The sequence below is a fragment of the Carcharhinus amblyrhynchos genome, chromosome 18 (genome assembly GCF_965287045.1).
Source record: "Carcharhinus amblyrhynchos chromosome 18, sCarAmb.v2.hapA, whole genome shotgun sequence".
NCBI lineage: Eukaryota > Metazoa > Chordata > Chondrichthyes > Carcharhiniformes > Carcharhinidae > Carcharhinus > Carcharhinus amblyrhynchos.
In genome coordinates this window covers 53,017,733-53,142,057 of record NC_137341.1, presented here as the reverse complement: position 1 = coordinate 53,142,057, position 124,325 = coordinate 53,017,733, and the positions used below count along the sequence as shown (strand labels likewise).

Genomic DNA, 124,325 nt, shown 5'->3' with positions numbered 1-124,325 from the left:
ACCTAAGATGGTAGTCACCATGTGGCGATGTCGGCGTTGCACTGGGGTAAACACAGTAAGAAGTCTGACAACACCAGGTTTAAGTCCAAGCTTGTGAGTTTACTATCAAATAAATCGGTTGGACTTAAACCTGGTGTTGTCAGACTTGTTACTGTGTTGACCTAAGATGGGCCTCAGCAAACCGGTCCTCCCGCATCGCCGCCCCCTGGAGGCCGGCAGTCAGTGTTCACAGTAACTAGTCTGACAGCACCAGGTTAAAGTCCAACAGGTTTATTTCTTAGCAAACGCCACTAGCTTTCGGAGTGCTGTCCCTTCATCAGGTGAATGGGAGTTCTTTTCACAAACAGGACATAGTAAGACACAAACTCAATTTACAAAATATTGATTGGAATGCAAGTCTTTACAGCTATTCAAGTCTTAAAGATACAGACAATGTGAGTGGGGATGGCATTAAGCACAGGTTAGAGATGTGTATTGTCTCCAGACAGGACACTTAATGAGAGTTTGCAAGTCCAGGCAAGTCATGGGGGTTACAGATAGTGTGACATGAACGCAAGATCCCGGTTGAGACCGTCCTCATGTGTGCGGAACTTGGCTATCAGTTTCTACTCAGCGACTCTGCGCTGTCGTGTGTCGTGAAGGCCGCCTTGGAGAATGCTTACCCGAAGATCAGAGGCCGAATGCCTGTGACCGCTGAAGTGTTCCCCAACAGGAAGAGAACAGTCTTGCCTGGCGATTGTCGAGCGGTGTTCGTTCATCCGTTGTCGTAGCGTCTGCATGGTCTCCCCAATGTCAGTCAGTATTCACAACAGACCTCGCCCTGCAACTGAGCTGCCAACTCTCCCGGATTGCCCTGGAGCCTCGACTGTTGGTTAGAAAATTGGAATTCAAAATGCAGGAGGGCGAGAGCAGGAATTGCTCCTTTGGAGAATCAGCACAGCCACGAGGGGCTGAATGGCTTCCTTCTGTGCTGTAACTATTCTATAATTTAGATTAATCAAACACAGGCAGTTGAGACTAGCTGGGAAAGCACCATGGTCAGCATGGACTGGTTGGGCCGAAGGGCCTGTTTCCGTGCTGTACTGTTCTATGACCGAGACCGGGCACCAAGCAACCCAGGAGAAAAATCAAATGACATTAAAATAAATTCTCACCATAGAATTTCTACATTTCAGGAGGCCATTTGACCCATCGTTTCTCCTCATGTCTCCATCGTTTATTTTACCATTTATCTTAACTCTTCTTCTTGATCCTTCTACCAGTGAGAACAGGCTTTCCTGAAATATTCTGTCCAAACTCTTCACGTTTCTGATGGTAACCATCCATCCCATGTTTCCAGCACTGCCTCAGCTCCTCAGCCCTGCTCAAAGTTTCCTGGTAAGCCATGTGTCCTGGATTTCTTGCGTCTACATCTTCTGAGCCTGCGCATGCACAGACCTGAGCCAACACAAGGGCAATCTCTCCAGAGAGCTGACTTTGATTTGACTTGATTTATTATTGTCACATGCATTAGTACATTAGTGAAAAGTGTTGCTTCTTGTGTGCTATACAGACATAGAGAAGATGCAGAATATAGTATAGCTAGGGTGGAGAAAGGCTTCAGTAGGAGGGTGGTTTGGGTTGGGAGGGTGTCCAGCAGGTCTCTGGGTAAGGACAGGGTCCCAGCTATCGGCAGCAGTTGATTCTGAAGTCAAGTGACAGAAAGAGTCTCAACCCCACATCCAGATTTGCAACTACATCCACTCCTCCCCCATCCTACAGCCCCATCAGCACCCCACCCCTTCCCCTCCTCCCCCATCCTACAGCCCCATCAGCACCCCACCCCTTCCCCTCCTCCCCTCCAATTTCTGTGGTTTCTCCTTTCACCTCCTTTCCCTGTCCCTAAGAGTTTGTCATACTGAATTTTGAATACCTCGATTAGATCTCCTCCCAATCTTCTCTTCCCCAAGGAAAACAGTCCTAATCTCTCTGATCTATCGACGTAACTGAAGTTCCTCATCCCCTAAGGCATTTTTATGAATATTTTCTGCCGCTGTACTAGTTATAAGAGGATGGATGTGGGATAAAATCCAATTCGATAACAAGAAAATCACAATGCCATTATTTTGATTTATTATTGTCACATGTATTAACATAGTGAAAAGTATCATTTCTTGCACACAATGCGAACAAAGCGTACTGTTCATACAGAAGGAAATGAGAGGGTGCAGAATGTAGTGTTACATCATAGCTAGGGTGTAGAGAAAGATCAACTTAATGCAAAGTAGGTACATTCAAAAGTCTGATAGCAGCAGGGAAGAAGCTGTTCTTGTGTCAGATTTTTGTATCTTTTTCCGAATGGAAGAAGATGGAGGAGAGAATGTTTGGAGTGCGTAGGGTCCTTAATTATGCTGGCTGCTTTTCTGAGGCAGCAGGAAGCATAGACAAGAGTCAATGGATTAGGCTACATTCACGATCTTGTAGTTTCTTGTGGTCTTGGGCAGAGCTGGAGCCCATACCAAGCTGTGATACAACCAAAAATAATGCTTTCTATGGTGCATCTGTAAAAGTTATCTTTTAAAGTTTATTTATTCATCACAAGTAAGGACTTACATTAACCCTGCAATGAAGTTACTGCGAAATTCCCCCAGTCGCCATACTCCAGCGCTTGTTCGGTTCAATGCACCTTAACCAGCAAGTCTTTCAGAATGTGGAAGGAAACTGGGTGAGAGTCGTAGCTGACACGCCAAATTTCCTTAGTCTTCTGAGAAAGTAGAGTCATTGATGGGCTTTCTTAACTATAGTGTCAGCATGGGGGAAACCAGGACAGGTTGTTGGTGATCTGGACACCCAAAAACCCGAAGCTCTCGACCCTTTGGTCTCAACTTTCATAGAAAATTGTGGAATGAAATCCTAAAATAAAACAAATTACAATTGTTACAGCCAGTACAATCGTCAGATTATGAACTCAGTCAATATTATTAAAAATTGGACATGAAAAATCTATTAAGCTGTGCTGAATATCATGGCATTTGAACAGACAATAAGAAGACTCCAGTAAAGATTTAATTAAAGAATGCCACTTGTGGAACTCACACATCTCTTTATAGAAGGATGGCCAATACCTAAAGACTATGAGGTTTCCAGACGGCCAGGTTCCATCGCATGATCACTGTTCTCAACGGGACAGATTTCCAACAGATTTAGCAACTCAAGACTGGGCATCCATGAGGCGCTCTGGGCCATCAACAGCAGCGGAACTCTACTCCAGAACAATCTGCAACCTCATGGCCTGACATATCCCCCACGCAACCATCACCATCAAACTAGGAAATCAACTCTGGATCAATGGATAGTGCAAGAAGACATATCCAAAAATGAGGTGTCAACCTGGTGAAGCTACTAAACGGGACTACTTGCATCCAAACATAAACAGCAAGTGATAGACAGAGCTAAGTGATCCCACAACCAATGGATCAGATCTCAGCCCTGCAGTCCTGCCACATCCAGTTGTGAATGGTGGTGGACAATTAAACAACTCACTGGAGGAGGAGACGGCTCCACAAATATCCCCGTCCTCGATGATGGAGGAGGCCAGCACATCAGTGCAAAAGATAAGGTTGAAGCATTCACAGCAATCTTCAGCTAGAAGTGCTGAGTGGATGATCCATCTCAGCCTCCTCCAGTGGTCCCAGCATCTCAGATGCCAGTCTCCAGCCAATTCGATTCACTCCATGTGATATCAAGAAACAGTTGGAGGCACTGGATACTGCAAAGGCGAAGGGCCTTGATAACATTCCGGCAATAGTGCTGAAGATTTGTGCTCCAGAATCTGCTGCTCCCCTAGTCAAGCTCTTCCAGTACAGTTACAACACTGACATCTACCCAACAATGTGGAAAATTGCCCAGGTCTGTCCTGTACACAAAAATCCAACCAGCCAATTACCACCCAGTCTACTCTTGATCATCAGTAAAGTGATGGAAGGGGTCATCGACAGCGCTATCAAGCAGCACCTGCTCAGCGGCACCCAGTTTGGGTTTCTCCAGGGGGTCACTCAAATCCTGACCTCATTACAGCCTTGGTTCAAACATGGATAAAAGAGCTGAATTCCAGAGATGAGGCGAGATTCTCACTGAATCCTCCACTTTCAACATCTTTGGGGTTACCACTGAACAGAAACTCAATTGAACTCTGTCACGTAAACACAGTGGCTACAAGAGCAGATCAGAGAGAGGCTAGGAATACTGTGGTGTGTAATTCATCTAGTGACTCCCCAAAACCTACCCACCATCTACAAGGCACAAGTCAGGAGTGTGATGGAATATTCTCCACTTGCCGGGATGGGAGCAGCTCCAACAACACAAGAAGCTCAACATCATCCAGGACAAAGCAGCCCTACTTGATTGGCACCACATCCACAAATATTCAGTCCCTCCACCACCGACGCTCAGTAGCAGCAGTGTGTACTATCTACAAGATGCACTGCAGCAATTCACACGATCCTTAGCACCTTCCAAACCCACGACCACTTCCATCTAGAAGGACAAGGGCAGCAGATACATGGGAACACCACCCCCTGGAGGTTCCCCTCCAAGCCACTCACCATCCTGACTTGGAAATATATCGCCATTCCTTTGGAGTCGCTGGGTCAAAATCCTGGAATTCCCTCCCTGACAGCATTGTGGGTCAACCCACAATATGGACTGCAGCGATTCAAGGCGGCAGTTCACCACCACCTTCTCAAGGGGCAACTAGGGATGGGCAATAAATGCTGGCCCAGCCAGCGATACCCATATCCCAGGAATAAAAAAATACTGAATAAAAGGGAACACTGAAACTGAGTGGCTGCCATCATTTTATCATGATGGCCTCTTAAATCCAAAATAGAAGTGCTAATCCAGTGGTCATGTGACCAAAGTTGGTGTTAGGGGCTGTACCTTTAGTCCCCCAGGAGACCAGTGGCAGCCATCAGTTGTCAGTCAGTCTGAGAACCAGGCTCTGGAACTAACTAAGTCATCATGCAGCCAAAGTACAAACCTGTTCCACTTTCAAAAGTCCATCTGATAACCACCCAGATATTAGACTTCACAAAATCTTACAGCCTGCTGTGAATCATTTGCTTAACAAAACTCTCAGCCCAACTTTAAGATCATTTGGAACGCGGTGCCAGGGGTGATGGTGGTGGTGCAGGGAGATACGATGGGGGGGGTGGTTTAAGGGGCTTTTAGATAAGCACATGAATATGCAAGGAATAGAGGCATACAGACCAGGGCAGGCAGAAGGGATTAGTTTAATTTAATGTCATATTCAGCTCCGCATTTTAGGCTGAAGGGCTTGTTCCTGTGCTGTACTTTTCTATGTTCAAATTACTTGAAGTTAATTTATTAGTCACAAATAAGGCTTACATTAACGCTGCAATGAAGTTACTGTGAAATTCCCCAAGTCGCCCACACTCCGGCACCTTTTTCAATCATTGCACCTAACCAGCACGTCTTTCAGATTGTGGGAGGAAACTGGAGCACCCGGGGGAAACCCACACAGACATGGGGAGAACGTGGAAACTCCGCATAGACAGTGACCCAAAGCCGGGAATCGAACCCGGGTCCCTGGCGCTGTGCGGCAGCAGTGCTAACCACTGTGCCACCCAAATTGTTCCTTCAAATATCACATTTGTGTGAAGAATTAAACTTGTGCATGCAGAACGTACTAAAATCTTGTCGTTTTTCTCAATTAGTTTCTTGTGCCAAGTGTTATCCTGAGGAATCTACAGCACATTCTCTCTCTGCAACTTCACTGCCCTTAGAACAAAATTAATTAGTCTTCCTGATATATCCTTTCCCGCTGGCTGTTGTGTTAAAAGCCAGTCACAATACCCAAGGAATTTATAAACCAGCTGCAATTAGATTCCACATCTCCAGCCTACATCAGTACCGGAGGCAGTGAGCACAATTCAAATCTTCACCAAGTGTTTTGAGAATCTTTTTTGTGAGACTCATTTTTAATCATCCAGTTTAGTTTGAATTTAGCTGTTAGTTAGTCAGAGTGGCGATTGTTGCGTGAGTTTGCCTGGGGCAGGGAGGGGTGCGGAGGGAGGAGGAGGAGGACTGGAATGATTGTAACAAAGACTCACCTTTATAAAGCGATTTCGTAACTACTGTTCATCTCAGATTGCAACACTACATTCTGCACCCTCGCCTTCTTTATGAATGGTATGCTTTGTCATCTGTATAGCGCGCAAGAAACAATACTTTCCACTGCATGCTAATACACGTGACAATAATAAATCAAATCAGAGTTGATCAATAATGGGATACATGTTGAAATGTAGCTCCTCCTGTAATGTAGGAACATCGCAATCAGTCTACTCAGCAAATCCAAGTTGAAAAAACTGACCGGGTTAAGACAGAGTAATTCCACTTTCACAGTGAGGTAAACATTCATGCAAAATAACATTTTATTATTGGAATTGTGACTTTGTACTAGTTTCAAGAATCAAATACTTGCAAAGGTGACTGCAAATAGATATATCTTAATTTTTTTTTAAGAATCCCTACAGTGCAGGAGGCCATTTGGCCCATCCAAATACACTCTTGAAGAGTCAACGTACCTTACCCTCCATCCTATCCCGTAACCCTGCGCACATTTCCCATGGTTATTCCACTAATCCTACACTTCCCGGGACACCGAGGACAACTTGTTCATTTTCTTTGCTCCATGGATTCATTTGAGCCCAAAGGGGGACTGGATACTGAAAAAAAAACCTATCGATTGGTGAAACTGGGTGAAGAATGATTGTAATAAAAAGACTCACCTTAAGAAAGCGACTTCCATAACTACTGGACATTTCAGAGAGTTTCCACATGGGTCAGTTCCAGTCGCTAAAATAATGAAGCTTGTTAAGGTTGGTGCAGTATTCCTGAATGATTAGCTGGACATTAAAACTATTGAAGGTGCCCTCAAGTCAAAGGCACAAGTTCGCCCACCTAATTACTGAAAAGAGCGCTGGTTCCTTTCTGTGTTTTATTCCCCTTCAACGAATCACTGATTTCAGCCAAAAAGCTCTTCAGAGAGCACTTTATTGCAACACCATTTAAAATTGGAAGTTGGTCAAACGTAACATATAACAATATAGGCCGGGATTTTCCAGCCACGTTCCTCCCAAAACTGGAAAATCCCACCCAAAGTCAATGGATCTTTGCAATGGTAACCACTCCCACCCTGCCCCCCCTCCCCACTATGGCAGGCAGGGCAGGGTTTTTGTAATAGTTCTTCAGGTGTGATCTAACCAGGGCTCTGTATAGCTCACTTGAAGAAGGAGCAGTGCTCCAAAAGCACGTGCTACCAAATAAACCTGTTGGACTTTAGCCTGGTGTTAAGAGACTTCTTACTGTGCCCACCCCAGTCCAACACCGGCATCTCCTCATTGTTACTACACTTAGGCCTTGAAGTGACTGCAGATCCTTGAATAAAACTCTAGAGCAATGAATGCTACACAAGAACCACTTGGAATGATGTAATGACAAGATGTTCAAATCCAGTTACCAAGTTTATTATCTCATGATTTACAATATTCGCATTAACACAATTGTCAAAAATAAATGCAGCGCTATAATGCACTACATATCCAACATATCGATGCCTTGCACCTATTTAGATTTTGATATTTATAGGTACTATAAATATTTAAATAAGGAAGAATTTTTCACCTTGAAGAAAAAATTAAATCTATAAAAAAAGTTGGAGGTATATGAAAATACTTCTGTTTTATACAAAACTCCTTATAAACAGATCCAATCACCAAGATTTTACATTCAAGTTTTCGTTCAACATAATGTGTAATAACAGCAATTCAAGGCAAACCAGAAAATATAAATCGATATTACAAAAGTCCAGAGTCCACTGCCATTTTGTAGAAAGCTCCTTTTCTTTTGAGGAGTTCCTCTGGAGAATCGAACTCTACAATCCGGCCCTTGTCCAGAACCATAATCCTGCAAAAACAGGAGAGATAAAACTTCAGGAGTTGAGGAAAATACCCTTGTTTGTGATAGCTTTGAACATTGGTCACAGTAACATAAGAACATAACATAAGAAATAGGAGCAGGAGTAGGCCATCTAGCCCTTCGAGCCTGCCCCGCCATTCAATAAGATCATGGCTGATCTGTCGTGGCTCAGTTCCACATTCCCGCCCTCTCCCCATAACCCTTAATCCCCTTGCCTATCAAAAACCTATCAACCCGCGTCTTAAATATATTTAGCGAGGCAGCCTCCACCACTTCAATGGGCAGAGAATTCCAGAGATTCACCACCCTTTGAGTGAAGAAGTTCCTCCTCAACTCCGTTCTAAACCACCCCCCCTTTACCTTGAGGCTGTGCCCTCTGGTCCTACTGTTCTTTGAGTGGGAAGAGTCTCTCCACCTCTATCCTATCCATCCCATTCATCATCTTATATGTCTCAATGAGATCTCCCCTCATTCTTCTAAACTCTAACGAGTACAAGCCTAGTTTATTCAGCCTCTCCTCATAGTTCAACCCCCTCAACTCCGGTATCAGCCTAGTAAACCTCCTCTGCACTCCCTCCAAGGCCAAAATATCCTTGCGTAAGTGCGGCGACCAAAACTGCACACAGTACTCCAGCTGCGGCCTCACCAGTGCCCTGTACAGTTGCAGCAAGACCTCCCTACTTTTATATTCAATCCCCCTCGCTATGAAGGCCAACATCCCATTTGCCTTCCTGATCACCTAAATTATACAGAATGTAGTTTTTCTCCTATTAAGGGTACTGAGCCCTACTCCTTGTTTTCCCAATATCCATCAGCAACATAGACACCGAAACAAATTAGCTTCCTTTTTACTGCTATCAACATATACATGTAAAAACACTGGCTTAATCATCAGTGAGAAAGGAACTGGGAATATTTTAAAATAAATATTCTGAGTACCATCAAGCATGTTCACGCAAGCCTCACCGTTAACCCTCTCTGCTACAGGCTCAGTTTGCTCCAGCATGATCGTAGAATCCCTACAGTGCTGAAGAGGCCATTCAGCCCATCAAGCCTGCACCAACTCTCTGACAGCAGTTAGCAATGCTGCCTCACAGACCAGGGACCTCAGTTCAATTCCAGCCTCGGATCATTGTCTGTGTGGAGTTTGCACGTTCTCCATGTGTCTGCATGGGTTTCCTCCAGGTGCTCTGATTTCCTTCCACAGTCTAAAAGATGTGGGTTAGGTTGATTGACCATGCTAAAATTGACCCTTAGCATCAGGGGATTAGTGGGATAAATACGTGAGGTTACAGGGACAGCATCTAGATGGGATTGTTATTGGTGCAGACTCAATGGGCCAAATGACCTCTTTCTTCACTGTAGGGATTCTGATTCTGGGTATCTTACCCAGGCCCTCAGCATCACCCTGTAATCCCTCTAATCGACACATCTTTGGACTGTGGGAGGAAACAGGAGCACCTGGAGGAAACCCACACAGATACGGGGAGAATGTACAAACTCCAAACAAACAATGACCCTAGTCTGGAATTGAACTCGGATCCGTGGCGCTGTGTGGCACTGATGCAAACTGAATCCCAGACTATTGTCAATGGAGTAACATAACCGGAGAACCATTAAAGCAGTTGGTACTTTAGCCAACTTTCCATTTTTATTCCACAAACACAGGATAGAGCTTCATTCGGATCTGTTCCAGCACATTACAATCCTGTCCCTTCTGTTTAAAGGACACTTGCCACCAGATGGCAGTGTTGCTTTACTTTTCTTCCTATGAAGTAAAACATAAACCATCTACTGAATCGGAATCGAGCTGCGTACTGGCTTATTGCTGAGACAGAAAGCCATAGCAATTAACTGGTTTGGCTATTTTACCAGTGACGATTTGAACGTTGAACTCGAAAGAAAACAGAAAACGAAGAGTGGCGGGGGTGGGGTGGTGGTGGGTAAATGGGTGTTTTGTCTGGTTGGCGATTAGTGACTCATGATGTGCCTCAGGGATCAGTGTTAGGACCGCAATTGTTTGTGATTTATATAGATGATTTGGATTTGGGGACCAAGTGTAGTGTGTCAAAATTGGCAGATGACACTTAGATGGGTGGCAGAGTAAAGTGTGCAGAGGGTGCTGAATTTCTGTAAAGGGATAATCTAAGTGAGTGGGCGAGTGTCTGGCAGATGGAGTACAATGTTGGTAAACGTGAGGTCATCCATTTTGGTTGGAATAACAGCAAAATGGACTATTATTTAAATGGTAAAAAACTGCAGCATGCTGCTGTGCAGAGGGACCTGGGTGTCCTGGTGCAGGAATCTCAAGGAATTGGTTTGCAGGTGCAGCAGGTAATTAAAAGACAAATGGAATTTTGTCTTTCATTGCCAGAGGGATGGAGTTTAAAAACAGTGAGGTTATGTTGCAGCTGTATAAGGTGCTGGTGAGGACACACCTGGAGTACTGTGTACAGTTTTGGTCTCCTTACTTTAGAAAGGATATACTGGCACTGGAGGGGGTGCAGAGGAGATACACTAGGTTGATTTTGGAGCGGAGAGGGTTGGCTTATGGAGGAGAGACTGAGTAGACTGGGGCTATACTCATTGGAATTCAGAAGAATGAGGGGAAATCTTATAGAAACATATGAGATTATGAAGGGAACAGATAAGATAGAAGCAGGGAAGTTGTTTCCACTGGCGGGGGAAACTAGAACTAGGGGGCACAGCCTCAAAATAAGGGGGAGCAGATTTAGGACTGAGTTGAGGAGGAACTTCTTCACACAAAGGGTTGTGAATCTGTGGAATTCTGTGAAGCAGTTGAGGCTCCCTCATTGAATGTTTTTAAGGCAAGGATAAATTTTTGAACAGTAAAGGAATTAAGGATTATGGTGAGTAGGCGGGTAAGTGGAGCTGAGTCCACAAAAAGATCAGCCACGATCTTAGTGAATGGAGAAGCAGGCTCAAGGGACTAGATGGCCTAATCCTGCTCCTAGTTCTTATGTTCTTATATTCTTACAATCCAGGTCACAGCAGCATTAAACCCTTTGTGGATGTCTGGAATCAAGTTATTTTACCACTTTTTAAATGCATTCTGTGCAATCGAGACATTTTGTTTCCAACAGCGAATGTGAACATACAAGGGACTTTTATATCTATAAATGCAATTAACTCAGAACACATCACATCAGGACTTTGACTATTGCTAGAATTAGACTTATTTATGAGGACTTTGCTTCAAGAGCTCACGGCTGAAATCATATACCTCGACCTCAATGCTGCTTTCAATACAAAAAATATTTATTTTCCCCTTCATGTTTGTGTGCGGAACTTAACGTGGTTTTGTTCACCTGGTTTTCAGATGACGTTTGGTTAATTATTGGCTAGGTAGCGCAACCAAGCCCACATAGCAAGGGAGAAGTGCATAATTTTTGCCTGTCATTGAATATCATTTGTATTCCCATTATTTTGGCTGGCACAGTGATTAGCACTGCTGCCTCACAGTGCCAGGGACCCGGGTTTGATTCCCAGCTTGGGTCACTGTCTGTGTGGAGTTTGCACCTTCTCCCTGCATCTGCGTGGGTTTCCTCCGAGTGCTCCGGTTTCCTCCCACAGTCCAAAGATGTGCATTGGCCGTGGTAAATTGCCCCTCAGTGCACCAGAACAAATGCCAGAGTGTGGCAACTAGGGGATTTTCCACAGTAACTTCATTGCAGTGTTAATGCAAGCCTACTTGTGACACTAACAAAACAATTTTGAATCGAATTATAAAAGGAGCCAACCATACGTTCCTTTAAGTCAAGGAGACTTAAGTGATTTTAAGCCAAGTTATGAGGTAGAGATGCCGACTTGAATTTGTGTAAGCACAGTAAGTAGTCTCACAACACCAGGTTAAAGTCCAACAGGTTTATTTGGTATCACAAGCTTTTGGGGTGCTGTTCCCTCTTCAGGTGAGTGGAGAGATAGGTTTCACAAACATGGCATATATAGACAAAGGCACAATTGCAAGAACATTACCTTATGATTGTGTCTTTGTCTACATATGCTGAGTTTGTGAAACCTACCTCTCCACTCACCTGAAGGAGGAATAGCAGTCTGAAAGCTCGTGATTCCAAATAAACCTGTTGGACTTTATCCTGGTGTTGTGAGACTTCTTACTTAACCCAAATCCACAAAGCAAACACAGAGCGCATAGGAAGCTAAAATTAGTCTGGGGACACAGCTCGTCATCCTTCAAGTTTCAATAATAAAAATCTGTTCTCAGTAAAGGAGGACAGTTTGTATTTAAATATGCAGATTGGGATCTAATGACGCAATTGCAGTAAATTTGAAAAAGATTTAACAAATTGTATCTGACCGGGAAAATCACTTCCTGTTTTTGACATTGGAGAATGCGCAGAGGTAATTTTCCTACAAGCTCCAGAGATTATATCAGAGATGTTGTGGTATTACCGTGTATAATCCATGATGGTTTTGAGACGATGTGCTATTGTGAGCACAGTACATCTAGCAAACTGGTTTCTTATCGTTGACTGGATGAGCTCATCTGTTTCCAGGTCTACAGCAGCAGTAGCTTCATCAAGAACGAGTATTTTAGATTTCCGAAGGAGCGCCCGGGCTAAACACAGCAGCTGTCGCTGTCCAACACTGAAATCACAAAACATTTGCAACTTTTACTAGTGCCGCGATATCGCAAATTTAAAATAAACTCTGCCTTTCTGGGCAGGATCGATTTTAGTGACTTGCATGGTAAAATGCTTGGTAGGGAAGGTCAAAACATTGGTGGGAGAATTTCCAGAAACTCTTTCTCCCGCTCGCCCACTGTAACTTCAGCGCAAGGAGCTGTAAAATTTAGTGATCAATTCAGCACATTAATATGAGTGGATTAAACAGAATCTGTTGTGTGGAATACCAATTTATTGGACACCCTCAAAGTAGATAGACATGTCCACTATTATGTGAAATGAAACACATTACACAATTTTACACAAGCACATTACACAATACGGAGTATGTCTCAGGAAGTTCTCCATTTTGTTGACATACAGGTTTCCCAATAGGAGAGGGAGAGTAATTCACCCCAGATTCATAATGCTATTTTAATGTTTATTGGCTGATAATTTGACATTAATTCCAGTTTCTTTCTCACATTGGAATATTCTTCTTCTCTAGCCTCCCAATCCAATCTTCTTCTGTTTGTCCCTTAAGAGTTAGGAGACACCATGTACATTTATCAAAAATAAAATCGAAAACTGGAAGCTAGATATATTAATACACGAGGCTCTATTCTCTGTGGATAAAAAGAACAGGTGCACTCAGTGCGCCAGTTTCAGCTGAACAAAATAAGTGACAGCCATTTGCAGATTCATTCCCCAGGGCAACGTGTTGGCCAATCAGTCAAGCTGCCTGGTTTAAATTTCTAACAATGCTTGGCAGTTAACCACCAGTCACCATCAACTGGTGCATTCTTTCTCCACAGCAAGTGTTCTAGCAATCAGAATCAATGTGTCAACCAATCAGCTCTCTCTTTGCATGCAGCGCAGGCTGTTGTTTTCTCCCTACCTTGCTTTTCTTGCAAAGTGTCCTGATGTGTTGGACATGCATCTTCACAGCACTTTTCAAAAATAGAACAGCTTGCCCTGGTCACGTTTCCTTTGTCATAATTTTAGAAATAACTTACTTGCAGCTAAGTTTTATAAATGAGACTTCATAACAGGAACAGGAGTAGGCCATCTAGTCCCTCGAGCCTGCTCTGCCATTCAATAAGATCACGGCTGATCTGATAGTGGATCAGTTCCACTTACTTGCCTGCTCCCCATAACCCTTAATTCCCTTATTGATCAGAAATCTATCTACCTGTGACTTAAACACATTTAACGAGGTAGCTTCCACCGCTTCAGTGGGCAGAGAATTCCAGAGATTAACTCCCCTTTGAGAGAAGTTCTTCCTCTATTCTGTTCTAAACTGACTCCCCCTTATTTTGAGGCTGTGTCCTCTAGTTCTTGTTTCCTTTCGAAGTGGAAAGAATCTCTCTGCCTCTACCCTATCTAGCCCCTTCATTATCTTGTAAGTCTCTAAGATCATCCCTCAGCCTTCTAAACTCCAATGAGTACAGGCCCATTCTACTCAATCTCTCCTCATAAGCTAAATACCCCTCATCTCCAGTACCAACCTGGTGAACCTTCTCTGTACTCCCTCCAAGGCCAATATATCCTTTCGCAAATAAGGGGACCAAAACTGCACATAGTACTCCAGTAGCGGCCTCACCAGTACCCTGTACAGTTGCAGCAAGACCTCCCTGCTTTTATATTCTATCCCCCTTGCTATAAAGGCCAGCATCCCATTTGCCTTCTTGATCACCTGCTGCACCTGCAGACTGGGTTTTTGTGATTCATGCCCAAGGACCCCTAGGTCACTCTGCATGGTAGCATGTTGTAATTTTTCACTGGAGACTTAATCCAGAGTGACCATGAACATCACCATGGGTAATGGAAAAGCAGATGGATACATTAGAAACAGCATGTCAGTGAACCCTTGCATCACACTTCCTGAAACATACCAGCTACTTAACATGGAACTCATTTAAGTTGGGAATCAAACCTGAACCACTTCACAATTTGCAAAGATCCTTAAACAACAACTGAACTTGGGGTGATGCGAACTTATTTTCAAAAACAATCTTGTAAAATTCAGGAAATTAGAGGTTGCTATCTCAAACAACCAAAACCTGTTTCTACTATTATTATATTACCACTAGATTTTCCACAAGTTTTAACAGACTGGAATTACAGAATCCCTCCAATGCAGAAGGAGGCCATTCACCCATCAAGCATGTACTAACAACAACCTCCTAGCCTTGTAACCCCACGTAGAGATTGATACTAAAGGATAATTTAGATGGCGATACGTTGGCACAGTGGTTAGCGCTGCTGCCTCACAACGCCAGGGAACCGTGTTCTATTCCGAGCTTGGGTCACTGCGTGGACTCTGCATGTTTTCCCCGTGTCTGTATGGGTTTCCTCCAGGTGCTCCGGTTTCCTCCCACAACCCAAAGATGTATAAGTTAGGTGGATTGGACATGAAAAATTGTCCATTAGCACCGGGGGATTAGCAGGGTAAACATATGGGATTACAGGGATGAGGCCTGGGTGGGATCGTCGTCAGTGCAGGCTCGATGGGCCAAATGGCCTGCTACTGCATTGCAAGGATTCTGTGATTCAATCAAACTAACCTGCGTATTTTTGGAGTGTGGGAAGAAACTGGAGCACGTGGAGAGAACGTGCAAACTTCACACAGAAGGCACCCGAGGCCAGAACCGAACCCGGGTCCCTGGCGCTGTGAGGCAGCAGTGCTAACCGCTGTGCCACAGAATTATAAATTGAAGTTTACTTGTATGGTGTCAGGAAACATCAAAACTAAAACTGAGGCATTTTTATTCAGCAACATTTGATACATTATCTCTTTCAAAATGATTTGGGCAGAATTAATTTCTACATTATAGTGTTAAAGCAAATGCAATATACCTGAGATTCTCTCCTCCTTCAGAACATTCATGATTCAGTGTGTCAGGAAGACCAGACACAAACGTTTTCAGGTGAGCCAGTTCTAGAGCCATCCACAAGCTTGCGTCAGAGTACTGATCAAAGGGATCCAAGTTCATCCGAAGTGAACCAGAGAACAACACTGGGTCCTAATTAATTAAGTTCATATTACACACTTCATCAGCTGTAAGAATTACAATGTCATACTTTTGTTACAAAACTGTAATTAAACTTCAAATAGAATCAGAGTGCAGTTAGGTACCTGAGGTATAATAGTAATCTGAAACCTGAGATCATGAAGGCCTATCTTTGAAATGTCAATTCCATCAACATAGATTTGTCCTTCAGCAGCCTCTATTATTCGAAACAGGCCAAGTGCAAAAGAAGATTTTCCTGCTCCTGTTCTTCCAACTATTCCAATCTAGGAAAGATACAAGATTTACGATGAAATTTAAAACACATCTCATAGAGGTCTATAAAATAATAAGGGTCACAGATCAGTTAGATTGCCAACATCTTTTCCCAAAGGTACAGGAGTGTAAAACTAGAGGCAATAGGTTTAAGGTGAGAGGGGAGAGATACAAAAGTGTCCAGAGGGGCAATTTTTCCACACAGAGGGTGGTGAGTGTTTGGAATGAGCAGCCAGAGATAATAGTAGAGGCGAGTACAATTCTGTCTTTTAAAAAGCATTGAGGTAGTTACATGGGTAATATGGGTATAGAGGGACATGGGCCAAACGCGGGCAACTGAGACTAGCTTAGTGGTAAAAATTGGGTGGCATGGACAAGTTGGGCCAAAGGGCCTGTTTCCACGCTGTTGATCTTCGTGACATTGGCTGCGAAGTTCCGGCCATTCATGCCAGTGGGATCTTCCCATTCCACCGACAGCAGGATGTCCCAGCGGTGAAAGATACATTCAATGGAAAACCCTCCTGACAACGACAGAACCCAAAGACCCTGCCAATGGCAGACCACCTCCCACCACCGTGAAACACATGGCGGGTTGCTTGGTAAATCCTGCCCAGTGTATCTACAAATGGATATGAAAAATCAAAGGCTTGTACTGATACATTGCCATCATATCCAAGAAAGCAAAGCTATTTCTTTAACCTTGCCTCTACAACAATAAAACTTATAAACACAGACATAGCTTAAAAAAAAGACAACAGCAACATTCAAAATGCATGCTTTGCTAACCCTTCAAGACTTGCTACTGGAGCCTTATTCTTTTTTTTCCACATTTTAATGTGTTCAATATTTAACAACCTTTCCCCTCTCCAGAAACACTGACAGCTTTAGATTTGTTGTAATTTACCAGCACACCCTCGGGTTATCAACTAGAGAAAGAGTTATCTAGAGAAAGAAAATGCCAGCCAACTTCTGTGTAACATCAGTATCAGAATGTGGGCAGACTACATGATGGTAATTGAAGCAGACATGTCACATCACAACTCTGCTCATTAAACTTCAGATACCCACCGCAAAAGTGTCCCAAAGCCCAGATTTACACTCTATAAATTGAACTAATGCAAGGCTGAAATTGACAGGATTTGGGATGTTTTGAGGAATATTTAGTTGTTAAAAATGAATCAGCAGGTGGAGTGAAACCCGCAGTCATTAAATCTATAGTTAGCCCAATATGCAATAATGCCTACGGTCAATGACCATTTCATAGAACCCTACAGCGCAGAAGGTGACCATTCAGCCCATTGACTCTGCACCGACAACAATCCCACCCAGGCCCTATCCCATAACCCCATGCATTTACCTTAGCTAGTCCCCCTGACAATATGGGGCAATTTAACTTGGCCAATCCACCTAACCTGCACATCTTAGGACTGTGGCAAGAAACCGGAGCACCCGGAGGAAATCCACGCAGACATGGGGAGAACGTGCAAACTCTGCACAGATAGTGACCCAAGCCAGGGATTGAACCCAGGTCCCAGGCGCTGTGAGACAGCAGTGCTAACCATTGTGCCACCCAACTCTTGTATTGGTCGTCTGAGCATCACTCACCTTTTCACCTCCATTTATGGATACAGTAATGTTCTTCAAAGTCAAGTCAAGATCTTCTCTATACCGTAATCCATAGTTCACAAATTCGATCTTGCCTTCCGAAGGCCATGTTTCAGATGGTCGATTATCTCGAATAATCCAATGTGCCTATGTGGAATTATTTTAAAAAGCAACACCATTTCCAACAGATATAATTGCCAAAGTGTTCTTACTGCAACACATTTATTTAAAAAAATTGCTCTATGTTGAAGCTTTTTATCATCAAAGTGTTGGGGAAATAACAAACTAAATTTAAACCCATAGGAAGTGAAAGACTGTATCGTTCAAAATGATTTTATCAATTATTTTCTCCTAAGTCACTGAATGACATTTTAGCAACATAGTTTTGTAATTTTGAATTAAAATAGTCCTATTAATGCAGCGACTCAGGATGGTATGGTGCAGATCTAATTTGTATTCCGTTTTCCCTTCAAGTTTTTTAATTCTTGAGGTATGAAGTAAGGTCCATTATCGCTTCCCAGATACTCAGGGAAACCAAATCTGCCAAGAATTTCTCCTAATCTTCTATGACTTCGTATTGGTAACTTCTGGCTATTTTGACTGAGCATCAACGACAGTAAGAAATATGCATCCTTCCAACAGTCCTGGTAATCTATTACCATTGCCATTTACTCTTTTGGCTATTCCCACGGATGCAATGGTGCTAATGTTGGCTGGTTTCACACCTTCACACAAGACAGACATGTTCCCACCTTCTCCTCTATGTCTCCTTCTAATACAGGTCACCAGAAGTAGCACCTCGCTACCTCCTTCAAAGTAGAAGATACTTCTATTCAAACTACTTGTTGATAAACTAGTTGGTAGGGATAATCAGGAAAGCCCACCTGTGCTACCATGGAGGTTTGACTGACTACATTTGATAGTATGTGTGCTGACAACAGCAATGCCTATCCCTGCATTCCGCCCACTGCCAGTGACGGAATCTCAATATGTGGTCCAAAATTGTCATTAAATGGACAACGGTCCATCAACAACCTGGATTTTCTTCCATACAAGAATTGATGGAATCTTTTTATCCCAAAATTAATTCCTGAGGCTTCTTTCTCAATTTTGGCTTTACTTGATGTTCAAAACATAAATAGGTCTCACTTCACCTGAAGCTACGATGTGAGAAACCAACACCATAGAGTGATGCGTCACACGCTAACTGCAGGGGTAGATTTGAATCAAAATGTGCTAGGATTCTGACTTGAGCAGTGTGCCTCCCGGGCTCACTTCAATCTACCCACTTCCACTTTTTATTTTGACACAGTAGCAAAGGTTTTAAAATGGTCACTAAATTGGGGACAAATCTCCTGTAACAATTTAGCTAATCCCAAGAAGGATCGACGCTGATTAATATTCTGAGGTGCAGGTGCCTCGGTAATAACTCTGAGCTTCAAAGAGGACTGACAAATTCACTTGAAATGAGTTACATGTCCTAAATATTCGGCTGAAGATTGGAAAATTCCCATTTGTCCTTTCAGACAGTTAATAATCCTCAATCTTCGTACAGTGATATCCAGGTTGCAAAGACGTTACTCCTCGTCTTTGCTAATAACAAGGATGTCATCCAGATAACACTGAACTCCGCTTAACCTGCTTAAGATTTGATCCATTCCTCTTTGGAACAAAGTAGTGAGGCCAAATGGTAATATTGTGTATCAAAATAGCTCTTTTGTGTGTCACAATCATCAGGAACTGTTCTGAATTGCCTTCAAGATGATGGTGATGAGCTATCTTCTTGAACGCTGCAGTCCCCAAAGTATAGGTACACCCACTGTGCTATTAGTGAGAGAAATCCAGGATTTTGACCCCAAACTGTAACCACCTGCAGCCAAGATCAAAGCTACTGCCCAACATCCAGGCATTGAATCTGTCGCTGTCAGGATTGTAGGAAATTTCATTTAATTGGAGGTCCTGCCATTATGGTTAGCAGGGCGTCTCTGTCACACTAAACCCCCCACCCCTGGTCTTATGCAAACAATCTGAATTCTATACGTTTATGTTTTGCAGGTCGAGACATCAAACTGAGTTTCCAAACCCAGGTCCTGCAATCCCAGAGGACAGATTGGTTTTAATTTTCTAATTTGAACCTTACCTCTTTGGGGGTATTGGAATACTGCTGCACTCTCTCCACTGCGACAATATTTGTTTCTACGTCAGAGGTCATGCGTACCAGCCAGTTTAATGTTGTTGTTATCTAAACAATAACGAGACATTCTTAGGGACATAGGAACAGGAGTGGATCACTTTGTACCTGTTTATCGTTCAGTTTGATTGTGGCTGATCTGAACCAATTGCATTTATTCCTGTCAAATCACAGAATCTCTACAGTGCAGAAGGAGGCCATTTGGCCCATCAAGTCTGCACAGACCACAATCCCACCCAGGCCCTATTCCCGTAGCCCCACATATTTACTCTATTAATCTCCCTGACACTAAGGGGTAATTTAGCATGGCCAATCAACCTAACCCACACATTTCTGGATTGTGGGAGGAAACCTGAGCACCCGGAGGAAACCCACGCAGACATGGGGAGAATGTGCAAACTCCCAACAGGCAGTAACTCAAGGTCGGAAGTGAACTCCAAGTCCCTGGTGCTGTGAAGTAGCAGTGCTAACCACTGTGCCATCACGCTGCCCATTTAACATCCTTTGATAAGTTTGCTAAACAAAAGTTCAGCAAACTGTGTTGATCTTCTGGGAAGCAGCAACTGCCCGATTTTACTGGGTATCTTTCTCATTGTCAAATGATAAATTAGTGGAAGTAGCTTCTAAAAGTAGAAATTTGAATCTACAACCATTAAGATGTGCATGAATCAAAGTAAATATAAATTCCAAGATGGTGCCAACATGGTACACAGTAAAATATTTTGCTCTCACTTTACTGACAAACTCAGTTGTGAGACAAAAATAATACAATCCATACAGTTGCTACAGAGAGGTAATCTCTCGAGATATTGTTACTGAAAGCTACCGTGTGACATTGAGTTTAAAATTTATTTATCGTTGTCACAAATAGGCTGAAATTAACACTGCAATGAAGTTACTGTGAAAATCCCCTAGTCGCCATACTCCGGTGTCTGTTCGGATACACAGAGGGAGAATTTAGCACGGCCAATTCACCCAAACCAGCAAGTCTTTCCGACTGCGGGAGGAAACCCCATACAGACACGGGGAGAATGTGCAGACTCCACGCAGGCAGTGACTCAAGCTGGGAATTGAACCCGGGTCCCTGGTGCTGTGAGGCAGCAGCGCTAACCACTGTGCCTCCGTGAATTGAGGATTTTATAAAACAAAGGATCCATCGGAATAGTCAGACTTTGCTTCAAGCCCGAAAGTAATTTCCATTTCAATTTGCAACTCCAAAAAGGTACAAAGAAATGTACCATTAGATTGGCTTAATGTAACAGCAAAGGGCAGGTATTTTGTGATGCGTCACCCACTTTCCACCCTCCAGGAAGCCCAATGGAATTGTCCTTCGCCTTGTCCATTTAGCAACCTCACAAGGATAGTCAAAAAGCTCGATTCTATTCGGGAAGAGCAGCTTGCCTGATTAGTACCTGTCAACAAGCTCATTATCCAGCCCCTCCTTCACTGGTACACCATGGCTGCAGTCACACTGACAGCAACCTCTACAATCAAGGACAAGAGCAGCAATGCTGTGGGAACACCAGTCACACCATCACCTCAAACCAATTAGAAATGGACAGCAAAAGTAGTCAACCACACCCCAGCCTAAGGTAAAATAAGGCAGGAAAAGTACAGCAAGTTAAACTAATCAGTGAAAAAGGGCAATGAAATGTTAAATTTGTTATTCATTCTTTGGATGTGGAAGTCACTGGCTAGGCCAACACTCATCATCCATTCTTAATTGCCCTTGAGAAGGTAGTAGTAAGCCGCGTTCTTGAACCGCTGCAGTCTACGTGATGTAGATATACCCACAGTGCTGTCTGAAAAAGTTCAGGATTTTGAGTGCGAAAGAGCAGCAATATATTTCCAAGTCAGGATGATGAGTGGCTTGGAGAGAAACTTGCAGTTGGCGGCATTCCTTTGCAACTGCTGTCATTGTCCTTCTGGGTGGTAGAGGTCACAGGTTTGGAATGTACTTTCAAAAGGTGTATCGCTGCAGTGCATGTTATAGATGGTACACACTGCTGCCACTGTGTGTCAGGGGTGGAGGGAGACAATGTTTAAGGTGGTGTTAATGAAATGGGCTGCTCCGTCGGGGATGGTGTCAAGCTTCTTGAATGTTGTTGGAGCCGCACCCATTCACTTCAGTTTCTGGTCAATGGTAACTGCCAAGATGTTGATGGTGGGGGATTCAGCACTGCTCATGCCATTGAATGTCAGGAGGAGATAATTAGTTTCTCTTTTGTTGGAGATGGTCATTGCCTGGCATTTGTCTGACATGAATGTTATTTGCTAGTTCAATTCCGACTGACTTCAGTTTTACTGGGGCTCCTTGATGTCACAATCAGTAAGTGCTTGCTGTTTTGATGTCAAGGGCAGTCATTACTCTAATTCTAGACATTTAGTGGAAACTACTACTGAAAAAATTAAGTCGGCCGTAATGGAGTTCGATTACAAAAGTTTATAATGACAACAGTCTAATTATTTAAAGGTAAAATATATTTCTCCATACCTGTAGAGCATATGATATAGATAACCCGACAATCCCTGGGCTGACACTATCTCTGTAAGCCACAGCAAACAGGGCAGCAAAAAGAACAATGCAATTGCCAACAAACTCCAGTCTCACAGCCAACCACCTGGTGGGATGTTAACAAGATAAAAATAGTTAATCTAATCATCGTGCGGTTGGTCAAACCAGCTCATTTGCTCCCTCAAGCAATTTGGAACATGCTTAGTTGGTGCAAGAATAATCAGCACCACTTACATTAAATTTGGTTTGACAATCAAGACTAATTGACTGAGCATTCAAGTGAATCCACTTTTAATGATTTCTGTGTTTCCAAAATAGAATGGTGCAAATGACCAAATGTAGAAATGTGTTGTTACATTACCTGTTGGCAACAATGCCGGGGTAATAAGCTTTCTGGTTTTCATCTACCCTGGAGTCATTCTGGTGTATAAAACGATCTTCTTCTCCAAACGCACGGATAACACTGACACCAAGCAGAGTTTCGTTGAAGTTTGAGAATACGGGTGACCGGCTGGCCGATTCCAACCTTTTCAACTGACGTGAGGTAGCCACATAGTATCTCTAAAAGCAGAAAAGGCATCAATGAACCTACAGGATTCTAACAGTCGCCAAAAAAAAAAGCCGCATTTTTAACACAACAAAATTAATCACCTCTCTTCCACAAACGCTCAGTCCAGATTTGCCACAAAACTCAGGGTGTAATAATAGACATGACTTCACACTTGCTATTGTCTAAACTCTCGACAAAACAGAGGCCTCTAGGCCTCAACACCTTCTCAACCAGAAACTACCAGCAACTATAAAGAACTAGAACGCAACTTATTATGCACTAACTAAAAACAGAATCCAAGCCAAAAGGCAGCAAAATCAAGACAGATTTTTCTTATTGACTTTGTTTGGTCTCATAATTAAAGTAAAGTTTATTTATTAGTGTCCCAAATAGGCTTACATTAACATTGCAATGAAGTTATTGTGCAAATTCCCTACTCGCCACACTCCGGCATCTGTTTGGGTACACAGAGACCTATTTTTGGACTGTAGGAGGAAACGGAGCACCCAGAGGAAACCCACACAGACACAGAGAGAACATGCAGACTCTGCACAAACAGTGACCCAAGCCAGGAATCGAACCCAGGTCCCTGGCGCTGTGAGACAGCAGTGCTAACCACTGTGCTACCGTGTCACTCATTATCCTCTCATCCATTGTCCCAGCTGTCCTCTATAGCGCTTAGTTAAACAATGCTCTTCATTTGTGTATCTTAATAGAAGTAACATACCATTAACACCAAGGATCCCTAACTGTTTCAATGACATCTTGTTAGCTATGACAGACCAGGAAAGAACGACAAATTTCTCCACTTGAACTCGCGTCAAACTTTCCTCTTTGATTTATTATTGTCACATATATTAACATACAGTGAAAGGTATTGTTTCCTGTGAGCTATACAAAGCATATTGTTCACAGAGAAGGAAAGGAGAGAGAGTACAGAAACGTAGTGTTACAGTCATAGCTAGGGTGTTGAGGAAGTTCAACTTGATGCAAGGCAAGTCCATTCAAAAGTCTGAGAGCAGCAGGGAAGAAGCCATCCTTGAGCTGGTCAGTTCGTGCCCTCAGGCTTTTGTATGTTTTTCCCAACGGAAGGAGATGGAAGAGAGAATGTCTGGGGTGCGTGGGGTTGTTAATTATGCTGGCTGCTTTTCCAAGGCAGTGGGAAGTGTAGACGGAGTCAATGGATGGGAGGCTGGTTTGTCTCTAATATTGCTTTATTTTAACTGCCCCCCCCCTCAGCCACCCCAATGTTTGAGCTGAAGTAATTCTCACATGCCTTTTTTTCTTTAAGCGTCCTGTCCAAATTGTTCACTTCACAGGCAAGAGGGCAACTGAAGTTATTCTTTGGTTAAAAAGCTGCTTCCCAGCTCTCCAAAACCTAGATTCTGAAGACTGAGAATGTTGTACCGACAATGTAACCAGGGCAACCTTTGATACTAATAAACAGACACTTTGCCAGTAATTCTATTAGCTGCAGCAGAGCGGAATCACACCCAGATCAGAAAACACTAGCAAAATATTGATACAGTAGGCTTTCTGGATCACTTTAAATAAACTCATCCATTGTCACTGCATCCTTCCCTCTCCAACCAAGCTACCACCACTGAAGTCAATTAATGCCTTGATACAAGCATTTGATAAATAAGTTTAAGTTTATTCATCAGTGTCACAAGTAAGGCTGCAATGGAGCTACTGTGGAATTCCCCTAGTGCCTGTTCGGGTCAATGCACCTGACCAGCATGTCTTCCAGAATGCGAGAGGAAGCCGGAGCACTTGGAGGAAAGCCACGCAAACATGGAGAGAACATGCAAACTCCACACAGTGACTCAAGCTGGGAATCGTACACGGGTCCCTGGCGCTGTGAAGCAGCAGTGCTGACCACTCTGCCACCCGTGCTGCCCCACTGTGCTACCGCAAATAGCAAGATATTGTGCAAGTATGTCCTTGTGCATGAGTCGCAAAAACCCAGCTTGCAGGTGCAGCAGGTGGTCAGGAAGGCGAATGGGATGCTGGCCTTCATAGCGAGGGGGATTGAATATAAAAGTAGGGAGGTCTTGCTGCAGCTGTATAGGGCATTGGTGAGGCCGCAGCTGGAGTACTGTGTGCAGTTTTGGGCGCCGCACCTGCGCAAGGATATTTTGGCCCTGGAGGGAGTGCAGAGGAGGTTTACTAGGCTGATACCGGAGTTGAGGGGATTGAGCTATGAGGAGAGGCTGAATAAACTAGGCTTGTACTCGTTAGAGTTTAGAAGAATGAGGGGAGATCTCATTGAGACGTATAAGATGATGAATGGGATGGATAGGATAGAGGTGGAGAGACTCTTCCCGCTCAAAAAAGACAGTAGGACTAGGGGGCACAGCCTCAAGATAAAGGGGAGGCGGTTTAGAACGGAGTTGAGGAGGAACTTCTTCACTCAAAGGGTGGTGAATCTCTGGAATTCTCTGCCCGTTGAAGTGGTGGAGGCTGCCTCGCTAAATATTTTTAAGAAGCGGGTTGATGGGTTCTTGATAAGAGAGGGGATTAAGGGTTATGGGGAGAGGGCGGGAAAGTGGAACTGAGCCACAACAGATCAGCCATGATCTTATTGAATGGCGGGGCAGGCTCGAAGGGCTAGATGGCCTACTCCTGCTCCTATTTCTTATGTTCTTATGTTCTTATGTCTCAGAGTAAACTCTTGTACAAGTATAAAATACACTTTACAGTCAGGGAGCAGATCACAAATGCAGCTAACTTGATGCCACTTACAGTTAAGTAATAAATGTATAAACTCTTTGGCATCTCTTTTGAAACCTGGTATTATTTGTCCATATGATCTCTGCAATTATTAAGTATTTAAAGAAACAGCTAAAACAAATTTAAAATTTCTTCCATATTATTGAGAGATACTGTGCACCATTTAAAATAATCATGTCAGTGTAATGTTTTCACATTATGTGTTTTGTTTTAAATTACACCAGCACTTTTGGAATTAATTATAAAGGGAAGTCACCCTCTCTTTAAACCAATTGCAGATAAACACAAGTCAAATAACCAGTGAACCCTGTACATTCTTAAAAGAACGAATAACATGCACCTCAATTCAAAATCACTTTCTCTGCTTCATACTCCAAACTGAAGATCAAATTTGGTGGCTTCTCTTTGGAAATCTCCAACATACGTGACAAAAATTCAAAGTGTATAAAAAAATTATTGAATATTCATTTGGATACGATTGTGAAATTAATTATTCCATGCATTAAGTGGAAAAATTAAATGGAAAAAAAAAGCACTGGATTTAGAATTTATCAGAATGTCGAATGCGATTTTTTAGAATCAAAGTATTTGTTTTCTTTCTACCCGTTTCAGAAAAATGTCTTCTTTCTTTAGGTCCAGCCTATGAAACCTAAGAATGTGACATATGTTATAAAATATATGACCTCTTACCAGCAGTACCCATATAAATGGGTGGAACGATACACAATCACAATTGCTACTGTAATTTCTTCATTAATGCAAAAGGTGGCAGCAAAAGGTGGCAAATGCTATTATGACCTTAAGGGAAGTGCCTAAATGTACAATCAGCAACAGGCCGGAGAACCTTAATGCAATTTAAACAGAGAATTGCAACACAATTCCTTATTCTAAATCTGTCAATAATTATAAAATATTTTCCCACAGCACATTTATTTAGGATGAGCAAGCAGTTTAAGCTCAACTTGATTCTTCAAATTATAGAATCATAGAATCCCTGCAATGCAGGGAGGGGCCATTTGGCCCATCGAGTCTGTGCCAATCACAATCCCACCCAGGCCCATAACCCCATGCATTGGCCCTAGCTAGACCCCTAACAAGAAGGGGGAACTTAGCACGGCCAATCCAGCTAACCCACATATCTTTGGACAGTGGGAGTAAACCGGAGCACCTGGAGGAAACCCATGCAGACTCAGGGAGAACGTGCAGACTCCACATAGACAGTGACCCAAGCCGTGAGTCGAATCCGGGTCCCTGGCACTGTCAGGCACCCAAATTGAACTGTATTCACAGTTTTGGATCATAAACATTCAATTAACATCTGTATTTTAATCAGCAACATGCATATGCAGTCATGGGAGTAAACATCACTGGATACCACCGTTGGTTAATAGTTAATCTAGTTAGAACTAACTAGCATTATTTAATGTTATATATTAAATAATCAGGACCAGCAGAAACAAAGCAGCCAGTGGTGCACAATCCTGATATCATGCAGTTGATGGTGCACATTACTTTTGCTTTTCAATATCCACCAGAATGAGGGGCATTAATTTAATAATAACTTGTAAAAACTTAGCACAATTTTTTCCAATAATTTTATGGAGACTTTAAAAATTTTGTTCTCTATTTATGCCTTTAATAAGAATACCAACAGGTTTGTTTGCAGCAGATTGAAGACTTGAAGACAGTCTGTGATTTATTACTGTGATCAATATTTTTACTAGTCTTTTTAGACTTCAAAATCAAATTTTAGAAAATTATGTTGTTGAACTACAAATGCCACAGGATGAACTGAATTACTTTGCTGTACTACTAGGAACGTGTGGAGGCTTTGGAGAGGGTACAGAAAAGATTTACCAGGATGTTGCCTGGTACGGAAGGCATTAGCTACGAGGAGAGGTTGGAGAAACTTGGTTTGTTCTCACTGGAATGACGGAGGTTGAGGGGCAACCTAATAGAAGTCTACAAGATTATGAGGCATGCAGAGTGGATAGTCAGAAGCTTTTTCCTAGGGTGGAAGAGTCAATTACTCTTAATTTAAGGTGTGAGGGACAAGGTTTAAAGGAGACGTACAAGGCAAGTTTTTTTTAAACACAGTAGTGGGTGCTTGGAACCTGCTGCCACGGGAGGTAGTGGAAACAGATACAATAGTGAGTTTTAAGGGGCATCTTGAAAAATACATGAATGGGATGGGAATAGAGGGATATGATCCCCAGAAGGATAGGGGTTTTAGTTCAGACAGACAGAATGGTCAGTGCAGGCTTGGAGGGCCGAAGGGCCTGTGCCTGGGCTCTAACTTTCTTTGTTCACATAACAAACACCTCACATTCCATTGCCTCACGACCACTCAGCAATCAGGGAATTTCCTCTTCTGAACAGCTTTCACTTGTGGAACAATTTACCTGGCATTCCAAATTCCAGTGACGTTAATCTACCGGAGTCTCCTAATGATCATTGTTTATAAATGCCCACACTAAAGCAGAATCTACACTTGCAGCAGCTACAGAACATTACTGACCCGAGCACAAAAAAAATGATCTGAGAGTCTCAGCAGAAAAGTAAATTTATACCAGTATAATTAATAACCAGACAGGAAAATTAAACTGAGTAATCTTGAAGAATGATTCCTATAAAATTTTTATGAAGCAGAACAATCTCACTAATACTGACCTGTACAAATATGTAGATAAATCCCAAGGGTGGAATGATCACCGCCGCTATTGGAGTTGCCACGAGAATCACCGTGCAAGAAACCAGAACATTAAACAGCGATCCCAAAAACATTTTAATCACCATCGGAATTACAGTGTCTATGGTATCAATGTCTTTGGAGAAGCGGTTTACCAAATTCCCACTCGGTGTTCGCTCAAAAAAGCTCATTGGAGACATCAGGATATCAAACAGCAGGTGATCGTGGAGCCAGCGCGAAGCCCATATCCCCCCCACGCTCATTATCGCTGACGACAAGAGAACAAAAAGACCTGCAACATTTTAACACAAGTTTAGTTCCAGACCGACAAGCAGCAGCAACACCAAAAGTTAGTTGAACACCTTTAATGTGGAAATGCAACCTTCAGGATTTCAGAGAGGAAGGGAAAGGAAAGGACAAACAGAGGACACAATATTCACTCAAAGGGCCGTGTGTGCCTGGAACAAGATTGTAATAGAGGCGGGTACAATTTTGTCCTTTAAAAAAGTATTTAGACAGTTACATGGGTAAAATGGGTACAGAGGGCCAAATGCGGGCAACTGGGACTAGCTTAGGGGTTAACAAAAAGGATAGCATGGACAAGTTGGGTCGAAGGGCCTGTTTCCATGCTGTAAACCTCTATGACTATTAGGCGATGTAAGCAAAAGCTTGGTCAAATAGATGGGTCTTAAAAGGAGGGGGAAACATTTAAGGCAGTGAATTATGTAAAGCTAGAGAACGTGACACAGAGATGGGGACACACACACACACACACGTCAAACAGCATCTAATACAAAAGAGGACAGACTTCTGAATGTCAAGTTAATGAAGCATTTGAGGTCAGCTAGCAGAGCGGTGGACTAACTCAAGTCAGGATGACAAAGGCACGAATAACAGTTTACATGACAAATGGGCAGGGAAAGGGGGAAAGAAGGGGAAGCAACATTTTGGAGATGGGCTGAGGTAGATATGAAGGCAGGTCACGTTATCACGATGAAGCCACACTTCATGCTTGAGAGAATGGGATTAGAAGCTAAAACTGGGATCAAATATGACACTGGGCTGGGGCTGTCAACAAGAACAGTTCTTCCAAAGGCAGTGGCCACGACTGGCACTTGTAACCAGAGACAAAAACAACTTTGATCACTAATGTCGTTCAAGATTTAGTTACCCCGAGGGCAGGCAGAGGGAGGGAAGAAGCAGAGGCAATCAAGTGCAAAGTCCCTTTCTTGGCGATAAACAAATTCATGAGCTCCTCAAGAGGAGCAGATGGATCAAATGGTTTAAGGAGGTGGATGGTTTCGCAGAAAGAAAGCTAGTGGTTACCTCTGTTCTTGGGGATTATCCTAGGGTAGCATGCAGTTTAGGCAAAGAAAAGGGGTCAGCAGAACGTGATATGGTTTACCCAAATTTGGTGATGAATGGTTAAGCAAGCTGAGTGCCATATATGGTCACGTTCACATCCCTTGGACATGTGCAAAGGCAAGGGTCACCAGGGGGAACAAGTGGGAGAGAAGCTGTGAAAGCCTTCCTCGGGAAAAGATGAAGGATGGAGCTAAGGAGGAGGATATGATTGAGCAAGCAAACAGCTGCCACAAAGGAAGGGAAACCAAAGGTCAGGTGGTTGGCAGATGTTAAGTCTCAACTGTCATTTATATTAATGATTTGGATGAGAATTTAGGAGGCATGATTAGCAAGTTTGCAGATGACACCAAGATTGTGGCATAGTGAATAGTAAAGAAAATTATCTCAGATTGCAATGGGATCTTGATCAATTGGGCCAGTGGACTAACAAATGGCAGATGGAGTTTAATTTAGATAAATGCGAGGTGATGCATTTTGATTGATTGAACCAGGGCAGGACTTACTCAGTTAATGGTAGGGCACTGGGGAGAGTTACAGAACAAAGAGATGAAGGGATACATATTCATAGCTCATCGAAGGTGGAGTCACAGGTGGACAGAGTGCTGAAGGCAGCTTTCGACATACTTGTTTCATTGGTCAAAATGCTGAAAACAAGAATTGGGCCATCTTGTTGTACAAGACATTGGTTGGACCACACTTGGAATACTGTGTGCAATTCTGGTCACCCTAAAATGAAAGGATATTATTAAACTAGAAAGAGTGCAGAAAAGATTTACTAGGATGTTACCGAGACTTGATGGATTGAGCTATAAGGAGAGGCTGGGTATACTGGGATATTTTTCTCTGGAGCGTAGAAGGCTTATGGGTGAGCTTAGAGTTCTCCCAAAGGTAGGGAAGTCTGAAGCTAGTGGGCATAAGTTTAAGGTGAGAGGGGAGAGACACAAAAAAAGGGGCAATTGTTTCACACAGAGAGCAGTGAGTGACTGGAACAAGCTGCAAGAGGTAGTAATAGAGGCGGATACAATTTTGCCTTTTAAAAAGCATTTAGACAGTTACATGGGTAAGATGGGTATAGCGGGATATGGGCCAAGCGTGGCAATTGGGACTAGCTTGGTCATTTAAAAAAAAGGGTGGCATGGACAAGTTGGGCTGAAGGTCCTGTTTCCATGCTGTAAACCTCTATGATTTTAATGACAGCTAACTTGTGCCAGGGAGGGTGTTGTAGAGGGGAGAATGCAGTTGAAGAATTACAAAAAAGTTCAGAGTTAAACAGCACCTATTTTCCACTATAACTCCATTCAACAGATTTGAACAACATCTACGATCATGATGCCAACTCAATACAAGACCGCATTCACATCACTATTTGGGAGAATGTAAAACTGCTACTTCCAGTTTTACACACAAACTAAAGCCAATGACTTCAGCAATCCATAACAAAATTTTAACAGGTGTTACAAACAGAATCCATGCCTTCAGAGCAACACATTTATCAAAAGAAACTGCTTACACAGCAGCTGCAATAATCCAATTGTCATCCAAATGCCCGGATTATAAAACACACAATGGTTCTCGAAACATTTTCAGAAGCAGTAACTTTTTCATCTTGTTTCACATTAATGTTGCAAATCAAAGTCATTCTTACAAACCTTGAGTTATTCCAAGTGCACCATACACTCCCAGCCTGAGTGAAGTATGTTGTTGGGTCCCATTAACAACTGGATCATCTGTCCATAAACTCAACCAGTAATTAGAGGATAAAGAAGCTACGTGTTGGCACAGGTAGAATAGAACAATGCAGAAAGAAATGCAGGTTCCAATTGCTTTCATATATGACCAGAAAACAGAGAATTTCACCTGAATTTAAAGAAACAATGAGAAAGATCAGAATTACATGCAAACAGATCATCAAATTGTGACAGAATGCAAAGCCACATGATAAATGCTGCTCACGTCACAACTTTGAGGTCAGTGGTCCACACCCCACGCTGACAAATACCAAGTGTGTATAAGTAATTTTAATAGCGTTTGGCTTTGCTCCTCAACGAGATGACAATGTAATATCTCAACTTCAAGAAAAAACTGCTGTCACTATCACAGCACAAATCCAACGAAACAAAATTGACCTGCACATCCCCACATAAGTTGCTCATGTCAATTTTATTGCCATATATGGCACCTTAAAGTCAATCTGATCCAAACAGACTAATATTTCCTTCCCAAGGAACAAAAACAAAACAAAGAAATGTATTCTGTTTCCAAAAGAGAAAATGCTAGAAAATCTCAGCAGATTTATCCACCGCAAAAAAAGAGCTGACGTTTCGAGTCCAGATGACCCAAAAGGGTCAACTCTTCTCTCTCCTATAGATGCTGCCAGACCTGCTGAGATTTTCCAGCATTTTCTCTTTTGGTTTCAGATTCCCATACCTGCAGTAATTTGCTTTCATCCAATGTATTCTGATTTTTCATTCATGTGGCTGTTGCCAGCAGAGACAGCATTTCTCTCTATTCAACAGTTGCTCTTGGCTTTTACAAAAAGGTAAAACTATGACAACTGCACGGTTCCATTCGAGAAACATTGCAGTTGGCAAAGGGTTCCTCAATCCAGTCTTAGAGTGATTTAAACGAACTAAGAGGTTCCAAATCTTACATAAACATTAGCTTTAAGTTGAGCTTTTGAAGGCTTCAATTTGGGTTACTGCCTTGTTGAAATTCTGATTGCAGTCAAGCACTTACTTCACGGCTCTTGATCAACTCGATTTTACACGAGTAAATAGGGAAAGTGTTAAACGGAGAGAGAGTGGGACAGCAGTAATGACAGGAGATTCTATCATAAGGGGGACAGATAGGTGTTGCTGCGACTGCAGGTATGACACTTGGATGGCATGTTGCCTGTATGCTGCCAGAGTCCAAGCTGTCACTGAGCAGCTGCAGGACATTCAGAAGGGAGAAGATGAACAGCCAGAGATCATGGTCCATGTCAGTGCCAAAAATACAATTAGAAAGAGGGATGAGGTCTGATAAGCACAGTGTAGGGAGCTAGGAAATGAATTATAAAACAGGACCTCCCAGTGTCACACGCTAGCGACAGCAGGGAAAGGAGAGTTGACCAGGTGACTGTGTGACGGGAGAGATGGTGTGGGAGGGAGGGATTTAGATTCCTGAGAAATTAGGACCAATTCTGGAGAAGATGGGACCTGTACATGCAAGAACTAGGGCATACCAAACTGCAAAGGCTGGTGGCAAGCTGGAGGATTGAGAGAATTAAAAAGGCTCAGCAAAACGCTACTAAAAATAGAATCAAAAGAGCCAAGGTGAGCTATGAAAGGAAACTAGCAAAAAAACAAACTCATACCTTCTGTAAGTACATAAGGAGGAAGAAAATAGCTAAAGTAAATGAATAGTGAGAAAGGACATTGGTTCAGAACATGCAGATGAAGAATCCATCTGGGTTGTTGCTATAGAGCAACAACAGACAGGAAACAGTAGTGGGAATTGTCCATAGGCCTCTGAACAGTATTAGCAAGATAAGAAACAGTATTAAACTAGAAAGAGATGTATGCAACAAGGGTGCCCCAGTAATCATGGGTGACTTCAATCTACCAACAGACTGGTCAAATCGAATTAGCAATAATACTGGGATGGATAAATTCCTGGAGATGTACAGGACAGTTTTTATTTTAAAACCAGTATGTTGATGAACCAACCAGGGAACAGACCATCCTAGATTTTGTATTGTGCAGGGTCCTTTAGGGAAGAGTGACCACAAAATGGGATTCTTCATTGGAATAGATAGTGAAGTAGTCCAATCCACAATTAGAGTCCTAAATTTAAACAAAGTACGAAGGTACAAGAGGTAAGTTGGCCAAGATAAGTTGGGTAACTTCATTGAAAGGCATTACAGTGGAGAGACAATGGTTAAATTTTAAGGATTGAATATATATATGCAGAGCAACAGTAATTATTCCTTTCTTGCACAAAACACAGACAAAGTGACTCAACCATAGCTAACAAAAGAAATTAAGGCTAGTACGAGATCCAAAGAGGAGTCATGCAAAGTTGCTCGTAGCAAGCCTGAGAGTTGGGTGGAGTTCAGAATTCAGCAAAGGAGGGGAAAATTAGAATACGAGAATAAGCTTGCAAAGAACATAAAAGTGAATTGTAAAATGTTCTAGAAACATGCGTTAAAAGATAATTGAAGCCAGTCCAAAATGGGAGAATAGATAATGGAGAACAAGAAATGGCAGAGCAATTAAACAACTACTTTAGTTCTGTCTTCACAGAAGAAGACACAAATAACTTCACAAAAATGCTAAGGAATCAAGGGTCTAATGAGGAAGAGGAATTGAAGGAAATTATTTTTATAAATAGTGCTGGAGGAGTTAACAGGGAAGCTGAAAGTTGATAAATCCCCAGGGCAGCACAGTGGTTGGCATTGCTATCTCACAGCACTAGGGGCCCAGGTTCGATTCCCAGCTTGGGTCACTGTCTGTGTGCAGAGTTTGCATGTTCTCCTCACGTCAATGTGCAGGTTAGGTGGATTGGCCAGGGTAAATTGCCCCATAGTGTCAGGGGGACTAGCTAGCGTAAATGCACAGGGTTATGGGAATAGGGCCTGGGTGGGATTGTGACTGGTGCAAACTCGAAGGGCCAAATGGCTTCCTTCAGCATTGTAGGATCTTATGATACAATAATCTATACCCCTAGGTACTAAAGGAGGTGGCCTTGGAAATAGTGAATGCTTCGGATGTCATCTGGGACAGGGGCTGATTTTCATGGAGCGAGTCTGACCCAGATCTCAGAGTATCTACTCATGATGTCACTCGGTCCCTGCGAATAATTTTTCCATCTGTTTCAGCCAACATAAACTCGTGAAAGAGAAACCAGATCTCCATTTACAGGAACTTCTAAGCTCAATCATAAAAATATGAGCACATATGTAATATAGCCCATGAGGTAAACATTAGCCAAGTCAGCAAAATGTTTAGTTTCCACCGCATTAACTTTACGCAGTTGAAAGAATATGAAGCCGAGTTACGTATATCTGAAGTAAACACTGCTTTTCAAGTTTATAATAAAATAAATGGCTTCTCTTCCTAAGTAAATGCTGAGATCACTGACCTATATCTTTCTTGCTAGCGTAGACTATTTGACATTCCAATCAACAAGTATCACTGACAGCATGATCAGGTGTTCATGGATTAGGCAGCATTTCCCACAAAACGTTGGAAGTGGGTGGTGGACAGAAGCTTAAAACGATGGCAATTTTTCAAAAACATCCATAAATTGTGTAGCAACTAAAATAGCATTTAATTGGAAGTCCTTCGCTCACTGATTACAGGCAAGTCAGATGTAAAGATTTATGCATTCCCTTACTCTACCAGTCAGAGCTTTGTCAGCTTCTGTCAATTTCACACCAGCTGTTTGCTTTGCTTTCTCTTTGGCATCTGGTAAGTTTGCGTTTTTCTGTGAAGATGCTGCCTCCTCTTCATTAGGAACTGGGCTTGATTTATTCATTCTATAATTATCAAGAGAGAACAAAACAGTGAAATACCGCAGCATTTTCCTTTGGTCATCTGTAGTTAGTAATGAAGGGTTTGGCTGAACTTAATGTAATAGAAATATCAGGAAGTTGTGATTCTAAACCTCCCTGGGTCCCCAATGTTGCACAGAGTTACTTTTACAGAATCATTCACACTCCAAGGTTTGCAAGATATGGCTCAAATTAATCTTAGTCCAAACTTTTCCTCTTTCGGTTGCAAACTTATGCAAGAGTCAATATCTGGAATATACTTTGCTTTTAAAAAAATATAGAGTAACATTTATTATCACTTTTTATTAGCCCGTACATAGAGAACTTCTCTAAGTGTCAACCTTGCCTTATACACCAGTATCTTTGGCTTCCCTGGGGAATTCTATAGTATAATGCTATCAAAATGGATGATAAGAGATTATGGCCAGGATTCCCCCAGCTACTCGAGAAAGATGTTGGAATTTTTACTCAAAGTTGCATAAGAAAAACATGTAGAAACCAGGAATTTCAAAAGGGAAGGTCATGCCTTTCATCATTGTTGAAATCTTTGAAGAAAGCAGACAAGGATAATGCAGTAGATTAGCTTTCAATTTGCTTTCAGTGAGATTCATAGCTCAGGTCAGATCATGTTCAGAGAACAAGTAACAGAATGGACAGCGAATATAAAATGGAGTAGAGAGTAAAGGTAGTTATTTAGATTGGTAATAGGTGAGAAGTGGTACTGCACAGGATCACTGCTAAGACCACTGCTGTTCACTTTATACATCAATGATTTGGACTCGAAAATTGGAAGTGGAATATCAAAATTTGCCAGTGGGTCAATGACAACCCTAAGGAAGGCTGCCAAAAAATACAAGAAAACAAAGTTGCAGAGTGGATATTTAAATAGTGAATGAATTTTATTACAGAATAGTCATTGAAAATGCTACAGTGCAGAAGGAGGCCATTTGGCCCACTGAGTCTGCACCAACAGCAATCCAACTTAGGCCTTATCCCTGAAACCCCACGAATTTACCCCGCTAATGCCTCTAACACACACTTCCCAAGACACTCAAGGGCAATTTAGCACGGCCAATCAACCTAATCTGCACATCTTTGGGACTGTGGGAGAAAACCAGAGCACCCGGAGGAAACGCATGCAGACACGGGGAGAACGTGGAAACTCCACACAGACAGTGGCCCATGCCAGGAATTGAGCCCGGGTCCCTGGAGCGGTGAGGCAGCAGTGCCCAGCACCGTGCCATCATGAGGCAGCACAGTTCGATAGGAATAATGAAAGGAGTATGGCCTATTCCTTGGAAAGCAAAGGCCCAATTCTGTACAAGTAGGTCAAAATTAGTAAGGCCACAAAGGGATTTAGGGATACAGATCCTCAAATCATTAAAAGTAGCCCACAAAAGTTGACAAAGAGAAAGCAGTAGCGTATTATCACTGGACTAATAATCCAGGCACCTGGGGCAAGATCTGGAGACCTGGGTTCAATTCGCACATTGAATACACTTGCAATTAAAAGTTTAGTGAAACCATGAAAACATTGCTGATTATCATAAAAACCCATCTGGTTCATTAATGCCCTTTAGAAAGGAAAATCTACCACCCTTACTGACATGTGAAGTAATGTGGTTGACTCTCAAATGCCTCTCTGAAATAGAGGGCAGTTAGGGATGGGCAATAAATGCAGGCCCAGCCAATGATGCCCATGTCCCACAAAATAAATTTAAAATTTACAAAATTGCAAATAAGGCAACAAAGGTAATTCAGAAGCAGAGAACTTATGTTCAAACCTATAATGGAGCCTTGGTTAGACCACAGTAGTTTGCACAGTTCTGGTCTCCACATTACAAAGATTTAGAAGCAGTGGAGAAAGGGATTCACAAAGAGCTGAGAGGGTGCAACCATTCAGAAAGACTGAAAAGACTGGGGTTCTTTGCTCTGGAGAAAGAACATTCAGAGATCACATGGTAGGGGTCTTTAAAACTATGGAGGGCTTCTAAAAGGTAAAAGTTGAAAAGATGTCTTCAACTGGAGGGAGTGGAATTCATTTATACAAGGTGTGTCACTGATAAATCATATCAACATATTTCTTTACTTAGGATGGGACTCACTCTTACATGGAATGGTTGAGGTGAATAACATAGGTAAAGTTTAAGGGAAGCTAGGTGAATAAATGAGGAAGAAATAAATGGAAGAATATGACAATAGGGTGAGAATAAAGTGGAAGAGGCTCTTGTGCGACACAAACACTGACAGATCCATAATATAAAGTCTGCTTCTGGCAGTAAATGCCATGTAATGCCGATTGATTCGAGTGGTCTATTGACTCGGAGATCTTGGTGTTCTTTCATCAATGTTTTTATTTGTTACATTTTATAATTTTTTAAAATTTTGTTATACTGCAGACTTTTGTGGAGTCACGTTTCGGAAGGCATTCATACCAGGTCTGCTGGTTCATTACATTACATGGTGTAAAACAAATTGGTAGATTAGATATTTCACACAATTAGTGACGATTCATTATATTTCAACATATTTTTCAAAGATTGTGGCCAGGATTCTCCAGCTGTTCACGCCAGTGGGGTTTTCCGGTTCTGCCGGCGGCGCACCCCTGCCCGCAGGTTTCCCTCCAGCATAGGGTGACAGCGGCAGGACCAGGGAATCCCACCACGAGCAAACAACGCGCCACAGGGAAACACGCAACCAGAGAACCTTGCCCTGTTTGTTGCAGCAAACGACGGAAGCTCAAATTTGTGGAGCAATCATACCTTAGGGGAGAATTTTCTGATGTCCTGCGTGAACTAACATGGTTCTGATCCTGTTCCGTTCCTGCTGGGTCATCAAACTCTAAACCATGAAAAAATTTAAAAATGATACATTTAGTATTACCCATTGAGGAAGGTGCCAGAAGAACAATTATGGTAATATTTTATGAGCCTAAAACACAGCAATGGTATCCGTTTAACAACATTTACCAGCATCAATCTACAGGCTGAAATCATTTCTCAATGTTGTCATAGTTTTATGACATGAATTAAAGCAACATTCAGGTACACACCTGAGTATACAAACAGCACTGCTTAAAGTAAAGATTTATTTATTAGTCACAAGTAGGCTCACATTCACACTGCAACGAAGTTGCTGTGGAAATCCCCTAATTGCTACACTCCAGTGCCTGTTTGGGTACACTGGAGGAGAATTTTGCATGGCCAATCCACCTAAAATGCACGTCTTTGGATTGTGGGAGGGAACTGGAGCACCTGGAGGAAACCCATGCAGACACAGGGAGAACATGCAGGCTCCACAGCTACCCAAGCTGGGAATCGAACACAGGTCCCTGGCACAATGAGGCAGCAGTGCTAACTACTGTGCCACCATACTGCTTAATTATCTAAGAAACATTTACCTAAAGAATCAGCCATCGGTCTACTGAATAAATAAAGTGGATATCAAATTTACTAGGTTCCAAAATGGAGCGTGTGCAATGAATATCATATATATTAGTGAATCTACTTTTAGCCAAACCTTTGGCCCAGTAAACACTGTGTTGATAATCATGGGGTCAAATGAGCAGGCAGGAGCATTCCACGCAGGACTCAGGAAATGAAAATGAGAAGCATACGTGCGTCAGTCTCAAATAACAGCAACTTGTTTTTACAAAGTATAGAAGAATGGAAAAGAACCCTTATTGGAAGTGGGATCCTGAAATTGATATCTATTTCATATGGGCACACAGAGTGGAGAATGTGGTTAAATTTTGATAGCATGGGCTCTCAGCTTGTTGACCTCAGGATCAAGAAGAAACTTATTTACTCAAAAATGTTACCAGTGACCAATTTTAACATTTTAAATGAGGAACCAAGTCAAGTTAGTGCATTGTCTGTTCAAAAATACGCTCTCTTAAAGAAAACACATTTTAATTAAACCTATTTTCACTTTAAGTTGCATTCAATTAACTCGGCAATACTTCAAATTAATTTTCTAAGAAGCAAACCAGTATTACAATATTTCCATGCAAATAAAACCAAACAAGAATGCAATTAAAAATGCAGCAGCACAACACAGAGCATTAAGAATGAAGGCTTAAAAGGACTTTCCAGCCTTTCCCACCAGCTGGATCTTCCAGGCCTGCTGAAAGTAGCCCCCATATGGCAGGTTCCCAGGCAGCAAGATGGGCAAACCACACACAACAGCTTAGGCATCAGTGGAACTGGAAGCCAAGAACATACCGGGGTGGGGGGGAGGTTTACAACTGTGGAAAAATTTGACCTCCTTGATATCCGAAATAGCCCCAACCTTTTCAGTGAATAGCTGACAACTCCAAATTGAAGGATTATATGCGAAGAGCCCTGCATTATAGTCTGTGCATAATACCACAACAAAACAATGGAATTAATCCAGGGAAAATCCAAGCGCACAGTTTACCAGTAGGACATCACCAAGTGAATGTATTAAGGCAGCATCATTTTGAAAGCTGAACAGGACGTGCAGCATCTTAGAAGTCATAATAGCAGCAACAGTTTCACGTCACTTTACAAGACTCTAACAAATCAGTCTTATTTTATCCTTAAGTAGAAACGACTTCCATATCGGTGTTAACGTTCATATTAGTGCAATCAGAGTTGGCATCAGAGAGGTTCATTTTAAAGTAACTTGCTTTAAATTCTGTGGATGATAAGCACTACATGAGCTAAAACAAATGGCACCGACGTTTTCAGGTATCATTTTGCCACACTTGCAGCTTCCAGCTGTGAGGGCAGAGCCTGGCACCATGGACACTCCTCATTCATAACTAATGGAGGGACATGTTTTCGTGGAAGACTCCGAGTAATGGTACTTCCTGCATCATTCCCCACCCGACCGTTACTCGGTGCTTCATCACGCAGCTAAAGCTCAAAAAGCAGATTTCTAACGTTAACTAAGATTAGAAAACAAAATTCAAGCAGTTTGGATATCCAACACATTACCGTTAAAACCAAAATCAGAAAGTGCTAGAAATGGGATCACAAGCAGAGACCATTTACTCCCTCAGGCCTGCTCCATCATTCAATTAAATCATGGCAGTTCTCCCCCTTTGGGGCAACATGGTGGCAACAGGGGCGGCACGGTGGCTAGCAGTGCTGCCTCACAGCGTCAGGGACCCAGGTTCAATTCCAGCCTCAGGTCACTGTCTGTGTGGAGTTTGCATGTTCTCCCTGTATCTGTGTGGGTTTCCTCCCACAGTCCAAAGATGTGCAGTTTAGGTTGACTGGCCATGCTAAATTGCCCCTAGTGCCTGGGGGATTAGCAGGGTAAATATGGAGAGTTATGGGAATAGGGCTTTGGTGGAATTGTGGTCAGTGCAGATTCAATGAGCCAAATGGCTTCCTGCTACACTGTAAGGATGCTATTCTATTCTAATGCACCTTATCACTCAACTAACAAGAGTCTCCTATAGGCTCTTACTGTCCCTATTTCTGGGTGGAAGTGCTCAATTTCTATTTCCCAGTGTCTGAAAAAAAAATGCTGACCAAATTCAGTGAATTACATCGTCTACATAGCACAAAACAGACTATTTATCCTAACTAGTCTGCGCTGGTGTATATACTCGACACAAGCTCCTCCCATTGCATCTACCGCATCTCCACCTTTCAATGCATCTTTTCATTCCTTTTCTCCTCACATTTACTCATCTTTTTCCTTTCAAAGGAATCCGAGCTGTTTCCGTCATCCATTTGGAGGCAGTGAATTTCATATTCTAACCACCGCTGAATAAACAAATGTATCTTTATTTCATTATTGGATTTACTGTCATCTACATGAACTGGGCAAAATGGAGAAGGGAGAAGAGAGAAGAGCACTGGCATTAACTGGGGAAGGGAGAACAGTGCTGGCGCTAAGCAGGACTGGAAATGAGAAACCTGCTTCCAGGACCTGAGTAGGATTTGGGAGCGCTCTTAAACAGCCGAGTTCTTGGCCTCTTGTTCTTAATTCTCCCACCAGAGGGCTTCATTTCTCTAAATCCATCCCATCTAATCCTTCTAAAATTTTAAACATCCATCGATTCCTTAAAACTGAGGGAATACACGCAAAGTTCACACAACCTGCCCTCATAACACATCCATCAATGTCTGACCAGAGAAGGGTCAGGTTGAGGTTTCAGGTAAGGACTCACTGAGCAGAAGGTCATCATTGGCCACCCTGTACACATCTTGCCCAATATTCTTTTCTATTGAAGTTATGATTCTTGGGGTTGACATTCCTGTGGGATTTGAAAATCATGCCCCACTGCCCGACTCAAAACATTACATCTATATTTGGGAAAAATCCAGCTTTGTTTCATTCCGATTTCCAGCACTTCCATATCTTTCCTCTTTGTACAATAAGAATACTAGAAGTCATTGCAATGGGAACAATTTTATCAAAATACTTTGATGTCTGTAGTTTTCTATACGATATACATGGACACAAATAATTTTAAAATTTAGATGTCTGATCTAACAATGAAACATGACCACACATGTCTTTAATTAAGATCAAATTACTCATGCATATGAACCTTGACATTTTAGTTATTGTGTTGGATATACTTACTACAAAACTCATCATGCATATATAGATTTTTCAGCTATGTTGCCGGGTATTAAAAAGACAATACAAACCTTTCTCCTCTTCCACACTATTGACAGTAACTGCATGATGACAAGAAAGAAGGTAGTTCATCATTTTGAAGACAATACAGCTAAACACTACACCTTAATTAGGGCTCACAGAAATATCAATTGTTTATGAATTGATGCAAAAGTAAAATACTATGAGAATTTCATGCATCTGCTTTACATGAAATGATTTCCTCAGACAAAAGGAGAACTTATATTCCTTAAAATCACCCAAAGACTGTATTACACTCTTTGGTAGATATGTCAAGCAAAAATTTTAAAATGTCTCCCACTCCAAATTGCAAAGACTCCTAATATCAGTAACTAATTTCTGACCCCCCCCAAAGCCTGTCCACCATCTACCAGGTACAAGTCAGGAGTATGATGGAATACTCCCCACTTGCCTGGATGGGTGCAGCTCCAACAACACTCAAGAAGCTCAACACCATCCAGGACAAAGCAGCTCATTTGATTGGCACCACATCCATCACCTTAAACATTCATTCCCTCCACCACCAGGTCCGGTAACAGCAGTGCACACCAACTACAAGGTACACTACAGCAACTCTCCAAGCCTTGTTCAATAGCACTTTCCAAATCTGTGACTACCAAGAAAGGGAAGAGCAGCAGACACATGGAAACACTACCACCTGCAAGCTTTCCACCACGGCACACAACATCCTGACTTGGAACTATATTGCAATTCTTTCACCGAGTCAAAAATTTGAAATTCCCTCTGTAATGGAACTGTTGGTGTACCTACTCCAGGTAGACTAGAGCAGTTCAAGAAGATTGCTTATCGACACCTTCAAGGGCAATTGGGGATAACTGGCCTTGCCACTGAGGCTCTCAGTCCAGGAATTAAAAGAACAATTCATCCAGCTGAAAGATTATTGTCCTATGCAGGACAGACTCAGTGCATTTTAACAAATAATCAGAGTGACTTTTCAGATCAGAAGTACAATCAAGATCTGCAACCCTAGTAACAGCTATTACAACTTGCATTTATATAGCAGCTTTAAATGCAAGGGAACACCCTAAGTCAGGGGTACAAAATTGACTCTGTACAAAATCTCTGATTTTGAATTCTGACAAGGCAGGTGGTGCGTGGCTGGTCAGACGAGCAAGAGAGCGAGAGAGCTTGTCTTGATACTCCCCCTGTGAGGCTGGGGTCGGTGATCCAGAGTGTATGGCGGGGCAGGGGTCTTTAAAATACTTAGGCTGAAGACGGAAGTACTTCTGCTACTTTTATTACTTCTAACTCTGGCAGAACCATCCTGAGTTGATGGTTCCCAGCACAGCGTAATTGTCGTGGGGAAGTTAACGCTTCTGGATAATTGCTGCGTAAAACCTTACCTGGGAACTTCAGAGAGGAATTCCCCAGCGTATCTCTGGGGTACTCCCCAAATCCGACACTGGGGAGCCAGGCAGTTACGGGCCATCAGGTTACCAATGATCTGATGCCTGTCGAGCAGTCACGCATACGAAATGGAAGATTTTGAAACTACACCAAACTGAATTCATACAGAGCCGGCAGAAGACTGTATTGAAAAGGTGTTTTTGCATAGCACAATGATATTTTGCAGTAACTCACCATTTTCTGATGGAGCATAAGTACGAAGGAATTCTGCAAATGCCCCATTTTGCATTAAAAGCTCCTTGTAGGTGCCAGATTCTGAGATTTTCCCATCAACCATCACAAGAATCCTGTCCATTTGAGGTAGGAAGCTGACACCATGAGTCACCAGAACACGTGTCTGTAAAATAAAGTTGGTTTTACCCAAATGCATTTATTTTTGTAGGTAGTGTTATAAAGCAGAGGTCGATTCCCCACCACCTCCCACCTGACAACTAACACCAAAACACCCAGAGGTGAGTACCTCACCCTACAATCTGTAAAAAGTGTGTGTGAAGTGGTGTGACCTGCTCTTCAGCAACTTCTAATGATGAAATACAAAATAAATCCCTCATACTCTCTCTAAACTCAACGTGTAACAATCTAACTAACGGTGAGCAAATTAATTTAACTATTATTAAACTGAATAAATCCCTTCTATTAACTATTCCTGAATAAAGCAAGATTTTATTGGAATGTTGTTCAAATAAATACAAATCTCACTCATCAACAAAATAGAATTTAGTCATTCTCTAAATTACAATCAGGTTTTGTCTCTTCCAGGATATTCTGGGCTTTCTCTGTTGATTCTTCTGTCTGGGACTTCTTTCTTCTTTGGTACCTTTGCTACATAGACAGTGCTTTCTCTAAGACATAGATGAAGCTATGAGAGCCAGCAATTAGAGAGAGAGAGAGAGAGAGAGAGAGAGAGAGAGAGAGAGAGAGAGAGAGAGAGAGAGGGAGAGAGAGAGAGAGAGAGAGAGAGATGAAAGCTAAGAGTTAAGAGCTATTAGCTCTGGTAGATGACAGCTGCAGTCCCCTCTTTGTCCCTCACCTTATTCTTACATACCCATGATGACACATCAATATTTTCTACAATAGGGTTGGTTTCAGGTTGTCAAAACCATCAGATTTAAATTTAATAGGTTTTTGGTATCTAGGTGCCTGATTCAAATTGATTGGCTAAATTCAAAAGCCTGTTGCCTTGGTAAAAACTGCAGCTTGCCCTTTCGATATAAATGTCTCAGTTTGGGCTCTCTGTGGACTTCCATTTTTAAATCTCTAAACACAGAAAAAGCGCCACTTTTTAACGCAATCACGCAATGCTTTTCCCCCCCAACCCCCCCTAGCATTTTGGAATTATACACACACCAAATTCTGACTTCCTACCTCCCCGATCTACAATTACTCTCTCCAACTTCACAACAGTAGGGGATGAAAACGTTAACGTCACCAAGTTAAAATCCCAAGGTTGCTCACCTTGTCTTTCAGTAAACCTTTGGGTCCAATTACATTGTCAAAAATATGTCGACCAACATGTGCATCAACAGCAGAGAGTGGGTCATCCAGAAAATAAACTGAATTATCAGAGTACACTGCTCGAGCAAGACTCACTCGCTGCTTCTGACCTCCTGATAAATTCACACCCTGGAAAAGAAACAAAATTCACTCTAACTTAGATATTTAATAATTTGATCCTGTTTACATGAACTTTAATTGATTTGGACAAAAGTATATTATCCATGTTAAAACGGTAAGAAGTCTCACAATACCAGGTTAAAGTCCAACAAGTTTATCTGGAATCACGAGCTTTCGGAGCACTGCTCCTTCATCAAATGAGTGGAGAGGTAGGTTCACAAACACAGCCAGGCATGAGCGTTCGCTTCCTGTCGGGAAACACTTCAGTGGTCACGGGCATTCAGCCTCCGATCTTAGGGTAAGCATTCTCTAAAGCGGCCTTCAAGACACATGGCAAGGCAGAATTGCCAAATAGAAACTGATAGCCAAGTTCCATGCACATGAGGGTGGCCTCAACGGGATCTTGGGTTCACGTCACACTACCTGAAACCCCCACCATACTGTCCGGGTTTGCAAAATTCTACTAACTGCCCTGGCTTGAGACAATTTGCACCTCTTTAACCTACAATTATCCCTCTCTCCACACACAATAACTACATTCTGCACTCTCTCGTTTTCTTCTCTAAGAACGGTACACTTTGTCTGTATAGCGCACGAGAAACAATACTTTTCACTGTATGTTAATACGTGACCATAATAAATCGAATCAAAACATTGTTTGTACCTGCAAAGACTCGCATTCCAACTATTCTTCAAATTCCAATCCGTAATTATCTTGCAATTGTGTCTTTGCCTACATACGCCACGTTTGTGAAACCTACTTCCCCACTCACTTGACGAAGGAGCAGTGCTCCGAAAGCTCATGCTACCAAATAAATCTGTTGGACTTTAACCTGGTGATATGAGACAGCTTATTGTGCCCACCCCAGTCCAATGTCAGCACCTCCACCTCATGTTACAATGGGTCACTGTCAATATCTGACCTCCTTTGGTGCTGCAAATCTTCCTATGGATCCGTATTATAATTCCTGGAGATCTCAACTTTTTACATTTTATTAAACACGAGACTCCAGGATGCTTTGGAAAAAGCGGTGGAAAGGGACAAGTGAAACAAAGAGCCTTTTGCTCTCCAACAAAAGATACAGATTTCAACAATTTGTCCTTTACAATTTTGTTTTAAGTGCAGACAACACTGAGTTTTTTTCTAATTTATATAAATTAATGAGCACCAAACGTGTTGCTTTTGATAAACATTATTTTTGGGGGTAAATACCTAATGTGGACTAATGTAAAGAACATTCTTTATTTCCTTTTTGTTTCAATTTTTCTTCCTCTTAAAATATTTGACACTTGTCAACCAGACAAAGCAAAGTAAAAAGTAAAGTTTATTTATCAGTGTCACAAGTAAGGCTCACATTAACACTGCAATGAAGTTATTGTGAAATTCCCCTAGTCACCACACTCCGGCACCTAACAATAGCCTGCGCATATTAGAGTCATAGAGGTTTACAGCATGGAAACAAGTCTTTCAGCCCAACTTGTCCATGCTGCCCTTTTTTTAAACCCCAAAGCTAATCCCAATTGCCCATGTTTGGCACATATTCAACTCCTGATTTACTCATCATCTATTCAGGTGTTTGTCACTGCTTCCAAATCATCTTAACAATTGAAATTCACCTAGTGGCAAATTACAGCCACAACGTCACAGCAGCTGTTAAACGCAATTGAAGTTCAAATTAGCCATCAGCATACTCAAGAAGTTGAAAGGTCTACTGCTATTCCTAATGTTCCTTTAAGTGCACACAAGTATATCCTGTCACACATTGTGTTTATATAATGCCTTCCACCTTTTTTCTATTATCTGATGGGTGGCACAGTGGTTGGCACTGCTGTCTCACACGCCAGGGATCCAGATTCAGTTCCGGCCTTGGTTAACTGTCCGTGTGGTGCCTCCACATTCTCCCCATGTCTGCATGGGTTTCCTCCGGGTGCTCTGGCTTCCTCCCACCGTCCAAAGGATGTGCAGATTAGGTGGATTGGCCATGCTAAGTGTCTGGGGGGATTAGCAGGGTAAATATGTGGAGTTATGGAGATAAAGCCTGGGTGGGATTGTCGTTGATGCAGGCTCAATGGGCTGAATGGCCTACACTGTGGGGATTCTAATGATTTTAAGATATTTCTGCAAGGTGCAACATGTGATCGAGCAATACAGATCAGTCGATCATCATACACAAGGAAAAGAAATGTCTTGCACCATCAGACTTTTTAAACCTTAGCACCAGACGTTAAAGTCACTAGTATAGGGATCATGCATTTACAAAACGCATATGCATACTGAACCTTCTCGCCTATTTCAGTCTCATCTCCTGCGGGCAGACTCTCCAGGTCAGGTAGAAGCGCACAGCTCTCAACCACACTTCTGTACCAGTCTTCCATTAATTGCTGACCAAAGATAACATTGTCTCTTAAAGATGCATTCTGGATCCATGCCTGCTGAGGGACATATGCCACTGAACCCTGTAGATAAATACAAACAGAGTAATCTTCCCTTTTACATTTTGTTCTCAATGTAATGTATATTTTCATATATTTTCTACTGCAAATAAACAAGCATGACAGTGGATGCTGCGCAATAAACAGAAAAGTTCACAGAAGCAAAATTTTTACTCAATTGTTCCCACGTAACTGCAAGCTGCATCGATATCAATAAAGGTTTAGAACAAAATCAATGAGCCAAGCAAAACAACATATCCCACATGGCATGGCACAGGACGCACTGCGTAGTCTTTTCTCTGACAGGGGCATTCAAGCCTCCGGGCTTTTGATAACAGTTAGGGCATTTGGAATCAGGGGAGAAATGGTTAGAACATAAGAACATAAGAAATAGGAGCAGGAGTAGGCCATCTAGCCCTTCGAGCCTGCCCCGCCATTCAATAAGATCATGGCTGATCTGTCGTGGCTCAGTTCCACTTTCCCGCCCTCTCCCCATAACCCTTAATCCCCTCTCTTATCAAAAACCCATCAACCCGCTTCTTAAAAATATTTAGCGAGGCAGCCTCCACCACTTCAACGGGCAGAGAATTCCAGAGATTCACCACCCTTTGAGTGAAGAAGTTCCTCCTCAACTCCGTTCTAAGCCGCCTCCCCTTTATCTTGAGGCTGTGCCCCCTAGTCCTACTGTCTTTTTTGAGCGGGAAGAGTCTCTCCACCTCTATCCTATCCATCCCATTCATCATCTTATACGTCTCAATGAGATCTCCCCTCATTCTTCTAAACTCTAGCGAGTACAAGCCTAGTTTATTCAGCCTCTCCTCATAGCTCAATCCCCTCAACTCCGGTATCAGCCTAGTAAACCTCCTCTGCACTCCCTCCAGGGCCAAAATATCCTTGCGCAGGTGCGGCGCCCAAAACTGCACACAGTACTCCAGCTGCGGCCTCACCAATGCCCTATACAGCTGCAGCAAGACCTCCCTACTTTTATATTCAATCCCCCTCGCTATGAAGGCCAGCATCCCATTCGCCTTCCTGACCACCTGCTGCACCTGCAAGCTGGGTTTTTGCGACTCATGCACAAGGACCCCGAGGTCCCTCTGCACCGTCGCCTGCTGCAGTTTTTCGCCACGTAAGTAATAGTCCTTCCTACCATTCTTCCTACCAAAGTGGACCACCTCACACTTGCCAACATTAAATTCCATTTGCCATTTCCTGGCCCATTCGCCCAGCCTATCTAGATCCTTCTGCAGACTCTCCACACCCTCCGCACAATTTGCCTTTCCCCCAATCTTGGTGTCATCAGCAAATTTCGACACCCTGCACTCGGTTCCCTCCTCCAGATCATCTATATAAATGGTAAATAGCTGATGGATGTATATATAGATGTATAAATAGATGGATATATATGCTGAAATGTAGAATGCAGAGAGTAAGGATAAGGGGTTATTTATTCAGATGGGAGGACGAGAGAATGCAGTATTCCACAAGGTCAGTGCTGAGATCACGGGGTTATTCATAATTTACATGAATGAATTGGATTGATGAATAAGGTAACTCAATTTCAACATCTGCAGATGATACCAAATTAGTAAAAGGCAACATCACAGTAATGCATCAGACGTTTACAGACTGGGTAGTTAAGTCTCAAATAAACTCCAACATAGATAAATGTGAGGTAATGCACTTTGTTAGGTGTTTTGTTTTGGAGCTAATCCTTCTACAGCAAAGAGTGAAAAAACTGGCAGCAACACCATGCATTACTTATCCAACAAATCAGGGTTTGCTGAGACAGGTGTTGCTTCACCACAGGGCAAGATAGAACAGAAGACAGAGGCTCACAGAACATTATGTGACTAATCACAGAGATGTATTGCTTTACAACACGTAACATTCTTCCCTTTTACTTCAGTAGTACAACAACAAACTTTTAAACGTTAATGATAAACCACTACAAACATCAGCTAGATTACCAAGTATTATCTACATATATACAATTAATACAAGACTCTTTTTGATGGACGCTGATTTCACTTCGGTAAGATACAACATTCCAGAGTCTGATCTTGAACATCTTCGGTGCCCTCTTCCTCATGAGCATCAGGTACTCCAACTTGGAAAGTTGCTTTGCTGTCAGCTTCCAGACAGGTTGGTCGGTCTAGCTGAATAGAATCTGAACTTATGGTAATTCTTGGTCCAGGAATTTTACAACCTTGGATGTCTGGATGATTTGAAATATTCACATTCTCTTGCTTCACGCAAAGGCTGTACTCCTCTAGACACTCCAGTATTTCCCCCAAGTTGCGTACATGTTTCTGCCTGTGATTAGAATGTCATCCAAATAACACTGGACACCAGTGAGGCCACTTAGGGTTTTGTCCATTGATTTCTGGCATATGGCCAATATCAATGTTATTCTGAACAGTAGGCGCTTATACAGAACAATCCCTCATGACTAACAATCATAAGCAGTGGCTGAACTCAGCTGCTACCTTCATCGTAAATAACCATCAGATTTGATGGCTGAGATGATTGGGGTTGTCCAATCACTCATTGCTACAGGTTCAATCACTTTATCCTTAGCTACTTCCTCTAGTTCCACTTCTACTGAGTTTAATTGCATTATAGGAACATAAGAACATAAGAAATAGGAGCAGGAGTAGGCCATCTAGCCCTTCGAGCCTGCCCCGCCATTCAATAAGATCATGGCTGATCTGTCGTGGCTCAGTTCCACTTTCCCGCCCTCTCCCCATAACCCTTAATCCCCTCTCTTATCAAAAACCCATCAACCCACGTCTTAAAAATATTTAGCGAGGCAGCCTCCACCACTTCAACGGGCAGAGAATTCCAGAGATTCACCACCCTTTGAGTGAAGAAGTTCCTCCTCAACTCCGTTCTAAACCGCCCCCCCTTTATCATGAGGCTGTGCCCCCTAGTCCTACAGTCTTTTTTGAGCAGGAAGAGTCTCTCCACCTCTATCCTATCCATCCCATTCATCATCTTATACGTCTCAATGAGATCTCCCCTCATTCTTCTAAACTCTAATGAGTACAAGCCCAGTTTATTCAGCCTCTCCTCATAGCTCAATCCCCTCAACTCTGGTATCAGCCTAGTAAACCTCCTCTGCACTCCCTCCAAGGCCAAAATATCTTTGCGCAGGTGCGGCGCCCAAAACTGCACACAGTACTCCAGCTGCAGCCTCACCAATGCCCTACACAGCCGCAGCAAGACCTCCCTACTTTTATATTCAATCCCCCTCGCTATGAAGGCCAGCATCCCATTCGCCTTCCTGACCACCTGCAAGCTGGGTTTTTGCGACTCATGCACAAGGACCCCGAGGTCCCTCTGCACCGTCGCCTGCTGCAGTTTTTCGCCACCTAAGTAATAGTCCTTCCTACCATTATTCCTACCAAAGCGGACCACCTCACACTTGCCAACAGTAAATTCCATTTGCCATTTCCTGGCCCATTCGCCCAGCCTATCTAGATCCTTCTGCAGACTCTCCACACCCACAGCACAATTTGCCGTTCCCCCAATCTTGGTGTCATCAGCAAATTTCGACACCCTACACTCGGTTCCCTCCTCCAGATCATCTATATAAATGGTAAAAAGCTGAGGCCCCAGCACCGACCCCTGGGGCACTCCACTAGTCACGATCCGCCAATCCGAATAGCACCCGTTGACCCCCACTCTCTGCCTCCTATTTGACAACCAATCCTCTATCCACGCTAACACCCTGCCCCCAACTCCATGTCCCTCGACCTTCTGCAATAACCTCCTGTGAGGTACTTTGTCAAACGCCTTCTGAAAATCTAGAAAGACCACATCCTCCGGCTCTCCTCTATCCACCGCCCTAGACACATCCTCATAGAACTCCAGTAAATTTGTCAGACACGACTTCCCTTTAATGAAACCGTGCTGCGTCTGCTCTATCAAGCAATTCCCTTCAAGATGCCTCGCAATTTCCTCCTTAATGACGGATTCTAACATTTTACCTACCACAGACGTTAAACTAACCGGCCTATAATTCCCCGCCTTTTGCCTGGCACCCTTCTTAAACAACGGCGTAACATTAGCCGTTTTCCAATCATCCGGCACTTCCCCGGAATCCAGCGACGCCTGGAAAATAACCACCAAGGCATCCACTATCACCTCCGCCATTTCTTTCAGAATCCTCGGATGCATTCCATCCGGTCCTGGGGACTTGTCCACAATCAGCCCCTCCAGTCTGTCGAGCACCGCCTCTCTAGTAACAGTAATGTCATTAAGACCCTCCAGTCCTACCACCTTTCCATCACTAACACCCGGCAAATTATTCACGTCCTCCTCCGTGAAGACAGAAACAAAAAAGTTATTCAATACCTTAGCCATATCACCATCCCCTACCACTTTCTCATCCTGCTGGCCTTCATAGCGAGGGGGATTGAATATAAAAGTAGGGAGGTCTTGCTGCAGCTGTATAGGGCATTGGTGAGGCCGCAGCTGGAGTACTGTGTGCAGTTTTGGGCGCCGCACCTGCGCAAGGATATTTTGGCCCTGGAGGGAGTGCAGAGGAGGTTTACTAGGCTGATACCGGAGTTGAGGGGATTGAGCTATGAGGAGAGGCTGAATAAACTAGGCTTGTACTCGTTAGAGTTTAGAAGAATGAGGGGAGATCTCATTGAGACGTATAAGATGATGAATGGGATGGATAGGATAGAGGTGGAGAGACTCTTCCTGCTCAAAAAAGACAGTAGGGCTAGGGGGCACAGACTCAAGATAAGGGGGAGGCGGTTTAGAACGGAGTTGAGGAGGAACTTCTTCACTCAAAGGGTGGTGAATCTCTGGAATTCTCTGCCCGTTGAAGTGGTGGAGGCTGCCTCGCTAAATATTTTTAAGAAGCGGGTTGATGGGTTCTTGATAAGAGAGGGGATTAAGGGTTATGGGGAGAGGGCGGGAAAGTGGAACTGAGCCACGACAGATCAGCCATGATCTTATTGAATGGCGGGGCAGGCTCGAAGGGCTAGATGGCCTACTCCTGCTCCTATTTCTTATGTTCTTATGTTCTAAAGGACCAACGTTCACCCTAGCCAGCCTCTTCCTTTTTATATATTTATAAAAACTCTTGCTATCCTTTTTTATATTAAGCGCTAGCCCAGCTTCATAGTTTCGCCTACCTTTATCAACTTCTTTGTCAATCTTTGTTGACATTTAAACCTCTCCCAATCCTCTTCTCGCCCACTACTCTTAGCTACTCTAAATTCCTCCGCTTTTAATTTAACACTTTCCTTCACCTCCTTCGTTATCCACGGCTTATTACCTCTCCTCCTACTGTCCTTTTTGACCATCGGAATAAATCTCCGCTGAGCACCAAGAAAGATCTCCTTAAAGATCCTCCACTGCTCCTCAGCAGATCCTCCCTCCAACGCGCTCTCCCAGTCCACATTCGCCAATTCTTCTCTCATCCTACCGTACTCCCCTCTATTCAAACAAAGTACGCGTGTCAGGGAACCCACTTTCTCCTCCTCCATCTGCACCAGAAACTCCACCATACAATGATCACTCTCCCCAAGAGGATCCTTCACCGCAAGGTCCCTAATTCTACCCGCCTCATTACATAGCACCAGATCCAAGATAGCTCGCTCCCTCGTCAGCTCCAACACACACTGTTCGAGGAAACTATCCCGGCAGCATTCCAAGAACTCCTCCTCGAGCCCACCGCATCCAACACGGGTCGACCAATCAATATGCAGATTGAAATCCCCCATAACTACGGCTGTCCCATTCCTGCACGCCGCACTTATTTGCGCGTTAACAGCCCGCCCCACCTCCAGATCATTATTTGGGGGCCTATAGACGACACCCACCAGCGTCTTCCTCCCTTTGCTGTTCCTAATCTCCACCCACAACGATTCCACGTTCTGCTCCTTGGCTCCAATATCATCCCTTGCTACCACCGTGATGCTATTCTTAATCAGCAGAGCTACGCCCCCCCCCACCTTTCCCTCCTGCCTATCCTTCCTAAACACTTGATAGCCCTGTACATTCAGCTCCCAGTCCCTGTCACCCTGCAGCCACGTCTCTGTAATGGCCACCAGATCGTATCCATTTGTGTCGATCTGCGCCACCAGCTCATCCACTTTATTCTGAATGCTTCGTGCATTCAGATAAAGTGCTTTCATCCCAGCCTTCACCTGGACCCTATTTGCCGTAACGCCACCAACCATACTCACGTCCCCTACTCCCTCTATTATTGGGACATCCTCGGCCTCTTCCCTTACCTGTACCCTCTCCTTAACTTTAGACCTCGTAACATCACCTACCCTCGCACCCTCCCCCCCCACAATTAGTTTAAAGCCCTGCCTACAGTCCTCTTTACTCGATTCACCAGCACTCTGGTCCCAGCACGGTTCAGACCAACCCCTTCCAGCCCAAACAGGTCCCACCTACCCCAATACTGGTGCCAATGCCCCATAAATTCAAACCCATTCCTCCTACACCAATCCCTGAGCCACCCGTTCACTTCCTTAATCCTGTCAACCCTGGTTTGATTTTGAGCTTTGCCTCCGCTCCAGTCGTGAATCCCGAGATATTCTCGAACACCTTCCTGTACTTCTCCAGAACTTTTTGCAGTGTGTTCTTGCTTTCAATTAACTGGTTAATTGCTCCCCAGTTAAGCTGGATTTTGTGTAACTACACACTTCTAAAAAGTGCAGAAAAATTTCCCTTTACCATTTGAAGGTTTTAGTGGTATGTTTTAAGATTCCAATTGTATATGCTTTCTGGGAGGAGACCACCATCCATTCTGTATTTACATCCATCTTTACTTCATTTCTGTCTAACTTTGACTCAGAACCTTTGTATATCCGTTTTTATGGATAGAGCACCAAGTTTCAGTTCCTGGATCTTCTCCAGTTTGGTCTCATCTGAGAAATTTTTGTTCTCATTGGATATTTTATAAGCCCCTTTTGTAGGTCTCGACACGTTTTCGTATTTGCACAAAGTTAGCAAAGTCTGTCGTGTCCAACACGCTTTTGTCATGTGACTCTTTTTGCCACAGTTTTTGTATTTATTTTCTCTGCTCTAACATTCATGGTCCCCACCTGGGCTAAACCTATGGTATGATTGTATTTTAAGAGGTTTCTTCCTGTCCATTTCTATCTGATGTATTTTCACTCCAGCTCCAAATTGAGAAACTTGTTTCATAGCCAATTCCACGGACACAGTGATCTCAACAGCAAGTTTTAATGATTAAGAGCTTTCGGTGATCAACTGTCTTTGAACTGCTTTATTTCGAAGTCCACAGTCAAGCCCATCTCACAGAGTGATTTCAAGGATCAAGCCAAACTCGGTTCTTCACCAGTCTTCTTAATGCTGTGATATAGTTTTGTCCTCTTCTTGGCTCCATCAATGGAATCTGAATCCTTTGGCAATTATTACTGGTTTAGGTGAAAAGTGACTTCCAAGAATCTTGGTCACTTCCTCGTAGGTTTTTTCAATCAGGCTTCTCAGGATGGACAAGGCTCTGTAGCAACGTAAAGGGTGTTACGCCCTATGTTTTCTCGTTGCCTGTTTAAAACTGGTCTTTGTCAACCACCTTGCTGGAAGGTACATCTCATCGCCAGTTTTCTTTCTTACCGTTATGTTTTGAGATCTGAGCCTCTTCTATAGCAAAGAGCAAAAGAATTGGCAGCCACATGGTGGATCACTAGACCAGCAAGTCAGAGTTCATTGAGATACATGTTGCTTCAACACAGTCCAAGATGGGAGAGAGATAGAACCCTGCGAAAGCTTCTGGTGACAGCACATCATCTAACTATCACAGAGAGATGCATTGCTTTACAATACAGTATAGGTGATATTCATCTATACTGTAGAAAATAATGAAATGAATGGGGTACAAGAACAAAGGGACTGTGTGGTACAGGTAAACAGGTCAGCAAAAACCACTGAAAATACTAAATGCGCTCGGATTTCTTTCCAGGGATAAGGAACTCAAAAGTAATGAAGATGTATTAAACTTGGACAGAACTCTGGTCAGTCCAATCTTGAGATTACCATGCACAAAATTGGTCTCCATCAATAAAAGGTACAAAAAGGACACAGGAAGACTGGAGAAAAGTACAAATACAATTTACAAAGCTGGTACCAGAGCAGAGAGGCTGCAGTTTTCAGCAACTTTTGTTTTTGCATCAACTATGGTCCTTCCCTAACTGCACTGTAAGTGTACCTACACCACTTGGACGACAGCAGTTCAACTAGACAATCCACCACCACCTTCTCCATGGAAAATAGGGATAAGCAACAAACGCAAGCCTGGCCACAGATACCCATATCCCATGAAAGCATGTTAACTCTGGCATACACAAGCACATACTAGTATGTTGAACAATCTTCAGTTCCATTCACTGAGAAAAATCACACTTACAGGTTCTGTTTACACGAGAATTGTACAAATCTTCCGAAAAGGACCCAAATTCAGACAGCGTACATGCAAGTTTGCAAGGCTGAGACTCAGGAATTCTCAAGTATGCTCAGTGGCTATACCATTAAAATTAATATAGCTTGCTAGAGAAGAGCATTAGTAAACTTCTGGAGCTCACCCAGCCAGGACCACCCTACCCATTCAGGCTTTGCCTCATACAGTTATCAGGGGCCAAGTCAAAAGAATCCCAACCCTCCGTGTCAGATATACCTGACCATGTTTCACTAATGGGGTTGGCTAGCTGGTTGGTCATCAGTGACCTGGTGTACTATATACTTGCATTGCTCAGGGAACAGATTACCACTGTGGGCAATGATTAGTACAGAATCAGCAGATTGCCACAAATTGCAAGCAAGAATGTGCAACAGTAATCCAATCATAGCTAGCATGAAACCTTAGTTAGAGGAGTGTGTGTTCTTTATCCAGCCTCTAGGTTACTGTTGATCTGATGATTCAGTTAGAACATTTTATAACTGGGGTAGCACTGTGGTTTGCACTGCTGTCCCAGTGCCAGGACCCAGGTTCAATTCCGGCCTTGGGTTACTATCTGTGTGGAGTTTGCACGTTCTCCTTGTATCTGTGTGGGTTTCCTCTGGGTGCTCCGGTATCCTCCCATCGTCCAAAGATACGCAGGTTAGGTTGACTGGCCATGCTAAATTGACCTGTCTGTTCGGGGGATTAGCAGGGTAAATATGTGGGGTTACAGGAATAGGGTCTGGGTGGGATTGTGGTTGGTGCAGTTCTTGGGATGTTATGATTCTTTAGGTTACTGTTAATCCAGAATTGTTAGGCACAAGAGGAAGAGGACAGAAAGATGATTTACCTTGACAGCAACATAACCTTCCATTTTCTGCATTTCCCCAAGCAATGCAGAGAGCAGGGAGGATTTTCCACATCCAACATGTCCAACAACAGCCACAAGAGAGCCTTCAGGAATTTCTATATCAATGCTGCAAGAAAAATATTGATATAGAGCAATATGTGTACAATACAAATCAGAAATTTAGTATAAATAAGCATCAAAAGAAAGTTAGATCTCAGCAACAGTAAAATAAATAGTAAAAGCGCATCAAGTATCTGTATTTGATCAAATACTATTCCAATACCACACTGCCTTTGCTACAACTTCCTGCTGATTATTTTGCTCTGGTCATAAAAAGAGGGTAATAGTAACTAATTATACACATTTCCCACAGACATTCATTACCTGAAAGGTTAGACTTACTATCCAAAAGAGGAAACGCTGGAAAATCTCAGCAGGACTGGCAGCATCTGTAAGGAGAGAAAAGAGCTGACGTTGAGTCCAGATGCTGCCAGACCTGCTGAGATTTTCCAGTTTCTTTCTCTTTTGGTTTCACATTTCCAGGATCTGCAGTAATTTGCTTTTATCTTAGGTTAGAATTACTATTATCCTGGGGGTTAAAGAAGTCAAGCAAATTATAATTACTGAATTTAAATAATTCACTTCTATAACTTGAAAGAACGTTACTTGTGGACTGAAAATTGGTTCAGATTTCTTTCATATACTCAAGTGTTCATGTAAGGTGAATATAGATCATGCTTTTAACCATTTGCTGAACACTCAATTGCTCTGCTATATGAATAAGCAATAATATTGTACAGTTCAGTTAAGTTGGTTATCACCCACTGCAAATTTTTAGGCTTTTCAACTGTAATTAACATTGCATTCAATGGCAATTAAATAAAAAGAGTTTTAGAAAGCCAATTCTAACAAGATCAAATGTCTTCAACATGATAAGAGGGTTACTTAAAGGAGGAAAGCAAAGTAAAAATTCAGAAACATAGAAGATAGGAGGCCATTTGGCCCCTCGAGCCTGCTCTGCCATTCATCAATAGCCTAATCCTGCTTTCTCCCCATAACCTTTGATCCCATTCGTCCTAAGTACTATATCTAGCTGCCTTTGAATGGTTAAAAGCATCAGGGAGGTAATTCTAGCATTTAGCATCTCAGCAGCTGAAGGCACAATTGCAGATGGAGTGATCAAAGTCCAAGAGACCAGAGGTACAGCAGCACACATACTTTGGAGGGCTGTGCAGCTGATGTGATAAGAAGGCGCAAGACCATGGAGGGAACTGAAAACAAGGATGTGAATTCTAAATCAAGGCGTTTCTTAACAAGAGGTCAATGCAGGCGAGTGAGTACAGGAGTAATAGGTTAATGGGGCTTGATGAGTTAAGCCTCCAGTAGCAGAACCTTGAATGACCTGATGTTCATGGAGGGTGGAAAATGGGAGGCTGGCCAGGAGACCGGCCACTGGAATAATCAAATGTAGAGATAAAACATGGATGAGGGGGTTTCCTCAGCAGCTAAACTAAAGGCAGAGGCAGAGTTGGGTAACGTTATGAGGTGGGAATGGGAAATCTTAACAACAGATACACGGTCGAAGCTCCTCAATATCAGAAATGGCACTGAGATTATGAACAGACTGGCTCAGGGTCAAAACAGTTGATAAGAGGAAGAGTCAATAGCTAGGGAACAGAATTTTTGGCACAGAAAGAAGACAATGACATCTGTCCTTCCAATATTTAATTATAGCTGAAAAAACGTGCAGTCAGTGTTTAGCAGCAGAGATCAACAGAACACGAGTGGGTCTCATGAGCAAGGACAGGAAATAGAAGAGAAACTGAAAAAAGATGTGGGTTTGGAAGTTAGAACAGGGTACGGAATCTTGGGGGAGGTTGGAAGGGGACAAATTGGAAGCACGTAATGTGGAGGTGGCAACTGAACAAATGGTTGACCTTAATGCTAAGGAACATCATGAAATCCTTGCAATTGAGGGTGGAGAAGGACAGGTTTGGGAGGGATTTAAGGAGGCAGTTTCTAGCAGAGAAATAGTTGTTACCTTTGCTTTCTAGGATGGCTCTAAACAAATGAGAAGTTTTAGTGGGGGAGCAAGAACCAACAGTGCTCGATGCAGTTCAACCAGACCTGTCTTTGGATTTATTAACCCAACCATGCGACCAGACACATTCAAATCTGTAGCCCCCCCCGCCAATCCCGAAACTCAAGGCAGCAAAACTGGGGACCACATCAATAATAACTGAGCAAGTCGAATACAGCAAGAACAAGAATAAAGAAAAGAGTATCATAGGTGGAATTAAGGAAGTGACTGCATAGACTAGTGGCTGCAGAAATGTCATGATGAATGGAGGCTCAAAGGGTTTTTTTTTTAAACATCCTTTTGTTTTAGCAAATCCCCTGCGGTTTTTAAATGATTTTTCCCTAAATCAGCAGCTGGACTAAAGCCAAATATACTGCACGCATAAAGATTCCATGATAACCTAACATTGTCTTAAGAAATAAGTGGCCACATCTTGGAGATCACCAAGAGTTGAATGCTGTAAGAGCATACAAACATATGAAATCAGAGCAGGTGTAGGCCATTCGGCCCCTCAAGCCTGGTTTTCCCATTAAATAAGCTCATGGATGACCTGACTTCAGCTCCACGTTACTGCCTACCACAAAATACAAAAATACTCTGGCATCAAGGAAAATTGTAAAGTGCATAATCACAGTAAACATACTGTTTGTGCCAGGATCATTTACACAGATCGTGTTAATTCCATCAATCTTGGTTTTTATCTCAAATTTTTAATCTGGTGGGAGGGTAAAGATTGCACGGTTTGCTTCTGTGGCAGTCACAAATCAATAAATATTATTCTAAATAAAATAGATTACAATAGCAAGCTTTTTGCAACATTTACGTTGACTGCAACACTGGATCGATCAAAGCTCACTCTGGTCCTTAGGGAGCTGTACCAGAGTACCATGGGCATTCTCAGTCCATTTATTCCACTGCAATTCAGATCATCTATGAAAATAGCCTGGATCAAAAACCAATGCCTGTATGTGTGCACGGTTCACATGTTAAGAACAACGACATTTTATATAGATTAATACATTAGATTACATTCCAACACCACCCAGAAAGTCACAGGAACATTAGTGGTAGCAACAGAAGTACTGATTCAAATAGAAAAGAAAAGCTGCTTTGTCTTTGAACAGACAATCGAGCAGAGGTATGGAAAAAGCAATATAAAGTACTGTACCTGCTTCTGTATTCAAGTCACCGCCCTGTCTAGAAATAAACCCTCCCTTACCCCTCTGGCTTTTCCAACTACCAGCCCCATCTCCAGCATCCATGACCTCTCCAAACTCCTTGTTTGCGCAATCATTTCCCAAGTCAGTGTTAATATAGATTTCAAAAATGAAGAAATGCATTCTGCAAAAGCACAAACCTGGGCATCTTTCCACATATTACTTTTGATTAAATTGCCAACATTAGCATTATTTGAAATGAATTACAACATATATATATGTATCAGTAAATCACAAAACATGCTCATTTTACTTCTTACTTGTTCAAGCATGGAGAATCTTCTTTGGACCAACTGAAAGTTCCGTTATTAACGATGATACTGTTTGATGCTAATTAGACAAAAATATAATTTAACTTCCATGCAAACAAAAGGACATATTTCTAATCCTTAAAACTCCCACGCATAGCAACCCCAGGTTTAGTCCTTGGCAGTTTCTGTTCTAGGTGACCACAGCCAGGACATTGTGGAAGTATTAAGATTGTCCTACTGTCCATGATCTAGGGAAGGGAGTTGTGGGTAAATGGTCAGTTAATTTAGAATCAAAATGATTCCTAACAAATGCTCAGCATTATAGCAAAGTAATTCGAGGGAATATAGTTTCAAATGAATCGCAACAAGAGCGTATACACACTGCACTTCAGGAGTAGTTTGTTGAATAAAGCTCACTGAAATATTTTGAAAACATGCAATGCACCATACAAAAACAACTTCTAGCTTTTAATTAATCACTAATAAGTAGGGGAACTTGTCACTCCAGTTATAAAGTTTATTTATTATTGTCACAGTAGGCTTACATTAATACTGCAATGAAGTTGCTGTGAAAATCCTCTAATCGCCTCACTCTGGCACCTACTTGGGTACACTGAGGGAGAATTTAGCATGGCCAATGCACCTAGCCAGCACATCTTTCAGACTGTGGGAGGAAACTGGGCCATCCGGAGGAAACCCATCCAGATACAGGGAGAATGTGCAGGCTCTGCACAGACAGTGACCCAAGCCGGAATTGAACCTGGGTCCTTGGCGCTGTGAAGCAGCAGTGCTCATTGCTGTGTCACTGTGCTGTTCCAATCACTAGTCTTTTGCATGCATTACCAGAATGTGGGGAAGGGTGAAAGAGGGAAGCAGTAATGTGGTTAAGCCACCTGCTCCTAAAGCTTTGCCAAAAGATGTGCAGGATCCATCACCCGAGGCTTTGGAGAATAATCAAGGATGACATTTCCTTCATATTCTCTCTCCCTCCTTTTTGTTTGAATAAGTGGCAGTGACTAACTTGCCCAATGCCTCTCCCCAAATGCAAAGGCAAGATTGGGAAGCATTACATCTGGAAGAATTGCTCATAACTTATCCCACCGTCTTATCTAACTAGGAATGCATTCAACAATCAAGACTGTAAAGGTAATTTGAATTGATAAAACAAACTTTACATAAGGAGAGCTTTTGCATGCAAATATGACAACAATGTCTTGATCGTTTTACTTTATAAGACCCTTGTCAGGCCTCACTTGGAGTACTGCGCGCAGTTCTGGTCGCCTCACTATAGGAAGGACGTAGAAGCTATTGAAAGGGTACAGAGGAGATTTACAAGGATGTTGCCTGGACTGGGAGGCATGCCTTATGAAGATAGGCTGAGGGAGCTGGGACTCTTCTCCCTGGAGAGACGAAGGTTGAGAGGCGACCTGATAGAGGTTTATAAAATGTTGAGAGGAATAGATAGGGTGGATTCTCAGAGGCTATTTCCCCGGGTTGAAATGGTCGCAACGAGAGGACACAGATTTAAGGTGCGGGGAGGCAAGTACAGAAGTGATGTTAGGGGTAAGTTTTTCACTCAGAGGGTGGTGAGTGAATGGAATCGGCTGCCGTCAGTGGTGGTGGAGGCGAACTCGCTGGGGTCTTTTAAAAGACTTCTGGATGAGTATATGGGATTTAGTGGGATTGGGGGTTATAGATAGGTCTATGGATTGGTAGGTGTTGATGTGATCGGCGCAACTCGTGGGCCGAAGGGCCTGTTTATGCTGTAGTGTTCTATGTTCTATGTTTTATTCGATGTTACACAGAATAAGGAACAAGTGAAAAGCATGAATACAATGCATGATGTTGAGCAGAAATTATTTACTGTTTATTCAGGTGAAGAAGATCTACTACTTACAGGAGTGGACTAAACGTCTGTCCACTGTGTCAAGATCCAGTTCCTCATGAGAGAGGAAGGTACCCAAGCGCTTCAAGGAAACACCTGCCTGGAGAAAAGGGAGTTAAAGAGATGACCAAAATTAGCTAACATTAAAACAAACTTGACAAAAAAAGATTAAATACAGCTCATTTATATTTTAAGCATAACAAAGAGATAACAGAGAGAAGTTTGGCGTTATTATTGTAACTCATTGACCTTTTTTGGAAGATTTTCCAGCCAGCTGTCTTGTGTGTGAAAAATAGGCGACTGGCAATGGAAAAGTTTGAAGACGCCTTGGGCATCTATGTGTCTGGCCAGAATCAATTTTAAATATACAAACTGGACCTGCTCGCAATTTTACTGGACAAAACAGGTGTTGTACGTGCTAAGGCATTAAGTGGCAGAGCCAGCATGGCTTAAAAGGACCGCAAGATGACTGCACAGATCATAAAAAAAGGAAGAGAAGTTGGCCACTCAGCCCATCGAGCCTGCTCCACCATTCCATGAGATCATTGCTGATTGGATTGTGACTTTAACTCCACCCTGACTTCCTTGTCAATCTGTTTAACACAGCCTTGAATATATTTGATGTCCCAGCCTCCATGGAAAAGAATTCCAAAGGTTAACAACCCTTAGAGAATTAATTATTCCTCATCTGTCTAAAATAAGGGGTCTCCCATTTAAAACTCTACTCCCCTGTACTCGATTCCCTCGCGAGAGGACACATCCTCTCAATAAAACCCTTCTGAAAGTCTAAATAAACCACATACACCGGTTCTGTATGTACTGTGTTTTTATATTTCTTGCCAGTTTTCTCTCATATTCCAATTTCACTATTATATTTTAGATATCTTTTGTGTTTTTTTTTAACAATTTTTCTGTTCATTTGATTTCATCCTTAACTTCCCTGGTTAGTTATGTTGGTTGCAACCTCAGAGTCTTTATCAATAGAATATAAAAACATTAAACATATTAGTGGAATGAAGAGAAGCATTCAAAAAACGTGGCCAATACTAAGAACATTCTCATCCCACCTTAACTGGACAGCATTAATACAAATACATCCTTATATCAATGTAAATATTTACTTACTTGCACAAGACTGCTAATGACCATGGGGAGCATGTTGAGTGGAAATCGGAGAATGTTAAAAAGTGCCAATGAAACAAAAGCCTTCTGGGCGTCTAGCACATTGTTCTCATCTACAAGTACATAAACTGCAAACGTAGATAAAGCAACCTATTCAAAATGAAAGGGAAACAAGTTTGACAGGATTAATTTCTTGTAATTTTATAGGTGAAGAAATGTTGCATATAAGACAGACAGACGGAGGGGGGTGGGGGGTGGGAGCGGTGTGTGTGTGTGTGTGTGTGTGTGTGTGTGTGTGTGTGTGTGTGTGTGTGTGTGTGTTTGTGTTTCCTCTGGGTTCTCCGGTTGCCTCCCACAGTCCAAAAGACATGCTGGTTAGGTGCATTGGCCGTGCTAAATTCTCTCTGTGTACCGCGACTAGGGGATTTTCACAGTCACTTCATTGTTATATTAATGTAAGCCTACTTGTGATACTAATAAATAAACTTTCAAACTAGATTACTACTACATTGTGCCTGGCTGATTCACCTTTTAAAGCAAAAAAGGTAAATAATTCACATTCAGAGTAAACTTTATCATGAAACTATAATTTGACCAGACAGCACCATCTACAATCATCAGTCTGGCCATTAAAGAAAGGGGTTTACAGCTCAGTTGCTATGGCTGGTGATGGTGTATTTGAGACAGCATCTGTAAAGTATGGTTCGGTGAGAATGACTGTCGGACTGTTAATTGGCAGCTCTCCCAATTTTAGCACCACCCACCAGATGTAAGGAGGACTCTGCAGGATTGGCAGGGCTGAGTCTGCCATTATAGTTTCCGGTGTCCAGGCCATGGCTGGGTGGTCCATCCACTTTCACTCCTTTCTACTTTTCCTGTAGTGCTTCAGCATTCAAAGGGCAGCATGGTGGCACAGTGGTTAGCATTGCTGCCTCACAATGCCAGGGAGCTGGGTTCAATTTCAGCCTTGGGTCTCTGTGCGGCGTTTGCATGTTCTCCCCATGTCTGCATGGTTTTCCTCCCAAAGTGGGTTAGGTTGATTGGCCATGATGAATTCACCCTTGTGTCAGGGGGATTAAAAAGATAAATGCATGGGGTTATGGTAATAGGGTCTGGGTGGGATTGTGGTCAGTACAGACTCGATGGGCCGAATGGCCTCCATCTGCACTGTAGGGATTCTACGATTTAAGAGTCGACCACGTTGCTGTGGATCAGGCATTGCATCTAGGCCATGCCAGGTAAAGATGGCAGATTTCCTTCCTTAAAAGGACACTAAGATCTCAGTTGGTGTTATAACCAGGCAGGAAGATTCCAGAAAGGAACCCTGGCTCAAAAGACCATAACTTTTTTTTAAAATGTGAAGGAACAGAGTCACAGGATTCCCAATTAGATTTTAAAACAAGAACAACATTTCTTAAACTGAAAAATTGGATGATACAATGCTTTACTCCCCATTTAGTTTAATAATTATACATAGAGTTTAAGATTGACACAAATTATATCTTAAGATACAATAGTCTCATCCCTTTGAGCTCACAGATTGGCTGTGATCAAACACTCCACCCTAAACCCAAGTTAATGTTTGTGAACTTCTCAGAATTCACCCAGATGATTGCCACATGAGAAGTTCCAAACTCCACTTCCAAAGACACGTTTTAAAATTTTTTCTCACATTAACGCTTTCCATGATAGTTTGCACTGCCAAATCCAGACCAATGTTTTCCAAATGACTCTCTCAAACCAAGCTTCCGCGCCACATTTAACAGCACATCCAGTCCAGGTTTTACACCACTCCTTTTGGATTTATTGGTCTTGACTGCTGCACAAATTATTCATAATTGCTTTAACTCTCAATTTCCATACTATTAAAATGGTATCAAATTTTGAATTACCTCTGAAGTCTGCTTTCTTACATTAAAATCTGATTACTGCAACTGTTTCTTTAACTCAGAACCACTGTTTATTCTTCTTTGAATTTTTCCAAACAATAACTTGGTCTCTGCTCTCTTAACTTCAGTCATCTTGGGTGTCTGCCCCTCTGCAGTTCCCTTACCCTGTCTAGCTTCTACTGACAGAATTGAGATATTTTCACTTCCCAGGGTCTTGTCAGGACCGGATGGAATGCATCCGAGGGTTCTGAAAGAAATGGCGGAGGTGATAGTGGATGCTTTGGTGGTTATTTTCCAAACGTCGCTGGATTCCGGGGAAGTGCCGGAAGATTGGAAAACGGCTAATGTTACGCCGTTGTTTAAGAAGGGTGGCAGGCAAAAGGCAGGGAATTATAGGCCGGTTAGTTTAACGTCTGTTGTAGGTAAAACGTTAGAATCCGTCATCAAGGAGGAAATAGTGAGGCATCTTGAGGGGAATTGCTTGATAGAGCAGACGCAGCACGGTTTCGTTAAGGGGAAGTCGTGTCTGACAAATTTATTGGAGTTCTATGAGGATGTGTCTAGGGCGGTGGATAGAGGAGAGCCGGTGGATGTGGTCTTTCTTGATTTTCACAAGGCGTTTGAAAAGGTACCTCACAATAGGTTATTGCAGAAGGTAAGGGGGCATGGAGTTGGGGGTAAGGTGTTAGCGTGGATAGAGGATTGGTTGTCAAATAGGAGGCAGAGAGTGGGGGTGAATGGGTGCTATTCGGATTGGCGGTTGGTGACTAGTGGAGTGCCCCAGGGGTCGGTGCTGGGGCCTCAGCTTTTTACCATTTATATAGATGATCTGGAGGAGGGAACCGAGTATATGGTGTCGAAATTTGCTGATAACACCAAGATTGGTGGAAAGGCAAATTGCGCAGAGGGTGTGGAGAGTCTGCAGAAGGATCTAGATAGGCTGGGCGAATGGGCCAGGAACTGGCAAATGGAATTTAATGTTGGCAAGTGCGAGGTGGTCCAATTTGGTAGGAATAATGGTAGGAAGGACCATTACTTACGTGGCAAAAAACTGCAGCAGGCGACGGTGCAGAGGGACCTCGGGGTCCTTGTGCATGAGTCGCAAACCCCAGCCTGCAGGTGCAGCAGGTGGTCAGGAAGGCGAATGGGATGCTGGCCTTCATAGCGAGGGGGATTGAATATAAAAGTAGGGAGGTCTTGCTGCAGCTGTATAGGGCACTGGTGAGGCCGCAGCTGGAGTACTGTGTGCAGTTTTGGTCGCCGCACTTACGCAAGGATATTTTGGCCTTGGAGGGAGTGCAGAGGAGGTTTTCTAAGCTGATACCGGAGTTGAGGGGGTTGAGCTATGAGGAGAGGCTGAATAAACAGTAGGAATAACAGATGTGTCGAGTATAGGGCTAACGGGAGGACTTTGAATAGTGTGGATGAACAGAGGGATCTAGGTGTATGTATACATAGATCCCTGAAAGTTGGGAATCAAGTAGATAAGGTTGTTAAGAAGGCATACGGTGTCTTGGCGTTTATTGGTAGGGGGATTGAATTTAGGAGTCGCAGCATCATGTTGCAACTGTACACAACTCTGGTGCGGCCGCACTTGGAGTACTGTGTGCAGTTCTGGTCCCCACATTACAGGAAGGATGTGGAGGCTTTGGAGAGGGTGCAGAGGAGGTTTACCAGGATGTTGCCTGGTATGGAGGGGAGGTCCTATGAGGAGAGACTGAGGGATTTGGGGTTGTTTTCGCTAGAAAGAAGGCGGCTAAGAGGGGATCTTATTGAAACATATAAGATGATTAGAGGTTTAGATAGGGTGGATAGTGATAGCCTTTTTCCTCGGATGGAGAAAGCTAGCACGAGGGGGCATGGCTTTAAATTAAGGGGGGGGTAGTTATAGGACAGATGTCAGGGGTAGGTTCTTTACCCAGAGGGTGGTGAGGGATTGGAATGCCCTGCCTGCTGCAGTTGTAAATGCGCCTAGTTTGGGGGCGTTTAAGAGATCCGTGGATAGGTTTATGGACGAAAAGGGATTGGTTTAGATTAGTGGGTCATTGTTTTTTAACTGGTCGGCGCAACATCGTGGGCAGAAGGGCCTGTTTTGCGCTGTAATGTTCTATGTTCTAAACTAGGCTTGTACTCGTTTAGAAGAATGAGGGGAGATCTCATTGAGACATACAAGATGAAGAATGGGATGGATAGGATGGAGGTGGAGACACTCTTCCCGCTCAGAAAGGACAGTAGGACTAGGGGGCACTAGTAGGGGGGCACTTAGTCCTAGTAGGACTAGGACTAAGGCGGGGCGGGGGGGGCGGGCGGGTTTAAGAACGGAGTTGAGGAGGAACTTCTTCACTCAAAGGGTGGTGAATCTCTGGAATTCTCTGCCCGTTGAAGTGGTGGAGGCTGCCTCGCTAAATATTTTTAAGACGCGGGTTGATGGGTTTTTGATAAGCGAGGGGATTAAGGGTTATGGGGAGAGGGCGGGAATGTGGAACTGAGTCACGACAGATCAGCCATGATCTTATTGAATGGCGGGGCAGGCTCGAAGGGCTAGATGGCCTACTCCTGCTCCTATTTCTTATGTTCTTGTGTTCTATGTTCTCCAACTGCCAACAAATTCAGCTAAAACTAAGAAGAAAGGAAATCTCTCCCCGTGGAATGTAGCCCCCTGTTGCTAAGCAATCACTTCTAGTTAACTTACTCTTCACACTGCAGAACAATAGAAACACAGCTGGAACTGAACCAATGCCCACTCATACAAACACCTTTGTTCAGCATGAATCTAACTACTTGGCAACTGGGATTAGTTTAGGGGTTTTAAAAAAAAAAAGGGCGGCATGGACAAGTTGGGCCAAAGGGCCTGTTTCCATGCTGTAAACCTTTAACTACATGTTCTACCTTTCCATGCAGAGAAACATTAAAGTAAAACCACTTAAAACTACACGTTATATCAAATATTTACCAATACAAATATAAATCCCTTAAAACTGCCTCTGTTTTCTTAACATTAGTAGTTTCATTGTCACCATCAGTGGAACTGACTTTTATATGAATTTAAACTCCACCTGCTGCCATGTGACATTTGAACCCGAGTCTCCAGAACATTAGCCTGGACCTCTGAATTAGCAGTCTGATTACATTACCACAATGCCATCACTTCTCCTTCCCCTAAGTAAAAACAAGATCCAGTCCATCTATGATATCACAGACAAATATTTTTCGACAGTTACTTCAAGAGTTATTTAAGTACCCTAGAGTTGCTCGTCCACATTTTTAACAAGCGTCAGTACCCTCAAGTGAAGGGGGGAGAACAAAAACTCTCAACAGACAAATCCACTTGCAAAATATGCAGTTGAGATGAACTCAGAGTAATGCCCAAACACAAGCAAATTGTTCCCAAGTTCCAGTTTTGTTCCTTACATAGTCAGTGAAGGTATGGACAATCCTGTTTTATGTGAACCATGCAACTTATTGAAGGGAACCCTACTGTATAAACTATTGTGGACAGTGATTAATTGGCCTGGACCACATCAGTTTTTTTAAAGCCAAGAACAACACAAAGGCACACTGCTGCAGAATTCACTGAATTTTATCTTTACTCTTCAATACGTTCCATATAATAAACATGCTCTTAAAATAGATCCAGAATTCTTTCCAGTCATAAGTTCTTTGCTCAAGGCAACACTCTACCACTATAATATATTGCAGGCAGTAAAATAACTCTGCTGTGCATACTTTAACCTAATGTAGACATAATCAAATCACATCAGCTTTCACACAGGGCATCCTTGTCAGCTCAAAACTGATACAGATATACCAATATTATCTAGTCCCTTTGTTTCACTCCTTGCTGTATTCTCCGACTTGCGTACAAACTGGAAAAATATATTTAAAACTCTCCTCAGAGTTTTTTTTTTGTAAAATGTCTCGTTTTGAAACATTCTTTGATTCATTTCTCCATCCCAAAGATTTATCTTAAAAAGGTTATCTAAACTATAGTGCTTAAAAAAATTGTACAAAGTTGTATTTGAAAATGGCAAGACGCAGAAGTAATCAACAGCTATCAAGTTTAAAGGAAGGAAATATAATTCAACTTTTGCAGTTACATTTTAGTACAAGAATCATGCCAGCCAAATAAAACAGGCGAAACAAACAAAAAAGTAATTTACCGATCACCTCCGCCACCCCACCTCCCATTGCCCTGCTGATTTTATACAATTGCTATTTATGCACATACTATCAGATATGCAGAGTAATAATTTTGGCTTCAAACAATTTAAGTTATAATGTTTAAGCATTAAAAACTACCTTTCTGTTTCAATATTCAGCACTATATGTATATGTAAATATTATCGAGTCCCTTTGCTTGCTGTATTTTCCTATACACGTACAAACTGAAAAATATTAAATGGTAAATGGCACAGTGGTTAGCCCTGCTGCCTCTCAGTACCACGGACCCCGGTTCAACTCCAGCCTCTGGTCACTGACTGTGAAGAGACTGCATGAGTTGAGTTTTCTCCGGGCGCTCCAGTTTTCTCCCACACTCCAAAGATGTGTGGGTTAGGTTGATTGGCCATGGTAAATTGACCCTAGTGTCAGGGGATTAGCAGGGTAAATATGTGGGGTTATGGGGAATAGAGTCTGGGTGGGATTGTGGTCAGTGCAGACTCGATTGGCCGAATGGCCTCCTTCTGCACTGTAGGGATTCCATGACGATCCAAACATTTCTACACAGTAAAATTATTGATTTTGTGGCAGTATTCAGAGACCCGGGATTGAATTCCTGAGCTCTATTCTATAAAGGACTTTGATAGCTGTAGCCATCTCACCAGGCATTTAGTATTCCCTTTGTTATGGGCAAATCATGTAACAAGGTCTTGTGTAACAAGAGGGTGTAGGGGGTTCAAGGGGGCATGTAGAGAACACAGTATCCAGTAGGTAGCTCATCCTTATAGTGCAGAGGGGTGCAGAAGAGATCTGACATTCTTATGGTGAGCACACTAAAGATGGCATGAGGGGGTTGTATTGTTCAGAAAGATATAGCCTAGAGCGATGAGAACAATTTCACAGCTCATTAGGGAGCCTTTAATAGTTCATGATTTTCTGTAACAATTTTCAGCCTAAGGATTTGATTGACAGCAATTGAGATATATAAAACTAAAGCGATTGTTCAGGAACAAAGAAAGAAAGAGAGATGAAGTAACACTCAAACATAACAGGATTGAAAAAAGTATCTAAGAATGGTTACCAAGAGAGACAAAATTCAGTAAGGCCTGATTAGCCAGTTGGTGAGCTGTGTTGCTAATAAGTACATGTTTAATTCTCATCAATAACTATATATACTTAATGAATCTGTGAATGATTAAAGTCATGCTGTGAACAATGTTATTTTGAAAATATACACAGACACACCACTCTCATTAGCATTACTGCTTCACAGTACTGGGGACCCAGGTTCAATTTCTGCCTCCAGTTTCCTCCCATAGTCAAAAGATGAGCGGGTTAGATTGATTGGTCATGCTAAATTGACGCGAGTATCAGTCGGACTAGCAAGATAAATATGTGGAGTTATGGGAACAGGGTATGGGTACGATTAAGGTCAGTATAGACTCAATGGGCCGAATGGCCTCCTCCTGTACTGTAGGGATTCTATTAATTCATTTGTGACTTAGATTCAATTTTATGTCAGTTTGAGTTATTCCAATTACCAACTCAAATTAATGATGCACAATTTAATTCATGCACTAATATTCAGGCTTTACAATTTTTTGCAAAATTAAATCCAAATATATTCTGAAATTTTTTTTTGACTCGTTTATTGCCCAACCCAAACATTCCATAGATTGCTTTCAACTTACCAGGAAAGGTGCACAGACCCACGTGAATGTTGAAACCGCAGAGAGATAGGCAGAACTTTTGAGCACTCGGAGCTCTTTCTCTCTAATATGCAACACCTTCTCCTTAAACGCCAGCTCCCAAGCATACAGCTTCAATACTCTTATTCCATTTAGAATCTCATTCATCAATTTGATACGGCTGTCTTTTTCTTTCATCTGCGTCACCTGAATATTAAAAAAAATTAAATTGCATATTTATCAGGCGAACGCTTCAATGTAAATTTTCATGAAATAAAAACACGCAAAAAGGTGCTGGAAATACTCAGCGGGCCTGGCAGCAGCCATGGAGACAGAAATAAATCAACATTTTGAAGCTAACCTGGCTTTTCTTCAGAACCAATTAAAGTAGAAATATGGGTTTTATGTTGTGCAGGGTGGGGGGTTGGTGGGGGTGAAAAGGAGTGGTCTGGGATAGGGTAGAGGATAGGAGAGATTAAATGGCAAAGATGTCATGGAATAAAATGCCTTTTATGCATACAATATACCAAACTGAAAGTAGTACAAGTGAATTGCTGTTTCACTCAAAAGCAGAGTTTGCAGCCTTGGATGTTGAGAAGGGAAGTGTTAAAAGGACAGCAGACTGTATTCACTCCTCACAATGTTTTCTCCTCTACAGTTTGAAGACCAAATATAAAGACTGGATAACCACTTTGTTCAACACCTCCATTCAGTTTGCAAGAAGACCCTTTGCTCCCACTCTGACCTTTCAGTCCACAGTCTGCTAGTGTTCCACTGAAGCTCAATGCAACCTCAAGGAACAACACCTCATCTTTCAACTTGGCACTTTACAGGCTTATGGACTCAGCATGGAATTCAATAACTTTAGGTTATAACCTCTGCCTTCAATTGTGTGTTTTTTTGCTGGTTTTTAATCAGGCCTTGTTACTTTGATTTCAATCTCTCTTTCAGACAGTTTTTATATAACCATCCATGCCTCACCTGGATATGCTATGCTTTTTTTTATTACATACCTATTCTTTGGCTTTGATGCAGAATTTAATCCTTGGTACTTTTACATACAATCCTTCCCTTTGGTTATTTCCACCCCATTTCCTCTCTTCCACTGGTTTGAAACTTATTACATTTCCATCCGAGGATTTGGGTTCAATTCTAGCCTTCGGTGACTGTGTGGAGTTTGCATGTTCTCCCAATGTCTGCATGGGTTTCCTCCGTGTGCTGTGGTTTCCTCCCACAGTCCAAAGATGTGCAGGTTAGGTGGACTGGCCATGCTAAATTGCCCCCCACTGTCCCAAGGAGCCTAGTTTAGATGGATGAGCCGCAGTTACAGGGATAGGACGGGCAAGAGACTCTGTCAGAGAGTTGGTGCAGACTCAGAATCATAGAGGTTTACAGTATGGAAACACATCTTTTGGCCCAACTTGTCCATGCTGACTTGATGCGCTGAATGGCCTCCTCTGCACTGTAGGGATTCTATGATTCATTTCTCTTCAGTTCTGGTGAAAGGTTATCAACCTGAAACATTGACTGTTTCTCTCTCCACATATAGTGCCTGACCCGCTGAGCATTCCCTGAATTTTCTATTTTAATTTCAGGTCCATTATATTTTGCTTTTGTGCCACTCTACCTGAAGGGCTTTTGTCTTCACTGCAATCACAGCATTTATCGGGACCAGAAGAATCATGACAGCTACACCGGCTAGCACAGAGGGCCCAAGATTCTGAGCAATGCAAAAACATTAAAATTGTGAGTAGCATTTACTTAATATAAAATTGGAAATCTTGCACTTTACACTCCAAAAAAAAGAACCAAAGGCATCTAAATTCACATCACTCAGTAATAATACTAAAACTTGAGGATTTTCTTTAAAATAAAGAAAGTGACATTTGAAGAACAAGGCCAAGGTGACATACTGAAATGACATTAGATCATAATTCCACCTAGGATAGTTTAAGCTAATCCAAGTCCTCTTTTCTATAGAAGTCAACATGCTATAACTTGGCACATGTCGATTTGGGAAATTTCATTGCAGACAGAAAACATTCTTACCAAACTTGATTTGAAAAACACCACTGGGTCAATTAAAATCTTAAGGGATATAAGTCAAAGACAGTTAAATGATCTGACTTAATGGCAGGATAGGCGTGTGGGAATGAACAGCCTGGACCTGTTTCTGTGCTTCTAAATCCATAAACGGTGTAGCAGACTCATGCTGAACCCACCAAGCGGTAGTGCAATAATACAATGAGAGAATCCGGAGAGTAAAACCAGTCAAGTCATAAATAGAAACAACTTTATCTAAAAAAAAAACCATTTAATAATCCTCAAATGAATGTTGCCATAATAACTGCACTGAAGGCAAAACAGAACTTTGCTACCATCAAATTAGTTACCTGCCACAGGAAGAACATAGCTAGTACCACCTGAAGTGGTGCAGACCAGATCATGTTTAGGTATGTTATCAAATCCATGCACTTCTGCGCATCCACAGACATCAAGTTTACAATTTCCCCAACTGTGGATGTTTTCCTTGCTGCATTTGAAATAACCAGGGCCTTGGTATAAAACAAATGAAAACCGATTACACCAAACACGTTCTTAAAGCAACGCAAAGGGCAGTTCATGCATACAATAAAAGGTAGATAATTCTGCTTAATCTACAAGCTAAAGTTGTATACGTTTAGGTAGGTAAACCTGATTATTTCTAAACACGAAGAGACTATTCTCCAATGATAAATATATTTCAAAGAGCGGTCATCATTAGATATGTACTTTGTCCATGAGGATTTCTCTGTTTAAAGAAACAAGCTCAATGCTCCACAATGTTCATAGTTATTTTTCTTTGAATATTTTAAATTACTTATTTCAAAATGATTAATACAACCATCAATTAAAATCGGAAAGCTAAATATCCATGCCCTTCTTAAATCAGCAAGCAGCCAATAACAAATATTTTACATTAGATCACTTAAAACTATACATTTCCTTCTCAGTGTAGCTGCCTCATTACGGATCCATAATTCTGCCCCTCGTTTAAGATCTTAATCTTATAGCATTACAATAAACTTCAAAAACACCGTGGTGGAATTTATTTCAACATTTTTGTTACACCAACAAAGTTGGAGAATGAACCCATACCTTTCTATAAACTGCTCCTATAATAGCAGATTTTAGTCTCATTCCAGTAACAAAACAAATTTGGAAGTATTGATGGAGGAAGAGAGTCTGTATAAATGCACATAAAAATAGCAGCACAACATAAAAGTAACCTTGCCAGGCTGGAGCCTTTTCGTTATTGATAAACTGCAACAGCAACCTGTTAAAAGAAAAAAAGTGATTAAATGCTAGGAATAATGCAATAAGGCAAACCACTAACAAACTTTAGTTATAATATGTTAATTTGTTGTGAAGTCGGGCATTGTGCCATTAAGAGGGAAGACTAGATTCATAATTTTTTAAAATTATCTCAATTGTAAGTCCCCAACTTCAACTAAAAATGTCATAGTGATCATAAACATAAAGAATCAATTTTGATCACAGTACTTGCTTCACAAAACAGCTTTAGGAAAGCCTCAAAGTTATTAATCACCATAAGTTCAGCTCCCCTGGTAATGGCGCCATCCACGTCCAAGCCACTCAGGCTGAACTAAACCAGCTGCAACATGGGCAATGCGTTCAATCCCAAGCTAAGCTTCATACTCCACTTCCTTTTTAACACGAGGTCTACTTATTTCTGCCTGTTCATCAATACCCCTCTCCACACCATCGCAACTTAATTAACCATGCCACAATTCATCATCTGGATTTTTGGTCAAGTCAGAAACCTTTGCCTCAATGCTCTCCTGACTAATCCATAGTCCACAACCTCAACTTGACAAAAATGGTGCCACGTATATCCCATCCCTATCCTATCTTCTCGGTCTTCACCAATTTACAGTGGTCCTCTGTCCCTCAAATTCAAAATATCTCAACAGCTTTACAACCTCCTCCATACTTCCTCCTCTGGCACACTTTGGTTTTAAGAATCTAGTTTCTTTTACATCCTCCTCCTTTTGCCACAACATTGGTGGCAAATCTTTCACTACCCTGGTCCCTACATTTGGGATTCCCTTCCCAGTCACTCTGCCTACCTACTTCTCCATTCTTTTCACTCTCGAATTCACGGACATTTCTAAGCCTCTCTCCAGTGGCTTTTCAGTATTTCTTTGTAAATGCACTAAGAAAATCTTGTATGTTGAAGACATTACATAAATGTAAGCTATTCCTGTTTGAAACATCAGGTGATGTTGTCCGTGCATGCCAGACAAATGCACATGCAGGGGAGAGACGGAATAGATCCCACTTTTTTCTTCCCGTGGTATTTAAGCTGAATTGGGCACAAGTCTGCCAGACTTGCACTGTGACAATCTGTTCAATATCTTGTAGCAGTTTTGACCAAAGCACAAGTAGATACTTGACATTGGAACCATCATCAGCAAGGTGGTCTTTTGTTGAAGACTAAAACCAATTGTGTACTATGCTGATGGTTTAAGTTTAAAAGTTTTAAGCTGAAATCTAAGTTTATAAAGATGTGGGGTGAAATATAGTCACACTGCAATGAAGTTACTGTGAATATCCTCTAGTCACCACACACAGCACCTGTTTGGGTACACAGAGAGAATTTAGCATGGTGAATTCACTTAACCAGCACATCTTTCAGGTTGTGGGAGGAAACTGGAGCATCCAGAGAAAACTCATGCAGACACAAGGAGAATGTGCAGACTCTGCACAGGCAGTGACCCAAGCAGGAATTGAACCTGGGTCCGTGGTGCTGTGAGACAACAATGCTAACCATTGGGCCAGCATACTGGTTAAGGGGCTTTTAACAGAACAGTTGCTGTGAAAACGTTTCCTCTGGTTGAAGAATCTAAATGTACTGTGCTGTACTGTTCGATGTTCAATGTTCTATGTGGAGATGCCAACGTTGGGCTGGGTTAAGCACAATAAGAAGTCTCACACCAGGTTAAAGTCCAACAGGTTTATTTGGTAGCACAAGCCACAGCGCTCCGAAAGCTTGTGGCTCATGCTACCATATAAACCTGTTGGATTTTAACCTGGTGTTGTGAGACTACTTACTGTAAAGAATCTAGAACATAGGGTCACAGTCTTATATTAAAAGGGGTCAATAATTTAGGACTGCAATGAGGAGAAGTTTCTACATTGAAGGGTATCCAGACAACTATGGAGGCTCAGTCAGTTCATGACAGAAGTCAGAAGATTTTTGGGTACTATGGGAATTAAGATGGAATTGGGTTAGATGATCAGCCACGATCTTGCTGATCGGAGAAACGGGTTCAGTGGCTCTTACGGCCTCCTACTTGCGATACGAGTTATATTCATGCTGCAAGATTAGTGTCACAATTGAGTGTGGCATCAGGTTAAAATACATCAGTTTAAAGTATATCGATATGGATCAACTGGTGACATCTACAAAGAACATTACAGCAATCTTTTCATTTTGAGAAGTATTGTGCAACTTACTTCAGAATTTCAGGGCTGGCAAACATCAACAAATCATGAACGATTTTGAACAGGAAGCTCATCATAAAGTATGGCCCAAAGGCCTTACAAAGTGCTTTCAGAAGTGAAGGTTGCAAATTCTTTTTCTTTAAAAGCAATACATGTGCTTCATCAGGTTCTCCAATATTCTCAGGATGCTTTTTGGTTCTGTTCTTCGAGGGAGAGTACACCATTTCACTATGTCTTTTCCAAATGAAAAAATAAATCTAACATTATTAAAATTACTTGCAGCACAATAAGAATGAACATAATTTATATAGACTATGTAAAAACTGTAATACTTTTTGCCAACTCACTAGGTTAAAGTCCAACAGGTTTATTTGGAATGACAAACTTTTAGAGCACTGCACTTCATCACATTCACCTGATGAAGGAGCAGCACTCCAAAAACTTGTCATAGAACTTTTATGAAGTATTTATTTAAGAACATAAGAACATAAGAAATAGGAGCAGGAGTAGGCCATCTGGCCCTTCGAGCCTGCCCCGCCATTCAATAAGATCATGGCTGATCTGTCGTGGCTCAGTTCCACATTCCCGCCCTCTCCCCATAACCCTTAATCCCCTCTCTTATCAAAAACCCATCAACCCTCTTCTTAAAAATATTTAGCGAGGTAGCCTCCACCACTTCAACAGGCAGAGGATTCCAGTGATTCACCACCCTTTGAGTGAAGAAGTTCTTCCTCAACTCCGTTCTAAACCGTCCCCCCCCTCTATCTTGAGGCTGTGCCCCCTAGTCCTACTGTCCTTTCTGAGCAGGAAGAGTCTCTCCACCTCTATCCTATCCATCCCATTCATCATCTTATATGTCTCAATGAGGTCTCCCCTCATTCTTCTAAACTCTAACAAGTACAAGCCCAGTTTATTCAGCCTCTCCTCATAGCTCAACCCCCTCAACTCCGGCATCAGCCTAGTAAACCTCCTCTGCACTCCCTCCAAGGCCAAAATATCCTTGCGTAAGTACGGTGCCCAAAACTGCACACAGTACTCCAGCTGCGGCCTCACCAATGCCCTATACAGCCGCAGCAAGACCTCCCTGCTTTTATATTCAATCCCCCTCGCTATGAAGGCCAGCATCCCATTCGCCTTCCTGACCACCTGCAAGCTGGGTTTTTGCGACTCATGCACAAGGACCCCGAGGTCCCTCTGCACCGCCGCCTGCTGCAGTTTATCTCCACGTAAGTAATAATCCTTCCTACCATTATTCCTACCAAAGTGGACCACCTCGCACTTGCCAACATTAAATTCCATTTGCCAGTTCCTGGCCCATTCGCCCAGCCTATCTAGATCCTTCTGCAGACTCTCCACACCCTCCGCGCAATTTGCCTTTCCACCAATCTTGGTGTCATCAGCAAATTTCAACACCCTACACTCGGTTCCCTCCTCCAGATCATCTATATAAATGGTAAATAGCTGAGGCCCCAGCACCGACCCCTGGGGCACTCCACTAGTCACCAACCGCCAATCCGAATAGCACCCATTAATCCCCACTCTCTGCCTCCTATTTGACAACCAGTCCTCTATCCACTAACACCCTATTTAAAACAACTATCTTATTCCATACCTTAACATTTTGCTTGTTTTTTTCTTAAACTTTGCAAGGCAACCCCACAGTGATTCCAAATAAATGTGTTGGATTTTAACCTGGTGTTGAGAGACTTCTTACTGTGCCCACCCCAGTCCAATGCCAGCATCTCCACATCATGACTTTTTGTCAAGAACAACATTTACAAACGTATCCATTACCTGTTAGTCTTAGCACATTCCTTCTCCCATTCTGCAACCAGTCGTGGTACAATCTCTTTAGATTTATCCTTCCTATTCAAGGACCATAAATCATTTGGCTCCAAAGGCCGTTTATATCCCAAGATTGTCATCCTGATGAAGTAATGCAAGAAAGGACTTGTTACATGTCAGCTGCATTTTCAAAAGGTGCAAAGTCATAATAAAGAATCAAGCCCCATAATGCGAAGCAAATCAGGATGAAAGTATGTTGAAAGTTGAGAAAAATTGAACACTAGGGATTAAACATATACTAAATGGCGATGTACAGCATGGGATTGAAGGGCTACATAATTGAAATAAATATTCTTGTAACAGCAACAAAAAAAAAGAAATTAGATACTTCAGTGCCTATGGACCAAGGAACTGCATGGCTATGCACAATTAAAACATTTCTCTTGCATCACTGTCAATATTTATAAAAATTATAGTTTCACTTCAATCACTTTACAATAATCAACTCTCTGAAAGGAAAAACAATATTGACTAAACTTAAGACATTGGTCACTACTTAGTGATGAACATATGGTTAAAGGTCAACAAAAATATTACAGTATTTCATACTTGTCAAATTAACATTTATTTACTTACTTTGGGCAGGAAACAAACCAACATGTGCTGCCTTCAATTTTGTCTTCAAAATACGTGCATTAATAAGCCAATTTCATGAATCATTGTTTATAAGTCAGCTGACAAACCATTTAGAAAGTATGTTTAGCTTGGTACAACAGTGTTATCTCAGCCAGAGTATACAATCTCTCCAAGCTCATAAACATCTATTTCAGCACAGAAAATCTCAGTGCACGGCAGTAATCCCTGTTAAATTTTTTTGTTCATTTAAGGGATGTGGATATCGCCAGCTAGGTCAGAATTTACAGCCCATTCCTAATTGCCCTCTAGGTAGTGATGATGAGCTGCCTTCTTGAACCACTGCAGACCAAGCAGTGTGGTTACACCATGGTGTGGAGATGCTGATGTTGGACTGGGGTAAATACAGCAAGAAGTCTCACAACACCAGGTTAAAGTCCAATAGCTTCATTTGTAGTAAACGTCACTAGCTTTTGGAACAGGCTGTTCCTTCGTCAGAACTCCCACCCACCTGACAAAGGAACAAAGCCAGCTCCAAAGCTAGCGGCATTTGCTACAAATAAACCTGTTGGACTTTAATGTGGTGTTGTGAGACTTCTTACTGTATAGGTACTCCCACAGTGCTGTTAGGGAGGCAGCTCCAAGATTTTGACCCAGCAAAAGTTAAGGAACAACAATATATTTCCCAGTCACGAGGGTGAGTAGTTTGGAGGGGAACGTCCAGGAGATGGTGTTCCCGTGTCTCTGCTACCCTTGTCCTTCTAGATGGTGATGGTTGTGGGTTTGGAAGGTGCTGCCTATAATACCATGGTGAGTTCTTGCAGTGCATTTTGTAGATGGTGCACACTGCTGCCACTGTGTATTGGTGGTGGAGGGATTGAATGGGATTGAATTAAGGTGGGATGCCAATCAAGCAGGCTGCTTTGTCCTGAATGGTGTCAAGCTTCTTGAGTGATGTTGGAGCTGCACTCATCCAGCGAGTGGACAGTATTCCATCACACTTCTGACTTGTGCCTTGAGGGGGAATAATATCCATACTAATAATTATGGAGGAGAAGTGTCCATATTAATAACTGTGTCCAATGAAAGGGTTAAAAGAGGCAAAACACAAAAAACCTGCACACGGTTTAACTGCGGAGGCATACATTTCAGGGACCGTAAGCTGCTAGACAGCGGCACAGTAGCACAGTGGTCAGCACTGCTGCTTCACAGCTCCAGGGACCTGGGTTCGATTCCCGGCTTGGGTCACTGTCTGTGTGCAATTTGCACACTCTCATGTCTGCATGGTTTTACTCTGGGTGCCCCGGTTTCCTCCCACAGTCCAAAGATGTGGGAGTTAGGTTGATTGGCCATACTAAAAATTGCCCTAAGTGTCCTGAGATGCGTAGGTTAGAAGGATTAGTGGATAAAATATGTAGGAATTTGGAGGTAGAACCTAGGTGGGATTGTGGTCAGTGCAGACTTGATGGCCAAATGGCCTCTTTCTGTACTGTAGGGTTTCTATGATTCTACAAGCTGATCTTTAAGAAGATACTACAATGTGGGATTGCTTATGTCTCAGGCTGAGTGAGGCTATTAAACCACACATTTGGAAATGGGACTTTGATTTATGATCTAAAATTCAGACAGCTAGGGTGTCAAAGATAGTTTGAACAATAACCCTATTGGTGTAATTAAATCTCATGCTGATTGGATATCATAATTAAGCAAGTTTGAGGTGACTGGTTTCAATATCTGTATGTCATGAATAATGTCACCTTAATCAGTAACTGGAAGTGGATAGAGATAATTCCTACACTTTGATTGGTATATGCTAATTACTTGTAATCAAAACTATAACTGCTAGTGTAATTCTGAATTATGTACTCAGTCTGGCTGTAATGACCTGATTCAGAGTCCTATAACTATAATAGTTCAAATAAGTCATTTTGAACCACACTGTGACTTTGTCTGGCTACTTCAGTGGAACAATAGTTGTAACTACCTAACAAGCAAAACATCAAAGTCATCCCACAACACACCTTGTAGAGGGTGGACAGGCTTTGGGGAGTCAGGAGGCGAGTTACTTGTCACAGGATTCCGAGCCTTTGACCTGCTCTTTTAACCATGGTATTTATATGACTAGTCTAATTCAGTTTCCGGTCAATGGTAACCATAGAACGTTGACCGTGGGAGATTTAACAAATGGCGATGCCATTAAGCATGAAGAGATGTGTTAGATTCCCTCTTTTTGAAGAGCCAGTTTTAACATTTTTAAAGGATTATTTTGTGCGGACAGTAAAAGGACTGTGTGGTACACGCCACGCAGCTGTGTGGCTGCACCTACATGCAGCTCAGTGGAAAAACTGGTTCCAAGCTTAACTGTTCCCTGAGGAGTTGTCTATGGAGGTTACAACATTTTGGGCATTTTATTAAGCAACAGGCTTTCTATCTCCTTAAGGTTTGTTTTATACCTAGAGAAAAACTATAATTTCTGAAGGACAAAATGAATAGAAAAGCTGGTTTTATCTAATAGCTGACTTCCCATAACATTACTTCCTGAATGAAGCATGGTTTTAAGAACATATATAGACTAGGTAATGTGTTGTTCTACTTTTAAAGTAAAACATTGTGATTTTAAAGTCATAACCTCTTATTTTTGTTCACTAAAAATATCCATATCCATCCAAAACATTTTAAATTCATCTGTCAGAAAATCAAACTCATATGACAGAAAATTTCTACACATTGGAAATGAGTGATGTTACAAAGTAAAATTCTATTGTATTTTCCTGTGGGACGATTTCAGGAAAGTACCCAGTATAACGAAAATAAAACAAAGCTAAATGTTTTTCTTTTACACATACCCTGTAAACCACCAGAACGTTATCCTGGACAGGAAGGAAGCACTTAGCTCAGGGCAAATATTCTAGATAAAGAAAAGAAATAGATTAATTTCTCAACAATACGTATGAAGAGAGATTGAACAATTTAGGCCTACACTCTCCAGAATTGAGAAGAATGAGGAGAGGTCAAATTGAAGTATACAAGATGTTAAAAGGTATGTAAAGTGGATGAGGAGTGGATGCTTCCTCTTGTGGGGCGTTCTAGAACAAGAGGTCATAGTCTAAGAATAAGGGGTAGCAAACTTAAAACAGAGTTGAGGTAAAACTACTTCTCCCAAAGGGTTGTAAATCTGTGGAATTTGCTTTTCCAAAGAGGAATGGATGCTGGGACAGTGAGCAAATTTAAGGAGGAGGAGTTAGACAGATTTTTAATTGGTAATGGGTTGAAGGGTTATGGGGAGAAGGAAGGAAAATGGGCATGAGGAGCATATTAGCATTGATTGAATGGCAGAATGGATTCAATGGACCCAATGGCCTAAGTCTGCTCCTATATCTTATGAATTTACGAACAAAAATAAAATCCAATCTATACATCCAAATGTTTAGTTAAATTCAAAAGGGTTTGATAAAGTCCCTGAAATAGTTGTGGATTTACAATATAAAGCAGCTGCAGCAAAATAATGGGATAAAATGAGTTGTACAAGGAAACAGGTGGATTGCTATTCATCAGAAACAGTCTGCAGAATCCCCTCCGTTTCCTATTTTTCTGCAATCAAACAAACCATTTGGAAGGATTTCCAAATTAAAAGACAATTTTATGGGAAAGCAAAAGACATAAAATGGCTTCTTAAAATTCAGAAGTGTTGGGGCATGCCTCAACCGTTGCCAAATTATTGTATGAATGCAAAATAAATCCAAATAGCATTAAATAATTGGCAGAATTTTAGACAGAGAAAGCATTTTGAAATATGTTTTTAAAATAAAAGCTTTCTTCAGTGTGGGGTTGAAAATAACAAGATAAAACAAGTGAGTTGAGTCCAAAAATATCTGTAGATGTACAACACAAGGGAAGCCAGTTACGCCCTATTGTTTATCATTCATACTGCATCTGTCATTAAAGGTCAGGAAAAGTTACATCATTGTACATTGAAGTGTAAAACACTTTATAACAGCTTATAGTGATTTACTGTGCTATCTGTACTGTATTTGTATAGAATACTTAAAGAATAAAGGAAATTTTGATAGATAATTGCAACGTGTTGCATTTTGGAATCAGGGCAGGACTTACTTAACGATAGAGCATCGGGGAGAGTTACAGAACAAAGAGATCCAGGGGTATAGGTTCATAGCTCCTTGAAAGTGGAGTCACAGATGGACAGAGTGGTGAAGAAGGCATTCAGCATGCTTGGTTTCATTGGTCAGAAGGCTGAATACTGGAGGGCATAGATTTAAGGGGATACAAAAAGAGCCCAGAGAGGCAACTTTTTCCACATAGAGGGTGGTGAGTGTCTGGAAGCTGCCAAAGGTACTAGATGAGACGGGTACGATTCGTCCTTTAAAAAGCATTTAGACAGTTAAATGGGTAAGATGAGTATTGAGGGATATGGCCTAAATGCGGGCAATTGGGACTTAGGGGTTTAAAAAAAAAGGACAGCATGGAGAAGCTGGGCTAAAGGGCCTGTATCCATGTTGTAAACCTCTATGACTAAGTACAAAACTGTAGTATGAGAAAATTTCAACTAAGTCTCCCAGAACCTTCTTAGTTTTCCACTATAGGCAGTAAATCGATAATATTGATTCACAGAATGATATAGCCGAGGGAGTCATTCTGCCTATGGTGTCTGTGCTGGCTTTTTGACAGATTAATTGGAGTACTGTGTGCAGTTTTGGGCGCCGCACCTGCGCAAAGATATTTTGGCCTTGGAGGGAGTGCAGAGGAGGTTTACTAGGCTGATACCAGAGTTGAGGGGGTTGAGCTATGAGGAGAGGCTGAATAAACTGGGCTTGTACTCGTTAGAGTTTAGAAGAATGAGGGGAGATCTCATTGAGACGTATATGATGATGAATGGGATGGATAGGATAGAGGTGGAGAGACTCTTCCCGCTCAAAAAAGACAGTAGGACTAGGGGGCACAGCCTCAAGATAAAAGGGGGGCGGTTTAGAACGGAGTTGAGGAGGAACTTCTTCACTCAAAGGGTGGTGAATCTCTGGAATTCTCTGCCCGTTGAAGTGGTGGAGGCTGCCTCGCTAAATATTTTCAAGACGCGGGTTGATGGGTTTTTGATAAGAGAGGGGATTAAGGGTTATGGGGAGAGGGCGGGAAAGTGGAACTGAGCAGCGACAGATCAGCCATGATCTTATTGAATGGCGAGGCAGGCTCAAAGGGCTAGATGGCCTACTCCTGCTCCTATTTCTTATGTTCTTATGTAACTATCAGTCCCCTTCTCTTTCCCCATAGCACTTCAAGTATTTAATATAATAAACTTTTAAACAGTCCTACTGAATCTGTCTCCATCATATTATTGTATGGTGCAATCCGCATCACAATAACCCACTGTAAAAAGTAGTTTCCCCTTGTTGCCCTGGTTCTTTGTCAATCACCTTAACACTCAGCTCCCTCCACCCCCCACCCCCCTCCCCCAGCCCATTACCATTCATACCACTAGAAATAGCTTTCCTTAATTTACTCTACTAAAAGTGTTCCGGATTTTGAATACAGATTAAATCTCCTTTTAACCTGCTATGTTCTAAGGAGACATCAATAGTCTCTCAACTTAAGTTCACTTCCATGGTACCATTCAAGTCTTTCACAGAAACCCTGACGTCCTTCTATGTCTGGTTCCTATGTTCCTCTGGTATCAGGCAGCACAGTGATTAGCACTGCTTCTCACAGCATCAGGGACCAGGGTTCCATTCCGGCCACGGGTCCCTGTTTGTGTGGAGTTTGCAAATTCTCCCCATGTCTGCACGGGTTTCCTCCAGTTTCCTCCCACATTCTAAAGATGTGCGGGTTAAATGGATTGGCCAGGCTAAATTGCCCCTTGGCATCGGGGACTAGCTAGGGTAATGCATAGGGTAATTGGGATAGGGTCTGGGTGGGATTGTGGTTGGTGCAAACTCAATGGACCAAATGGTCTCCTTCTGCTCTGTAGGATTCTGTGATCACCCCCATAGACCTACATACCCTAACAAATAAAAATAATTTCTCTCCATCTACATTACCAGTTGCCCCGAATATCCTGATAACTCCCCGCGTGGCACATAATTACAGGCAACAGGTCACGCTGTCTCATCATTCTGTTAAACAAAATTCCTTCAGATCCAATTAATTACTGAATATTTACATATTTACTCATGCTTTCATTGTTTTGTGACACCTCCTTCTCTTCTGCCCCTTCACCCAATTCCCACTCTTGCCAAAGTCCTGTTGCCAATCAGTTGGGAAAATCACCCCCATTTAATAGGTCTTCTAAGTCCCTTCCAGGCACTGTGGTTGTAAATTAATTTGTAAGTGGGATCAGGATATAGCAGGGAAAAAAAAAACAGTAATCTGAACTGGAAAACAAAATTTTGCTACAATTATCCGTGCTGATTAAATTTTCAGCTCCATGTAACTATTTCCACTCATAAACCCATCATCATCTCCTTTCACAGAATTACAGTGCAGGAGGAGGCCACTCACAGTTGGCTATCCAAAGCAGTAATTGACCTAGTGCCACTCCCGTCTTCACGCTGTAACCCTGCACATTCTTCCTTTGCAAATAATAATCCAGCTCCCTCTTGAAAGCCTCAGTTGAACCTGCCTCCTGACTCCATCACATCAAGCAGCACATTCCTGAAACTAACCACTTGCTGCATTAAGGTTCTCCAATGTCACCACTGCATCTTTTGCAATTTACCTTAAATCTGTGCCCTTTTTCTTGATCCTTTCACCAATGGGAATAGATTATCTACTCTGTTCAATTCCTCATGGTTTTGAAAAGCCCATAAAATCTCCTCTCAACTATCCCTTCTCCAAGCAAATACAGTTCCAAATTCAGCAATCTATAAACCTGAAGTTCCCCATGCCAGGGTCAGTGCTTATGAACGTTTTCTGCAGCTTCTCAAATGCATTCACAACCTTCCCAAGGTGCATTGCCCAGAACTGGACACAATAAACCAGTTGAGGCTGAATCAGTGTTTTATACAAGTTTAACATGACTTCCTTGTTTTTGTATGCTATTAATAAGCAGTGGTATAGTCGTTTTGTCATTGAACTAATAATCCAGAGACCAAGGTTCTGAGGACCTGATTCAAATTCCACCACAGCAGGTGCTGAAACTTGAATTCAATAAAAGTCTGGAACTAAAAATTTAATGTTGATTGTGAAACCACTGTTTATTATTGTAAAAACCTTTCTGGTTCACTAATGTCCTTCAGCGAAGGAAATCTGCTGTCCTCACCTGGTCTGGCCTACATGTGATCCCAGAGCCACAGCAATATGGTTGTCTCTTACATGTCCTCAGGGATGGGCAATAAGTGCTAGCCCAGCCAGTGACACCCAAACCGCATGAAAAAATATATTTAAAAAAAAACTAACAGCCAGAATGCTGCATGCTTTGCGATACACTGTCTCAACCTGTCCTGCCACCTTCAATGGTTCATACACAGGTCCTTCTGTTCCTGTTTACCTTTAGAATTGCACCTTTTACTTTAAATAATCTCACCACATCCTTCCTACCGAAGTGATTCATACAACACTTCTCCGCATTTAGTAAGTAAGAAAATCAGCTAAACAGCCAGCAGCGCACATCATGAAATTGTGAATTCACACTTGCCGTTTTCCCTCACTAATTTTGAAGCTGAACTAATATTCTCTAGTTTCCAGAGAATATTTGTCACGTTTTCATATCACAAGTATTTATTGCATTTAATTGCACAACATTAAGACCCACAAACTTCATTTAGAAAAGATCAATACTCACAGAATCCTTAACAGATTCAGAGAAGAGGGGAGGCTGGTCTGTTAAGCAGGAAAGTATAAGTTCTATCAGTATTAGAACAAAATACAGGTAAAAGGCCGTATCCCGAAAAAAATCAACGAAAGACACCTAAAAAAAGATAAAGACAACAAATTACTGAATAGCAGTTATTTTATTAGTAGTGAGCTTCTTGCTGCTGAAAAGTGATAGCTTGAGCAGTAAGCGAATCCAGAAAGTGACCTGGGTGTGGAGCTCCCGGTGTTGGTTACTTCACCTGACAAAGGAGCAGCGCTCCGAAAGCTTGTTTTTTCACATCAACCTGTTGGACTACAACCTGGTATCATGTGACCTCTCATCTTGTCCAGAAAGTGAGGAGAATCACAGTTCTAAGGATTTAAATAACAGCACAACAGAAAAAGATGCCACAGCACAAGGAAGCTCCGAGAGGGTAATCGGACAAGACAACTGAATTAACCTATCCTGCGTTTAAATCGGGATCAAAAAAATCAACTAAAACTAAATAAAATAAGCAAAGTTGAATAGGAAAGCCTAGGGAAAGCAACTAAGGTCAGGGAGAGCCGTTGAAACAGAAACACCCTAAATGGTGTCAGCTCAAGGGAAACAACTGATTGGCGAGTGAATAGAAAGATGGCAGGACACCTCAATCTCACCCACTGTGCCATGTGGAAATTCCAGACATTTTCCACATCCTACCAATCACATGTGCCGGAAGTGTCATCAGGTGAGCAGCTCGAGCTCTGGGTTTTAGATCTGGGACACATCTAGCTGCTTCACAGATGAACCATACTAACATGGACGGCGTGCTCCTGGAGGTGGTGTACAGACAAAGAGGGAATATGGTGACTGCCAGTCAGGGATGACCAGGCAGATCGCTCAGGAGCGCGTCTCTCTCTCTCCAGCTGGCTCTCAGTTCCAAATACCGGTAAATAAGTCACTAAGTAGTTTTATTATCTTGACGTAACTATTTATGAAAATGCATATTTAGTAATATCCATGTTCTTTGATTTTTGTTCAGTAAAATTATTTTGATTTAAACTGTGACTTCTTCCTTTTAGTAAATACCTAGGTTTGTGAATTCTAAATAATCATCGTTAGTCTCCACCAAGTTCAAAATAATTGGGGGTTCAAACAAGATCAGAAATTCACAGATTGTGACAGGTGGTTAGGATTTTGGCCAAGGTTTAGGCTAACACGATCTCAGTGAACTTTACTGTATGATGTAAACTGCAGGAGGCCCCATCAGGTGCAAAGACTTTTCTGAAAAGGGAAGATTTATCCCCGAGCGATTTGCATTAACCAAGGTTACAGTAATGAAATTAACAGGAAAGTTGAAGAGAAAAGCACATGAGTTAACACAGTGCAGGGTGGCGCGGTGGCAGCACTGCTGTCTCACAGCGCCAGGGACCTAGGTTTGATTTCCGGCTTGGGTCACTGTCTGTGTGAAATCTGCACGTTCCCCCGTGTCTGCGTGGGTTTCCTCCAGGTAGTCTGGTTTCCTCCCATACTCCAAAAGATGTGCTGGTTAGGTGCATTGACCATGCTAAGTACTCTTTTAGTGTGGCCAAACAGGTACCAGAGTGTAGCAACTAGGGGATTTTCACAATAACAATGCAATGCAGTCAATGTCAGCCTATGTGACACTAATAAATTAATAAACTAACAAAGCATATGAGATAATGCATTTTGGAAGGTCTAATACAGATAGGAAATATATAGTAAATGGCAGAACCCTTAAGAGTATTGATAGACAGAGGGATCTGGGTGTACAGGTACACAGGTCACTGAAAGTAGCAACACAGATGGAGAAGGTATTCAAGAAGGCATACGGCATGCTTGCCTTCATCGGCCGAGGTAATGAATTTAAAAACTGGCATGTCATGTTGCAGCTTTATAGAGCCTTAGTTAGGCCGCATTTGGAATATAGTGTTCAATTCTGGATGCCACACTACCAGAAGCATGTGGAGGCTTTGGAGAGGGTACAGAAAAGATTTACCAGGATGTTGCCTGATATGAAGGGCATTAGCTATGAGGAGAGGTTGGAGAAACTTGGGTTTGTTCTCACTGGAACGACGGAGGTTGACAGGAGACCTGATAGAAGTCTACAAGATTATGAGGGACATAGGCAGAGTGGATAGTCAGAAGCTTTTTCCCAGGGTGGAAGAGTCAATTACTAGGGGACAGGTTTAAGGTTCAAGGGACAAGATTTAAAGGAGATGTAGGAGGCAGATGTTTTACTTAGAGTGTACTGGGTACCTGGAACTCATTGCCGGGAGAGGTAGTGGAAGCGGATACGGTAGTAACTTATAAGGGGTGTCTTGACAAGTACAGGAATGAGATGGGAATAGAAGGATATGGCCCCTGGAAGGGTAGGGGATATTAGTTAAGTTAGGCAGCATGGTCGGTGCAGGCTTGGAGGGCCAAAGGGCCTGTTCCTGTGCTGTAATTTTCCTTGTTCATGATGAATAAGGCCGTGGAGCTGCAAGTGAAACAACCACAAAGGAATATGGCATTGTGACAAGGAGGCTAGGCTGAAAAAAAAGAACAAGGGCTGGACGTGCAAACACAGCCACATTTCAGTGTTAAAACTGACTGCGCAATGCAACAAGTTAGCCATGCACAGCAAACCAGTTAGAGGGATACTAATATTCCTGAATACAAAGTGCTGGATTTTACAGTCTTCCACTTGCTCCTGAACTGTCTGAAAATTTATAGGGGGTCAGGATGAAGACTACAATTAATGACCAATTAAGGATCTTCTCTCACCCCATCACTGTTGGGCAAAACACCCCCCACAGATCTGCACCCCAAACAATCAAGCCACCAGCAAGATAAACAGGGAAGGAAAGAAAGGAGGAGGGTGACAGTGTTGATTCTGGAAAATAATACAGTTCTGGAGAGCAAAGATGTCCTGGGTGTAGGAGGGATGGTCAGGAACAGAGTCCATTTTTTAAGTGTTAATAAAGCAGAGAGTTGCTGTTACACTGCTGTATGTATTCTGTAGGCCATCACTTAGTTGGAAAGATCCAAAGCAACGAATCTGTAGTGAAATTTCAGAGGTGTAGAAATTATAGAGTACTGATAATGGAGAACTACAATTATCCCAATACAGACTGGAATAGTAACAGTGTAAAGGACAAGGAGGGGGAAGAGTTTGACGCGTATTCCAGAGAACGTTGCTGATGAATCTGTTGCCAGCCCAATGGGGACGGAAGTATTGCTGGATCTGGGTGAAGTGAGTCAAGTGGATCACATCTCTGGGGGAAAATTTACAGAACAGAATCACAGAATTGTTACAACATTCAGTCCCTCATTTATGTGCTGGCCCTCTGAAGGATCAACTCTCGTACTGCCATTTCCCCTGCTTTATCTCCATAGCTCTGTGCTTTGTTTTCCTTTTCACGTAAAATAATCTATTCCCCTTTTCAAAGTATCAACTGACACTGTCTCCACCACACCCCCCGGACTGTGTATTCCAGGTCCTGGCCAGCCGCGGTATGAAGACATTTCTCCTCATATTTTCATTGCTTTTTCCTGACAGTATCAACCTGCCCCCAATTGATCAGTGATGGGCTGGTGAGTGGGCTACATGAGTCGCCTTCCTTCATCTCAGAGGGCTGCAAGATTGAAATTGGGCTCGTTCACTAACTATGACCCTTGAATAAGATTGAATACATTTAATACACGCCAAATATTTCATAATGAGAAAATGCTAAGTCATTCATATATTAATATAACTATCAAATTTAAGTGGTAAAAACAAAATAAACATTTACACTTTGATTATGTGCACAGTTCTCTCAGTTGTGAGCAATCTCTTCACACGTCCTTGCTTTGTGTGTGTTTCACTTCAGTCATACCAGTGGGAAAAGGACTATGCGGTAAGGAACCAATGGAGCGTGGCAACTGTGCATGAGTAACTGTGAACAAATTGTCTCGTGAGCCGCACTCAGAACCCTAACGGGCCACATGTAACTCCCGGGACACAAGTTGCACGCCACTGCTCTCGATTCTTCAACCAATGAGAAGCTTTTTTTTTCCCTTATCTGCTTCACCTGGACCCAGTTGAGTGTCTTTATCAACTCTACTCCAAATAAAACAGACCCAACTTCTGCAAACTTCCTACGTAACATTTTTCAATCCTCCACCATTCTCTTCACATCTTTTTATGGATTTAATCATAGAAACCCTACAGTATAAGAGGCTGCTATTCGGCCCATCGAGCCTACACCAACAACAATCACACCCTATCCCCGTATTCCCAAATATTTACTCTGCTAATTCTATCCACCCCCCACCCCTCCTCCGAAACTAGGGTCAATTTAGCATGGCCAATCAACCTAACCTGCGCATCATCTAAGGATGGAAAGGAGCAAGTGTTAAGGGAAGAAACTTCCGAAAGTGGGGCTGAACTGCTGGAAGGCTCCGACAGAAACACCAATGTAGGAAAAAAGAACAGCAACAAATGCAAAACATCAGATCAAGAGGTCTGGGTTTGCATGTAAAGGCGGAAGCCACGTAAGGATTTGAAGACAAGAATCAAGGATTTAAACTGGAATGCTTTGAGAGACAGGAGATCAACATAAAAAAGAAACTGATCAGGCTTTCCTGCTCCTATTTAATATGAAACTGCACCTGGTGTAAAGTGCATTGTGTGAACATGAATAGGCCTGGTGCTAATTGACCCTCTTCCACCCAAGGTCAAATTGTCTGTGAATACTCTGTTCAACAGGTGAATGATGACCAACTGGACAAGACAACAGGAAGCTGCTCCTCCCACAACAGCACAAATATATTCAGTGGAGAATGTAAGAAAGGTAAATGTAACCAGCATCTTCAGCATGAATGTCAAACACTTTGTCTTTAATCTTGTGGTTACTGGGTGATTCAAAATGTTGGCAGCGAGAAAGAAAATGGATCCCCGTGTGACTTAATCTTTACAAACAGAAGCAGAGTACAAAAGCCACATAGTTCCTTGCAGCTGGTTCCTTCCTAGTGCTTGATGTAACATTGAGAACTAAAGCTCATAAACTGACCAAGTTTGTAAACTTGCTCAAGTGCGGACAAGAAGTTTAAGAATGAAATACAATCAGCAGCTGTTAGATTTTTGAAAATAATTAATTGGAAGGATTGCATTTTGATAACAAAACACATGTTAACATGACAATGTTTTGTACACTCACATTGCTTTGCTCTCGTAGGAGGTATGTTGCCAGCCAAACTTGTCAAAATAAACAATACTCAAGCATCAGCACAGAAGCTGCTGCAATGACTTTAATGGGTTAAGGTGGTTCAAAACTTAACCCTTCGTGACTTTTAAGGGGCGTCTGGACAAATACATGAATAGGATGGAAATACAAGGATTTGGTCCCCAGGAGGGTAAGGGGTTTTAGTTCAGTCAGGCAGCATGGTTGATGCAGGCTTGGAGGGCCAAAAGGCCTGTTCCTGTGCTGTAATTTTCTTTGTTCTTAACAGGTAAGCAGGTTTAGTCCCTGGGCTAGAACCAGGTTAGCCAATTCGGTAATCTCAATAAACTCATCAGAAAAGCACAGCAAGTTTAAAACGTTGACTGTGCTTGACCACTATAGCCACCACATTATCAGATAATCTGTCAGCACCCTCTGCTGGAGTTCACACACAAGGCACGAGGTAGACAGCGAGCAGAATCCATGAAACTATACCGGCAACAACGTTAACTTTCCTGAAAGGGAGGGTTCGAGGGATAGGAAACACGGACAAGACTACTCTAAAATTAAACTTTAGATATAAAAAATAAGTAGGTGTACAATTAAGAATACCTCAACACATCAAAATAAAGTGTTTTAATTGTTCTTACCTGGTTAATAGTACGCACTATTTTGGACCTCAGTGGTGGAATGGCACACAGCAACGCAAGCAGCCAAAAGATCAAAAGAATAGCAGATGATTGGACACCCTTCAGCCTCTCATACTGGATGAGGAAAACGGCAACCAACTGATAACAGGATTAAACTTTTGTTTATTACACAGTTACTTAGCATTGTTACAGTCTAACCTCAATGTGGCCGATTTGAGTTGATTGTTTATCACAAATCTCACGCATACAAGTTAAACTTTGTGTGTTAGCCTTTGGAAAAACAACAACCACCTGCATTTTACACAGCACCTTTAACATAGAAATACCTCCAACACTGCATTAGCCAAAAAAAATTGATATCAAGTTAGATAAGGAGATATGGAGGAACAACTACAATCGTAATCAAAAACGTACGTTTTAAGAGGAGAGAGGAAGGGCGGTTTACAGAGAGGTTTCCGGAATTCAGGACTGTGCTAATTGATGCCCTGAGGATCAACACTGAGCTAACTTAAGTGAGGGTATGCTGGAGGCTAGAGATTGAGGAAAGCAAAATTACCAGAGGAGGTCACAGAAACAGGGAGGGGAGAAGGCAAAGCACAGGTCCGTACACAAGAATTAGAAGTTTAAATTGGAGTACAGGATGGAAGACGAGCAGACAAGAGAGCATTGGAATAGCCACAGTAGTGACAGAGGGTGACACGGTGGCTTGTAGTTATCGCTGTTGCCTCATAGCGTCAGGGCCCTGGGTTCGATCCCAGCCTTGGAGGACTGTGCAAATTCCACACATACGTTCTCCCTGTGTTTGCATGAGTTTCCTCCAGGTGCTCTGGTTCCCTCCCACAGTCCAGGGTAAATGTGCGGGGTTATGGGGAGAGGACAGGAGGTGGGCCTGGTTAAGATGCTCTTTCGGAGAGTTGGTGCAGACTTGATGGGCTGAATGGCCTCCTTCTGCACTGGAGGGATTCTGAAGATTTCACTATCAAATCTGCAAAGGCAACAGTAGAATCTACAAAAGGTGGAAATAGGCAGTCTTTGTAATCATAAAAGAAAGGAGGTCAGAAGTTTGACCTGGGGCTGGATAAAATATCATAGGTTCAAGTAGGCCACTTCAATCCAGAGTGGTCAGGGGGAAAGGATGATATCAGTGGCAAGTAACTAGAATGAAGGCCAAAGACACAGATAAGCATTCTACAACAAGAGAGAAAACCTTGGAATTCTTTTTGTTTATCCACAGAAAAGACTGAACAACATTCAAGTACTAATAATACCACAAGATTTCTCACTTCAATCATAGAAAATTAATTTGCTTCAGTGTATAAAATACAGGAAAAGTGGCTTTGGTTCACCTTTACACCTATATGGTCACGTAGCCAGGAAGTTATCTTTTCTTTTGTCATACATGGCAAATTTAAAAGCATGCAGTTTGAGAGACATCTTAAACTTTTATATTTTAGTCTAATTTTATGCTACTGAAAAGTCATGTTTTTCAGATGTTAGAAAGGGAGAGCTGTTATTTTTGCAGGCTCATTCTCAGCCAGGCTTAGAAAGAAACAGGTGCTATTTCCATAGGGGCTCTAACCTAAGCACAAACACTGCAGTGACAAAGTAAATAGTGGAAAAAAACTTCCTATTTAATCTCATTTCTCTAGGATTAATTCAGTTTTGGCAGTTATGGAACTATATTGCACAGCGGTTAGCACTACTGCCTCACAGCGCCAGGGACCAGAGCTCAATTCCAGCCTTGGGTGACTGTCTGTGTGGAGTTTGCACGTTCTCCCCGAGTCTGTATGAGCTTCTTCCGGTTTTCTCCCACAGTCCAAACGTGTGTTGGTTAGGTAGGTTTGCCATGGTAAATGAGCTATGGGGATAGGGCAGGCCGAAGTATGATGCTCTTTCGAAGAGTTGGTGAGAATTGATAGGCTAAGTGACCTCCTTCTACACTGTAAGGATTCTGAGAGAGCTCCTTAACAGACCGCGTGTGATGACAGGATGTAAACAAGAACATGATTTGGCAAAGACCAGAAGTGACACATTCTGTGAACTGGAAATTAGTTCATATTGAAGGAACGGATGAGATAAGCAAGTTCCTTAAAAGTAGAGTTTTTGACTCTCTAGGTCTGCAATAATTACATTGTGTTTCTCAAAGTGTAACACCTTTATATATATCAATAATCAGACTCTGGTGGAAGAATAGGAAAACCATAAACTGATTCAATGCTCCCCAAAGAACATTTTTTCTGCATCCAAATTTTGCATAAACTGTTGACTCAGTGCTCACTTGTCCCATCACCTCAAAAGTTCTTCAGTGTCCACATTTATTGTTTTAAAACAAAGATGATCTATTTTGGGAGCTTTTAAAAGTGGATCAACTGGCATTGCACAATTCTTAACCTGTATTTACGATGATTGCAAGTAAGCAAATTACCTCAATGTTTTCCTCTGCCTTTGTTGTAAGGAGAAGGGCTATCTGAAGCATGCATAAACAGCAGAATTTATTACAGGATGAATTTCTAACAGAAACCAGTTCACAAGAGTACTTTTTAAATGGACAATTTAACTGAAAGACTCCCCCAGAAGCTGACAACATCAGCATTAACTTACATTTGTAAGAAAATACCCCAAAGAGTTTTATACGGGCGTTGTCAAAACTTGACACAAAGTCAAAAGGAGGATAGGTGGCCTGAAGCTTAGTCAAAAAGGCAAGTTTATGGAGAGAGAGGGAAGTAGAGAGGCAAAGAGATTTAGGTTGAAAATTCCAGAGCTTCAGGGCTAAACAGTTAAAGCATGGCTGCCAATGTTAAATTGAGTAAAATCATAAATGCTCAAGAATTGGAGTTCAAAGAATGGAAGGATAGGGGCGAGGACATGGAGTGATCCAAGAACAAGGATGTAATTTGTGATGTTTTAAAATGCATATCGCAGTTGTTTTCATCCTATAAAGTGACCCATTAATTGACTGTAAACATGTAACAATGCGTTTTGGATTATGTTTCACCAGGACAGTTCTGCTTGGGACACTGTGATGGCACAGTGGTTAGCACTACTGCTTAATGTGCCAGGAGTGCATGTGCGCTTGGAGTCTTCACATTCTCTCCATATCTGCGTGGGTTTCCTCCAGTTTCCTCTTCAGGTCCGAAACACATGCTTAGGTGCACTGGCCGTGCTAAATTCTCCCTCAGTGTACCTGAGCAGACGCAGAAGTGTAGCGACCAGGGAATTTTCATTGCAATGTGAATAAATAAACTTTAAAGCTTATTTACTATCTGCACAGGTCTTTGCAAATTCCAATCAAAAATGAAAAAACATCATCCCAATCAAAAATGAAAAAAATTCTGACACTAAATACATTCACTTATGAAACATTTAGAATATAAGTTGCATATTTATAATAAATCATTGCCATGTCAATTTTTAGATTTTACGATAAAAAAGGGAACATTTTTCACAATGCTCCTGTTATTCTACTCAAAGCAGCAATAGACTTCTTCGAAAATCTGAAATTTACATCCTATGTTAAAATAAGCCAGTACGAGTAAATAAAGCTTTCCAGCAATGCTGTTCTTGTTTAAATTTAAGTTTATTTATTGTCACAAGTAGGCTTACATCAACACTGCAATGGAGTTACTGTAAAAATCCCCTAGAGACACACAGGCACCTGTTCAGGTACACTGAGGGAGAATTTAGCACGGCCAATGCACCTAACCAGCCCAGTCTTTCGGACTGCGGGAGGAAAACGGAACAGCCAGAGGAAATCCACACAGACACAGGGGGAACATGCAACCTCCACACAGACAATGATCCATGCCAGGAATCAAACCAGCATCCCTGGCGCTGTGAGACAGCAGTGCTAAGTGCTGTGCCGCTCCGTTCTTGTTTGGCACTCAGCAATGATTGTGAGAGAGAATTTTGTGTACAAGCCGGATTTTCATAAAAAGCAGATGACTGGGGATATTGAGATTGAACTGAATTCAGGTTTTGACAATATCATCCAAGTGTTACCTGTAATCAGCAGATATTCAAACGAGTAGTAGTATGCTACAAATTGATTTTTTAAACATCTTTTAGCTACAGTTTCTCTTTCCAAATAATGCCTGCACCAAAATTTTAAAAATGCTTTGGAGATAAAATTTCTCAACTTAAATCAGAAACAGCAATGTAATTACCATTGTAACCCCAAGTATTGCAGGGCTCACGATATAAACAGGAGCTCGTCCAAGTCCTGAACCTCTTTCCCAGAAAGTATAGAAAAGATTTGACCAGCAGACTATCCACAGTATAAATCCCAAAACCTGTAATAAATATTGTACAAAAAGTTAAACTGTATTACCGGTACAACGAGATGCCATCAAGATCTCTATGGATAGATTAACTAAAATGGTCTGAATGGTTTCCTTATCTGTAATTATAATCAAATAAATAAGATCTAAAAATAAAATCACAATACATAATATGTTTCCCTGAAAGTTCTGCAGTGAAATGATAATAATCATACAATCCTTACAGTGCAGGAAGCCATTCGGCCCAGCATGTCTGTACCAACCAGAGTCCCATCCAGGCCCTATCCCTATGACCCCATGCATTTACCCTACAAATCCCCCTGACACTAAGGGGCAAGTTAGCATGGCCAATCCACCTCACCAGCACATCTTTGGACTGTGGGAGGAAACCAGAGCACCTGGAGGAAACAATGTGTAAGTTCCACTGACAGTGATCCAAGCCAGGAATCAAACCTGGCCCCTGGTGCCGTGAGGCAGCAATGCTAACCACTGTGCAGCCCTAATCCCATCTACCCTGACAAGATTTTCAAGTAGAGTTGCATATTCAGTGTAAACTCAGATGCATTTTGCACCCGTGGAAGTCTGGTTACATTGCAGAATTTTAAGGGCACTGTGAACATAATAGGGGATGAAGCAGCATTAAAGGTTGTGGATCTGGCCAAACAGAAACGACAACGAATACAAAAGATGTACTGTTCGGTTGCATTCCCAGAAACATTCTGGTACTGGAGCTTTCTCTGTCTGATATTAATGAACATAAGAACATAAGAACACAAGAAATAGGAGCAGGAGTAGGCCATCTAGCCCTTCGAGCCTGCCCCGCCATTCAATAAGATCATGGCTGATCTGTCGTGGCTCAGTTCCACTTTCCCGCCCTCTCCCCATAACCCTTAATCCCCTCTCTTATCAAAAACCCATCAACCCGCTTCTTGAAAATATTTAGCGAGGCAGCCTCCACCACTTCAACGGGCAGAGAATTCCAGAGATTCACCACCCTTTGAGTGAAGAAGTTCCTCCTCAACTCTGTTCTAAACCGCCCCCCTTTTATCTTGAGGCTGTGCCCCCTAGTCCTACTGTCTTTTTTGAGCGGGAAGAGCCTCTCCACCTCTATCCTATCCATCCCATTCATCATCTTATACGTCTCAATGAGATCTCCCCTCATTCTTCTAAACTCTAACGAGTACAAGCCCAGTTTATTCAGCCTCTCCTCATAGTTCAACCCCCTCAACTCCAGTATCAGCCTAGTAAACCTCCTCTGCACTCCCTCCAAGGCCAAAATATCTTTGCGCAGGTGCGGCGCCCAAAACTGCACACAGTACTCCAGCTGCGGCCTCACCAATGCCCTAAACAGCCGCAGCAAGACCTCCCTACTTTTATATTCAATCCCCCTCGCTATGAAGGCCAGCATCCCATTCGCCTTCCTGACCACCTGCTGCACCTGCAAGCTGGGTTTTTGCAACTCATGCACAAGGACCCCGAGGTCCCTCTGCACCGTCGCCTGCTGCAGTTTTTCGCCCCATAAGTAACAGTCCTCCCTACCATTCTTCCTACCAAAGTGGACCACCTCACACTTGCCAACATTAAATTCCATTTGCCATTTCCTGGCCCATTCGCCCAGCCTATCTAGATCCTTCTGCAGACTCTCCACACCCTCCGCACAATTTGCCGTTCCCCCAATCTTGGTGTCATCAGCAAATTGACACCCTACACTCGGTTCCCTCTTCCAGATCATCTATATAAATGGTAAAAAGCTGAGGCCCCAGCACCGACCCCGGGGCACTCCACTAGTCACCATCCGCCAATCCGAATAGCACCCATTGACCCCCACTCTGCCTCCTATTTGACAACCAATCCTCTATCCACGCTAACACCCTACCCCCAACTCCATGTCCCTCGACATTCTGCAATAACCTGTGAGGTACTTTGTCAAACGCCTTCTGAAAATCTAGAAAGACCACATCCACCGGCTCTCCTCTATCCACCGCCCTAGGCACATCCTCATAGAACTCCAGTAAATTTGTCAGACACGACTTCCCTTTAATGAAACTGTGCTGCGTCTGCTCTATCAAGCAATTCCCTTCAAGATGCCTCGCAATTTCCTCCTTAATGATGGATTCTAACATTTTACCTACCACAGACGTTAAACTAAGCGGCCTATAATTCCCCGCCTTTTGCCTGGCACCCTTCTTAAACAACGGCGTAACATTAGCCGCTTTCCAATCATCCGGCACTTCCCCGGAATCCAGCGACGTCTGGAAAATAACCACCAAGGCATCCACTATCGCCTCCGCCATTTCTTTCAGAACCCTCGGATGCATTCCATCCGGTCCTGGGGACTTGTCCACAATCAGCCCCTCCAGTCTGTCGAGCACCGCCTCTCTAGTAACAGTAATGTCATTAAGACCCTCCAGTCCTACCACCTTTCCATCGCTAACACCCGGCAAATTATTCACGTCCTCCTCCGTGAAGACTGAAACAAAAAAGTTATTCAATACCTTAGCCATATCCCCATCCCCTACCACTAGGTCCCCTTTCTCATCCTCTAAAGGACCAACGTTCACCCTAGCCAGCCTCTTCCTTTTTATATATTTATAAAAACTCTTGCTATCCTTTTTTATATTAAGCGCTAGCCCAGCTTCATCGTTTCTCCTACCCTTCTTTATCAACTTCTTTGTCAATCTTTGTTGACATTTAAACCTCTCCCAATCCTCTTCTCGCCCACTATTCTTAGCTACTCTAAATTCCTCCGCTTTTAGTTTAACACTTTCCTTCACCTCCTTCGTTATCCACGGCTTATTACCTCTCCTCCTACTATCCTTTTTGACCATCGGAATAAACATAACTCTTTTAATACTGTATCAATTTTCAGATGTGAAAAATCCTAAAATTATAACCTAAATAACAAAAATTTATGTCATGAGCAGATCTTCCATGTTGTTACATGGTAAACCAGATGATGAGTTATTTTATAAAGAGTACAAGGGTATACCCTGTAATACACAATGTGTTATTCCATTAAAAAGGTTAAGGCCACAAAGTCAATGTAAAATTAAGGAGATTCAGGCCACTGTTCAATTGTTGATCATGGACTTCAGGCAGCAGGTCAACAAAGTACAAGCCTCTGGATTCTCTATCTGCACCCGGTGTACAATTTTCATTAAATATCATCTTGTGGCACTATTCATGGCAAGTCACAAAATGGGCTTTTCTGTGAAGAAAATACATCAAAATAAAATACAATTCATATTCCATGGCTAAAGCGTAGATAGAGTCATAGAGGTTTACAGTGTGAAAACAGGCCCTTCGGCCCAACTTGTCCGTGCCACCTTTTCTTTTAAGACCCAAAGCTAATCCCAATTGCCCACATTTAGCCCATATCCCTCTATACCCATCTTACCCATTTAACTATCTAAATGCTTTTTAAAAGACAAAATTGTACCTGCCTCAATTACTACTTCTGGCAGCTTGTTCACAACACTCACCACCCTCTATGTGAAGAAAGTGCCCCTCTGGATACTGTTGATGCGCATCCCTTCAATGTGGAGTGAAACCTCTTGGGTTTCGAAATTACATCAGTTAACAGTTGCACATCCACCAGTTCCAATACTGTCTGCAGTTGAGTGACTGTGCCATCCAAATGACAGTTTCTATTTTATTATACTTAACCTTCTCCAGTTGGGTAAAATCTATGGGATGGGATCTCAAGGGCCCGAGCATCACAAATGCCAATCTTCTGCTAATTTAATTCAGCTGTTTCTTGCTATCGCAGAGTAAGACCACTGAATACCGCAAAGACTATGGGCCCTGACAACATCCTGGCAGTAGTGCTGAAGACATGTAATCCAAGACCAGCTGCGCCCTAATAAAGCCAGCATCGACCTGACAAAGTAGAAAGTTGCCCAGTTATGTCCTGTCTACAAAAAAAAAGGAAAAATCCCAATCAGAGCAGTGCCCATTTAGTTTACCCTTAATCAATAAAAAGTCTCACAATACAAGGTTAAAGTCCAACAGATTTACTTGGAATCACAAGCTTTCGGAGCACTGCTCCTTCATCAGGTGAGTCAATAAAGTGATGGAAATCAATGAGATGGTAGAAGGCGTCACTGACAACCTACTCACCAATGCTCAGTCTGGAGTTCTGTCTCTTGACCTCATTGCATTTGGTTCAGACATGGACAAAAGAGCCGAATTCATGAGGTTCACATTTGACATCGAGAGAGAATTTAACGAAGTGTAACATCAAGGAGCTGCAGCAAAACTGAAGTCAGTGGGATTCGGGGCAGGCTCTCCTACCTCTTGCTGGAGTCATATCAAACAAAAAAGAATTTGGTTGTGGTTGGCAGAGGCCAATCATTTCAACCTCAGGTTCTAGGTCCAACTATCTTCAGCCGCTCCGTCAATGCCTTACCCTCCATCAGGACTGCACAAATGTTCATTTTCATTTACAATTCCTCAAATGATAAAGCAATCTGTCGCAGCATGCAATACCACCAAGACATTATTCAAACTTGGGCTATTAAGTGGCCAGTGACATTAATGCCATAAAAATGCCAAGTACTAACTTTCTCCAACAAGAGGAAATCAAACCGTTTCACCTGATATTCAACATTACCATTACTAAAGCCCCAACATCAACACCCAAGGGATTAACACTGACACTAAACTGGATCAGCCGCAAAAATACAGAGCACGTCAAAGGTCGGAGATTCTGTAGCAAGTAATTCCCCTCCAGACTCCCTGAAAGCTGTCCACCAACTAAATACTCCCATTTGCCTGGACAATGCATCTCCAACACTCAACACTATCAAGGACAAAGCAGCTGCTTTATTAACTTCCTATCCACCAGCATCAGAGCAATGTGACAATAGCATGCAATGCACTGTAGCAACTCGCTAAAGCTTCTTCTACTTCTCTTAACAACAAGGGCAGCAGTCTCGTGGAAATAATACCACCTCCAAAATTACACACCACCCTGACTTAGGATATGTCATCTCACCTTCACTATTGCTGGATCAAAATCCTGGAGCTCCCTACCTAACAGCACCGTGGGTGCACACACACACCACACAGACTGCAATAATGGGGCAACACAGTGGCACAGTAGTTAGCATTACTGCCTCACAGCGCCAGGGACCTGAGCTTGATTCCCAGCTTGGGTCACTGTGTGGAGTTTGCACATTCTCCCCATGTCTGCGTGTCCTCCAGGTGCCTTCCACAGTTCAAAGATGTGCAGGTTAGGAGGATTGGCCATGCTAAATTGCCCCTTAGTGAGTGAGAGGGAGACTAGCTTGGATAAATGCATGGGGTTATGGGAATAGGACCTGGGTGGGATTGTGGTTGCTGCAGATTTGATGGGCCCAATGGCACTGTGGGATCCTATAATTCTATTCAAAAAAGCAGCTCACCACCATCCCTCCGATGGCAATTAGGAATGGTCAATAAAGCCTGGCCTTGCTAGCAATACACAACGGCCATGAACCAAAAAAGAAAACATTTGTGTGTGAGGAAATTTATACCGCAGAGCAAAAACAACAAAACAGCTGTATCTCTTACCGTTTTTACTTTATTGAGAAGCGACATTCTGATATAACCACGGTCACGACTACGAAGAAACAGAAAGTAGAATGGAAAACAAAACCAGATGTAGATACAAGGAATCCAGACTAAGATGGTTTGTTGGAAGCAGTCTGTAAAATCTGGATTATCTGTATGCCAGGTTTGATTTGAATCCTGCAATATACAAAATGAACAAGTTAACGCACAAAACAGAACTGATTTTTCGCTTTAAATCAAGGTACATTCACGGATATGAGTACAATCAGTCTGTCTGCTCAAGTTGAACGCAATGGCACAGTAGAACACCGTCAGAATCATAGGATTTTACAGCACAGAAGGAGTCCATTCAACCCATCATGTCTGCACCGGCTCCTGAAAGAGCTATCCGGCGAGTCCCATTCTCCAGCCCTACCTCCATAGCCCATAGCCCTCTAAATCCGTCACTTTCAAACATGTATCCAGCTCTCTTTTGAAACCTCCTATACAATCTGCCTTCACCACTCTTCCAGACAGCACATTCCAAATCTTAAAAACTCTGAGTAAGGAGGTTTCTCCTCATCTAGCTTTCTCATCGACCATCTCGAAATTGTGGCCCCTAGTCACTGACACAACAACTAGTGGAAACAGACTACCCTTCTTTACCCTGTCAAAATTGTTCATTATTCTGTATACCTCACAAGGCCACCGCTTAATTATCTCTGCTCCAAGAATAAGCCCAATTTCTCTAATCTTTCCTTGTATCTAAAATTGCTCATTCTTGGTATCATTCTGGTAAATCTTCTTTGCAATCCTCCCTAGGACTTTAACATCCTTCCTTAAATAAGATGCCCAGAACTGAATCCAATAACCCAAATGTGGTCTGACTAATGATTTGCAGGGCTGTAGCATTATTCCCTTGCTTTTATTCTCTATGCCTATATACATAAACCCAAGAGACCTATAAGCCTTCTGAACTATGCTAACTTGCCTGACCACCTTCAGAGAATAATGCACTTGAACCCCGAGGTCCCTCTCCTCTCAAATTCAGCAGTTTAGACTTTTCTGGGGACAATGTCCCAAATAGTTGCCCTCAACATTCATAAGGAATTTTTTTTTTAAACATTGCCTGAGGATGTCCTTGAGTTCAGCTACTGAATGTTGCAAAGTGAATGGTTTCTTTGGCAGAAATAGCAGTTTTAGTTTTGATTTTTGATTTCCCATATTATGTAAGAACATTTACTTGAGAGTTAGAAGGTGCATTCTTATCAGTACAAGGTACTTACAGTAGATTCAAGGTGAATTAGATAACCCCACTGCAAAGGGATTTCATTGACTCAATACTCCAGCATTTATACCCATCTGGGAAGGAAAAAGTTTGGCCAAACCATACTGGTAGCAAGGATGGAACATTTAAAAGCTTAATTACATATCTTGACTTGAGTCATTTAATAGACTGGCCACCATGATAGTTTATGTCCAGTACCTACTGATGCTAGTTTACAGTGATACACACAACTACCTGTATAACATTTGCCACTCATTGTTAAGGAACTTCCTGCGCTATTTTGTTCTTTGTCATTATTGATTTGCCACTCAACCGCTGAGTAATGCTGATTAAGCACTTATGCACCCAATTTTACTCGTGATGATTGGATCATGATGAGGCAGAAGGCGAATAAAATTTCTTTTGGAAAATGCATAATTGTACTGTCACTGAGATGTAACTTCAGAGAAGTGTCGGACTGCCCAGCCTACATTGGTCAATAAAGAACCATCTTTCACCAATAATGAATCAAATCGAACTGCAGTCACGAGTCTTTGTATTAGCTAAAGTTAAACTCAAAACTTAGCCTCTGAAAAAACCTCTACCATCAGCGACTTCAGGAAGCCTAGTGGAAGACACACTCCTGTCTACACCAACAGGGATGAAATGGAAATGGTGAAGAGCTTCGTGTCCAGATCACCAGCAACCTGCCCTGGTCCCCCATGCCAACACTATAGTTAAGAAAACCCACCAACGTCTCTACTCTCTCAGAAGGCGAAGGAAGTTTGGCAAGGCCACTACAACTCTCACCAATTTTTACAGACGCACCATAGAAAGCATTCTTTCTCGTTGTATCACAGCTTGGTATGGCTCCTGCTCTGACCAAGACTGCAAGAAACTACAAAGGGTCGTGAACAAAGCTCAGCCTGTCACACAAACCAGCCTCCAATCCACTGACTCCGTCTGCACTCCTGCTGCCTCAGAAAAGCAGCCGGCATAATCAAGGATCTCACACGCCCCGAACTCTCTTCCACCTTCTTCCATTGGGAAAAAGATACAAAAATCTGAGGTCACGTACCAACCGACTCAAGAACAGCTTCTTCCTGCTGTCATCAAACTTTTGAATGGACCTACCGTATATTAAGTTGATCTTTCTCTACAGCCTAGCTATGGTTTTAATACTGCATTCTGTACCATCTCCTTTCCTTCTCTATGAACGGTATGCTTTGTCTGTATAGCGCACAAGAAACAATACTTTCCACTGTATGCTAATACATGTGACAATAATAAATCAAATCAGACTGCACATGGGCAATTGTCCTGCACTGGGTGCCTCCGATAATTCGATTTAAATTGCCAACTTCGAATAGTTCAGACTGTATAATAGTTATTGAGAAAAAATTAGAGGAATTAAAACCACTTCTAGCTTCTGGTTGACGATAGCACTGACTCTCCCCAAACTCTGCTCCTTGCCCACAGTCCTCCCCAAGACCCACAACTTCTGTTTATCAGTGGGAAATCATGGCCCACCCATACTAAGAGAAAAAATTATATACTTAACTGCGTTCAAAGAAATTTCCATTACCACCAGTAATCTCGGGTCTGCTTTGGGACAGTTTGCACAAGGCAAAGTGGGACACAGTTTCAGGATAACTATGACCCTTTGTGTTGAGGGAACAAACAGAATGCCCATTGAAGACAGAGATTCAAATAGCAGCAGTATAGAAGAAGCAATAGATCCGACAACTGTTACAGAAGGTATTTTATCTTTTTTTCCATTCTTTCCCTTAACGTTATTTTAAATTTTATTTTTATGGGGATAATTATCACTTAATATTTATTAGTGGACTCTTGTGGAAAAACTATTTAAATCTACATCATATTATTGTGTGACTCTACATGATACAGTTGCTGCTACGGAAGATGCAATGCCATCAGGGATGCAGGTAATTGGGCAGAGAAGGATCCAGGGGTAAGACAGGAGGAATTAGGGTTCCTCTCTCATCCCTCCAACACTGCTACCTCTACCACTCCCACCTCCTATGCATACTCCTTTTTTTTAAGCTGTTGTGTGCAGCTAATGAGTTATTGTAAGATGTAACATCTTTTTTTTATTTAACTTATTACAGACACATGAAACCTATGTCACATATGAAAGTACTTTCTAATGGAATTCACACGAGAACATCATGACAGAGTTGCAAAAATATATATCTTTCACTTTCTGTGCATTGCATATATTTTAAACATTTTTTTAAACACATTTACAAAAAAAATTAACCCATCTAAAGAATATCTCTATATGTCTGCTTGCTGCAGCTAGAGCAAAAAAAGTGTGCAAACAAATAGGCGGAAATATTCACCTTTCGGTTACACCGTCCCATCACTTTTCATCAACACACTTTAACACAGCACTTCAATCCCAACAGTTATAAAAGAAGCCAAACTGGAGGTTCGTATGAGGCACAATTTTGACAAGCACGTCCACGCACTGGGTCTTCCAAGCACGAATGTGCAGCATGTGATCTGCATACACTGTGATTCGGGATGGAAGTTAGGAGTCCATAAGTCAGAGGACTTCCCCCTCTACAAATAACCCCCAACTAAACCACCTCCCCCACACAAACACTGCACACCTCAAGTATCACAACCCCATCTCCAGGTGACTCATATACCCATTTGTACCCCGGTTAAATGCTCACAACACTTTTTTAAAGTTTATTTACTAGTCACAAGTAAGGCTTACATTAACACTGCAATGAAGTTACTGTGAAATTCCCCTTGTCGCCACAGTCTGGCATCTGTTTGGGTCAATGCGCCTAACCAGCACATCTTTCAGACTGTGGGAGGAAATCCACACAGACATGGGGAGAACGCACAAACTCCACACAGGCAATGACCCAAGTCAGGAATCGAACCCAGATCCCTGGCGCTAAGAGACAGCGGTACTAATCACTGTGCCACCGTGCTGTCCCACAGTCTCTCCACTGGGGACACCAAATGCAGATTGGGTGACCACTTTGCAGAACACTTGCAGTTCGCTTCACAATCTTGATCCCCACCCAGCGCTCCAAAGTAGGTGGCCACCACCTGACATTTACTTCACTTTCCCATAATCTGCCTCCTCCGCTGTTCCAATGAAGCTTAACGGCAGCTTGAGCAGCATTACCTCATCTCTCTCGATCTGTTGCTCTACAGCGTTCCAGATTCGAGACTTAATTTTAGATTATAACCTCTGCTCCCCTTTGTTGTTCATGATGATTCTGTTTTTGTCATTCACACCTCTTCTGGATTTTTTTTTAAAAACTTGTTTATCTAAACACCCTCTCTCTCCCTCTGCCTTGCACCATTACCCCTTTTGTCATTTAATCACTCTTACCATATACCCAATTACTGACCTGCACTTGTGTATCCTCTACCACTACCCCCCCTACCTCCGTACTTGCTAAGAACCCATTTCATTAAAAGGCTTTTTCATCAGTTCTGCTGAAAAGTCATCAACCTGAAATGTTAACTCAGTGCTTTGTTGACAGTTTTTATTTTGGACTGACTTATTTAATGGTGTTCAGATCTCTCTCTGCATTCCATGCTTTTTCCCGCAACATAACGCCACAGCACAACGGAACATAATTTAAAATATTAAACCTGTAATCATAGCTTAGATATAACCACTGAATCTGGTGTCTAACAATGAATCTACTTCAAACGATTTATGGATTTACGCTCATTAAAAGTGGAATGCTGTAATCCTGAATTTGGCGAAGTGTTTAAAATACCCAGCTTATCATAAAAAGACGAAGTATGTGAAACACACAAGACAGACCAAGCAAGGGAAAAGCTGAAGTTCCAGAGTGTATTCAGGGAAGAAATCTAAATCACCAGAGCACGAATCTGCAGTATAAGGTTAAGCTTTACAAAAATACACTTGATATAATGGGTGGGATTCTCCCAATTTGAGACTAAGTGTGGTGGTGGGTGGCTCCAGAAGTGCCGGTGCTGCCAACTAGAAAAACGCAGATTTTGCGCTTGGAAGGTCATTAATTGCGGATCAGCAAGTTCTCCTTTGACTCTCCTGGCTGCCAGCGACAGATTCATCCACCAGTCTCAGCCAAACGGTTTGAAGATCCCAGCACCACATCTAAAAACCAGCCCAGCACACTTGTATCTCTCTCTCCAACCCACCTGCCTTCACCAGACCATATAGGATGTCAGGAATCCAGTGGGAAAAGTTTAGCAACCTCAAAAAGAGGTTTGTTTGTTGATTCAATCACCTCCCCCTTCTGATCCCATCACCTGCAAGTACACCTGTCCCACTTGGTCCTCTACCCACCACCTCTGGAGTCTCGACCCATTCAGTTCCAGGAAAAAAAATGTGGTATCCCTTTGATCCCCTTGTTTGAGATCTTTTCACACAGTCTTGCTGGGGTCCATTTTCCCGGCTTGCCTTCTCTCAGGCTTACCTCTGCCTTCCAATGTTTGTCTCCTTCACCCTTGCCCCTCGGCATGCCATTGTGCCGTCAACACTCACCACCCCATGGCGTGCCCTCCTTGCCTTCATTAAGCCACCACCATCTCTCTTCCCCTTCCACCTCCCCATCCTGACCTCAGATAGTCAATATCCTTTCCCAAAGGAGGTGAGGTTTAGGGTGCGAGGGGAGAGATACAAAAGGGCCCCAAGGGGCATTTTTTTTCTACATAGAGGGCGGTCAGTGTCTAGAATAAGCTGCCAGAGGTCAAAGTGGGTACAATTTTGTCTTTTTAAAAGCATTTAGACATTACATGGGTAAGATGGTTATAGAGGGGTATGGGCCAAACACAAGCAATGGGGGCCAGCTTATGGGGTTAAAAAAAGGGGTGACATGGACAAGTTGGACCAAGGGCCTATTTCCATGCTGTAAACCTCTATGCGTCTGAATGGTGAACAGTGCATTAGGAACAGGGCAGCATTATGGCAGAAAGTTGTTGCACTCACCCTGGAGTCTCAGGTGAACTGAGGACAGTCTTGTGTATATCACTTATCAGCAATCGAGGTTGATACCAATTCAATTTCCTGAAGTGGCACAATATTGGAAGACCTGATAAGATGTCAGTGAGCAGTTTTAATGAGCATTCATAAGATGCAAATATTGTTTTGCATCACTTACCAATGGGAACAGCAACCTGCCATTGGGAGTATTTCAGCAGGATGTTACGCTGGCGGTGTTCCAATTTTTTGACTGCCACCATTCCCAGCTGTAACCAAACCTGCTGTGAGCTGGTTAGGAGAATTCCACCCCATAATTACAACAAAAGGTGTTGAGAAACTCCTCCAATGATCCCTAGGACCAGAAGACATAGGGGCAGAATTAGGCCACTCAGCCCACTGAATGGCAGAGCAGACTCAATCATGGATGATTTTTTTTCTCATCCCCATTTTTCTGCCTTTCCCATCATAACATAACCCCTTATCTACCTGTCTATCTCTGTCTTAAAAACAATCCATTTATAGCTTGTGGTCCTGACGGCATTACAAACCCTACAGTTAAGACTGTGGTAAGTGAGCATGCACCATGTTACAGTACATTTTTCAACAATCTGTAAACACAGGAAATTTACTCGTCAATCGGCAATGAGTTAACATATCTCCAATTCACAAAAAGGACCACCCACTGATCCAGCAGACTACCAACCTATTTCACTCACTCGTGCTTGCTGTAAATGACTAGAAAACATCAATGATAGTCAGTTAATGAAATATCTCGAAGGGTAAGCTTTTCTTATTGATAAGCAACATCGCTTTACTAAAGCCAGATCAACAGAATTACAACACATCCCTACCATCCTTCTCTTTATAAATAAAGTTAAATTTAAAGTTTATTTATTAGTGTCACAAATAAGGTTTACACTAACACTGCAATGAAATTATTGCAAAAATCCCCTCGTCGCCACACTCCGGCACCTATTCGGGAACACTGGCGGAGAATTTCGCATGGCCAATGCACCTAACCAGTACGTCTTTCTGGCTGTGGGAAGAAACTCACGCAGACACAGGGAGAACGTGCAAACTCCACACAAACAGTGACCCAAGCCAGGAGTCGAACCTGGGTCTCTGGTGCTGTGAGGCAGCCGTGCCACCCCTAGCCAGATCAGACTCTTTGCAGACGACTGCCTACTCTACAGAACCATTACTGAAGCAGCAGGAGTCATTATCCCCCAGGAAGACCTAAATAAACTCATCAAACACGCCAATATATGGAAATGAAATTCAACGCAGAGAAATGCAACAGCATGCAAACCAGTCATAATCAACATCCAAAGACCAATTCCACAGTGCACGATTCCCTCACCTTTATAGTTACAAAAGAATCCACATCCAAAATGGAGTAGACAAAGTCAACAAGTAGCTGTCCAGGCATCCAAGGTGTTTGGATTCATGAGGGAGAATTTTGATTCCCTGTTCAAGTACAGTGGAGGAAATGTCGTACCAAGCACAAGTCAGATCACACCACGAGGACAGTGCAGCCACTTGGGACACGTGCTGCTAAAACTATTGCCCTCCCTGCGAAGGTTCAATGCCTGGCTTTGTTACACAAGGTGCCAGGATTGCCTGGTTGGTAACGTCAGTGGGTTGGCACAATCTCCAGAACCCAAAGGACCATAGGTTGACATGCCTCTTGCAATTCAATATTTCTAAGTAGTATATCAAATCCAAAGAATTCTTAACAACAGTTCCAATTGTACACATGACAACATGCTTTCTTTGCTAACTCACCCCCTCCCAACACCTTAAGGTTATCAGTTGGACTCGCAATACAGCTTTGATTTTGATTTACTGTCACATGTATTAATATGCAGCAAAAGTATTGTTTCTTGCGTGCTATACCAACAAAGCATAGAAAAGCTCACTGACACTTCGTATAATCGTGACGTGGATGTGCCGGCGTTGGACTGGGGTAAACAGTACAAAGTCTGACAACACCAGGTTTTAGTCCAACCGATTTATTTGATAGTAAACTCGCAAGCTTTCGAGGGGACTCCCTCTTCGTCGGGTGAACGGAGAGTTCTGGCCTCAGAGCATATAAAGCGCAGACAGTTACTGTCTGTGCTTTATATGCTCTGTCCGAGGCCAGAACTCTCCGTTCACCTGACGAAGAGGGAGTCCCCTCGAAAGCTTGTGAGTTTAGAACATAGAACATAACAGCGCAGAACAGGCCCTTCGGCCCACGATGTTGCGCCGACCAATTAAAAAGCAATGACCCTCTAACCTAAACCAATCCCTTTCCATCCATAAAACTATCCACGGACCTCTTAAACGCCCCCAAACTAGGTGCATTTACAACTGCAGCAGGCAGGGCATTCCAATCCCTCACCACCCTCTGGGTAAAGAACCTACCTCTGACATCCGTCCTATAACTACCACCCCTTAATTTAAAGCTATGCCCCCTCATACTAGCTTTCTCCATCCGAGGAAAAAGGCTATCACTGTCCACCCTATCTAAACCTCTAATCATCTTATATGTTTCAATAAGGCTATCAAATAAATCGGTTGGACTAAAACCTGGTGTTGTCAGACTTTCTTCATATAATCTACAGCACAGGACAGGCCCTTTAGCCCAAACTGGTCCATGCCGACCAAAATGCCCATCTAAACTAACCCCATTTTACTGCATTTGGCCCATATCCCTCTAAACCTTTCCTGTCCATGTATCTGTCCAAATGCCTTTTAAAATGTTCCTGCCTCAACAATTTCCTCCAGCAGCTCAGACCACACACGTACCACCCTCTGTGCAAAAACAGTTGTTCCTCAAGTTTCCATTAATTCTTTCCTGTTTTAACTCAAACCTATGCCCTCGAGTTCTCAATTCCCCAACCCTGGGAAAAAGACTGAGTGCATTCACCCTATCCATGCCTCTCATGATCTGATACACCTCTACAAGATCACCCCTCAGTCTCCTACGCTCCAAAGAAAAAAGTCCTAGCCTATCTAATCTCTCCTTTTAAAATCAGTCCTTTGAGTGCTGGTAACATCCTTGTAAGTGTCTTCTGCACTCTCTCCAGTTTAGTAATCTGTTTCCAATAGCAAAGGCAACCAAAACTGAACACAATACTCTGGGTGCGGCCTCACTAACATCCTGTACAACTGTGATATAACTTCCCAACTTCTATACTCAATGCCCTGACTTATGAAGGCCAGCATACCAAAAGCCATTTGCAAACTTAAATCATCACCGCCTCTAAAGGACTCAATTATGGAAAGTCTGTTGAACTTTTTTAATTCATGCGACCATCAATTGCTCACATGGTGAAAATTCCCAAGAGGAGGGGTACAGAGGGGAACTTCACCAATATTTGATGACTTTTTGTTTCACTATGCATAACAGCACATCATAAACGTTTTGCAATTAAAGTACAGTCACTTATTCCAAGAAATGTACCCATCTAGAACACAATTTCTCCAATTATACAAATCTTCCACCAGAGATATGAACAAGTTTGTTGCAAAAGGATTATAACAAAGACTCAGCTACTGGTGCATCATGACTACCCCAAACCAACAGTCGAAGTATGCTCTTCAGACCCTGTCAAACTAGAAGGGTCAGTTGTGTTAAGGGAACAATTTATTTTGTACAAAATACATATTCCTTTATTCAGGACTGATGTGGAGATGCCTGTGCTGGACTGGGATGGGCACAGTTAGAAGTCTCACAATGCCAGGTTAAAGTCCAACAGGTTTATTTGGAATCACGAGCTTTCAGACTGTGGGAGGAAAACGGAGCACCCGGAGGAAACCCATGCAGACATGGGGAGAATGTGCAGACTCCACACAGACAGTGACCCAAGCCAGGAATCAAATACAGACCTCTAGCACTGCGAGGCAGCAGTGCTAACCACTGTGAGGCCCTAGCGGACCATCAACCTCATGTTTCCAGTACTGAATTGCTATGATCTCTGAAAACTGACACAGCTATGTAAGGGATGATGTTTCAGGAGTTCAAAGTGATGTCACGTGATGTGTGAACTTGGATTGATGTTGACACTTGCTCCAATTCTCTGACCCACGCCCAGTTCAATGAAAGATCTGCTTTGGCATTTAAGCTTCACAAAATGACCCCTACATCATCCAGCAAGCCATTCATAACCACACAGCATCGACCTAGTTCCCAGAATGCATGCCTTTTCTCTTTTAATGCATTTTTTATTTTTAATTCACCGACTGCATAACATATTAAAAATCATTTGCACGCAGCCTGCCCAGAGAAACTACAAAGGTGGGGTTTCAAATAGACTGTTCAGAAACAGACCAATGTAGGCTGATGACATTTATTAATATTCAGTTTTCGTTATGGCTTGATGGCTCAGATATTCACTTTAAAAAAAAAGGCACAATAACCTAATTCAATACAAAAATTCAGTACAATCCACCTAACCTGCACGTCTTTCAGACTGTGGGAAGAAATGGGAGCACCCAGAGTAAACCCTTGCAAAACTGGGGAGAATACGCAAACTCCACACAGAAACCGACACAAGCCAGGGATCGAATGGAGGTTCTTGTCGCTGTGAAGCAGCAATGCCAACCACTGTACTACCATGCTGCCCACACGATCTCTACTTTCTCTATCTGTAACTTGTTGGTAGTTGCTACATTGCTTATCTGCACAATGAATCCTATCTACACACAGTTATCTTCATGGGTAAACATTTCATCAGAACAACCAGCAATTGCCTCCAAAATACAACAATCTCAAATCCCATGAGAGAAAATTGACAACTAACGTCCATCTACAATCAGGTTATAGGTTATTTGTATTCCCGAATCTTAGTGAGTTGTATGCTTTATATTTATAGTTTCACTGCAAACGATTCCTTGCCAAACCCAAACAGTAAAGACCTAACATTATTTAACCACTACTACAATTAAAATAAAGTGGACATAGGATCCCTACAGTGCAGAAGGTGGCCATTTGGCCCATCAATTCTACACCCACTACAATCCCACCCCATTCCCCTAACCCCATTTATTTACTTTGGTAATCCTCTGACATTAAAGTCAATTTAGTGTGGCCAATCAATCGCACTTCTTTGGAGCGTGGGAAGAAACCGGAGCACCCAAGGAAACACAAACAGGCATGGGAAAAATGTGCAAGCTCCACACAAACAGTGACCTGAGACCAGAGACCAGAATTGAACCCAGGTCCCTGGTGCTGTGAGGCAGCAGTGCTAACCACTGTGCCACCCACATGTCTTACGATCTTTACATGATTATTAACAAAACATAACATTCCTGAAATCTAAGTATTTCATCACGTGCACGTACTACACATTATCAAGAATAAATAAATCTCAATTTTATAGTAAATAAACATTAAAGGTCTTGAAACATCTCATTATTTAACTGCTTGGCAAGGCCAATCTTATTGATCAAAATGGGACAAGACCCACCACTTTGTAATGCATGGCTATCAGGGGTTTAAGATGGTCGGTTAAGAAAAATACAAAAAATTAAAATAATTTCAAGTGAAACTAGAGATTAAAATAATTTCCTAAAGTCATAGAGATGTGAAAAGCACTGCCCGTAGTTACAGAGAAAACAACTTGCAATGATACAAGTGTCTTTAACATAATGGATAAAAGCAAATTACTGTGGACGCTGGAATCTGAAACCAAAAGAGAAAATGCTGGAAAATCTCAGCAGCTCTGGCAGCATCTGTAAGGAGAGAAAAGAGCTGATGTTTTAAACCCAGATGACCCTTTGTCAAAGCTAAAAGGCATAGAAAGTGGGAGATATTTATACGTAGGGTAACACTGAATTCAACAACTTCAGGTGATTAGCTCTACCCCACCTTGACTCCTTTGTTCTCATTCTATTTTAGTTTTAACAATCTTGTTATCTTTATTTTTCTTTTCCCCCACTCTTCCCCCTATTTTCTCCCCTTTTTGCTTCTGTTTGCCCCAATTTTACTTCTCTCCCACCCATCTTTCCCCTCCCCCCACATCTTCCTCTGTCACAGCTTACCCTCTGACTTCAGTTTCTCTGCCATTTGGCCTTTCACACTTTCTATTCTCTCTACAGACCGACATTAGCAGCTTTTTTCCCTTATTTTTACGGTTAACACATCTTTCATTCCCTCATCCTGCAGAATAAACATCTCCCATTTTCTACGCCTTTTAGCTTTGGCAAAGGATTGGCTGGACTTGAAACATCAGCTCTTTTTTCTCCTTACAGATACTGCCGGACCTGCTGAGATTCTCCTGCATTTTCTCTTCTGATTTCTTTAACATAACAGAATGCTCCAGGGCACTTCATATCAGCATAACCAGACAAAAATCACTAAACCAAAGCAAGTGAGATGAGAAAAGTTTGGTTGAAGAGGGATTTTCAGAAGGGTTTGAAATGGGAGACAGAGAGATTTAAGAAGGGAATTCAACGCTCAGGATCTAGACAGCTAGAAGAAGGGCTGCCAATGGGTGAGGCAAAGGTAGTTCTTGTTAGCCAAATGAGCAAAACTAACTCAAATTAACTTAGGGACAAATTAAGAGGGGCAGCCCCCCAAAATGATGTGGACATGCCGGTGTTGGACTGGGGTAAACACAGTAAGAAGTCTGACAACACCAGGTTCAAGTCCGGCCGATTTATTTGATAGTAAACTCACAAGCGTTCGGGGTTTGCCCCTTCTTCAGGTGAATGGAGAGTTCCATTCACCTGAAGGAGGTTGGACTTAAACCTGGTGTTGTCAGACTTCTTACTGAGGCAAAGGTACTCAGGGGATGCACACGGGCCCAGACTGGAAGGAACACTTGAAGGGTAGGGTCAGAAGGCTAGGTTGGATCAATGCTAGGGACGCTGTACTGTTACCACAAACCTAGGTGGGTAAACTGGGACATGTTCTTTGACCTGGAGGAGGGGAACACATGACTGGGTTCGACCCAGGGGGTGGGGTACATCCTGTTTGACCTGGGAGAGGGGAAACACACGCCGTATTGACTGCGACACACACGCACATGTCCTGTTTGACCTGAGGGGAGCAAGGTTTGACCAGAGGAGGGGGGACATGTCCTTATGTGACCGAGGGGGTGGGGAGAGAGAGAGACCGGGACATGACCTGAGTGACTGAGACACACACACAGACATATCCTTATGCGACCGAGGGGGTGGGGAGAGAGACCGGGACATGACCTGAGTGACTGAGACACACACACACACACACACACAGACATATCCTTATGTGACCGAGGGGGTGGGGAGAGAGACTGGGACATGTCCTGTGTGACTAAGACACACACACACACACACACACACACACACACGTCCTTATGTGACCAAGGGGGTGGGGACAGAGACCAGCACATGACCTGAGTGACTGACACACACACACACACACACACACACATGTCCTTATGTGACCGAGGGGGTGGGGACAGAGACCAGCACATGACCTGAGTGACTGACACACACACACACACACACACACATGTCCTTATGTGACCGAGGGGGTGGGGAGAGAGACTGGGACATGACCTGAGTGACTGACACACACACACACACACACACACACACATATGTCCTTGTGTGACCGAGGGGGTGGGGAGAGAGACCAGGACATGTCCTGAGTGACTGAGACACACACAGACACACACACAGACACACACACACACATGTCCTTATGTGACCGAGGGGGTGGGGAGAGAGACCAGGACATGTCCTGTGTGACTAAGACACACATATCCTGTGTGACCTGGGCTCCTTTCTCTATAATTAGAAGGGCTACATCAGTTTAATGCGGGGTTGGGCTTCCAGCGCGCTGTGTACCGGGGGAGGGGGCAGGCCCGGCTGTGGGGGTGAGGGGGCCGGGGGGAGGGTGCGGCCCCCCCGGGGGATGGAGTGGGGGACCCGCCGCTGGGGTTGGGACACGGGGGGGAAGGGGAGGTCTCACTCACTCCCTCCCTCACTCACTCACCCAGAAGACGGCCGATCCATCCCCGCTGCAGAAAGACTCCATTCCGCCGCCTGCCGCCGCCTCTCTCTGTCTCTCTGCCGCCCCCTCCCGCCACCTAGCGGCAGCGCACCTCCCACTCCGCCGCCCATTGGCTGCAGCCGGAACCCCGCCCCCGGGCCCGGCCCCGCCCCCTCCGGGCAGCGACAGGGTTAATGGCCCCCCCCCCCCCCGCAGAACAGAGGGAAACTTCACCCACTGCAGAGCCCAACCACCCCCTCCCCCCCAACAATCCCCTCCCCCACCCCAAACCCCCCAACAACCCCCAACCACCCCCACCCCAAATCCCCCAACCACCCCCTCCCCCCCAACAACCCCCTCCCCCACCCCAAATCCCCCAACCACCCCCTCCCCCCCAACAATCCCCTCCCCCACCCCAAACCCCCCAACAACCCCCAACCACCCCCACCCCAAATCCCCCAACCACCCCCTCCCCCCCAACAACCCCCTCCCCCACCCCAAACCCCCCACCCCCAACCACCTCCCCCCCAACAACCCCCTCCCCCACCCCCTCCCCCCAACAACCCCCTCCCCCACCCCAAATCCCCCAACCACCCCCTCCCCCACCCCAAACCCCCCAACAACCCCCAACCACCCCCACCCCAAATCCCCCAACCACCCCCTCCCCCACCCCAAATCCCCCAACAACCCCCTCCCCCACACCCAACCCCCTCCCCCACAACCAACACCCTCCCCCACACCCAACCCCCTCCCCCACTAACAACCCCAACCCAACCCCCTCCCCCACCAACAACCCCAAGCCAACCCCCTCCCCACCACCAACCCATTCTCACCATAACCCCCCAGCAGCAACCCTCCCCCACCAACAACCCCCTCCCCCACAACCAACCCCCTCCAACAACCCCTCCTCCACCAACAACCCCAATCCAACCCCCTCCCTCACTAACAACCCCAACCCAACCCCCTTCCCACTAACAACCTCAACCCAACCCCCTCTCCACTAACAACCCCAACCCAACCCAACCCCCTCCCCATCACCAACCCATTCCCACCATAACCCCTCAACAGCAACCCCCACCCCACCCCAACAACCCCCTCCCCACCACCAACCTACTCCTACATAACCCCCCAACAACCCCATGACCATCCCCGCCAACTCCCCCACGAACAACCCGCTCCCACCATAAATCCCACCAACAACCCCATCAACAATGTCCTCCCAAAATCAACCCCCTGCTCCACCAACAACCCCCTCCCAATATCATCACCACCAACAACTCCCAATGCCATCAACAAGATCCATCGACAACCCCCTCCCCACAAAAATTCCCACCCCCACCAAACAACCCCTTCCCCACCCCCATCAACAACCCTCTCCCCCAACCCCAACCTCATGGGGAGAATGTGCAAACCCCACAGACAGTGACCCAAGCCAGGAATCGAACTCGGGTCCCTGACGGCTGTGAGGCATCAGTGTTAACTGCTTTGCCATCTTCCCACCCTATCACCAGTGACTGGAATTCTCTGGCCACATGCCCCACCGCCACTGCCTCCTAAGATGGAGAATTTGGCACTCAGCCAAATCTCCATTCACCGCAACAGGACCAGAGAATCCCATTAGCGTGAATGGCTGGAGATTCCCAAACCAGAAAGGAAAAAGCAACGCAAATCCCAACCCAAATCTGTGATGAGACAACACATGTTGGCACGCAAACACCCTCACAAAATCTAAAATGGAAACACAAAACCCGTTCCACAACACATAATGTCACACTTTCCATTGTGTGTAGCACCACAATTATTTCACTTAGGTTCCCGGTGATTTAGAATGCAGGATATGTTATGCAGGAAAGGAGATCTGCTGATATCACATTAAATTCTCAAACCCAACAAAGTGACTTCACTCCCACCAGATCTTGCAAAACATTCCACAAGTGAGAAAATTCTACTATGTCTTTCTAACTCGAAGGTTGACATCCTTGTTTTAACCCCAGTGTTATGAAATTTTAGTGGGGCCCAACAAGTCAAAAAAATTTAAAATAAAAGCGAGGAGAAGATAATTAATAATCTTTTTTGACAAATATACGTATGAATTAGGTCACTCAGCCCCTCAAGCCTATTCAATAAGATGCATGCATGGTCCGCCTGATTGTAACATCAACCCCACATTCCTACTTAACCCCCGATAACTTTTCACCCCTTGTTATCAAGAATTTACTTCACTCTGCCTTAAAAAAAGAGACATACAGCACAGAAAGATGCCCTTTGGCCCAATACGTCAGCATCAGCTATCAGGTGCCTGTCCCATTTTTCAGCACTTGGTCTATAGCCTTGTTTCAAGCGCTCATCTAAATGCTTCTTCAATGTTGTGAGGGCTCCCGCCTCTACCGCACCTTCAAGCAGTGAGTTCCAAATTCCCCCCACCCTCTGGGTGATAAAGCTTTTCTTCGCATCCCCTCTCAATCTCAATACCCCACACCTTAAATCTCTGCCCCTAGGTTCTTGACACCTCTACGAAGCAAAAAACGTTCTTCCTCTCAACTCTATCTCTGTCCTTCATAATTTTGCATACCTTAAATCAGGCACCCACCCGCCCCCACCCCCACCTTCTCTGCTCTAAGGAAAACAACCCCAGCCTAACCAGCTTCTCTTCATCGCTGAAATGCTCCAGCCCAGGTAACATCCTGGTGAATCTCCACCGGACACTCTCTAGTGCAATCACATCTTTCCTATAGCGTGGTGACCAGAACTACACACAATACTCCCATTATAGCCCAATGAGTAGTTTATACAGATCCATCATAACCTCCCTGCATTTATATCCTATGCCTTGGCTAACAAAGACAAGTCTTCCATTTGCCTTTTAACCACCTTATCTACTGGTCCTGCTGCCTTTAGGAATCTTTGGACATGCACCCCAAGGTCCCTCTGGTCCTCTGTACAGCCAAGCGTCCTACTATTCATTGTATATTGTTTTGCCTTGTTAGTCCTGCCAAAATGCATCACCTCACACTTTACAGGGTTAAATTTAGTTTGCCACTGTTCTGTCCATCTGACCAGCCTGTCTATATCACCCCGTAATCTCAAGCTTCTCTCCTCACTATTTATCACACCACCAATTTTTGTGTCATTTGCAAACTTACTGATCCCCCACATTACATAAGAACATAAGAACATAAGAAATAGGAGCAGGAGTAGGCCATCTAGCCCTTCGAGCCTGCCCCTCCATTCAATAAGATCATGGCTGATCTGAAGTGGCTCAGTTCCACTTTCCCGCTTTCTCCCCATAACCTTTAATTCCCTTGCCTACCAAAAACCTATCTACCCGTGTCTTAAATATATTTATCGAGGTAGCCTCCACCACATCAATGGGCAGAGAATTCCAGAAATTCACCACCCTTTGAGTGAAGAAGTTCCTCCTCAACTCCGTTCTAAACTCCCCCCCTTATCTTGAGGCTGTGCCCTCTAGTCCTGCTGTCCTTTCTGAGCGGGAAGAATCTCTCTACCTCTACCCTATCCAACCCTTTCATTATCTTATACGTCTCTATAAGATCCCCTCTCATCCTTCTAAACTCCAACGAGTACAAACCCAGTCTATTCAGCCTCTCTTCATAGTCCAACCCCCTCATCTCAATTCTAGATCATTAATGTACACCACCAACAGCAAGGGACCCAGCACCGATCCCTGTGGACACAGGACACAGGCTTCCAGTGACTAAAATAACTTTCAACCAACATTCTTTGCCTTCTGTCATTAGCCAGTTGGTCAAATTCTCCTGATCCCATGGGATATTATCTTCTTGATCAGGCTCCCTTGTGGGACCCTGTCAATGAGGACCCTGTGGAGGATAGTTCCAAAGACTCACAGCCCCTTGAGAGAACAACATGACTCTTCATCCCTGTCTTCAATGAGCAAACTCTTACTGTTAAACAGTGACCCCTAGTTCTAGATTCTCCCACAACAGGAACATCCTTCCCACATCCACCCTGTCAAGTCCCCTCGGGACCTTAAAGGTTTTGATCAAGTCACCTCTTACTTTTCTAAATTCCAGTGGATATAAGCCTGGCCTGTCCAACCTTTCCTAGTTTACTGAACTGCTCTGAACTGCTTCTAACACCAAGTCTTCACTGAAGTGCCTCTTCTTATCAGCCCTCTTTAAGCCCTTACATAAGAACATAAGAACATAAGAAATAGGAGCAGGAGTAGGCCATCTAGCCCTTCGAGCCTGCCCCGCCATTCAATAAGATTATGGCTGATCTGTCGTGGCTCAGTTCCACATTCCCGCCCTCTCCCCATAACCCTTAATCCCCTCTCTTATCAAAAACCCATCAACCCGCGTCTTAAAAATATTTAGCGAGGTAGCCTCCACCACTTCAATGGGCAGAGAATTCCAGAGATTCACCACCCTTTGAGTGAAGAAGTTCTTCCTCAACTCCGTTCTAAACCGCCCCCCCTTTATCTTGAGGCTGTGCCCCTTAGTCCTACTGTCCTTTCTGAGCGGGAAGAGTCTCTCCACCTCTATCCTATCCATCCCATTCATCATCTTATACGTGTCAATGAGATCTCCCCTCATTCTTCTAAACTCTAACGAGTACAAGCCTAGTTTATTCAGCCTCTCCTCATAGCTCAACCCCCTCAACTCCGGCATCAGCCTAGTAAACCTCCTCTGCACTCCCTCCAAGGCCAAAATATCCTTGCGTAAGTACAGCGCCCAAAACTGCACACAGTACTCCAGCTGCGGCCTCACCAATGCCCTATATAGCTGCAGCAAGACCTCCCTACTTTTATATTCAATCCCCCTCGCTATGAAGGCCCTTCTGAAAGGTTCCCTGGCTTCCAACCAGGGAGGTTACTGACGTGGGTTCGCAGCATGGGGTGCATGTAGTCCCTTTCCATACATGGTAACTCTCTTCAGAGAGTTTGGCCAAAACGGAGGAAAACACAAATATTGTCCTTATTTGTTCAGGGCCGAGGATCTCTGGTTCCAGCCTCCAAGGCAAGTTCAGATTCGCCCTTGCTTATCTCCGACCTTTCTGTGTGTGACTATTAAACTTGGCTGTCTAAATTCCCATCAGGCCTGGGTGCTGTTTCATTTAGATTGTGCAGTTGTGTATCTGGTCTTGCTGTTCAGGCTGTGGACCACTGAGCCACACCTCCTTATGTCCTGCTCACAAATTACTTGCCTACCTATCTTTGTATCATCAGCAAATTTAGAAATTTGGTCCCTTGGGGATTTTCACAGTAAGTTCATTGCAGCGTTGATATCAGCCCACTTGTGACTAATAAATAAACTCTAAACCTTCATTCAAGTCAATATAAAAATATTTGAGGCCCCAGCACTGATCCCTGTGGCACGTCATCAATCACATCCTGCCAATCAGAAAAAAAACAAGTAAAGTTTATTTATTAATCACAAGTAAGGGTTACATTAACACAGCAATGAAGTTACTGTGAGATTCCCCTCATCGCCACAGTCTGACACCTGCTTGGGTCAATGCACGTTTTTCAGAATGTGGGAGGAAACCGGCGCACCCGGAGGAAACCCACGCAGACATGGGAAGAATGTACAAACACCACACAGACAGTGACCCCAAGCTGGGAATTGAACCCAGGTCCCTGGCGCTGTGAAGCAGCAGTGCCAACCACTGTGCCACTGTGCTGCCCTCTCTTTGTTTATGCCAACTCTCTGCTTCCTGTTGGCTAACTAATCTTCCATCCATGCCAATCTGTTACCTCCTATACCATAAGCTTTTATGTTCCACAATAACCTTTGATGTGGCACATTATCGAATGACTTCTGGAAATCTAAGTACAGTATTGAATTGATTTATTATTGTGTTGGGATACAGTGAAAAGTATTATTTCTTGAAAGCTATAAAGACAAAGCTTTCCACTTATAGAATACATAGGGGAGAAGGAAAGGAGAGGGTGCAGAATGTAGTGTTGTAGTTACTGTCAAGGTGAGGAGAGAGTCAGCTTATATGTGGTAGGACTGTTCAGAAGTCTAGTGGCAGCAGGGAAGAAGCTGTTCTTGAGTCAGTTGTTGTATGTTTTCAAGCTTTTGTATCTTTTTCCCAATGGAAGAAGGTGGAAGAGAGTATGCCTAGGATGCATAGAGTCCTTGATCATGCTGGCTGCTTTTCCGAGGCAACGGGAAGTAAAGACGGAGTCAGTGGATGGGAGACTGGTTTGTGTGATGGACTAGGCTACGTTCACAACCTTTGGCAGTTTCTTGTGGTCTTGGGCAGAGCAGGAGCCATACCAAGTTGTGATGCATCTGAAAAGGATGCTTTCTATGGTGCATCCGTAAAAACTGACGAGAGTCGTAGTAAACATGTTAAATTTCATTAACCTTTTGAGAAAACAGAGGTGTTGGTGGGCTTTCTTAACTACAGCTTCGACACGAAGAGACCAAGACAGCTTATTGGTGATCTGGACAGCGAGAAACTTGCATCTCCACTTTGTCCCCGTTGATGTCGACAGGGACTTGTCCTCCACTATGCTTCCTGAAGTCGATGACCATTTCCTTTGTTCTACTGACATTGAGGGAGAGATTATTGTCGCCGCACCAGTTCACCAGATTCTCTATCTCATTCCTGTACTCCATCCCATCATTGTTTGAGATCCGACCCACTACGGCGGTGTCATCAGCAAACCTGAATATGGAGCTGGAGCAGAATCTGGCCACACAGGTATATGTGTTTAAAGAGTATAGTAGGGGGCTGAGGAAAGTGAGAAAGTGTACCTTTCTGCGCATCCATATTGAGGATGACAGTGGAGGAGGTGTCATCCACAGGTTAAAAGCAAAATACTGCAGATGCTGGAATCTGTAACAAAACCAGAAAATGCTGGAAAATCTCAGCAGGGCTGACAGCACCTGTGGAGAGAGAATAGAGCCAACGTTTCGAGTCTGGATAACCATTCATCAAAGCATCCACAGGTTCCGCTTTATCCACAGGACATGTGTCTCCTTCAAAAAACTCCAACAGATTACTTAAACATGATTTCCCTTTAACAAAACCATGTTGACTCTGCCTGATTGTCTTGATTTTTTCTTTTTATAACATCTTTAATTATTGCTTCTAACAGTTAGGGTGGATGTTAAGCTAGCCAGACTGTATAGTCTTGCTTTCTGTATCCCTCACTTTTAGAATAATGGAGTTTACATTTTCTATCTTCCAAACAATCTCATTAGTCACTTCTTTCAAGACCTTCTGGTGAAGTCCATCTTATAATGTTGATCAGATGGCAGCAAGGCCAGGTCCCATAAACAAAAAGGAGATAATGACCACTTATCATCAATAATTGATGTGAATAGAGGGATAAAATGGGCCATGGAAATGGGAGGAGATTCCTTCTTTTACAATTGGAACCTCACAAAATCTTACAGTGGCTACTGCACAGAATGAGGCCATTTGGTCCATCAAGTCCATGTTGGCTCTGCAGAAGCATCTTAGTCCCACTCCTCATCCTTTCCCTGTAGCCCTGTAAATTCTTTATTTCCAGATACTCAAGAGATGGAATTTTATGGCTCGCTGGAGCGAGACCAGAAATTCCCTCTCAAGGTCAACGAGCATTTCTGTTGTCCACTTCTCATTGTTCCTGAGGAGCAGTGTCGCGAGGCAGCGATTTTTGGGCGCATGAGGAGGCAGCAAAAAGGTACATTTTTCTGTTTATATTGTTTAACTTTTTATTTCTAGTTTAAGTCGCGAGTTTCGGCGATTTTTTTTAAAATTAGTTAGAAACCGGAAGTCGTCACTAGGACACTTGCCGGTAGTTGTAGTTTTTTTTTCTCGGGCCCCAACCCTATAAATTAGCGCAGTGAGGATACCCGATCCTCTACACTGGTAGAGAATCCCACCCTCCCACCTCCTCTAACCTAATTATAAGTGTGGGGGAAGTTTTTTTTTAATATTTTTGTTTTTATTTTTCTGCTGGTAATTGTTTCAGGGATGGCAGTTCAGGCAGTAAGCTGCATCTCCTGTG

At 42.9% G+C, this 124,325-nt stretch overlaps 1 protein-coding gene across 3 annotated transcripts; it reads right to left on the bottom strand.

The window, feature by feature from the left end:
* Positions 1-7,525: 7,525 nt before the first annotated feature.
* On the bottom strand, positions 7,526-116,402 carry abcc1 (ATP binding cassette subfamily C member 1 (ABCC1 blood group)). 3 transcript variants are annotated; one of them, XM_080207035.1, is made up of 32 exons: positions 116,342-116,402; positions 102,161-102,337; positions 96,494-96,619; positions 92,331-92,468; positions 86,480-86,605; positions 81,537-81,598; positions 78,067-78,198; positions 76,285-76,506; positions 73,903-74,080; positions 73,158-73,319; positions 72,392-72,484; positions 70,768-70,971; positions 63,033-63,179; positions 61,920-62,007; positions 60,032-60,101; positions 56,475-56,601; positions 47,038-47,214; positions 44,599-44,766; positions 43,318-43,480; positions 41,727-41,756; positions 37,854-37,932; positions 34,935-35,076; positions 31,208-31,415; positions 28,175-28,485; positions 22,583-22,782; positions 22,201-22,327; positions 19,656-19,757; positions 17,516-17,662; positions 15,763-15,921; positions 15,483-15,649; positions 12,412-12,606; positions 7,526-7,968 (listed from the first exon to the last, which is right to left on the bottom strand). In XM_080207035.1, exons 1-32 carry the CDS (start codon positions 116,381-116,383, stop codon positions 7,860-7,862), a joined length of 4,578 nt encoding a protein of 1,525 aa, XP_080063161.1. In that variant the 5' UTR covers positions 116,384-116,402; the 3' UTR covers positions 7,526-7,859. The 3 variants fall into 3 exon arrangements, with proteins under 3 accessions (XP_080063161.1, XP_080063162.1, XP_080063163.1); XM_080207036.1 differs by lacking the exon at positions 41,727-41,756; XM_080207037.1 differs by lacking the exons at positions 37,854-37,932; positions 41,727-41,756; positions 43,318-43,480; ... (16 more) ...; positions 102,161-102,337; positions 116,342-116,402 and having other exon boundaries at positions 34,940-35,027.
* Between the last annotated feature and the right edge of the window lie 7,923 nt (positions 116,403-124,325).

Coding starts and splice junctions, on each gene's coding strand:
- abcc1 (XM_080207035.1), bottom strand. CDS start 116,383: ATGGAGTCTTTCTGCAGCGGGGATGGATCGGCCGTCTTCTGG. Junction 73,320..73,902: donor TAGGAGCAGTTTATAGAAAG/GTATGGGTTCAT, acceptor TTTTATACCAAG/GCCCTGGTTATTTCAAATGC. Junction 41,757..43,317: donor TTATGCTCCATCAGAAAATG/GTGAGTTACTGC, acceptor GTCATCATGCAG/TTACTGTCAATAGTGTGGAA.